We start from the raw sequence: 144,179 nt of genomic DNA, 5'->3' as shown, positions 1-144,179 counted from the left end.
CTGATCAGGGATTGAACCCACACCTCTTGCATTGGAAGTGCAGATTTTTAACCACTCGACCACCAGGCAAGTCCGATGAGGTAGATTTTTAAACCAACTACTATAATGGGTACCTGAACTTTAACTTAACTTTATGGGGCAACTCTGGAGAAATGGTATCAGATACACGGCTCTGAATTATCCCACCCAAGGGAAGCCAGAGCTGGAGTATTAATAATGAGATACGACTTATAATGGGGGATAATAATTTCAATGAGAGTTTTGGCTGAGGGCTGCTGGCAGTGAGTTCATTCCTTGGCACTTCTGCCCTGCTGCACCAAGCAGAGTAGTTCCAGGAAAAAGAAAAAGCCAGAACAGAACCTTTAGACATAGAGATGCAGCTGCTGACCAGTGGAAGTCAGAAAGAACATAGTGAAATGATTAGGATGGGAAGGTGATGGATGGGGCACTGAGAGTGTCAGCTACAAGTGACTTTGGACTGTGTCTCTGCCTTTTCATTCTCTTTCCCTAGGTGGGGGGTGGACACAGTACAGGCAGAGTATAGAACCCCTTCTCAGGAGCACATTTCTGAGTTTCTTTTTCCCCTCTGACTCTCCTCTCTTCTAGTCCTGGGAAGCCTTTATATAACTTTAGGTGATTCTGATTGATCTGGTCTTCTTCTAGATATTTCTGGGTCTACTCTGAAGCCTTTGGGGCCTTGGCTTTTGATACCCAAACTACTCAGGCTCTTGGGATCCAGAATCTTTTCTCTCATAAATTTATATCAGTTCTGCAGAGAGCTTCAAAAGTATATTTTTGTAGCACAAAAGTAAATGATCCTTTTCTCTCTTTCTGCACCTGTTAATAAGGGAAGTGACGTGAGGTTATAAAGAAATTACTAATAAAGAAAATCACATTGCTTTAAATTGCAAAATACTATGCTGCTATGGCACTGCTTTGTTGTCTACAGGTAGGTTTAATTCCTCAGTTGTGTCCAACTCTTGTGGACCTATGGACTGTAGCCTGCCAAGCTCCTCTGTTCATGGGATACTACAGGCAAAGATATTGGAGTGGGTTGCCATTCCCTTCTCCAGGGGATCTTCCTGATCTAGGGATTGAACCCACATCTCCTGCATTGTAAGCAGACTCTTTACTGACTGAGCCACCAGGGAAGCCATAGTTGTTGTCTTTAAATCACCTTAAATTCTGTTTTGTTTCCATTCCCACTGGGCAGGTAATCTCAAGCATTAGGGGGGCCACTCCCCTTTTGCCATTACATCAGAATCCAAGAGTCTTACAGAAAAAGGGGGGAAAGCCCTTTGCAGTAGAGGAATTTGATCTTTCCAAATGAGTGGTCAGGTCTTTGTCCTGGCTCTTGGAGTTAACTTCTGAACATGGGGAAATTCCCCTGTGATAGGAGTGTCTTTTTATGCATAGTGATCTCCTTGGACTACAGCTAGTATTTTATGTTAATGACTTAGGGTGGAGTCAACTAGAGATCTCTTCAAGAAAATTAGAGATATCAAGGAAATATTTCATGCAAAGAGGGGCTCAATAAAGGGTAGAAATGATATGGACCTAACAGAAGCAGAAGATATTAAGAAGAGGTGGCAAGAATACACAGAAGAACTGTACAAAAAAGATCTTCATGACCCAGATAATCACAATGGTGTGATCACTCACCTAGAGCCAGACATCCTGGAATGTGAAGTCAAGTGGGCCTTAGGAAGCATCTCTATGAACAAAGCTAGTGGAGGTGATAGAATTCCAGTGGAGCTATTTCAAATACTGAAAGATGATGCTGTGAAAGTGCTGCACTCAATATGCCAGAAAATTTGGAAAACTCAGCAGTGGCCACAGGACTGGAAAAGGTCAGTTTTCATTCCAATCCCAAAGAAATGCAATGCCAAAGAATGCTCAAACTACCGCACAACTGCACTCATCTCACACGCTAGTAAATGTCAAAATTCCTCAAGCCAGGCTTCAACAGTACGTGAATCATGAACTGCCAGATGTTCAAGCTGGATTTAGAAAAGATTGAGTAACCAGAGATCAATGCCAGCATCTGCTGGATCATTGAAAAAGCAAGAGAGTTCCAGAAAAACATCAATTTCTGCTTTATTGACTATGCCAAAGCATTTGACTGTGTGGATCACAATAAACTGTGGAAAATTCTGAAAGAAATGGGAATACCAGACCACCTGACCTGCCTCGTGAGAAACCTGTGTGCAGGTCAGGAAGCAACAGTTAGAACTGGACATGGAACAGCAGACTGGTTCCATAGAAAAAGGAGTACATCAAGGCTGTATATTGTCACCCTGCTTATTTAACTTATATGCAGAGTACATCATGAGAAATGCTGGGCTGGATTGCCGGGAGAAATATCAATAACCTCGGATATGCAGATGATACCACCGTTATGGCAGAAAGCAAAGAAGAACTAAAGAGCCTCTTGATGAAAGTGAAAGAGGAGAGTGAAGAAGTTGGCTTAAAGCTCAACATTCAGAAAATTAAGATCATGACATCCGGTCCCATCACTTCATGGCAAATAGATGGAGAAACAATGGAAACAGTGGCAGACTTGATTTTGGGGGGCTCCAAAATCACTGCCGATGGTGACTGCAGACATGAAATTAAAAGACGCTTACTCCTTGGAAGGAAAGTTATAACCAACTTAGATATTACCTTAAAAAGCAGAGACATTACTTTGCAAAACAAAGGTCTGTCTAGTCAAGGCTATGGTTTTTCCAGTAGTCATGTATGGATGTGAGAATTGGACTATGAAGAAAGCTGAGCACCAAAGAATTGTTGCTTTTGTACTGTGGTGTTGAAGACTCTTGAGAGACCCTTGGACTGCAAGGAGATCCAACCAGTCCATCCTAAAGGAAATCAGTCCTGAGTATTTATTGGAAGGACTGATGCTGAAGCTGAAACTCCAATACTTTGGCCACCTGATGTGAAGAACTGACTCATTGGAAAAGACCCTGATGCTGGGAAAGATTGAAGGTGAGAGGAGAAGGGGACGACAGAGGATGAGATGGTTGGAGGCAGCACTGACTCAATATACATGAGCTTGAGCAAGCTCTGGGAGTTGGTGATGGACAGGGAAACCTGGTGTGCTGCAGTCCATGGAGTCACAAAGAGTCAGACACGACTGAGCAACTGAACTGAACTGACTGAAGCATACTACAGAGTTTTTCTGTTTGGCTGGTCATACTAGGAAGACTAACCTTAGAGAGGTAATAGGGAAGTGGAGGATGGAGATTCCATTCAACCATGCTTCAGTCAATTCTAGCTACATAATGAAACACCAATAAGAACTCTGAGCAAAGAAAGCTTGAATGAGCTTCCTAGATTGAGAATGCACATGAATATTGTTACATATCCATGTCAGAAGAGTAATTCATTCTGAGGACAATGGAATCTTCGAGTTTGGAATTCTTTGGAGTCCTCCTAGACTATGCTGTTTGTATACCTCTTTGGCTGATTTTTTAAATTCTTATTTATTTGGCTGTGTTAAGTCTTACGGCAGCACATGTTATCTTCCTTGCATCATGCGTGGTGACAGTTGGGCTCCAGTAGCTGCAGTACACAGGCTCAGTTGTCCCTGCGTCTTGTGGGATCTTAGTTCCCTGACCAGGAATCAAACCAGAGTCTCCTGCATTGCAGGACAGTTTTTTTTTTTTTTACCACTGGGGCACCAGAAAACTCCCTCTTTGGCTGATTTTAATGTATCTTTTCCTATAATAAAGGTAACCATGAATATAATAGATTTCATTGAGTTAAGGGAGTCTGTCTAGGGAAATATCTAACCTGAATGTGGTTTGAGATACCTCTACTTGTACATCATTGGTAGAAATATAAATTGATGCAGCCACTATAGAAAATACTGTGGAGGTTCTTAAAAAATATATGACTAGAACTACCATATGATGGAGCATTTCCTCTCCTGGGCATATATCTAAAGAAAATATCATTATATTAAAGAGATATCTATACCCCCAAACTTCCCACTAGTGGCACAGAACCTACCTGCCAATGCAGGAGACATGAGACTCAGGTTCAGTCCCTGACTTGGGAAGATCCCCTGGAAGAGGGTGTGGTAACCCACTCCGGTATTCATGCCTGGAGAAGCCCATGGACAGAGGAGCCTGTGGGCTATGGTCCATAGGGCTGCACAGAGTCAGACACAATTGAAACAACTTAGCACAGCACACATCTACACCCCATGTTTGCTATAGCATTACTTACAATAGCCAAGACATAGGAACAACCTAAGTGTCTATCAATGGATGAGTTGATGAAGAAAAAGTTGCATACATATGTGTGTGATTATATATGTAGATTAAATATTATGCAGTCATAAAAAAAGGAAATCCTGCTATTTGCAATAAGATGGATAGACTGTGAGGGCATTGTGCTAAGTAAAATAAGCCAGGCAGAGAGGATTAATATTATATGATCTCACCTTGGAGAAGGAAATGGCAACCCATTCCAGTATTCTCACCTGGAGAATTCCGTGGACAGAGGAGCCTGATGGGCTATAGTTCATGGGGTTGCAAGAATCGGACACAACTTAGTGATTAAACCACATTGACTTATGTGTGGAATCCAAAACAAAACAAAATAGGGACTTCCCTGATGGTCCTTTGGTTAATATTCTGTGCTTCCACTGCAAGGGGCTCGGGTTTGATCCCTGGTCAGATAACTAAGATCTCATATGACATGTGGCACAGCTCAATAAATAAATTGAAAAAAAAATAAAACAAGAAACCCAAGCTCATAGAAAAGAGATCAGGTTGCTTGTTATCAAAGATGAGGGTGGGTGCTTCGCTGATGGTTCAGTGGTAAAGATTTGCCTGCCAAAGCAGGAGACATGGGTTTGATCCCTGGTTTGGGAAGATCCCACATGCCACAGAGCAACTAAGCCCATGTTCCACAACTATTGAGCCTGGGAGCTGCAACTACTGGGCCCATGTGCTGAAACTCCTGAAGCCTGTGTGCCTAGAGTCTGTGCTCCGGAACAAGAGAAGCCACACCAGTGAGAAGCCCTCACACTGCAACTAGAGAGTAGCCCTCAATCACCACAGCTAGTGAAAAACCCAAGCAGCAGCGAAGACCCAGCAGAGCCAAAAATAAATAAATTCTTTTTTTTTTTTTTTTTTAAGAAAAATGGGAGTGGGAGATGGGGGAATTAGATGAAGATGGCCAAAAGTCACAAACTTCCAGTTATAAGATAAATAAGTATAGATAGTCTCTGGCTTATGATGATTCAGCTAACCATTTTTTGACTTTACAATGGTGTGAAAGTGATAAACATTCCACAGAAACTATATTTTGCATTTTGAATTTTGATTTTATTCCCAGATTATTGATATGTGCAGTAATGTTCTCTCATGTTGCTGGGCACCAGCAGAAGTGATCCACGGCTCCCAGTCAGCCACATGATCATGAAAATAAACCAGGAGAGCACTCACAATCATTCTGTGCCTGTGTAGCTATTGTGTTTTTCACTTTCAGTAGTGAAAGTGAAAAGTGAAAGTCTCTCAGTCGTGTCTGACTCTTTGCGACCCCAAGGACTTTAATAGCCTATGGAATTCTTCAGGCTAAAATACGGGAGTTGGTAGCCTTTCCCTTCTCCAGGGGATCTTCCCAACCCAGGGATCGAACCCAGGTCTCCCACATTGCAGGCGAGTTCTTTACCAGCTGAGCCACAAGGAAAGCCCCACTTTCAGTAGGGTATTCAATAAATTACATGAGATTATCAAATAGGCTTCGTGTTAGATTATTTTGCCTAAGTGTAAGCTACTGTTAAATGTTCTGAGCATGTTTAATGTAGGTTAGATGCAGGTGTGATATCCAGTAGGTTAGGTGTATTATGTGCATTTTATTTTTTTTTATTTATTTATGGTTGCACTGGGTCTTCATTGCTACATGGGCTTTCTATAGTTGTGGCAAATAGGAGTTACTCTCTAGCTGCAGTGTGAGGGCTTCTCATTGCAGTGGCTTCTCATGTTAAGGAGCATGAGCTCTAGGTTACCCCGGCTTCAGTAGTTGTGGCTCAAGGGCTCAGTAGTTGCAGTTCCCTGGCTCTGGGGCATAGGTTCAATAGTTGTGGTACTGAGGCTTAGTTGCTATGCGCAATGTGGGATCTTCCCGGAGCAGGGATCGAAACCATGTCCCCTGCATTGGTAGCTGAATTCTTAACCGCTATACCACCAGGGAAGTCCTAAGTGTATTTTCAACGTTCAGTGTTTTCAACTTGCAGTGGGTTTATCTGGACATAACCTCCTTGTCGGCTTCCCAGGTAGTGCTAGTGGTAAAGAACCCACCAATACAGGAGATGTAAGAGACACCGGTTCAATCCCTGGGTTGGGACGATAACCTGGAGGAGGAAATGGCAAACCACTCCAACAGAGGAGCCTGGTTGGTTACAGTCCATAGGATCGCAAAGAGTTGGACATGACTGAAGCAACTTAGAAAAGCAAGGCAACTTCATTGTAAGATGAGGAGAATCTGTATCAGGGGTGTAATGTAAAACATGATAGTTAACACTGTTTTATGATACATTTGAAAGTTACTACAAGCTGGAGTCAATATTCCCAGGAGAAATATCAATAACCTCAGATATGCAGATGACACCACCCTTATGGCAGAAAGCAAAGAGGAACTGAAGAGCCTCTTGATGAAAGTGAAAGAAGAAAGTGAAAAAGGTGGCTTAAAGCTCAGCATTCAGAAAACTAAGATCATGGCAATCTGGTTCCATCACTTCATGGCAAATATATGGGGAAACAGTGGAAATAGTGACAGAATTTATTTTCTTGGGCTCCAAAATCACTGCGGATGGTGATTGTAGACATGAAATGAAAAGACGCTTGCTCCTTCGAAGGAAAGCCATGACCAACCTAGACAGCATATTAAAAAGCAGAGACATTACTTTGCCGAGAAAGGTCCATCTAGTCAAAGCTGTGGTTTTTTCAGTAGTCATGTATGAATGTGGGAGTTGGACCATAAAGAAAGCTAAGCACCAAAGAATTGATGCTTTTGAACTGTGGTGTTGGAGAAGACTCTTGAGAGTCCCTTGGACTGCAAGGAGATCCAACCAGTCCATCCTAAAGGAGATCAGTCCTGGGTGTTCATTGGAAGGACTGATCCTGAAGCTGAAACTCCAATACTTTGGCCACCTGATGTGAAGAACTGACCCATTTGAAAAGACTCTGATGCTGGGAAAAATTGAAGGCAGGAGGAAAAGGGGATGACAGAGGATGAGATGGTTGGATGGCAGCACCGATTTGATGGACATGAGCTTGAGCAAGCTCTGGGAGTTGGTGATGGACAGGGAAGCCTGGTGTGTTCCAGTCCATGGGATCACAAAGAGATGGACACGACTGAGAGAACGAACTAAAAGAGAGTAGTAGATCCTAAAAGTTTATATCTCAAAAAAAATTTTTTTTGGTAACTATATGAGGTGATGGAAGTTAACTAAACATTGTAGTGATCATTTTGCAGTATATATATGTCAAGTCAGTGTGCTATACATCTTAAAATTATACGGTATTTTGTGCTAATTAGATCTCAGTAAAACTGCCAAAACAGGAAAAAAAAAAGAAACGTCTGCACTTGTAGTTAGTGTCAGAATTCTTGGGCAGAATTGGCAATCTCTTAGACTGTGTCTTGGGCCTTGCAGTCTGGCTAATTTCAAGTAAGCCCCTAGTCTTCATTTCATGATAGCTGATTATTCTGTAGTCATAGAGAGTTACCCTTGAGATACAACAGTCCTTTGCTGTTTTTATAAATGCTTTTGTTAAATAGCTTTATATATATATAAATATATATATACACACACACATATATATGTAGATATATAGATATATATGTAAGTCGTGTCCAATCCTTTGCATCCCCATGGACTGAAGCACATTGGGCTCCTCTGTCCTTCGCTATCTCCCAGAGTTTGCTCAGATTCATGTCCATTGAGTTGGTGATGCTATCTAACTATCTCATCCTCTGCTTCCCTCTTCTCCTTTTGCCTTCAGTCTTTTCCAGCATCAGGGTCTTTTCCAGTGAGTCATATATATATTTATTTATTTGATTTCTCCAGGTTTTAGTTGCCGCCAAGTGGGATCTTTACTTGAGGAATTCGAACTCTTAGTTGCGGCATGTAGGATCTAGTGTTCTGACTAGGGATCGAACCTGGGCACCTTGCATTGGGAGCATGGAGTCTCAGCCACTGGACCACCACTGGACCCCAGTCCTTTGCTCTTGTGCCCTGCGTGTATCACAGAATTTGCAGAGGTAAGAACCACCCCCCATGGCTATGTCCACCTTGCACCAACCTCTTTGAATATTGCTGCCTCCCTGAGATTCTGCCAAATCACTGCTCCCTTTCTCTCCTTATCAACAAAAGTATTCATACTAACACTGTCCATAATAGCCCCAAACTTGAAACAGTCCAAGTGTTCATCAAAGGTAGAAAGGATAAGTAAATTGTGGTATAGTCACACAGTGGGGTTTTATACAGCCCCAAGAGTGAACAAACCTACATGCCACACAATAACATGAATGACTCTCACAATGTTAAATGAGAGAAACTAGAAACAAGAACATTTAGGAGAGTAGAATTTGCCACCGTAAAATACATCTCTTTGGCATATTAATTGTTTTAACAACTTATTGACCAGCGATGTATTAATGTGTCTTTTGTTACCCAAAAGTTATTGACCAAAGTGTTTCAGTATTCACTTACATAACAAATCACTGGCCACAGGCATTAGTCTCTACAAAAATCCCCTGGTCAATATGTGTTAAACTATTATTTTCTGAGAAACAGCAGGCATAGAAAGCTTCCATCTCAGTACTTGGAAGAGAAGGATGACCAAAAAATCTAGAAACCTATCCGTGGAGAAGGCAGGGACTTAAATCTGCACCACAATCACCCTTGTTTGCTGTGAAGGGAACCTTCCAGGGAACCTCCCATAACTGACTCTCCCACCCTCAGTCATCCTGTTTTGTGTTTAGCTGTAGATGATATTTAAGGCGAGGGCCTTGGTCATCTTGGTGAGTTATTGTATTCCTGGGTCTCTCCTATGTCTACCTTTAATACATTTTTGTTTGATTGTCTCCCGTTAATCTATTTCTTGTCAGTTTGACTTTTGGACCGGCCAGAAGAACTTGGAATTATAATGAAAAATTTCTTCCTCCCTAGCAAGTAAAAACTGTGTGGTTTCGTTTATATAAATTTTAAAAACATATAAAAGTATTTAAGGATACTAGTTGAAGGAGAGCAGAACATGCCACCCCCAAATATGCCTCTTTGGCATTCAGATTATTATTTTTTTTTATTTTATTTTATTAGTTGGAGGCCAATTACTTCACAACATTTCAGTGGGTTTTGTCATACATTAACATGAATCAGCCATAGAGTTACACGTATTCCCCATCCCGGTCCCCCCTCCCACCTCCCTCTCCACCCGACTCCTCTGGGTCCTCCCAGTGCACCAGGCCCGAGCACTCGTCTCATGCATCTCACCCGGGCTAGTGATCTGTTTCACCATAGATAATATACATGCTGTTCTTTTGAAACATCCCACCCTCACCTTCTCCCACAGAGTTCAAAAGTCTGTTCTGTACTTCTGTGTCTCTTTTTCTGTTTTGCATATTGGGTTATCATTACCATCTTTCTAAATCCCATATATACGTGTTAGTATGCTGTAATGTTCTTTATCTTTCTGGCTTACTTCACTCTGTATAATGGGCTCCAGTTTTGTCCATCTCATTAGAACTGATTCAAATGAATTCTTACACGCCAGTCAGGATGGCTGCTATCCAAAAGTCTACAAGCAATAAATGCTGGAGAGGATGTGGAGAAAAGGGAACCCTCTTACACTGTTGGTGGGAATGCAAACTAGTACAGCCACTATGGAAAACAGTGTGGAGATTTCTTAAAAAACTGGAAATAGAATTGCCATATGACCCAGCAATACCACTTCTGGGCATACACACTGAAGAAGCCAGATCTGAAAGAGACACGTGCACCCCAATGTTCATCGCAGCACTGTTTATAATAGCCAGGACATGGAAGCAACCTAGATGCCCATCAGCAGATGAATGGATAAGGAAGCTGTGGTACATATACACCATGGAATATTACTCAGCTGGCATACAGATTATTTTGAATTGACATATTTTTGAGAAAAAGTAGACAAAGGAGAGGGGCGTCCTAGGTGGCGCTAGTGGTAAAGAACCCGTTTCCCAATGCAGGAGACATAAGAGATGCAGGTTCGATCCCTGGGCCAGAAAGATCCCCTGGAGAAAGAAACAGCAACCCACTCCGATATTCTTGCCTGGAGAATCCCATGGACAGAGAAGCCTGGCGGGCTATGGTCCATAGAATCACAGCATCAGGCAAGACTGAAGCGACAGCACGGACAGACACAGGACAAGCTCTAAAATCAGAGTAGAATTTACTCTTTTGTGAGGAAGATTCACATTCCTAAGGTTAATCTCCATTTTTAAGGGTGTCTCTCTCTGTATCAGGAAGAGGAGGATAACTTTAAATCACAAGGAACTCTCACTGTGGAGAAGGCATGAACTTAAATCTACTAACATTCTGTGTTTTTCTGGTAACCTTCCAGAACTGGTCTCCTTGTGACCCCATCGACTGTAGCCCACCAGGCTCCTCTGTCCATGGTATTCTCCAGGAAAGAATACTGAAGTGAGTTGCTGTGCCTCCTCCAGGGGATCTTCCCGACCCAGGGGTCGAATCCAGGTCTCTTACATCTTCTGCATTGGCAGGTGGGTTCTTTACCACTAGCACTTACCCCCTCCTGAAAATGGTATTTAAAGTGGTGTCTCGGGCCATGTTGGATAGCTTTACTCAGTGTCCCTGGGTCTCTCCCATGTACACAGAAGAAATATACATAAATATTTTTTTTCCTCCTGTTAATCTGTCTTTTATTACTGACAGTCTCAGCCAAGAGCTCAGAAGGGTAAATTTATTTTTCCTCGCTTGTGTGGTTATTCAAGGGAAAGAATGTGCAAGAGGGCTTCTGGAACCCTGAACATATTCCCTTTCTTGATCTGGATGCTAGTTACATGTATGTGTTCACTTGGTGAAATTTTATATAGCTGCACACTTGTGATTTGCACATTATATATGTTATATTTCAATTAAAAGTTTACATTAACATGGTACCCCACTCTCCCTGGCCCCTCAGGGTCACTTCTCTTCAGTGAACTTGGGGTTTAGAAAAAATTCCGGGACGGGAGGTATCTTGTACTGACATTTGCCTGGGGTGACCAACTTGTCCCAGCTTGCTTGGGACTTTCCCATTTTTCATACTGAAGTTTTACATGCCAGGAACTCCCTCTAAGCAAGTCCTGGACAAACCGAGAGAGTTGGTCCCCCTATTTCAGTCTACAAATATAAGTTTGATAAGGAGCATAAAAAGAATTGACTAATTATCTGGAATGAGGGGAGGAAGAACATACATTATGCTGTCAGTAAATTATCTCACCACAATATTTAGAGTTTACTCATGCCCATAATTAACAAAAGTTCTCTCTGTTTGGGCAATCAAAGGAACACTGTATCACTTTAAAAGTCAGAATCTACATTAATCTAAAAGCTCAGGGCACACATACACACAAAACCGCCGTCTGAACCTAGATCCAGAGGGAGATATTCAGTTGGAAAGTTTACTTTTAGAAAGGTCAAGTAATTCTCCCCGAAGTTCCTGTAGACAAGTGATTTTAGAGATAGAGGCCCCCTGAGATCTGAAGGGAATGCTGTTATAATACAAATAAACCTTCATGCAACCCAGCTGTGACATTTGATACCAGAGAGAATATGAATGAAAATATCCAGCACCACTCTGGCTTTTCTCAAATGCAAAGGGAATTGTCAGAGACAACTATAATTTGCAAAGACAAAAACCGAAACATGTGAATTTCCATTTATAGGTCAAAGGATGAAGATGCAGCTACCAGAAAGATTGAGTTCAATCCTGGCCAAACAGTTCCGAAATGAGAAGCCAGAGAAGAGAGGACCTAGTTTAAATGAACTTCTCAGTCAGTAAGTCCCTTAAACAAAGTATTGTCCTTTAACGTCTTCCATTGTCCAGTGATTAAATAGGCTCCCACACAGCCCTGATTAAAAACATTTTCTGGGGCACATTTCTCCAATTCCAGTTCTATAGCACTTAATGTTCCCTCCAAAATTGCTTTGGGGAGAGCAATCTCGTGTCAGTGAAATGAATTCAAAAGTGCTTCCTTACAAGGGCTGAAGGAAATTCGTACCTTCAATCCCCAACTTGCAAAATACCAAGCTTTAGATTGGTTTTGGAAAAAAGTTCACAAAGTAAATTCAAGAAGCTTGATATTGAATGAGATAAGCTTTAGTGAGTCTATACACACATTTAGTCTTTAAAACTATCATTTTAAAATAGGTGATTACCAATATTTTTCAACAGAATGTACCTTTTTACCCAAGTAAACTATTTAGAGAGTGTGTTTTATAAGCATTAGCTTTTATAGACTGTCTCCTTTTCAGAGGCAATACTTTAAACTTTTGCCTTCACAACTTCTTGACACTATATATTTAAATCCTGCATGCACATAGCTTAGTATTCAAACCTTAAAGGGACCCCATGTGGGTTTATGGATCTCTTCTGTCTAGTGCCTTCTAGTACTCTGCCCAGCATACACATCTTCCTCCACTGGACAGTCTTTCTGGTTTTGGTTCTTTGGAGTTGTTTTTTTTTTTTTATTTTTGGCTGCATGACATGCACAAATCCATGCCCCCTGCAGTGGAAACTCAGAGTCCTAACCACTGAACAGCCAGTGAAGTCCCTGGAGAATTTTTCTGCATTCACGGGTGAAAGGAAACAGAATTTGCCACCCCAACATATGCCTCTTTGGCATATTGATTTTGGGGGGCTGATTATTATTATTTTTTCTCATTTCATAAACTTCCTTTGTTTTGGGGTAAAAAACATGACTATCAGCAGAGGTAAGGGTGAGTATGAGCCTTCTTTCTTCTAAGGAATCCTGTAAAGTTTCCGTTTCTAGATGAACGGCCTCAGTTCTCATTCTCACCTGGCTATTCAGCTTTTGACTTAGACTTCAAACTGAAGATGTCCAAAACTAGGTTCCTGCTCCCATCTGCCAACCTCTGTGTCCTGTGCCCTTTATCTCAAAGGGAAAAACAGGCTTATAGCTGCTCGGGTAAATTCTAGGTTCAGTCCTTCATCTCTCACCACCTGACTTAAATAGTGGCTGGTGAGAACATACCTGGATCCAGCCAGTTCTCTCCAGCTCAGCTCCCCCAACCAGTCCAAACTGGCCCATGCCTGGGTGGTCGCAGCCACCTCCTCTGGTGTCTCCTTCCTGCCCACCTCTTTTCCACTAGGTGGTTTTAAAAGCAAGTCCGAATGTGTCTTTTCCCAGCTCAGAACCTTGGGAAGTCCCCATCCCCTTAGAAGAAAACTGATTCTTAGCGATTCTTCCTTTTACCTGAAGCTGTAGACTGGGACTAACCTGGGAGCCCTTAAAAATAGTCATGCCATTTACAGAGCTGAGCTGAATGAAATCTGCATCCTTAGTGAAAGGGTCTGCAAATTGTTGAGCTGATTATTTTTGAGAGACTTCAGACAGGAGAATCTCTGAAAACAGAGAAGATGCACTTTTGTAAGAAATATTGCCATGTATAAAGGAAATCTCCATTTGTCAGGGTTCCTTTTTCTTTGCTTCAGAAAGAGGAGGATGACTTTGAAGTCTCTAGAACCTGTCATCGGTGGAGAAGGCAGGGGATTGAATCTTCAGAACAACTTTACCCTTGATTCCTGTGCTTCTCCAGATAGTCTCTGATAACTGGCTGCCCTCCCGTCCTCCCAACATCCTCCTTTCTCTTGACTTGGAAGTGGTATTTAAGGTGGTGGCTTAAGCCATTTCAGGGAGTTACTCACTTTTTCTAAGTCTCTCCCATGTATACAGGAGGAAGATATGTTACTAAATTTATGTTTGTTTTTCTCCTGTTACTCTTTTATTTACAGGGGGGTTCTCAGACAAGAACCTGGAAGGCTAGAGGGAAAGTGAGTTTTCTTCCTCTATATGCACAATGATATGAATTGGGACAGGTTGCTTTTCCTGTGTCCACTTTGGAACAGATTCCTCACAGCCTTTTTCATGTGTGACTCTAATTCTTCCCTCTAAATGGGTCCATAGCTTAGCACAATCCTGGGGAGCATCATTCACATACTTGATCCAAAAGGTGCCATTCAATTAGAGCCATGTGCTGTGTAGACCCTGCCTCACCCTCCAGTTCTATTTTTGTGTACTTGGAATGGGTCGCTTGTTCACATTGCCTTTAAAGCCATGTCTTCCATGAATTTTTTTTTAATATTTAATTTTTAAAAATTATTTTTGGTTGCACTGGGTCTTTGTTGCAGTACACAGGCTTTCTCTAGTTGTGGCCAGCAGGGGCTACTCTTCATTATGGTGCTCGGGCTTCTCATTGCAGCGGCTTCTCATGGGCTCTAGAGGGTAGCTCAATAATTGATGTGCGGGCTTAGTTGCTCCATGGCATGTGGGATCTTCCCGGACCAGGGATGGAATCCATGTTCCCTGCATTGGCAGGTAGATTCTTAACCTCTAGACCACCAGGTAAATCCCTCCATAAATTTTTGATTGTTTACCCTATTACTAAAAAGATTTTTGATCACACTCTCTAATATACATGTGTGTGTGTGTGTGTGTGTGTGTCCCTTTATATAATATATAATTAGGCACACAAACACAGTAAAGAATTTTTAAATGCTTGAAATAGAAAATAAGCATGTGTAGAACTTCTAACAATTTTTGAGATCATCAGATTGGATGCAAAAGCAAGATCCAAATATGTGGCTTTCAAAACCCCAGTTTGGATTTAAAGATTATTGTTGTTGCTGTTCAGTCGCTCAGTCGTGTCTGACTCTATGTGACCCCATGGACTGCAGTACGCTAGGCTTCCCTGTCCATCACCAACTCCTCGAGCTTGCTCCAACTCATGTCCATCGAGTTGGTGATGCCATCCAACCGTCTCATCCTCTGTCATCCCTTCTCCTGCCCTCCATTCTTTCACAGGATCAGGGTATTTTCCAATGAGTCAGCTGTTCACATCCGATAACCAAAGTGTTGGAGCTTCAGCTTCAGCATCAGTCCTTCAAATGAATATTCAGGGTTGATTTCCTTTAGGACTGACTGGATTTAAAGACGCAAATATGTTAAAAGTGTAAGCAAAGCATAGAGAAATATATACCATATCAAAATAACACTTATCAAAATAAAGCTACAGTGGTTTTATTAATTGTTGTTGTTTAGTTGCTAAGTCATATCCGACTCTTTTGCTTCCTCACGGGCTGTAGCCCACCAGGTTCCTCTGTTCACAGGATTTCCCAGGCAGAAATACTGGAGTGAGTTGTCATTTCCTTCTCCAGGGGATCTTCCTGACTCAGGGATAGAACTCACATCTCCTGCATTGGCAGGCAGGTTCTTTACCGCTGAGCTACCAGGCAAGCTCAATTATATTAACATTAAAGTAAATTTCAGGGAGAAAAATAGTACCAGTTGTGAAGAGGAAGACAAACCTTCAGTCTGTAATAGAGTGTTCCTACTAAACAGCTTTCCCAGAAATGTGTAACATGGCAGATTGCTTGTGGGGGATTCTGGGACTTTGGCTCCCATCATCGTTATTTCCTTCTTGAAGACTCAGCAAATACTATGTATCACTTTGGACACTAAGAAGAAAGAAGCCCTTTATTAACTTAGAGCACATAATGACATTACAACATTAATACAATATTCTTAACAAAAAGAAAGGGAGGTATGCTGCAGAAGTGGTTGAGGGGCAAAGAGAGAATCACAGAGTAGCTGCATGCCAGTGGAGCAAAAGCATGAATTTTATCAAACATGCACTTGGTTGTTAAAGACCTTTGGATCTTGGCTCTGCCAATCATGAGCTATGGGACTTCAGGCAAGTTATTCTCCTGTGTGAAGCTCATTTTCCACATTTGTAAATACGGATAGAATAGTAATAGAAACCACTTCTCTAATTTGTTGTGAGACCAGGAGACTATATGAAGAGCATGAAAATGTTAATTGTCATATTAATGTTGCCAGTCATTTAGTCTGGTGTCTTCTCAGCCATTATCTCCCACCAGAGATACAGAACTGAGACACTGTTATCACATAATTGTGTTTCCACAGTTTGTATCCTTAGTCCTCTCTCCTGGTTGAATATTCAGAGACATTAAAGTGAGGTTAAATGTCTTTTTACCCATTGTGACTGCTTTCATGAATTTTAATAGTCTGAATTATATAATCCCGCCATGCCTTCTCCTTGTTAGACTAGAAAAGATCCAACTCTCTTGCAACTACTTTGGTTAAATATATTCCAGTATATTTTAGGATTATTAAAAGGAAAATATATTAATTCACTGACCAAATAAAAATTTATTGAGTGTCCACCAAATAACATTATAGGTACCAGGTATAGAGCAGTGAACAAAATAGACCAAGTAGACCCTTATATTTCATACCAGTATAAATAACTATAATAATACAAATTTCTTAAAATCTGTGACTTTGTTCCAGAACTTCCTTTTAGAATGGTCATTGTCTCCATTCTCAAATAAAATTGGTATTTAATTTGTATTTAGACAGTGCAAATTGATGAAGCTATCTTTAGTACTAGAAGAGATAAAGGAATCTGGGATAGATTTAGCATACAAAATGAATATCAACAAAACAACATATAATAAAAATGAATGTGCTGAGAAGAGAAAGAAAAATCTCTTTGTGACAATCATTAATTTTTCATCCTTTTTAAATAAAGCTTTATTTTATAAGAAGGGAAAAAACATTATCAGGTACTTGGAATATGTTCCAAGCTCCAAATTCACATTAAATATATCTGAAAAAGAATAACACAATTTTGAGAAGTAACATCAGCAGTCTGACAAGCATATTAAAAACTTATAATGGTGCATGTTTTTCTCGTGTTCACAGTTACTGAAGTCACTGTGTTGCTGTTTTACTCAACTTTCAAAATCAAGTTTTTGACAGAGCCCAGAAAGTCAGCTTCATTGCTAGTTGTGAGACACAATTTGAGCATTTATACCAATCATACCAAAACTAGCAAAAGTTTAGCTGCAATTTTTTTTATTTTGTGGGAGGAGCTGTTTCCTTTTTGAAAGCGAGTCCTTTGCTACTGTATGATATGGCAATCTGAGGGTGCCAGTTTTCTATTTTGCTGGCCCCTGTGCCTTCTGCAAGTTGCTGACTCACTTTATAGGGTGGAATTAAAAACCTGTTTGAATTAATAGGCATTTGTGGCAGAAAGCTAGCTCTCCTCTGGCATGTATTTGCTCTTTCTTTTAAGGAAATAGAATCTTAGCTAGGCACAGCATTTACCAAGGTTGGCAAGATCTTGGAAAGCAGCTCACAGGCTTCGGAAGTAATAGCATTGGGGTAAATAAGAAAGATTTATAAGCTGAGTAGTCTGTGGCTTCTTCCTACTTTTAGCAACATCCTATAGAGGGATGGACCCCAGTCAGAGCCAGCCAGACAGCAACCCAAAATGGAAGAAAACCTAGCTCAGTCAGGAGTCATTCTTTGCATGTTTCTCATGATTTCAGAGCCCCGCACAATTGAAAAAGTCAACTGCTTTCTGCAACTCCACAGTGAAGCTGCTTAAAGGGGCTGCTGGGGAGGAAGACTTGGCCAGAGATAATACTGTGGCTCCCCAAGAACCTTCCCTCTCAACCAGTAAATGAGAGCCAGAGCGGAGGTAAAGACCATACCTCAACTCTCTGTATCTGCAGGATCTGCATCTGTGGATTCAAGCAATCTAGGATAGAAAATCTTCAAGGGAAAAAAAAATTCCAGAAAGTTCCAAAAAGCAAAATTTGAATTTATGACACTGGCAAATATTTATGTGGCATTTTACATTGTATTTGTAGCTATTTCCATAGCATTTGCATTATATTAGATATCATAAGTAATCTAGAGATGATTTAAAGCATATGGGAGAATGTGTATGGGTTACATGCAAATACTATGCCATTTTATATAAAGGATGTAAACATCCATAGATTTGCATATCATGGGGATCCTGGAACCAGTCTCCCTAAGGTACTGAGGGACAACTGTATTAAGGATGTCAATTTCCCACCCAAACCTATTAAGAAGAGCTTAAGAAAGTAGCCTTCAAGTTGAAGGAGAGGAAGATGAGTCAGCAGAGAGAAGAGTGGAATAGTTAAAACAATTTGCCTGGAAGAGATCTTGGGCTGTGGTTGCCTTTTCTTCTTTTTTCTTTAACTTTTCTTTTTTGATTATCTTTTTATATTTTTTAAAAACGAATATATTATTGTTGGATAAACCTTTACCCTCTGGAGCTGTGCTTGGGGCCACTCTGACACTGTCTACTCATTACCAGTCAAGGAGAGAGGCTCTGGCATAAGGCATAGCTGCAACGCTTTCTGGAAATACTTGGGAAACAGGAAGGTATTAGCATTCCCTGGAATCAGGATCACCACACTGACAGAGAGGAAGAAGGGTATTTCGTCTGCCAGGGCCAAGGGCCCATTAATGAACACGGCCACTTCGCAGTTTGGCCACATGCCACTGATGACACTATGGTCCCCGGGGAGTGCTGAGGTGAGGTGGATGCATTTGAGGTGAAGTGGATGCATCTTCCCCAGCAGGACAGGCCTTTGGGCAGGAAGGGGGGCCAGTACTGCCAGAATGTTCTGTAAGCAAGCATCCAGAGCGCGGCCTGTAGGATTATCAAGGGTATCAATCAGATCCAGACCCAGACTGGCCCAGATGAAAGCCAGTGCTGAGGTTCCCTGGCTCCAGGGGGAATCACTATTTCCCCTTGGTGTCCACCCATTGCTGCATATCTTCAGCTGAGAAGCTGCAGAACTGGGACAGCTGTGGGAGGGTACCAGGGGCAGGATGGCTTTGGCTCCATTGGAAGCACAGCTCCAGGGGCCATGACAGGCCATAGGACCAGGCCTTGGGCACTTGCACCTCGTGGTCTAGTTCCTGGGGACTGCGAGCCCATTTATCCCTGGGCCCTTACTTCCTTCTGCCTTCTTCATCCAGAGAAGTTCATGGTCAAGACAGACTTCTGCTGCCTAGCAGCTCCTTACTTCTATATGTAATTCACAAGCAGCAAATAGAATGGAAGCCTATTAAGTGTTACAGGAATTTGAAAGCCAAAGAAACCAGAAACCTGGCAAATGACAATGATTATTATTAAGAGTCACTGTAGGGGAGGAAAAGTCATTTTCCCTCTAACCTTCTGGTTCTTGGCTGAGACCCTCCTGTAGTAAAAGAAAGGTTAATGGGAGAAAAACAGAAGTTTAGTAACATGTGTACTTCCCTGTATACATTTGAGATACCCAGGAAAACTGAGTGACTCCACCCCAAATGACCTGAACCATCACTTAAATACCATCTTCAGCTAAAGACAAAAGAGGATGGGGCTGGGGAAGGTGCATGAGGGACAGAGCAGGGGCAGTCAGATTGGGGAGTTTACCAGGCAAAGCAGTGTGAATAAGGGTATGGTGGGTATATAGATATAGGTCACTGCCTTCTCCCTTGATTACAGTTTACAAATATTTAGAATCATTCTCCTCGTCCTGGTACAGGGAGAGAGTGTGTGTATGTGTATGTGTGTGCGTGCTCCATCGTGTCTGACTTTTTGCAACCCCATTAACAGTAGCCCACCAGGCTTCTCTGTCTATGGAATTTTCCAGGCAAGAATATTGGGGTGGGTTGCCATGTCCTCCTCCAGGGGATCTTCCTGACACAGAGATCGGATCCACAACTCTTTCCTTTTCTTCATGGCAGGCAGATTCTTTACCACTGTGCCACCTGGGAAGTCCACGGAGTGGGAGACACCCTTACAAATGGAGCTTTCCCTTATAAATGGAAATATCTCTTTAGAAAGGGTAAATAACTTCTACTTGGTTTTCAGAGTTTTTCCTGTGTCTGCTGTTTCTGGAAAACTATCAGCTCAAAATAATCCTTATGCCAAAGAGACATATTTTGGGATGGTAAATTCTGCTCCCCTTTACCTCCAAGCTTCCCAGGTGGTGCCAGTGGTAAAGAATCCACCTGCCAGTGCAGGAGACACAAGAGATGTGGGTTCAATCCCTGGGTCAGGAAGATCTCCTGGAGTAGGAAATGACAACTCACTCCAGTATTCTTTCCTGGAAAATTCCATGCACAGAGGAGCCTGGCAGGCTATGGTCCAGGGAGTCGCAAAGAGTTGTACGGGACTGAGCACGCATGCTTTACCTCCAAGCAGTGTTAAGACCCCCAAACTGCTCAGCAGGAAACAGGCTGTGAAAATTGAACAATCCCCAAGAAAGACCCACTTCACATGTGGCCATAATAACCAATAGAAATGAAACTTCCAGAGGGCAAAGACAAGGGCCATAGAGGAAAACAGACATGGCGTTCCTTTAAGAGAGTAAAGCTAAAGATTATCATATGAGCTAATTAAGGGATTTAATCCAATGCTGGGACAAGCAGTTTTTGCGTTTCCAAACCAGGATTCAGTAATTGCCATGAGCAGATGACTCCTGAGTGGTCCCCGCTCTCACTTTCTATTGGTGTTTCTGTATTTGTCACCTTGCTCCTACTCCACCATGATGATGTGGATGGGGGACATCACCATCTTATTTTTTATAGAGTTTTTACAGGTTTCAGGATCACAGGGAAACACATCTGATCCTGACATTGGGGGTCACATATCACTCAGAGGTCCTGAATTTTAAGCTGTATGTAGTTTATGGGAGGAAAAATCATTTTCCCTCTCTCATTCTAGGTGCTTGGCTGAACATCCACCTCCCTGAATAAAAGACAGATTAGCAGGAGAAAAATAGAAGTTTAGTAACATGGATACCTCCTGTAGATATGGATGAGACCCAGGAAAACTGAGTAGTTCCCTGAAATGGTCCAAGCCACCAGCATTTTCAGTTAAAGACAAAAGAAGGATGTTGGGGGAACAGGGAGGCCAGTTACGGGAGGTGACCAGGAAAAGCACAGTAATCATGGGTAAGGTTGTGAGGCAGATCTAAGTTTTTGCCTTCTCTACTAGAAGACTAAAGTTTTAGTCACCTTCCTTTTCCTGGTACAGAGAGGGAAAAACTCTTACAAATGAAGATTTCCCTTATAAATGTAAATACCTCTTACAAAAGAGCAACTTCTACTCTGTTTTCAGAGCTTCTCCTGTCTTTTCCTACTTGAACTTAACTAGCCCAAGATAATCATATTTTGGGAGTAGCAAATGTTGTTGCCCTTCGGTAAAATGGGATTGTACTTGAGAGTTTCCCTTGGCAATGGGGATGTTCCATTAATACATATGGGAAGAAGAGCACTCATAAATGTTTGCATGGCCAGAAGAGCAGAATGGGGGAGGCCAGTAGTTCCCCCACACCCCATACCTGTTTCCCACTTCTATTATCATACTAGAAGTTTGAGCTGAGTAGATGGCCACCTAAAATAAAAACTTCATTTCCTAGTCTCCATTGTACTTAGATGCGGTCATGGAACTAAGTTCTGGCCAATGGTCTGTGAGAGGGAGGGGGAATACCAGTTATAGGGGAATTGACATCAGGTGGGTTTATTATTAGTTACCAGGGAAACGAATAGAGGGGCACACCAAAGATGATAAGAAGATAGGGTAAGAACAATCGTTAGCTGGGGCCTGGGGCAAGTATGAAGACAGAAGAAGGTCAGTCTTATGTGTAGGGTAGAGGTGAAGCAGGCACAGTGGTCAGCCAGAGGATGTACAGAGAGCAAGAGAACAACTATCTTGTATGCCCTGACCATACAATCTATCTCATGCTACACATTATGCTAGGTGTTCTATATTTATATTCATGTATTTAGTCTTCACATCTTGTTTTCTGGCCAGGCCACACGGCTTGCAGGATATTAGTTCCCTAACGAGGAATTGAATCCTGCAGTGCAAGCAAGTAGTCCTAATTACTGAACTCCAGGGAGTTCCCATCTTCACAATATTTTTCTTTTTTTTTTTTTTTGGCCATGCCACGTGGCATGCAGGATCTTAGATCCCCATCCATGGATTGAACCTATGCTGCTTGCAGTGGAAGCATGGAGTCTTAACCACGGAACTGCCAGGGAAGTTCCTTCACGACAATTTTATTTAAGAGAATCTGAGGTTTAGCAGGTCATATAACTAGGAAAAGCTTTGAGCAGGTTTCAAATCCAAGAGTGTCTGACTTCAGTGTCGGTACTCTCAACTACTAAATTGCATTGCATCTCATGCACGATAGCAGCATTTATAACAATGATAATGCACGATGTTGGAAAGACTGGTTAAGTGGTTTACGCATCATTACTGTTCAGTTTGCTTTCAGACACCTCACTGCCCTTCTCTTGCCCTCTATGTCATAGAAAACTATATTTTCCAAGTTCCTTTGTTCTCTGGCTTCAGAGTAGGTTTGCTCAATGGACAATACTTGCAGAAGATTGGAGGGAAGAAGATGGAAGAGTCCAAAGTATTTTTCTCTATCACTTTTTCTGTTTTTTACATAGATCCACCTTTTCCCAAACCATACCTTCCTTGATGATCCCAGCTACTAATGGAGAGTCTGACCAGATAGACTCCATCATAGTTCTATTTCTGTTTAGATGGTCCTGGTTTCTGCCCCTGGTAATACCAGCTCATCCAAGTGTTCCCTCCATCCCTAAGGTTGGCAGAATCTTTCTGCTATTGCCGATCTCTGGGTTACTTCACTCTTGACTTTTTAGCTTCTCCATTACTTGTAAAGCCAGTTTTCTGCTTTATTTTCCCTCTGTTAAAAGTGTTAGAGTGGTTTTCATGGCTTTTGCTGAAACGTGACTCAATACACAGGCTATATACCTCTTTGGGGAATAAGAGCTATAATGATGTTCATACATGCTGATCCAGTTTTCCGTGATGAAAACTGGTTCCTAAGGAAATAACTGAAGAGAAACAACAACAAAAATTGTACATAGGTATCCATTTCAGCATTATTTATATTAATAACACAGTATCAGAACATTGGGAACCATCTTAATGTCCAATATTGGAAGAGTGGGCTAAAAAAGCAGGGTACATAACACAATGGAATAATATGCAGTTGTTATTGTACCAGTCAGCTTTTGCTAGATTTTACTGCAGTAGCAGATAATCCCCAAACCTCGGTGATTTATCACAGTTATTTCTCACTCGATTACCCATCCTTTGCAATTCAGTTGCAACTCTGCTTCATCCCAGGACCCAGTCGGAAGAACTAGCTCCATACTGGTCTCAAGGCAGTGAAGAAAGAGCGAGGATAGATTAGTACAATAGTTCTTAAAGCTTATGCTCAGATGTGGGATATGTCAGATTCCACTGACCAAAGCAAGCCACATGACCAAGCCTGATATCAATGGGGCAGATGCCATGTCACTCCTACAGGGAGGCCCACCAGGAACTGGTTCTGTTAGGGATGGCCCCAGAGGAAAAGGATAACAAATAACTTCAGAAATAATATCATCTTCCATGATAATGAAGACTGAAAATAACACAGAAAATGTTTGATATAATGATAGGTAAAGTAAGAATCTACAAAAATGCATATACTAAAATTCATTCTAACCTGCTTCATGGGCATATGAAGTTAGACATCATATGAATAAGTTCTACTCAATGACGCCATCTACCTGGAGATAGCATTAGATCCCACCAGACTGCCCCATCCCTTTCCACTTCAGATACCAATTCAAAGTCCAGGTTATCACCTATACTTCTGAACGACTGACTATGAATTGAAAGTTCTCATAACCCCCTCCTTGTGTTTGATTAATTTTGCTAGAATAGATCACAGAATTTAGGGAGACAATTTATTTACTAGACTACCTGTGTACTATAAATGGATATAACTCAGAAATAGCCAGATGATAAAGATGTCTAGGGTAAGGTATCAGGAAAGGGCACGGGGCTTCTCTACCCTTTAAGGCACACCATCCTTCCACAACCTCCATGTGTTTACCAACCTGGAAGCTCTGCCAACCCTGTCCTTTTGGTGTTTTATGGAGACTGAATTAAGTTGGCATGGTTGATGAAATCATTGGATGTTAGTGATTAATTCAACCTCCAGTCCTTCTCCCCTCAGCTCCAAAATCACTGGATGGTGACTGCAGCCATGAAATTAAAAGACACTTGCTCCTTGGAAGAAAAGCTATGACAAACCTAGACAATGTATTAAAAAGCAGAGACATCACTTTGCCAACAAAGGTCCATCTAGTCAAAGCTATGGTTTTTCCAGTAGTCATGTACAGATGTAAGAGTTGGACCATAAAGAAGGCTGAGCACTGAAGAACTGTTGCTTTTGAATTGTGATCCTGGAGAAAACTCCTGAGAGCCCCTTGGACAGCAAGGAGATCAAGCCAGTCAATCCTGAAGGAAATCAACCTGAATATTCATTGGAAGCACGGATGCTGAAGCTAAGTTCCAGTACTTTGGGCACCTGATGTGAAGAGCTGACTCATTGGAAAAGACCCTGCTGCTGGGAAAGATTGAGGGCACGAGGAGAAGGGGGTGACAGAAGATGAAACGGTTGGATAGTATCATCAACTCAATGGACATGAGTTTGAGCAAACTCCAGGAGATAGTGAAGGACAGGGAATCCTGGTGTGCTGCAGTCCATGGGGTCACAAAGAGTCAGACATGACTGAGTGACTGAACAACAACACAGGATGGGGGATGGGACTGAAACTTCCAACCCTCTAATCGCTGTTGTTGGTTCCCTTGGCAACCAGCCCTGGTGATTAGGAACTTCACTTAAGAAATTCCAAGGGTTTTAGAGTTCTGTGCCAAGAACGGGGACAAAGACCACATATATTCCTTACTATAAATTGCATTAAAAAATAAAATTGGAGGACTTCCCAGGGCTTCCCTGCTGGCTCTGACAGTAAAGAGTCTACCTGCAAGGCAGGAGACCAGGGTTTGATCCCTGGGTCCAGAAGATCCCTTGGAGAAGGGAATGGCCCCCCACTCTTGCCTGGAGAATCCCATGGACAGAGGAGCCTGGTGGGCTACAGTTCATGGAGTCACAAAAGAGTCGGACACAACTAAGCAACTGATACACACACTGGTGGCTCAGTGGTAAAGAATCTGCCTTGTAGTGCAGGGGTCATGGGGTCGGTCCCTGTTCTGGGAAGATTTCACATGCAGCCATGAGTGAGGCTCAGTACAGCCAAATAAATAAATAATTTTTTTAAAAATGTACAGATATTAGCTAATAAGTTTAAAAAATAAAATTTGGGACGTCCCTGGTGGTTCAGTGGTTTAGACTATGAGCTTCCACTATAAGGAGCCTGGGTTTGATCCCTGGCCTGGGAAATTCTGAGTGCCATGCAGTGCAGCCAAAAAAAAAAAAAAAGACAGCAGAAGCATCAGAAAGAATAAAATATAGAGGGGTAAGTTAACAAAATTCAACCGAGTAAAATTGTCTTTATTCAACAATTTATGGGGGATTTCCCTGGCGGTCCAGTGGTTACTCCACATTTCCAAAGCAGGGAGCACAGATTCAACCCCTGATTGGGGAACAGAGATCCAGTATGCTGCGTGGCATGGCCAAAAGGAAAAAGAAAACAAGACATGCCTTGGGCAGCATCCCATCTAGCAGATAGAAAGGAGTTCCAGAATGCTATAAGTGGAACACTTATAGGTAGAAGGAGGCAGGACAAGGAAGTTATTCTAGCAAAGAGTTGATTGTTTCAAGTCAGGTCATCTTTCTTTGGGGGACAGAAGGGGATCTATCAGACAGATTACCTCACTACTACTGACCAGGTAATTCTAGATTGACTGGTTTAAGATTCCATTTCTGAAAGAGGTTGGAACTGCAATTTAGATATTAAGTCTCAGTTTGGTGTTGTAAGCTTAGCACAAGTGACTCCATTTTAGGCCTGTTGTTCCCTTTTTAACAATCACACAATATCACAAGAACTCACTGTCATATACCCTGATTTATCACCTCCCAGCTATCACCTTCCAATTTTGTATGCCAATGACCATAGGTCAGAAGATTATACAGTTAGAAGTTAAGGTAGAGCTCCCTCTGATTGGGAACATAGGATCTGAGAGACAATCAGTGATCTTTTTAGGTATAAAAAGGACAAATTCTAAAAAATTTTACATGTAATTTCTTCTTGGTAAAATTGAAATAACAATATACTTTAACTGAATACTTAGGGATTGTTTCATTTATAAGAACTGAGCATATATTTACTTATTTTGAGTTTACACATGACCTCTTTCAATCTCCCCAAATGTCTTCTTCCTGTAACTTTTCCCAATTTTCCCTCTCCCAAACACTTTCTCTATAGTTTCTAGAACACCAACGGCATGAACTATGGCTTCATTTTCTACACTCCATTATGTTTATTGGGCTTCCCTTGTGGCTCAGCTGGCAAAAAAAATCTGCCTGCAGTGCGGGAGACCTGGGTTCAATCCCTGGGTTGGGAAGATCCCCTAGAGAAGGGAAAGGCTATCCACTTTAGTATTCTGGCCTGGAGAATTCCATGGCCTATATAGTCCATGGGGTCACGAAGAGTCAGACACGACAACTGAGCAACTTTCACTTTCATTATAGTTATTTGTTGATGTCACATTTTTCTCCAAAAGACTGAAAAATACCTCTAAGCCAGAAACTTTGTCTTCAGTTCTGTTCAGTCCTCCAGTCGTGTGTGACTCTGTGACCCTGTGGACTGCAGCACGCCAGGCCTCTGTCCATCACCAACTCCCAGAGCTTGCTCAAACTCATGTCCATTGAATTGGTGATGCCAATTTCATCTTCTGACATCCCCTTTTCCTGCCTTCAGTCTTTCCCAGCATCAGGGTCTTTTCCAGTGAGTCAGTTCTTTGCATCAGGTGGCCAAAGTATTGGAGCTTCAGCTTCAGCATCAGTCCTTCTGGTGAATATTCAGGACTGATTTCCTTTAGGGTGGACTGGCTGGATCTCCTTGCAGTCCAAGGGACTCTCAAGAGTCTTCTCCAACACCACAGTTCAAAAGCATCAATTCTTTAGTGCTCAGCTTTCTTTATAGTACAACTCTCGCATCCATACATGACTACTGGAAAAACCATAGCCTTCACTAGATGGATCTTTGTTGGTTAACTAATGTGTCTGCTTTTTAATATGCTGTCTAGGTTAATCATAACTTTTCTTCCAAGGAGTAAGCATCTTTTAATTTCAAGGCTGCAGTCACCATCTGCAGTGATTTTGGAGCCCAAAACAATAAAGTCTGCCACTGTTTCCACTGTTTCTCCATCTATTTCCCATGAAGTGATGGAACCAGATGCCGTGATCTTAGTTTTCTGAATGTTGAGCTTTAAGCCAAGTTTTTCACTCTCCTTTTTCACTTTCATCAAGAGGCTCTTTATTTCTTTACTTCCTGCCATAAGGGTGGTGTCACCTGCATATCTGAGGTAATTGATATTTCTCCTGGCAATCTTGATTCCAGCTTGTGCTTCATTCAGCCCAGCATTTCTCATGATGTACTCTGCATATAAGTTAAATAAGCAGGGTGACAATATACAGCCTTGACGTACTCCTTTTCCTATTTGGAACCAGTCTGTTGTTCCATGTCCAGTTCTAACTGTTGCTTCTTGACCTGTATGGAGATTGCTCAGGAGGCAGGTAATTCCCAGCAAGGGACATAGATGTAAGCTGCTGGAAACCAGTAGCTCCAGCAACTCAGGAACAGGTACATTGCCCTGAAGAGGGAATCTTGGTGGCATCACAGTATTTACTACATATGTTCTGTACCATTGCTGTAATCTTAATGAGGTCACTCCATGTGAAATTCTTCCTAATTTGCCATTCATTCTCTTCCATCTGCCTAGTCAGAAATGGTGTCTTCCCCTCCTGTCTAGGAAGGGTCCTGTATACCATTTATCAACCCACTGGATCTGTAGCAAACATACCTTGCTGGCTTTCTAGAGAAGGGATTTTTTTTTAAATCTATTTGTGATTCTTTCAACCTAATGGTTGGGGAAAGTGAGCTCTCTCAGCCTGTGGATGAGGATTCTCTTATAGCATCACTGAGCTGATCTAGCATGAAGGAAAGTCACAATACATTTATTTAGGAGTAAATATAGAGCATATTTTCTTTTTGAAATGGACTTTAGGGAAATGAAATTAGAGGTAACTTTGTACTGGTTTAGAGAACTAACTCTCTACATATTTTTATTCCTATTGTTAATTGACTTTTGACCCCAGACAAGAAAATCAGATGGTGAGCCAATTTTAATGAGACTCTTTCTTCTGAGAGAAAGGTTACCACTGCTGAGATGACTGCCTTGGCAGAAATGATCCAGTGAGGAATTGACCACTGGATAGGAACATTGGTGTTTAGAAATGGGGGCCAGCAGAGAAAGGGAGGAATATGAAAAGACTGATCCTGGTCATCAGCTGAAGTTGCTGAGATTGCTGGACTATAGGCATCCAGCTCAGGTCATAGCCTGAGCCCAACTCTATTCCTCTGGGTTGTTCCAAAAATAGTCCTGGTGAGTGTAGGTGAGTCAGGTTCCAGGAGGAGCACTAACCCACTATCCATCCCCAGATACACAACTGTCAAGTTAGAGAATTTTGAAACAATGAGTACATTCTGCCCTGGGATCAGGGGTAAAAGGGTGGGATGATGGGCAACTGGTGTCTCTTCGTTCTTTGTCTTTTGCACTTCATTAATAATTTTTCCCCTCTTTAGGTGTCTTGGTATAAAAAGGCTCAGTTTTGTTTTTCATTGTGGTTATAATAGGAAAAGTAAGCACAGGCTACCTTTAGTTCTTTTAGCAAGCTCAGAAACCATTCTGACACCCTCATTATTAGGATGCTGACCAATACTGAGGGAAGTGCTAAATGAAGGTTAGGTGGGAAGCAAAGTAGATTGTAGGAGAAAATTTAGATTATAAGGAACCCCTTTCTCATTGAGACCCACAAAATCACAAGGTAAAAGTAAATCAAGGGCCTACACAGAAGTGAAAATTAACATAATTTAAATACAGTACTTTTAAAACAAATTTGTCTGAAAGTGATCCTGAAAATTCACGCTAGAAGAGGACATATGTATACTTATGGCTGATCCACGTTGATGTATGGCAGAAACCCACACAGTATTGTAATTATCCTTCAATTAAAAATAAGTTAACAAAAAATTCATGCTGGATTTCAGGCATAAAACTAACTGGAACCAGAGACCTGCCCTTCTCCCAAAGGGGTGGGTTGCACCGGAGCTCAGTTTCCCTTGGGACTTCCTTCTCTCACAGGAGGACTGTCACACCTCTTCAGCCTCAGAGTCCCAGACAATGCCACTAAGCAGCTGGCACCCCAAATCCAGATTTCCTGGCACCCAGCCGCCTATCACCAATGTTTCCTCATAGGCTTGCTCTACGAGAAGGCAGAGCCAGTGATCCTGTCAACAGAATCCAAGCTGGCTCTTCAGGTTTGACAAGGGTTCCGTCTCACTCAGGCACAATTAGCCACTGCTGGCCCAACCCACCACCTGCAGAAACCAACACTGAGCCACATCATGGCACCGTTTCTCAAGGAGAACAGCCAGTCACTTGAGCAAATTGATTGCTTTGGATCCCTTCCACATGGGGTGTGTGTGTGTGACTGTGGGGCAGAAATTCATTCTTTCCAGAACTGATTCATACTCTCATTATGAGTTTGCCTTTGCTATTCACAGTTCCCCCATCAGCACCACCATTCAAGAGTGTACAAAATGGTCACCTATTGATGTGGTCTCCCACACCATATTGCTTAAAAGCAATGGACCCATGTTAACTGCAAAGAAGTTGCACAGGACCGTCAGAATCACTGGTCTCATCACATACCTCAGACAGCCTAATGAAATGGCCCATTAAAGGCCCAACTAACTTTTTAGCTTTTAGACCATACTCTGTAGAGTTGGGGTGACTTGGTGAGAGGAAGCCCTTGTTGGTACCATGAATTGCCTCTATTCTTATCACCCTAAGTGACCCTGGGTGAGACCAGAAGTGCTGCCTGCTGAGCCCAACCCAAATTGCAAATCTGTTGCATAATGAGCAAATAAAATGGTTATTATTCTAGGCTATTATGTTTTAGAGTGCTTTGGTTACGTGACAATAGTTTATTAATTCAACAAATGAAGCCAAAAATATCTTAAATGGTACACGTCTCTGAAACAACTGAAGAGGATATATTACAAATTCTATCACATTCTTTTTTCTAATTAGTTTTTATTGGCATATAGTTGCTTTACAATGTTGTGTTGCATTCTGGTGTGCAGCAAAGTGAATCAGTTATACATATACGTGAAAAAGAACTAAAGAGCCTCTTGATGAAAGTGGAAGAGGAGAGTGAAAAAGTTGGCTTAAAGCTCAACATTCAGAAAACTACGATCATGGCATCTGGTCCCATCACTTCATGGCAAATAGATGGGGAAACAGTGGAAACAGTGGCTGACTTTATTTTTCTGGGCTCCAAAATCACTGCAGATGGTGACTGCAGTCATGACATTAAAAGACCCTTACTCCTTGGAAGGAAAGTTATGATCAACCTAGATAGCATATTAAAAAGCAGAGACATTACTTTGCCAACAAAGGTCCATCTAGTCAAAGCTATGGTTTTCCCAGTAGTCATGTATGGATGTGAGAGATGGACTATAAAGAAAGCTGAGTGCCAAAGAATTGATGCTTTTGAACTGTGGTATTGGAGAAGACTCTTGAGAGTCCCTTGGACTGCAAGGAGATCCAACCAGTCCATCCTAAAGGAGATCAGTCCTGGGTGTTCATTGGAGGGACTGATGTTGAAGCTGAAACTCCAATACTTTGGCCACCTGATGCGGAGAGCTGACTCGTTTGAAAAGACCCTGATGCTGGGAAAGATTGAGAGCAGGAGGAGAAGGGGATGACAGAAGATAAGATGGTTAGATGGCATCACCGACTCAATGGACATGGGTTTGGGTGGACTCTGGGAGTTGGTGATGGACAGGGAGGCCTGGTGTGCTGCGGTTCATGGGGTCGCAAAGGGTTGGACACAACTGAGTGACTGAAACTGAACTGAACTGATATCCACTCTGGTTTTTTTTAATTATTTATTTTTATTTTTGGCTAGGCTGGGTCTTTGTTGCTATGTGTGAGCTTTTTCTAACTGCAGCAAGCAGGGTCAACTCTCTAGTTGTGGTGTGTGGGCTTCTCATTGCAGTGGCTTCTTGTTATAAAGCACGGGCTATGGAGGCCGGGCTCAGTAATTGTGGCACATAGGCTTAGTTGCTCTGCAGCATGTGAGATCTTCCCAGTTCAGTTCAGTCACTCAGTCGTATCCGACTCTTTGCAACCCCATGGACTGCAGTACACCAGGCCTCCCTGTCCATCATCAACTCCTGGAGTTTACTCAAACTCATGTCCATTGAGTCAGTGATGCCATCCAACCATCTCATCCTCTGTCATCCCCTTCTCCTCCCACCTTCAATCTTTCCCAGCATCAGGGTCTTTTCCAATGAGTCAATTATTCACATCAGGTGGCCAAAGTATTGCAGTTTCAGCTTCAACATCAGTCCTTCCAATGAACATTCGGGACAGATTTCCTTTAGGGTGGACTGGTTGGATCTCCTTGCAGTCCAAGGGACTCTCAAGAGTCTTCTCCAACACCACAGTTCAAAAGCATCAATTCTTTAGTGCTCATCTTTCTTTATAGTCCAACTCTCACATGACTACTGGAAAAACCATAGCTTTGACTAGATGGACCTTTGTCAGCAAAGTAATGTCTCTGCTTTTAATATGCTATCTAGGTTGGTCATAACTTTTCTTCCAAGGCGCAAGCGTCTTTTAACTTCAAGGTTGCTGTCACTATCTGCAGTGATTTTGGATCCCAAGAAAGTAAAGTCTGTCACTGTTTCCATTGTTTCCCCATCTATTTGCCATGAAGTGATGGGACCAGATGCCATGATCTTAGTTTTCTGAATGTTGTGCTTTAAGCCAACTTTTTCACTCTTCTCTTTCACTTTCATCAAGAAGCTCTTTAGTTCTTCTTTGCTTTCTGCCATAAGGGTGGTGTCATCTGCATATCTGAGGTTATTGATACTTCTCCCGGCAATCTTGATGCCAGCCCGGCATTTCTCATGATGTACTCTACATATAAGTTAAATAAGCAGGGTGACAATACACAGCCTTGACACACTCCTTTCCCGATTTGGAACCAGTCTGTTGTCCAGTTTTAACTGTTGCTTCTAGTAAAGTGTGGGATCTTCCCAGACCAGGGGTCAAACCTGTGTCCCCTGCATTGACAGGCAGATTCTTAACCATGGACCACCAGAGAAATGCCTAACCACTCATTTTTAGATTCCATTCCCATTTAGGTCCAGAGCACTGAGTAGAGTTCCCTGTGCTATACAGTAGGTTCTCATTCTCTGCTTAATCACTCAGTTGTGTCCAACCCTTTGTGACCCTATGGACTGTAGCCTGCCAGGCTCCTCTGTCCATGGGATTCTCCAGGCAAGAATGCTGTAGTGGATTGCCATTTCCTTCTCCGGGGGATCTGCCTGACTCAGAGATTGATCCTGGGTCTTCTCTATTGCAGGCGGATTCTTTATCTTCTGAGCCACCAGGGAATAGTTACCTATTTTATATAGAGTAGTGCATATATGTCCATCTCAGTCTCCCAATTCATTCTGCTTCCCCTCTTGGTAACCATACATTTGTTTTCTATATTTGTGACTATTTCTGTCATGCAAATAAGTTCACTTGTACCATTTTTCTAGCTCCACATACGAGCTATATTATATGTTTTTCTTCCTGTGACTTACTTCACTCTGTATGACAATCTCTAGGTATACCCACGTTTCTGCAAATGGCGCTATTTCTTTCATTTTTATGGCTGAGTAATACTCCATTGTATATATGTATCACATTTTTATCCATTCCTCTGTCGATGGACATTTAGGTTGCTTCCTGCTGCTGCTGCTAAGTTGCTTCAGTGGTGTCCGACTCTCTGAAACCCTGTGGACTGTAGCCAGCCAGGGTCCTCTGTCCATGGGATTCTCCAGGCAAGAATACTGGAGTGGATTGCCATGCCCTCCTCCAGATTAGGTTGCTTCCATGTCCTGACTATTGTAAATAGTGCTACAATGAACAGTGGGGAGAGTTTCTTGGACCTTCCCTAAAGGCTCATCAAGAGGTGGCAAAACTGGTTCTGTGACTATGCATAACTTAAACACTTCCTGTAGCTTAAATGAGAGAAGACTAGAAGGGAAATTTTTATTAGTTATCACCTTTGAGAGTGTTGTAGATTTTCTCTTCCATTGGGGAAGGCAAAGCCAAGTGAGGGGACTTCTGAGAGCTGAGCAAGGAGTGTCTTCAAGATGTCATTGTCCAGTTGCTTGGTTACTGAACTGCAGCTGTTAATACCTATAGGTCCAATCTAGAGAGAATTTTAGGGAGAGTCAACCACGTATCTTTGGGGTTTGGAGACCCGTGGCAACATAGACAATACTGCCTGCTTCTTGCCAGAAGAATTCTGAAGGCTGGGAGCTTGGTGAGCAGCAGTGACAGGGCGCCACATCTGTTGTTCAGCATGGCCAGGACGTGTGAGTTTCTCACAGATCTAGTGACTTTCACAGAAAGCAAAAAAGGTTGAGCCTCTTGCTTGTGCCCTGCCAGTGGATGAGGGGATACTGGAAGTAAGAAGTTGTGGGTGTTCTACAGGAGGCAGGAAGTGAGAAATTAGAAAAGGTTGATTCATATCAAAGAACTGAGCCACAAGGAAGGTGCTGAAGAACCATACTCACCCCATGAGAGAGCCAGCATTTGGATGCCTGTCACATAGAAGAAATTGACAGCCTAGAGAGGACTTAAAATAGCATCAAAAAGTAAAAGAGACAAGGGGCTGAGGAGAGAGAGGCCAAATAGAAGAAAGAGCATCATTTATGTCCTAGGATGTGCTATCACATCTTCTCAGTGGGAGCCTAAGAAGAACCCCTAAATGAAACAGTGAAAGAGCTAATTTTAGACATCTGTCATGTCCAGAGAGGACAAAGCTATCCTATGATTGTACCTGTAAAGTGATAATTTACCATCTTCATTGCCACCCTCTTCCCTAGAAAAGACTGTGGTTAGCAAAACAAGGGGAGAAATAGAAGCCTAAGGAACAGAAAGATAAGGGTTATACCTGCTTCTTTAGCTTTAAGCTCCTCACTGAGGGCAGGACAGAACTGGAGAGAGAAGAAGCAATTTTAAATCAAGGTCTGAGTTTTGATCATTTTGTGGAGCTGCTGCTTGTGTTCCCAGCCTTTTTTCTAAAGTCATGACTGCTTAGAATAAGACCCTATTTTCCAGTCCACTCTGCATGTAGATACAATAACATGGTTAAGTGATGGTAGTCGCCTTAAAGGAAATGGGGAAACCTTCCTTTTCCTAATGACTAGAATGTCATGTGATGCTCAGCCATACTGGACCAAATATACCAGGATGGCAGTCTAGGGTGGTGAAGGAACAGGATAGAAGGAAACTAACTCTTGCTCAGGGCTTCCCAGATGGCGCTAGTGCTAAAGAACCCACCTGCCAATGCAGGAGACGTAAGAGATCCCTGGGTTTGATCCTTGGGTCGAGAAGATCCCCTGGAAGAGGGCATGGCAACCCACTCCAGTATTCTTGCCTGGAAAATTCCATGGGCAGAGGAGCCTGGTGGGCCCCAGTCCATAGGGTCGCACTGAGTTGGACACAACTGAAGTGACTTAGCGTGCAGCTCTTGCTCACTTTGTGGGACAGAGCTGCTGTCTTAGTCCATATATGACATGTAATAAGCAAAAGCCTCAGTGCTGTACTACGATACAGGTTTATTGCTCACTCACGGTTTTTTGAGTTGGCTGGGGCAGTTCTGTTTTGTTTGAACCCTTGAACTTAGAGCAGGTTTGCTACAAATGTTTTAACACACTGGTTCCCACTATGTGTGGGTGTGTGACCTGACTGAATGGCCCCCTTTCTGACCACACCCAGCTTCCAAAATAAGTGGTTCTCAACACTGCAGCTGCTCTGCTTCAGGCCATGGATCAGGTTCAGCTTTGCACTGTGTCTCATTCTCATTCCCAGGCTGCAAGGAGACTGGAAGCGCTCAGGACAGTGGCTCCTTCCCATAGCAGCAGTTGGAAGCAGTTTGCCGTTTTCCCAGTTGCAGACACAGCATCTCAAGCCTCCCTCAGAGATTCCAGCATCAGGATATGCTGCGTCCAGCTCAGCGGTTTCAGTTCCACAATGCCCCTGGTCTAAATGTCCAAATTATAATGACTGGAATAATCCTAACTGCTTTCCTTGGTTCCACCAGCTCTAGGCATAGGAGCTGCTTCACACAGTTGCTATGTCAACAATATATTAAAAAGAGTTCTCTTGCCTTTTGAACTGTGGTGTTGGAGAAGACTCTTGAGAGTCCCTTGGACTGCAAGGAGATCCAACTAGTCCATCCTAAAGGAGATCAGTCCTGGGTGTTCATTGGAAGGACTGATGTTGAAACTGAAACTCCGATACTTTGGTCACCTGAGGCGAAGAGCTAACTCATTGGAAAAGACCCTGATGCTGGGAAAGATTGAGAGCAGAAGGAGAAGGGGATGACAGAGGATGAGATGGTTGAATGGCATCACCGACACAATGGACATGGGTTTGGGTGGAATCCGGGAGTTGGTAATGGACAGGGAGGCCTGGCGTGCTGCGGTTCATGGGGTCACAGAGTCGGACACGACTGAACAACTGAACTGAACTGAACTGAACTTGCCTTTTCAGTCATCTAATGATCAATTCTTTAAATTCTCTCCGTGAAAATAATCGGGATGTTTTGTTTCCTGACATCTCCCCGTGTAATTCACTGGACTAAAATCCCATGACTGTGAGACACCCCTCAAGAATTTTCTCACCCCCAGTATCAGTCTCTCTTCATATCTATCATAGAATTCACTGTGCTGAATTATCATAGTTTTTTCCTTGCCCGTCTCCGTCCTAGGACAACAAATCCGAGGTCTGAGCACATGTTTCCTCAGTGATTGGCACATATGAAAAACTTTGAAAAACACTGAGTTTGAATGGATGAATAAATGAAAGAGCGAGGAAAAATAAAACAGGAACAAAAGCAGCTGTTTTAGTATGAGATTTGAAAGGCTCCTGTAGCGCCAAAATGAAAGAGAAAGTTAGATGGTGTCGTGGGAAACAGGAGGACTGTGGTTGCACACAGCAAGCGAACCCAGAACAGGACGAAGGGGCAGCTGAGGCTTTTTGCAAAGAATACTCGGTGACAGGGAGAGTAGGGAGAGGAAAGGGTTGGACGATCCCCAGAGTCTCCAAAGTGTGCAGGTTGTTTGAGCTCTCGAGGGATGACCAAGCCTTAAGTGACGTCGCTCTCTTCGCCTCCGGGTCCCGCCCAGTTTTCGCCCGGGTTTCAGTTCAGGTTACTCCGCCCCCTCGGTCTCTGCCCCGCGCCTCCGAGGAAACAGGTAAAACACGGAGAACTGGGTACTAGTTCAGGAGTTGTTTTGGGCATGCGTCCCCGTTGTCCCGCGCGCAGGCGCGGTAACTTTCGTTTGGTGCTGCCCGTTTCCGATTTGGGGTAGCGTTTGAAGTCAGTTCAGGCTACCCTCATTGACCGCCTTTCCCATGGGTCCCCGCCCTCCCGTGTTTGTGGGGGAAGCCTCGCGAGATCGCCACCGGCCGTCCCCGGCGGCGCCATCTTTGTGCCTGGCGAGCGACGGCGCTCAACGCGAGCTCTGAAGCTGGAGGCTGGCTTGCCAAGCTCTCGCCGAGACCGGATCCAGGAAATACGAGGCGGGCCTCGGTGGGAGGGACGCACTGAAGGAGGAGGGAGGAAAGGGGGCGGCGGCGGCTCTCACCGGACTCGGGCCCCGCTCGGCGCGCACCCAAGGGGGGTCGGGCGGGGAAGCGGCGCCAGGCCCGGACCCCCCGCGGGAGCTGGCGGTTGGTGTGAGGGCGAGGCGGCGGCAGCGGCCAACAAGGAGCAGCGGCTGCGGGTGAGTGTCCGCGAGGAGGCCCGGCACCTGCCCGAGCCGGGGCGTCGGGAGTGGCCCCGGGGTCGTCTCGGTGACCCCGCTCCCGGGCGGTGGGCGTGTGCTGGTCTGCGGGTGTCCTGGGGACTCGTCTCGGCCAGGGGCTGCGGCGGACTCGGAGCACTGCAGGGCTGCCGGAGGTCTGCGCAGGGCCTGGCGCGCCCGCCCGGGACGCCCCGGGAGGCCGAGAAGAGAGGGAGTGGCCGGGGGCCTGGGTTGGCCTTCGCCCCCCAGCAGAGGGGATGATGGTCCTTCCTCGCCGGACCCTGGGCATTGCAGATAGTGAACCTCTGTGTACTGGCTTCAAGCCTCCCCAAAAGCGTTTGGGAATGAAGACTAGCAAGGTTGGGGTGGTTGAGGGTGTTGAGAGAACCTGGGGAAGACTAGTAGCTATAGGAGTTAATTGTTCGAAAAGACGTTTGCCAATGATTGTTGGCAGGTGTGGAGTAAGGCGAACATACTGTCGACGTTCTTTTAAAGAAGATCACAGAAGCAGTCCTCAGAGGTCCAAAACAGAGTTATTCCCAGTTGGAGTTCTATAGTTTAGTGCTGTGTGCCAGCACATTTAAGTGCCTAAATAAACGTAGGACTTGGGCGGGGTTGGGGGAATGGGGGACAAGATGGGTTAAAAAGTAAGCTGCATGTAAAGTCAAAAGTTCATACCGTTGATGCAAAGCATTTTTGTCTTTACTGAAACGTAATTTATTTTAAATTGCTTAAGAAAACTTGTCACCTTTGGTCCAGACATGGCTTGTCAATTCCCCGAGTTCCTCAGTGACATTTGTCAATCAGACAGTAATTTTGGCTTGTCATGTATTTCAGTTTGTAAAAGAACAAGAATGAATGGGCAAGAAGAACAACTTGACAAACTTAGTTTCTTTTGCACACTTTTTCCTTTTGGAACGATAAGGGGATTTAGTTTATGTCTTTGCTTTGCAGATATTTTGCAATAATATACCAGAACATTTGTAAGAAGGAAGAAACATTTCTATTAAGAAAGGGCTTTTGAGAGGAGAGTTTAATGTTTCACAGTATTTGCTTTTAAAGGCATCATCCTAGCTTTTAAAAGCTAAGTACCATAGGCATCACCTCTGGTAAGGTTTTTTTTTTTTATGTACCTAAAATTTTTTTATTGGGGTATAGATGATTTACAGTGTTGTGTTAGCCATGGTAAGTTTTGTGATGGTATCTTTTATGAATACCTGAAGAATGCAAACATATATACATACATAATTTTAAATGCCGGTATGATAGGAAGTGTTTCCATTTTAGCCCCTTCCCCCTTACAGCCTTCTTAATCAATGGGCTTTAGTGAAAGTAAATATTACATATGTGATTTTTGTTTTTACATTTGACAGTATATGTTTTGACAAGTAATCTGTGTTCTGTCACTCTGAATTTTCTTCCACATGTTTCTTTGACACTGTCAGCACACTCTGAACAGTTTGTGTTGGAGCAAAGGGATCAAATATTGAGTATTCAGACACTGGGCTTGGTGGGTTATGTATGTTTGCATTTAATCCTCATAGTTACCGTGTGCTAAGGGTAATAATATTATCTTTGTTTTACAGATAAGGACACTAACCTCCAGTATTCTTCAGTAACTTTCATGAGTAGGTCGTATAGCTGGTAAATTGTGGAGCTAGAACTCAAACTGATGTGTGTCTGATTCTAGAATATGTACTTTTTCTACTGTACTCTGCATAAGTATATGTGCTGACTAATATACATTTTGGGAAAATGGAAATTTTTATTACAAAGAAATCTTTCAGTTCTGTTGGTAATCTTGAAAGCAGTTGGTGTCCTTGGTTGAAAATTATCTATTTTTTCTCCTTTTCATATGTGTCAATTTTCTAGCCAGGGTAACATTTTAGCACAAGCCTGCTGATTAGTGAGAGCTGCTAGTAGCCGGTAGTGACCTATCTGAAATTCAGATGTTTTCAGTAACTTTGCCTTCAGTTTCAGCATGCCAAAGATACATCAGAGATCAAATATCTTGTTTATTCTAGTCCTGAGTAGTTTTTGAAATTATATGACTAAAATAAAATATAAACTATTTATAAGGATTTGAATTTGCTTTATCATAACTTGGAGATTTATGCACACATATCCACCCACCTGCTCACCCACCCACCTACCTTCTCCAGCAAGTGAAGTACTTGATAGCAGATGCTGTTTTTCTTCTCTTTAGTTTAGTACAGAGGTTTTGGACCTCTGTATTTTGCAGTTTGTATTTTGCAGAAAAATACAGCAGCTGTTCTGGGATCCAGCATAATCTTTTACAGGGCTAGGGAGTGAAAAACCATCTGAGATGTTGGTGAAACAGTAGAAACATCTTCTCAGCATGTGGCCCTTTGTTCACTTTTATCCCCCACTGGTCTCTCCTCTGGCATGTTTGTCACGATGCTGAACTTGCCTACCTGACCGTTATCTCTGCTCAAGAGAGAGTTCAACTGGAAGAGTAGCCGCTGAAAGCTGAAATTAAAAAAAAAAAAGAAAACAAATGCTAAGTGCTGGCACTCATCTTCTAGCAGGTCATTTGGTTAAGTTTATCTGTCAAATTAATTAACCCAGGCTGGAAGTTCTGGAAACATGGGCATAAGAGGGTGGAGGAAAAAGAAGTCCTGCACTCCTCAGGATGCATCTGTTCATGTTTTATGGAGTTTGGAGCTTTGCTTGTAATATAATATCTTGAAGTCTTCATGGGTCATATTTGGTAATGATTGAGCAAGTTTTTCTTAATAGGTACACTCCCAAGAACGGGTTAAATAAATTCCTTATTTGTGAAGGTTAATTACTCATGATATTTGGGTTATTGGGCCAGAAAAGTCAATAAATGATAATGTTAAGTGAGTGCTCACCAAGTAAATAAAAAAGCTTTTCTGAAATGATTTATATTGCTACCGTATTAAAAAAAAGATAGCAGGAAATTGTCTCATATGTATTTAGAAGTTTAGCTTCATACCTTCCTCATAATAAGCCTCAGTTTATTACCATGACCACATATTCATGTCAGAAAGTGAAATGGTCCTGATGACATATTTGAAATTGCCAAAATGAATTCTAAATATTTAAGAACATGTACTTTGATTCATTGGCAATTTGTTAATTTATTTGTCTAACCCTCCAATATCTTACTTCCCCCCTGCTTCAAATTTCTGTCCTAACTTTTCTTCCTCTCTTTCTGACCCTGTTTTTGTTGGTACCTGGAGCTTTCCCTTAGTTCTCAGTTGACACTGAGGTCCTTGGCAGAATGGATGATGACAAAGAGGGCAACGAAACTCTTCTAGGTCCGCTCCCCTTCTCCAGATCCATGTGCTCTCTGAGGTCAAGAGGGACCCTGATAAGACCCCTTAACTCACTGCATTCTTTATTGCAGAGTAGAACAAGAGTAGCCAGAAAGAGGGAGGCTTTGTCAAGACTCTTCCTGTGATTTCTTTCTTTTCCTTGTCTCTCCTAAGCATTAAGGGGGAAAGCTTGTAACAGCCCATCTGCTGTCAGAGTAGCCACTGTTCCCTCATTGTCTTTTGCAGTCCAGCCCAACCTTGACATGCTTTTGCCTTGCTCCTTTTAGCTGCCATCCCCCCCTCCTTCTTCCTTTACTCCCAAGTAGGTGTTGCCTTCTCGTCCCAGAATCTCCTTCCACCACAGCGCTGCCTTTTTGTCCTTCTAACTCTGAAGCCTAGTACACTGTCCACTGCCCTCTTTCATACCTTTCCTCCTGCTTGGCCTTGATCATGGAAGCCTAGGCCTGTGGTTCTAGGGAAGCTGACTCAGTTAAGATGAGGGAAGAATTCTTTTTTATTTCCAAGGTTTAGTGGGGCAGGGATGTTCTTTTATTCTTGACTGCTAAATGAGTTTTCTGATAGAAACATTGCTCATGAAGGTTCAGTATTTTATTATATTTCTGTATCCTTATGGTTGTTTAAGCTTTAGTGGGCTGTCTTGAAAGCTAGGCACACTGGATCTTTGTTTCCTGGGAAGGCAAGTTCGAGGCTCAAGTAGATGACTGAAAAAACCAGCTTGCGCTCCAGAAGTTGTTTGGGGTTGTGTGCGTTTTGTTACTCAGTGGGATGGTAGGGAGCAGATGTTTAGCTATCCAAAATTACATGTTAGGGGAGTCAGGTGGCTCTTTTCGAAGATAAGCTGATAGTCTTTTTAGATGGTCAGTGAAAAATTTCTGAATTTAGACACATGTTTTGAAATACAATTGAAGTCCATTCTATCCAGGATTAATTAATGTTTGTCCTTGGAGCAGATGTTACAATGTTGTGGAAAGAACAGAGTTTTTCTTTATCATAAAAGAATATCTTGTTCCCACTATTTCTTGCTGCTGTTCTGAAACTTTTCAAGGGTATTGGAACTATTGCAGTTATTTAACCCAAGTTTCTTTACTTAGTGATAAACATGGACAGTGTGTTTTAAGTTTTACTAGTTTGTTGTTCAAGTTGCATGCTGTTACCACCGTTTCTATTGTTCAAACAAGTAAGGAATTTCAAAGTGATAAAAGCAAAGCAAAATACATTTAAATTTTTTTATCCCTAAATGTGTTCGGTCTTAGCTTGTTTGACGGACATATTGCTAATAAGTGCTTCCCTGATAGCACAGTTGGCAAAGAATCCGCCTGCAATTCAGGAGACCTCAGTTCGATTCCTGGGTTGGGAAGATCCACTGGAGAAGGGATGGGCCACCCACTGCAGTATTCTTGGGCTTCCCTTGTGGCTCAGCTGGTAAAGAATCTGCCTGCAATGTGGGAGACCTGGGTTCAATCCCTGGGTTGGGAAGGTCCCCTGGAGAGGGGAACAGCTACCCATTCCAGTATTCTTGCTTGGAGAATTCCATGGACTGTGTAGTCAGTCCATGGAGTTGCAAAGAGTCAGACACGACTTTCACTTATTCCTACTAAAAGGCAAGATGGGCCCCCCTTTTTTTGTCTCCAAGCCACTCATTTTAAAAATGAATTAGAGTTAAGTGCACTTCATTTAAGGTGGTGAAGAATCCACCGGCCAGTGCTGGAGACACAGTAGACACCAGTTTGATCCCTGGAGAAGATCCACTGGAGGAGGGCATGGCAACCCACTCCAGTATTCTGACCTGGAGAATCCCATGGTCAGAGGAGCCTGGCAGGCTACGGTCTGTGGAGTCACAAAGAGTTGGACATGACTGAGCCACCGAGCACACTCTCATGCCCTTTAAGAGTTTACCAAATTATTTAATTGCACACAGATTGCAGTGGTTAAAATGTAATCTCTAGGGGTAAAATTCTGAGATACTCATATCTTACTTTTCACACTAACTAGCTCTGTGATCTTGGACAAGTTGCTTAATCTCTGACCTGTTTCCTCATTTTTGAAATTGGAATAATGTAATATCTACCTCACAGGATTTTCATGAAGGTTAAATGAGCCAGAGGATGCATAGTATTTAGAAAATGCCTGGCCATGGTAAATGCTCAAAAAAAGTTAATTCTGTTATTACTTTATCATCATCATTATTACTGCTGCTATTACTACTTTAGCTACCTTCTGATATGATACCCCTTCTGTTCTGGGAGTTTGTGTGTATGTGTAAGATATATTTGTTTATTCTGTAATGGTTTTTTAATGCAAAACTTGGGGGGAGTGGCAGGGAGAGCAGTATATTCATTGTTGGATACGTCCAAAATCAGCCACAGTACAGAAGATCCATAAAATATTAAATTATTTTTTTCCCAGTAACACTGTTTCTACTATGTTAGATAAAAGGAACTGTGCCACTTTGACTTTATGAGCAAAACTGGGTTATTTGAGTAACCACAGAGTCTTTATTAAAATTTGTGTTAAGTATAAGGCCAGAGTCTATGTAGCCAGAGCCTTAATTTCTAAATGGTTCATTTATAAGTATTACTTTTTGAAAATCAGCACCAATTTCCCACAGAAATAATGTCCCATATGGCCTTCAGATTCCCAGGCCAGCCCAACATATCTGAATTTGAGGACTGATAGTACTATAAAAATGAACTTCTATGTATAACAATGTCTCAAGAAGAATATGCACTGAGTTCATCGGGTACAGAGAGATTATGAACACAATCTTGAAGGTGGCATGTTGGGGTCACATTCGTTCACAATTCTAGCAAGGACTCCCAAGCCTTGGGCAGAGAGCTTTCTTTTCTGGTGGAAGCTAAGCACAGGGTAAGTAGTGGGATCTGGTCTCTAGAAGGCAGGAGGTTTTTCTTGGCTTTCCTCCTCAAAAAGCTATGTAGTGTAGTTGTTGTTCAGTTGCTAGGTTGTGTCTGAATCTTTGTGACCCTAGGATTGCAGCACGCCTAGTGGTTGCTGTCAAATTTCTGTTCTGTCACAGAACCTCTCATGTAAAATGTAAGTACTGCTTACTTCACAAGGTTTGGGGCAGTGTTAAATGTGTTAATACATGTAAAGCAGTTAAAACAGCACCTGGCCCATTGGTGAGTGCATAAGAAATGTTTTATATATATATGTGTGTGTGTGTGTGTGTATATATATGTATTATTAAGCTTTGGCTGTTCATTGCACATAGCTGTTGTAGTTAAATAGGATTATTCTCCTCCCTTTCCACTGAGAAGTACTTTCATAGCTTTTTATTTTCATCCCTGCCTAAAATAAGCATCTTTTTTTTGAGGCTTTTCTGGGAGTTTATTTTATAATATTGAAGCATTGGAGAAATAGGTGACTCTTAAGTAAAGAGTCCCTTCTGTGTATATCTCCTCATCCCCGTTTTAGGGGGGATCCTTGTAGGGATGTGGAGACGCATTGTCTGAAAATATTGACTGTGGATCAAAATTGAGATATAAATTTTTTGCCTTCTGGTATTTCTTGCTAAGTCATTTTTTAAAACAGGCAAAAATAGAACAGAGTTCCCATATACTCTTCATCCAGGTGTATGTAGCAATGGTATGTTTGTCAAAACTAAGACACTAACATTGGTATTTTATTATTAGCTAAACTGAGATTTATTTGATTTCACTAGTTTTCCTACTACTGTCCTATTCTGTTTTAGGATCCATTTGAGGGTACCATGTTATATTTAGTTACTAGGTCGTTTTTAATCTTTAGGGGATATGTTTCTGTGGCCATAAAACCATTTTCGGATTTAACCTTTCTGCAGGTCCTCAAAAGGCCAGGTGTTTCCCCTGGGGATGTCTAGTTCAGGGATTCATCTTGGCAGTGAACTTTATAGTTTGAAATAAAAGAAGAGTCCTACGACAGAGGAAAGAATGCTGTGGTGTTAGGGTGGAGACTAAAGCATTTTTATAATTTAGAAATATGTTGGACTAAACGGGTTATTTCATGTGCTGTTTGTTCGCTTTCGATGGATTTAGCTTCAGAATGACAAGACATCTTTTTAAATCGTTAAAGATGTATAAAAGGCATACTTCATATTGAATATAGAAACTAACTGGAATGAATTGCAGAAAGTACTTGTAATTCTGGTTGAGAAATTAATGTTAAGTTTGTACAATAACTTGTTGCTAATTTAGCACATTTGTTTATTTATATGTATTGACCTCAGTGTGAGGTCATGATTGATCTTATTTTGTCTTTTTCAGGAGTACTGTATGCTATAGGTGCCATTGTCATTCTAAATTATCACATATGCCTTACAGTTGATGTCACGGTCATCATTTAGTGTAAACAGAAAGTTATCTGTTAGGTTGCACGTCATGAACTTTACTTTAGAAGGTCTTATCTTTTCTGCCCCAGAAATAGTATTTGGCTATTAGTCATGGATGGCAAAAAAATTAATTTTGGGTTGGTAACATTTGGATGAAAATGTTTTAATTGAATGTGGTATGTATTAAGGGACCCTGCCAATAAACAAACCCTTGGTGGGTTGAAGTCCCCTAGAACTTATAGAAAGCTGGGAGAGGGGAGAACTTAAATAGCTTCAGTTGTTTCTACTTATCAAGAGCTGCTTATGACCTTGGACAAATCACCCAATTTCAAAGGACCTTAGTTTTCTTCGTTTGTGAATTTAGGAGATTTGACTAGATGTGTCAGTTTATTCATTTCTAAGATTTGAAAGAACCTCTTACTTAATGAAAAGCTATATAGCACAGGGAACTATATTCAGTATCCTGTGATAAACCATAATGGAGAAAAATGTGAAAAAGAATGTATATATAACTGAATCACTTTGCTGTACTGCAGAAATTAACACAACATTGTAAATCAACTTACTTGAATAAAATAAACTAGAACCCTTACAAGATCATGTTGCTTGTCTTGCATCCTTATGAATCAGCATTAGTCACTAATCTAGATATAAATCAGTTTATCTTTTGAGGTTTGAATAATTACAAACCACTGTTACTGTAAGTTTAAGAATCTCCAGTTGGTTTGAGAGCTCTGGCAATTAGCATATTGTCTGATACCTGCTTTTTAAAATTTGTGTTATTTAATTTCTGTGATTTGCCCTGAAAGCAGTGGACTTCAAACTTTTTTGCTCTCATATCCTCTAATCAGTTTTGAAAATTAGTTACCCCTTTGTGTACCCTTTTGGTCACCTACTGCCCTCTAACCATTTCCCTGACTTTTAACATCAGAAATTGTTTTTGCCTATATTGTATTTTATATAAATAGAATCCTACTGTAGTCTCTTGTGCAAGGTGAGAATATAGATAAACCTCAAATTATGAATGTGAGATTTATCTATATTGTGTATAGTTGTTAACTGTTCTTTCTCATTACTGTATATTTCATTGTGTGAATATATCATTATGTATCATTCTATTGTTGATGGATATGTCGGTAGGCCTCAGTTTTTGACTTTGGAGTAGGCAAAAATTTCTTAAACAGGACTTTTTCAGTGATACGTATTTGTTTTAGAGTTGTGACTAGAGAATGAGAAAACTGACTTGGCATCTGTAAACAATTTTGAAACCATTAATATATGGTAAAATGTTTTACTTTGTGAATCTTAAAGTGTCAATATTTATAACTAGATCTAGGTGTTGTGCTTTTATAACTGTTTTCTACGGAATTCCTTCAGAAATGTGTCATGTACTTCCTTGCTTATTTTGACTTGCTGATTTGTAAAAGTTCTTTACTATGTGCTAGAAATGAGCCCTCATTGTGTATATATACCGTGGTTTCCTGCATTCATTCCTTGATGGACACTGAGGTTGTTTCCATATTTTTACCATTATAAATAATGCTGCAGTGAACGGGGGTGGGGGGGATGCATGTAACTTTCCAAATTAGTGGTTTTATTTTCTGTAGATAAATAGCCCAACAGAATTGCTGTACTGTATATGCTAGTTTTATTTTTAATATTTTTGAGAAACCTCCCTGCTGTTTTCCATAGTAGCTGCACCAATTTACATTACCACCAACAGTGCACAAGTATTCACTTTTCTCTACATCCTTGCCAGCTTTTGTTATTTCTTGTCTTTCTACTAGTAGTCATTCTGAGAGATGTGAGGTGGTCTCTCATTGTGGTTTTGATTTACATTTCCCTGATGATTAGTGATGTTAAATAGCTTTTCATGTACCTTTTGGCCATCTGTATGTCGTCTTTGAAAAAATGTCTATTCGTATCTTCTGCCAATTTTTTAATCAGATTTTTTTGCATGCTATTGAGTTATGTGAGTTCTTTGTCTATTTTGAATATTAGTCCTTTATCAGATACGTGATTTGAAAATATTTTCTCCCATTCTATAGGTTGCTTTTTCATTTCTTAATGGTTTTTTTTCTCTGTGTAGAAGCATTTTTGTTTTGAAGTAATTCCACTTGTTTTTTTTTTTGCTTTTGATGTCAGGTCCAAAAATAATTACCAAGACCTATGTCAAGGAGATTACTGCTTATGTTTTCTTCTAGGACTTTTATGGTTTAGAGTATTATGTTCAAGTCTTTAATCCATTTTGAATTAATTTTGTGTATCATGTAATATAGTGGTCCATTTATTGTTTTGCATGTGTGACTGTCCAGTTTTCTCAACACCATTTATTGAAGAGACTGTCATTTCCCCAATATATATTCTTGGCTTCTGTGTTGTAATGGACTGTCTATCTGCTCCATTGATCTATATGTCTGTATTTATGCCAACTCCATACTGTTTTGCTTGGTATAGCTTTGTAATATAGTTTGAAACCAGGAAGCATGATGCTTCCAGCATTTTTATTTCTCTCGATTGCATTGATTATTGGAGGTCTTTGGTGATTGCCTATAAATTTTAGGATTGTTTATTCTCTTTTTGTGAAAAATACCATTGGAATTTTGATAGGAATTTCATTGAATCTGTGGATTGCTTTAGGTAGTATGGACATTTTAACAATATTAATTCTCCCAGTTCTTGGGCATGTACTATTTTTTTTTCTGTCTTCAGTTTCTTTCAACAGTGTCTTGTAGTTTTCAGAATATAGATCTTTAACTTCCTTCATTAGATTTATTCCTTGGTAGTTTATTCTTTCTGATGTGGTTGTAAATGGGATTGTCTTCTTAATTTCTCTCTGCTGTGCTGTACTTAGTCTCTCAGTCATGTCCAACTCTTTGTGACCCCATGGACTGTAGTATAGCCCACTAGGCTCCTTCGTCCATGGGGATTCCCAGGCAAGAATACTGGAGTGGGTTGCCATGCCCTCCTCCAGGGGATCTTCCTGACTCGGGGATCTAACCCAGGTCTCCCACATTGCAGGCGGATTCTTTACTGACTGAGCCATCATTTTATCAGTAAAATAAAAGTTTTTTGTGTATTGATTTTGTATCTGTTAGTTTTATTGAATTCGTTTATTGGTTGTAACAGTTTTTTGATGGAGTCTTAAGAGTTTTCTATATATGATACCATGTCATCTGCAAATATTGATAACTCTTCTTTGTTTCCAGTTTGAATGCTTTTTCTTTCTTGCCTGATTTTTTGGCTAGGTCTTCCAATGCTGCATTGAATAAAAGTGATGAGAGTGGACATTTTTAGCTTGTTCCTGATCATAGAGGAAAAGCTTTCAGCTTTATACTTTTGAATATGATGTTAGCGGTAGACCTGTACATATATCTTTCCACTCCTCTGTACCCACTTTCTTGACAATTTTAATCATGAATGAATGTTGAATTTTGTCAAATGTTTTTTCTGCATCTATTGAGATGATCATATGATTTTTATCCTTTATCTTGTTAATGTAGTACATTATATTAACTGATTTGCAAGTATTGCACCATCCTTGCCTCCCTGGAATAAACCCTTTGATTATAGTATATGGTTCTTTTAATGTACTGTTGATTTTCATTTGCTAATATTTTGTTGAGAATTTTTCCTCTATGTTCATCAAGGATTTTAGACTATAGTTTCCTTTGTTTTGGTATCCTTGTCTAGTTTTAGTATCGGCCCAATTCTGGCCTTTTAAAATGAGTTTGGAAGTGTCCTCTTCTGGTTTTTGTTGTTGTTGTTTTTTCTCTCTTCTGTTTTTTGGAAAGAGTTTGGAAGGGATTTGTATTAATTCTTTGAATGTTCAGTAGACTTCACCAGTGGAGCTCTCAGATCCTGGATTCTTCTTTGTTGGGAGATTTTTGGTTACTGATTCAATCTTCCTAATAGTAATTGATCTATTCGCATTTTCTCTTTCTTCATGATTCACTCTTGGAAGATTGTGTGTTTGTAGGATTTTATTCATTTCTTTGAGGTTGTCCACTTTATTGGTATTTAATTGTTCATTGTGGTCTCTTATGATCCTTTGTGTTTCTGTAGTATCCCTTGTAAAGATTTGTCAGTTTTGTCTACTTTTTCAAAGAACCAGCTCTTAGTTTCATTGAACTTTTCTGTTGTCATTTTGGTCTCTATTTCATTCATTTCCACTCTGATCTTTGTTATTTCCTTCATTCTACTAACTTCAGACTTCCTTTTTTCTTCTTCTAGTTCCTTGAAGTGTAATGTTCTGTTGTTTATTGGCATCTTTTTGGTTTCTTCAGGTAGCCTTTGTTACTATGAACTTCCCTCTTAGAACTACTTTGTTGAATCTCATAATTTTGGTGTATTTTGTTTTCATTTGTCTCAAGGTATTTTTTGCATGTTTGTGTTAGTTGCTCGATCGTGTCTGACTCTTTGCATCCCCATGGCCTGTAACCCGCCAGACTCCTCTGTTCATGGAATTCTCCAGGCAAGGATACTGGAGTTGGTAGCCATTTCTTTCTCCAGGGGAATCTTCCCAACCCAGGGATTGAACCCAGGTCTCCTGCATTGCAGGCAGAATCTTTATCATCTGAGCCACCAGGATTTCTCTGTTGACCTATTAGTTGTTTAGTAGCATGTTTAATCTCTACATGTTAGTGAATTTTTCAGTTTTCCTCTTGTGATTCATTTTTAATTTATATCATGTTTGGGAAAGATGCTTGATATGGGTTTATTTCTTCATAAAACTGGTAAGTTATATTTTTTAAAATTTGTCCTTTTAATCTGAATTTTCAGTTTATCAGCATTAAAATTATACTTCTATCATTTGTTTTTCTTCAGATTCCTCAGTGAAGATCCCTCCTTTTATTCTTTTTTTAAATGGCCTTGAGGTATAACCATACAGCTTCCCCATTCAGTGGTTTTTATAACAGTCACAGATTTGTACAACCATCAGCATAATCAATTTCAGGACAAAAAAATACACTGCACCCATTAGCAGTGACTCCCCATTTTCCACAAGCTACTTCTTGCCCCATCAGCCCTAGGCAGTCACAGATCTTTTTGCCTGTATAGATTTGTTTCTTCTATAATTTTCATATAAATGGAACCTTGCAATTTGTGGTCCTTTGGTGCTGGCTTCTTTGACTTAGCATATTGATTTCAAAGTTCATTTATGTTGTAGCATATATCAGTACAGTTGACTCTTGAACAATAGGAGTTTGAGTTGTGTGGGTCCACTTACATGGGGACTTCTATCAGTAGAAAATGCTGCAGTACTACACAATCCACATTTGGTTTAATCTGCAAATATGGAACAGTGAATATAGAGGAACCGTGTATATGGAGGAATCATGTATATGGAGGACCAACTATAAATTATACTCAGATTTTCAACTGTGTGAAGGGTTAGCAACCTTAATCCCTATGTTGTTCAGGGGTCAACTGTACTTTGTTTCTTTTTGCTGCCAGATAATATGCTGTATGGATATACCATATTTCATTTGATCATTCATCAGTGGATGGACATTTGAGTTGTTTCTGCTTTTTGGCTAGTAGGAATAATCCTGCCATGAATATTCATGGACAAGTTTTTGGGTAGATATATGTATTCATTTTTCTCAGACCTTCTTCATTCTTGATACTGGGTATATTGCCTTTTTTCCCCTCCCTCTTATTTTTTTTAACTTTTTATTTTACATTGGAATATAGCCACTTAACAACGGGTTGTGGTAGTTTCAGGTGGACAGCTAAGGGACTTAGCCACACATGTTATCTGTTCTCTCCGAAACTCCCTTCCCATCCAGGCTGCCACATTACATTAAGCAGGGTTCCCTGTCCTATATAGTAGGACTTTGTTGGTTATCCATTTTAAATATAGCAATGTGTACATAGGAGTTCAGTCCTAACTCCCTAACTATCCCTTCCCCCGACCCTTCCCTTGGTAACCATAAGTTCATTCTCTAAGTTGTGTGAGTCTGTTTCAGTTTTGTAAATAAGTTCATTTGTATAATTTTCTTTTTAGATTTTGCACATAAGGGATGTCTGATGATATTTCTCCTCTGACTTAACTTCACTCAGTGTAATAATCTCTAAGTTCATCCATGTTGCTGCAAATAGCAGTATTTCACCTTTTTTAATGGGTGAGTTATACTCCATTGTATACATGTACCACATCTTCTTTACCCATTCCTCTGTCGATGGACATTTAGATTGCTTCCATGTTATAGTTATTGATAATAACAGTGCTGCAGTAAACATTGGGATGTGTGTATTCTCTCAGACCATATTTTTCTCTAGATATATGTCCAAGAGTGGGATTGTAGGGTCATATGGCTTTATTTTTAGCTTAAGGAATGTCCGTACTGTTCTCCGTAGTGGCTGTACCAATTTACATTCCCACTAACAGTGTTGGAGGGTTCCTTTTTCTCCACACCTTCTCCAGCATTTATTTGTAGACTTTTTGATGATGGCCGTTCTAAGTGGTGTGAGGTGATACCTCATTGTAGTTGTGGTTTGCATTTCTCTAATAATTAGTAATGTTGAGCATCTTTTCATGTTTCTCTTGGTCATCTCTGTGTCTTCTTTGGAGAAGTGTCTATTTAGGTCTTCCACTAATGTTTTGATTGAGCTGTTTTTTTGGTATTGAGCTGCATGAGCTGTTTGTAGGTTTGGAGATTTATCCCTTGTTGGTCACATAGTTTGCAAATATTTTCTGCCATTCTGTGAGTTGTCTTTTCATTTTGTTTATGGTTGCCTTTGCAAAGGCTTTTGAGTATAATTAAGTCCCATTTGTTTATTTTTGTGTTTATTTCCATTACTCTATTAGACAGATCGAGAACGATACTGCTGTGATTTATGTCAAAGAGTGTTCTTCATATGTTTTCCTGTAAGAGTTTTATAGTATCATGTCTTATATTTAGGTCTTTGATTCATTTTGAGTTTATTGTTGTAAATGGTATTAAAGAATATTCCAGTTTATTATTTTTATTCATTTATTGATTGACAGATTTATGGCTGTGTTGGGTCTTTGTCGCATATGGAGTTTCTCTAGTTGGTGTGAGAAAGGGCCACTCTTCATTGCTGTGTGTGGGCTTCTCATTGCAGTAGCTTCTCTTGTTGTGGAGCACAGACTCTAGGTGTGCAGGCTTCATTGTGTGCAACTCATGGGATCTAGAGTGCGGGCTTAGTAGTTGTGATGCATGGGCCTAGTTGCCCTGAGGCATGTGGGATCTTCTTGGACCAGGGATCAAGCCCATGTTGCCTGCATTGGCAGGCAGATTTGTAACCATTGGACCACCAGGGAAGTCCCAAGAATCTTCTAATTTAATTCTTTTACATGTAGCTGTCACGTTTTTCTCAGCACCACTGATTGAAGAGCCCTCCATTATATATTCTTGCCTCCTTTGTTGTAGATTAATTGACCATAGGTGGGTGGATTTATTTCTGGGTTTTCTGTCTTGTTCCATTGATCTGTATTTCTCTTTTTGTGCCAGTACCATAATACTGATTTGAAGACTGTAGCTTTATAGTATAGCCTGAAGTCAGGGAGCCTGATTGTTCCAGATCCATTTCTTTTTCAAGATTGCTTTGGTTCTTTTGTATCTTTGTACAGATTTTAAAATTTTTGTTCTAGTTCTGTGAAAAATACTATTGGTAATTTGATAGGGATTGCACTGAATCTGTATATTGCTTTGGGTGGTATACTTATTTGAATATTAATTCTTCCTATCCAAGAACACGCTCTATCTATCCATCTTTCTATGTCATGTTAGATTTCGTTTATCTTTGTCTTACAGTTTTCAGAGTATCAGTGTTTTGCCTCCTTAGGTAGGTATATCCCTAGGTGTTTTCTTCTTTTTGATGTGATGGTAAGTGGGATTGTTTCCTTAATTTGTCTTTCTGGTCTTTGGTTGCTAGTCTGGTGCCATTGCCTTCTCCATCTGATCTGCAGAGTTTCTGCTAGTAAATCAACTGATAATCTTGTGGTAATTATCTTATAGCTATTTGTTGCCTTTCCCTTTGTTGCTTTTAATTTTTTTCTTTTGTCTTCATTTTTTTGTCAATCTGATTACTACGTGCCTCTGCATGCTTCACCTTAGACTTATCCTGTCTGGAACTCTCTGTACTTCCTGGACTTGGGTAATTGTTTCCTTCCCATGATAGGAAGGTTTTCAGCTGTTATCTCTTCACATATTTGCTCAGGTCCTTTCCCTCTCTCTTCTCCTTCTGTGACTCCTATAATGTAGTTGTTGGTACATTTAATGTTCTCCAAGAGGTCTCTTGGCTGGTTGGCTGGTTTGATCAAACCTGTCAATCCTAAATGAAATCAATCCTAAATATTCATTGAAAGGACTGAAGCTGAAACACCAATATTTTGGCCACCTGATGCAAAGAGCCAACTCATTGGAAAAGATTCTGATGCTGGGAAAGGCTGAGAGCAGGAGGAGAACAGGTGACAGAGGATGAAATGGTTGGATGGCATCACTGACTCGATGGTCATGAGTTTGAGCAAGTTCCAGGAGATGGTAAAGAACAGGGAAGCCTGGTGTGCTGCAGTCCATGGTCACAAAGAGTCAGACATGACTTAGCAACTGAACAACAACACAGAGGTCTCTTAGACGGTCTTCATTTTTTCATCCTTTTTTTCTTTATCATGTAGCAGTGATTTCTGCCATTGCTGTTGGTTGCTTCTAATACATTTTTTATTTCAGGTATTTGTATTATTCATTTTGTATGTTCTTTAGTTCTTCTAGGTCTTTGTCAAGCATTTCTTGTATCTTCTCAATCTGTGCATCCATTCTTTTTCCAAGGCCTTGAATCATCTTTACTACCATGACTCCAGATTCTTTTTTGGGTAGTTTGCCTGTCTCCACTTAGCTGTTCTTCTAGGGTTTTATCTTTTTTCTTTTTATTTATTTTTAAATGAAACAAAGATGAACATTTTTAATGATGAAGGGTATAATTCACAAAGAAGATAGACCTCATAAACCATTAGACACCTTATAACTAAGAAAGGTACATAAAGCAAAAATCAGAAGAAATATAAGGGAAAAGAAAATATATATATAATCATACTGAAACGTATTAACATTCCTCTGGGAATATTTTATCAAGTGTAGAAAAAAGAATCAGAGCATCTTGAATGATGTCATTAATAATTTCAATATAATAGATTTGTACTTATTATCAATTTATATTAATCTTCTGTCCTACACAAATATGTTTAAAATATTGTATCTCATACCTTGTTATTAGATTTCTACAGGACATTTTGAAAAACTGGCAAAAAGATAAGCACGCCTAAATTTCAAAAAGTAGAATTCTTTTTCTGTGTGATTTAGTTATACACATATATTATTTTTGAAATTATTTTCCATTGTAGGTTATTACAAGATATTGACTATAGTTACCTGTGCTATACAGTAAATCTTTGTTGTTTGGTGCATATCTAATTTTTAAATTAGAAATCTAGCATTCTGGTAATAACTGAAACAGGTGGAATCAAAATGTCATAAATTTTTTAACTAGGCAGAAATTCATAAGTTTTCTAAAATATATGTATGTGTTATTTATATATGTATACAAAAGCTTTTCTACTATGTTTGATAAAGGCTTGAGAAAGAAAAAGTGAAAGTCCCTTAGTCATGTCTGACTCTTTGTGACCCCATGCGCTGTAGCCTGCCAGGCTCTTTTCTCCATGGAATTCTCCAGGCCAGAATACCAGAGTGGGTAGCTGTTCCTTCTCCAGGTGATCTTTCCAACCCAGGATTGAACCCAGGTCTCCCACATTACAGGCAGATTCTTTGCCAACTGAGCCACCAGGGAAGCTCAAGAATACTGAAGTGGGTAGCCTATCCCTTCTCCAGGAGATCTTCTGACCCCGGAATTGAACTGGGGTCTCCTGCATTGCAGGTGAATTCTTTACCAATTGACCTATCAGAGAAGCCCTGAAAGGCTTGAGAAAGAACATCAAAACAAAAGAGAGGGAGAAATTGGAAAACATAAACTAAGTGAAATGGGAGCACTGAATATGAAATAGATAAAGTGAAACAAACTAGATAAAAGTAAAAGATCCTTATATAGTCTAGTTGTTTTTAAATATGACTGCTCACTAGAAACATATCTGGAGCTAGTGAAAAAAAGCAACACCTGGGCATTTGTATTTTTCAAAATATTCCAAGATAATTCTAGTTTGCATCTTGTTTTAAAAAGTGATTACAGATCTTTCTATTGAATGGTAGTTTGGTGATACAGAATTCTATTATTTTTCTGTTGACCAGTCATGATACAATGGTATTGAGTGAGTAATAGTTACATAATCACAGTAGTAAAAGATGTTTATTAGTTTTCACAATCAATAGCCACACAAAAAATAAAAGATAATACAATTGCAAACAGTAATAGGAACATGATTAACCTAACAATATGAAATAATTACATGCAATTTCAGGGGTCAAGCAGAGTGATGTGGTAAGTGGAAGTTCATACATGCACATGTTTTCTTCTTCTCACCCAGTCTGTGTCTTTTGGTTGGTACATTTAATTGATTTACATTTAAGGTAATTATCGATATGTATGAGCCTATTACCATTTTTCTTAATTGTTTTGTGTTTATTTTCTATAGGTAAGTCTTTTCCTTCTCTTGTTTCCTGCCTAGAGAAGTTCCTTTAGCATTTGTTGTAAAGCTGGTTTGGTAGTGCTGAATTCTCTTTAACTTTTGCTTATCTAGAAAGCTTTTGATTTCGCCATCAGATCTGAAGGAGAGTCTTGCTGGGTAGAGTATTCTTGGCTGTAGGTTCTTCCCTTTCATCACTTTAAATATATCATGCCATTCCCTTCTGGCTTGTAGTTTCTGTTGAGAAATAAGCTGATAACCTCATGGGAGTTCCCTTGTATGTTATTTGTCATTTTTCCCTTGTTGCTTTTAGTATTTTCTCAATGTCTTTCATTTTGGTCAGTTTGATTACTATGTGTCGCAGGGTGTTCCTCCTTGTGTTTATCCTGCCTGGGACTCTCTGTGCTTCCTAGACTTGGTAGGCTATTTCCTTTCCCAAATTAGGGAACTTTCAGCTATTATCTCTTCAGATATTTTCTCAAATCCTTTCTCTCTCTCTCCTCTTTCTGGGACCCTTATAATGCGAAGGTTGGTGTGTTTAATGTTCTCCCAGAGGTCTCTTAGGCTGTCTTCATTTCTTTTCATTCTCTTTTCTATATTCTGCTCTGTGGCAGTGATTTCCACCGTTCTGTCCTCCAGGTCATTTATCCATTCTTCTGCCTCAGTTATTCTGCTTTGTATTCCTTCTATTGCATTATTCATCTGTCTGTTTGTTCTTTAGTTCTTGTAGGTCTTTAGTAAACATTTCTTGCATCTTCTCAGTCTTTGCCTCCATTCTTTTTCTGAGATCCTGAATCATCTTCACTTATCATTTTTCTGAATTCTTTTTCTGGAAGTTTGCCTATCTCCACTTCATGTAATTATTTTTCAGGAGTTTTACCTTGTCCCTTCATCCGAGACATAACTTTCTGCTTTTTCATGCTGATTAATTTTCTGTAATGTGGCTTTTCTTTTAGTCTCTCTGGGGCTGTGATTCTTGCTTCTTCTGTCTGCCCTCTGATGGAGGAGGAGGCTCAGAGGCTTGTATAAGCTTCCTAATGAGAGGGACTGGTGGTGGGATAACTGGATCTTGTTCTGGTGGACAGGACCTTGCTCAGTAAAGCTTTAATCCAATTATCTGCTGGTGTGTGGGGTTGTGCTCCCTCCCTGGTAGTTTTTTTGGCCTGAGACAACCGAGCCCTATGGGGGCTCTGGGCTCCATTTTGGGGTTAATGGTGACCCCTAAGGGTGTTAACACCAAGGGGAGTCTTCCAGGACTGCAGCTGCCAGTTCCCTCATCCCTGTGGTGAGCCCCTGTTGACCGAAGCCTCCACAGGAGACCCTCCAACACTAGCAGCTGGTTTTGGCTCAGTCTCCTATGGGGTCACTGCTCCTTTCTTCTGAGTCTTGATGCATGCAAGATTTTATATTTGCCGTCCAAGACTGGAGTCTCTGTTTCCCCCAGTCCTGTGGAAGTATTATAATCAAATCCAGCTGGCCTTCAAGGTCACATTCCCTGGGGATTCCCAGTCCCTTTGTCAGATTCCCAGGTTGGGAAGCCTGACATGCAGTTCAGAACCTTCACAACAGTGGGAGAAGTTATTTGGTATTATTTTTCTCCTGTTTGTGGGTCACCCACCTGGTGGGAATGGGATTTAATTTTTAATTGTGATTATGTCCCTCCTACCATCTTGCTGGGGCTTCTTCTTAGTCTTTGGACGTGGGAGTATCTTTTTTTGGTGGGTTCCAGCATCCTGTCGATGGTTGTTCAACAGCTAGTTGTGATTTTGGTGCTCTCATGGGAGGAGATGAGTGCACTTCTTTGTACTCCACCATCTTGAACTGGAAGCCTAAGGTTTTCTCTTATTCCTCCGTTTGGGACATACTCATCTACCATCTCATTTTGTCTTAACTTTCTGTTGTAGTAGTTTCTATTCTGCAGGCTGCAGAGTTGTGGTTCTTGTTTCTGCTGTCTCCTTTGGTGAATAAGGCTGTCTTAGATGCTTCTGCAGGCTTCCTGGTGGGAGGGCCTTGTTCCTGCCCATTGGTGAGTGCAGCTGGGTCTTGTCCCTCTGGTGGTCAGGTGTTGTGCTTATCAGGCAGCTGTGGGCTCCAGAAAACTTTATAAACAGCCTGTCTGCAGATGGGTGGGGCTGTGTTCCCGCCCTGTTGTTTGGCCTGAGGCATCCCAGCACTGGAGCCTGTAGGTTGTTGGGTGGGGCCAGGTCTTGGTGAGAAGATGGCTACCTCCACGAGGGCCCATGTCAATGAGTACTCTCCAGAACTCTTGCCGCCAGTGTCTTTGTCTCTGCAGTGAGCCACAGCCACCCCCTGCCTCCACAGAAGGCCCTGAAATACCAGCAGGTGAGTCTAGCTCAGGCTCTTATGAGTCACTGCTTTTTGGCCCTGGGTCCTGGCGTGTACAAGATCTTGTATTAATCCTCCTCTGGGAGTTTCTGTTTCTCCCAGTCTGGTGGAATTCCTACAGTCAAAGCCCTCTGGCCTTCAGAGCTAGATTCTCTGGGTGTGCTTCTCCTGTTGCCCTACTCTCAGGCTGGGGAGCCTGACTTGAGGCTCAGACCTTTCATGTCTGTTGGAGAGCTTCTGTGGTATAATTTTTCTCTTGATTTGTGGGTTGTCCACCTGGCCGTTACGGGATTTGATTTTATCACGATTGCATTCCTCCTACCATCTTGTGACTTCTTTGTCTTTGGATATAGAATATCATTTTGGAAGGTTCCAGTGTTTTTTTGTTTTTGTTTGTTTTTTTCAATGGTCATTCAGCAGTTAGTTGCGATTTTGATCTTTTTATAAGAAGAGGTCAGCTCTTTTTCTTCTACTCTGCCATTGTGTCTCCCCATACTTTTCACTCTTGATTGGTATTTTCTCTGTATGGGAATACTAGGTTGGCAGTTGTTTTTGTTTTTGCTACTTAGAGATTCCATTACACATGTTTTTAGCGTCCATCTTTATCATTGAGAATTAAGCATTGTTGCTTCTTTCAAAGTAATCATCTTTCCACCTTAGGATGCCTTAGTGGCTTTTTCTTTGTTCATTTTCAGCTAATAACTCATTAATATTCTTAAATTTGTGACTTGACATCATTCATCAGTTTTGGAAATTTTCAGCTATTCAAATGTTGCTTCTACCCCATACTCTCTCTCCTTTCCTTCTGGATTTCCAATTAACTGTATTGTATGTTAGATCTTCACACCATTTCCCCATGTTTCTTTCTGTCTCTTTATCTGAGCTTTTTTCCAACCAGCCCTTCTCTGACCCAGCCTCTCAGCTGTGTCCATTGGCTGTTAAACCTGTTCATTGAATGGTTAATTTCAGTTTTTGTGTTTTTCAACAAAATAATTATTTGCTTCTAATGAAAATCTGGTATATCAGGTTTTATGGTTTCACGTTCATTGTTGAGGTTTTAAAGTTTTCATCTCCTTGAACATGTTAAGTATAATATAAAGTCTTTGTTAATTCTATTATTTGGAGTCTCTGTGAGCCTCTTGTTATTTTATGTTTCTGTTGCTTTTGATCTTATGTGTCTTGTTTCCCCAAGTGCCTGGTTGTCATTAATTGTTTACTGGGCATTGAAGTTGAAAAATTACTTGAGAAATCATGAGCCACGGATGATATCTTCCAGGAAGGATTTTTTTGGGGGGAGGTCGGGGATAGTGGCATCTGCTTGAGGGAATCTAGGATTACTTAGACAAATCTCTGCTCTCAAGATATTTTTGGCCTAACCAGATGACTCAGGGCCAAATTGCTTTCAATTTATGGACTGTTTAATTTCTGGCGCACCTATATTCTTAAGCTCCCTTCAGGTTTCTAATCTGAGGTTAGTGAAGAGGATTTTCCTGTTGTCCCTCTGGGCCTACCTAGCTGTAAGGTACAATTTAACTTTCAGTTTCTTCTGAATTGCTGGTTTCACCTCTCTGAATTCCAGTCCTTTAATGGATCAGAAAGCATTATCCCGTTCATTCTTCAATCCTTTAAGAAAGTAATTTTTTATATTTTGTCCAGCTTTATTATTTGTCTTTAGTGGGAAGTTTGGTTCAAATTAGCTAATATGCCATAACCAAGAGAAGGAGCCTTCCCTTTGGCTCTTATGACAGAACATGATTTTGTCTTATTTTCTAGGTCAGACTCAGACCCTTGTTTTCCTTAAATTTTATTTCATGTAGCTGTAGTCACTTGGTTAACTTTGTTCATTTTAATTAAAAGGTCGCAGCCCATATGTGTGTGTGTGTGTGTGTGTGTGTGAGATTATAAATAAATTGTTACCTGAATACTCAGCAGAATTTTAGTCTCTTACACCTAGGCAAGTTTCTAGTCCTTGACAATGGACAAATTAAAGTTTCAGCTAAAAATAAGTCTATGGATGACAGAACGTGAAGTCCCTTTTAATTAATATTGAAATTGGGGTATACAATATCAATTAAGTTTTTTCCCCCACTTGTTGTTAAGAATGGTTTTCTGGTTCTACTGTTACCATTATGACTTCTGTTTTAGTATGCCCATTTGTAAATATAATGTGTTTGTCTTGGTGAAATAGAAAAAAGGAGGCAGTTCTGTTGAGATTCTTGTTTGATGCATTATTAAAGCTCTCAAGCATCCTCTCGGAGAAGGCAATGGCAACCCACTCCAGTACTGTTGCCTGGGAAATCCCATGGACAGAGGAGCCTGATAGGCCTCGAAGAGTCGGGTACGACTGAGTGACTTCACTTTCACTTTTCACTTTCGTGCACTGGAGAAGGAAATGGCAACCCACTCCAGTATTCTTGCCTGGAGAATCCCAGGGATGGGAGCCTGGTGGACTGCCATCTGTGGGGTCGCACAGAGTCGGACATGACTGACGCGACTTAGCAGCAGCAGCAGCAAGCTTCTTCTTGAATGAATATGGTGCTTTACAAATTACAGACATTTTCCTTCTGTGTAAAACTAATTTCTACAACATCTTGTGAGGTATGGTATTAAGCAAAGGATTTGGAAACAGGGGCTAACAGAGGTTAAGAAACTTGTCTGTGGCCCCACAGCTGGTGAGTGGTTTATGTCGTCTGTGACTATTACAGTGTTTCATTTCAGCTATTGTGGCCAGTTAACACTTGCCTATATATGTCACTGATTTCCCAGTTTTGTCACATTATGCTTTCTTTTTTCTGTGCACCATGTAATATAATGATCTCATGACTTGTGTCCTAAAGACTGAGATAATGGGGACATTATTCCTTCATATCCCATCCTCACTGCCTCTCACTTTACCTCGTTTCTAGAATATGGTCGTGCACTGGAATTTGCCAACCCCTCTGCTCTGTTGAAAGTTTGCTTTGTCACTGATCCTTTATCACCCCACATGGATAGTTAACCCCATTCCCTGTTTGCTCATACCTCAATTTTTCTAATTCTAAAAAAGATGTCTCTTTTGTTTCCAATGTACTTGTCATCTTTCTTGTCACTCATGGTTAACCTCAAAAGTCTCTGACCTTACTGGGTATTTTCTGTAAGCTTTCCTTTCTTTTCTAATCACTGTTTATGTGATCCTAGCCTAAATCTTACTTGTTTTGATCCTCTGAATCTTTTTTTTCCATTTATTTTTATTAGTTGGAGGCTAATTACTTTACAATAATGTAGTGGTTTTTGCCATACGTTGACATGAATCAGCCATGGATTTACATGTATTCCCCATCCTGATCCCCCCTCCCACCTCCCTCTCCACCCGATCCCTCTGGGTCTTCCCAGTGCACCAGCCCCAAGCACTTTCTCGTGCATCCAACCTGGGCTGGTGATCTGTTTCACCCTTGATAATATACATGTTTCGATGCTGTTCTCTCTAAACATCCCACCCTCGCCTTCTCCCACAGAGTCCAATCTTCTGAATCTTATGGAAAGCAAAAAGCTTTTATGCCTCAGAAGCTTTTCCTAGCAGTAGTGTCAGTGTTTCTATATGTTTGGTGGTGCTTCTGCTTCTGAATGGTGCTCACATCTTATTTTCAGCATCCTTATAATGAAAGCCTTGAGCAGTTACCTTACATTTTTGTTGTTCTTGCCCAGTCGCCAATTGTGTCTGACTCTTTGCGACCCCATGAACTGTAGCATGCCGGGCCTCCCCGTCCCTCAACATCTCCCGGAGTTTGCCCAAGTTCATGTTCATTGAATCACTGATGCCATCCAACTGTGAACATCAAATGCCCTTGTTTACTTGAAGCTTTTTAATTTACATAGTGTTCAGTTATTACTTGTTTACAGGTTTGAGGATGCATCCTCCTCAAATTTAGTACTACTCCATTTTCTCTTGAGAACTGTTGTCACTGTAATTTTTTTGTCACTATCCAAGGATTCTTTTTTTTAATGTTTAATTAAATTTATTTATTTTTAATTGAAGGACAGTTACTTTACTATGTTGGTTTCTGCCAAGCATCAACACGAATCAGTCGTTCTGCTGCTTCTGCTAAGTCACTTCAACTCTTTGCAACACTAGGGGCTGTAGCCCGCCAGGCTCCTCTGTCCATGGGATTCTCCAGGCAAAATACTGGAGTGAGTTGCCATTTCCTTCTGCAGGGGTTCTTCCCAACCCAGGGATCAAACCAATGTCTCCCATATTGCAGGCAGATTCTTTAGAGTCTGTGCCACCAGGGAAGCCCTCCCTCTAACTATCCAAGGTTTCTTTTCTTGGAAGTTCATTCATTGGTTTTCTTCCCCATCTCATTCACAAAACTGTCATGCTTTAAAATGTTGATAGAACTGTGATTGGTACCAGTATCTTTTGAATGTCCTCCTATTTCAGACCTTTGCACTTTTCCCTCTTCCTTCTCTTTTAATCCTGTATCTTTTCTGTTGTCTGCTTTATTTTTCTTCAGTATACTTGGTTTACTTGACTCCATCTCTCCTTTCTCTGAACTCTTTTTGTTATCAGGGTACAGAGTGTGTATGTTATTTTTAACCAGCTCAAGAGTAAGCTTTAAGATATGGCAGGGGCAGCTTAAAAAAATAAAAAGGGCATGGGCTTCACCAATTTGCCTTATCACTTGTTTATTGCAGGACCTTGCATATAAAAAGATTCAATAAATATTTAAAAGTTTGAATTTAACATAATTGTAAACTATGTTTATAATTTCTGATTAATACAATTATTAATCGTAATATTAGATAATATTAACTGACTTTAAATATAATGGTTTTGTCTCTTTAAGGATTTATCATTTCTGGACTGCCTTAAGAATCCTTTCAATAGTTTTTGTATTTTAAGCTTCTTTTTATGTGATTTCTATACAAAAGAATTAAAATCATCAGCTTTTAAGTATTATTTTGAATACATTGTTTTTTTCCTTCCTTAAAGGACTCTGTAGTGACCTTCAGTTGATCATTTTCTTTTTAAATTTTTATTTGGAACATTTTGAAATGTACAGGAGGAAAAGTTCAGTGAACATCTATGCTGCATTCATCAACATTTCACCATAGTTGTGTCATCGTCCCCTTACCGCTCTTTTTTGCTGAGAATTTATGGCATATCCAAGAAATTATTTCATCCTTAGGTGACATGTATGTAAAAACAGCACATTTTTGTACATGACTGCAATGTGTTGTCATATGCAATGCACTTGATAGTGATTCCTTAATTACATATATAATAGTTCTTAATCCATGTTCAAGTTTTCCTAGTTATCTAAAAAAAATTTCTTTTTGTAGTCAGTCTGTTTGATGCATGAGAAGGTTCAGATGTTGACGGCCTGATCCCTTCACAAAGCCCCAATTTTCACCTAATGCTTTTACGATTCATTATCTGCAATTGCATGGTGGTGGTGGTTGTTGTTTAGTTGCTAACTCATGGCCGACTCTTTGCGACCCCATGGACACAGGAGCTCGGGATTTTCCTGGCAAGAATACTGGAATGTGTTGCCATTTCCTTCTCCAGGGGATCTTCATGATCCGGGGATCAAACCCTAGTTTCCTGCTTGGCAGGTGGATTCTTTACCTCTGAGCCACCACAGAAGGAAGCCCTACAATTGTATGGATTAGTTATTAAATTAAAAATTGCAAAATAGTGTTGTAAATTGGTCACTTCTGCCATTATTAGCTGAAACTTTTGTCTCAAAGAACTTTTTACTCATTCACTTAGACTAGTTGGTTAACCTAAAATATCTCGGTAGTTTTTGAGTTGTTAATATCCTCTGTGGGGAAAGAAGACTGCTTTCTTTTTTAGTTAAGACTTTATATTATTTCACCAAGGCTTATAATAAAGTACTTTTCTTCCTTCCTGAGGAAGTTAAAAGTTATTCTTGAATGGAAGATTAATGATTTTGTGGATTGTTTTATTGGGAGGGCCTCCCAGTCCTAAGTGAGCAGTTGCAATTCTCTTAAGGTGTAGTGGGGTGTGGAGGATGGGGAGACAAAGGGGAAAAATAACCCAAGCATACCCTCTTCACTGTTGGGTCTTGCGCTGAGGGTGTGGCGCTCACTTGAGGTATGGAAATTTTTAAACATTTTTCTACTTTCCCAGAGAATAAATTAGACTCAATATAGAGTCTCTATAGACTCATATAGAGTCATTTAAAGATCTGTGGCCTTTAAACTGTCTTAGCACAGTTTTGTAATCAAACACATCAAAATTTAATAACTAGTATATCACGTGGTGCTGCAAGGACCCCTACTGGCCTGCCAGGGATGAAACAGAAACCTCAGAAAAGCTTTGGCCATTCCTTCAGCTGTTGTGAGCTGTGCCTTAGGCACTAGAGGTGACTGACTGGGAAGGGGATCAGAGTGGCTCAGGCAGTCAGATGAACATTTTGTTACTGATTGAATATAAACATCATTCATTGAAATTTCAGGTAGTAAATGTGTACAAATGGCTGCTTTCCTTTTTCTTGATCTTTTATTTGTATACTGTATCACTTGCTCATGTAGCCTTCCTTAAGTCTTTCATAGTTTGAATCATACCTCTTCAGTCTTTCATTTGTTTAGGACAGTGTCTTCAGCATTTTCTTTATTTTTTTTTTTACCCTGAATTGTTGCTGCATGTCAAACTGGACAAGGTGTTTTAGTTGAAGTTTCACCAGTTCAAACATTGAAGATAAGGAATGTATTTTCTGTGTTTGTGTGTTTTTGTAATCATACTAGAGCAGAAAAGTTTTTGAAAACTAATCTGTATTGCTGTCAACATGTTTGTTTACTCCATCTCCTTGCCCCCATCCCTTTTGTACATAACAAGGATGAAAAAATAAAAGATAGATGTCCAGATAGGTTCATATGTTAAAAATTAGGCCCTAAATCAGGACCCAAAGCAAGTTCTTTGTCCATTTCATTTGCTATTAGAAACTTCATCAGCAGATGAAAGAGTAACTTAGCTGTTGATTTTGAATAAAAAGGACTAATCCTACCCATGAAATTAAAAGACACTTGCTCCTTGGAAGAAAAGCTATGACCAACCTAGACAGCATATTAAAAGGCAGAGGCATTACTTTGCCAACAAAGGTCCATCTAGTCAAAGCTCTGGTTTTTCCAGTAGTCATGCATGGATGTGAGAGTTGGGCTATAAAGAAAGCTGAGCGCCGAAGAATTGATGCTTTTGAACTGTGGTGTTGGAGAAGACTCTTGAGATCTCTTGGACTGCAAGGAGATCCAACCAGTCCATCCTGAAGGCCATCAGTTCTGAATATGCATTGGAAGGACTGATGCTGAGGCTGAAACTCCAGTAGTTTGGCCACCTGATGTTGAAGAACTGACTCATTTGAAAAGACCCTGATGGTGGGAAAGATTGAAGGCGGGAGGAGAAGGGGACCACAGAGGATGAGAAGGTTGGATGGCATCACCGACTCAATGGACATGAGTGAGTAAACTCCGGGAGTTGGTGATGGACAGGGAGGCCTGGCGTGCTGCAGTCCATGGGGTCGCAAAGAGTTGGACACGACTGAGTGACTGAACTGAGCTGAATCCTACCCAGGTCCCAGAACCCCAATGGTTTGAGCTGGTGAGATTTAAAAGACATTTTGGCCCAAGGAGTAACTGGGTGTGTGTGCCTATGCTTATCTTCCAACTTGCTGGTTTTTATTGTAATATTTGTAGTCTCAGATACATGTTCAATAAATGAGTTATATAGATGAAAAGTCTAGTATTATGAAAAAATAAGAGTATAATTTTAAAATGGTATTATAGCCTAATTCCATTAGTACATCTATATCAAGAAAGACTGTATAACAATATGGCAGAAAGCGAAGAGAAACCTAAGAGCCTCTTGATGAAGGTGAAAGAGGAGAGTGAAAAAACTAGCTTAAAACTCAACACTCAAAAAGCAAAGATAATGGTATCCAGTCCCATCACTTCATGGCAAATGAAAGGGGAAAAAGTGGAAGTAGTGACAGATTAAAAAATGTTTGCTTCTTGGAAGAAAAGCTTTGACAAACATAAGACAGTGTATTAAAAAATAGAGACATCACTTTGCCAACAAAGATCTGTATAGTCAAAGCTATGGTTTTTCCAGTAGTCATGTATGGATGTGAGAGTTGGACTGTAAAGAAGGCTGAGCACTGAAGAATTGATTCTTTCGAACTGTGGTGTTGGAGAAGACTCTTGAGAGTCTCTTGGACTGCAAGGAGGTCAAACCAGTGAGTCCTAAAGGACTTCAACTCTGAGTATTCATTGGAAGCACTGATGCAAAGAGCTGACTCATTAGAAAAGGCCCGGATGCTGGGAAAGATTGAAGGCAGGAGAAGGGGACGACCGAGGACGAGATGGTTGGATGGCATCACTGACTCAAAGCACATGAATTTGAGCAAGTTCAGGAAGATGGTGAAGGGAAGCCTGATGTGCTGCAGTCCATGGGGTTGCAGAGTTGGACACGACTGAGTGACTAAACAACAACAGTATAACAGTGTCAGCTTTAATGTCTATGGATAGTTTATTTTTCTTCCTTATAATAATGTTCCTATTCTTTTTAACATCTGTTTTCTAGTATAATCACATATGTGGGTTTATGTTGTGAATTAAACACTGGAGATGTTATGAGACCTGTTTTGTAGTCTTAGCTTTCTAACAAGGTTTTAAATCCCTCTAGCCTTCAGTTGGAGAAGGCAATGGCACCCCACTCCAGTACTCTTGCCTGGAAAATCCCATGGACGGAGGAGCCTGGTGGGCTGCAGTCCATGGGGTCGCGAAGAGTCGGACATGACTGAGCGACGTCACTTTCACTTTTCACTTTCATGCACTGGAGAAGGAAATGGCAACCCACTCCAGTGTTCTTGCCTGGAGAATCCCAGGGACAGAGGAGCCTGGTGGGCTGCCGTCTATGGGGTCGCACAGAGTCAGACACGACTGAAGCGGCGCAGCAGCAGCAGCAGCAACCTTCAGTTATCTTCTTGTGTGAAACAAGAGCATTGTATGGAGGTTGGGTTCAGGATTTCTCAGCCTCGGAGCTCTTGACATACTGGGCTAGATGATCCTTTGTTAACGGGGGTTGTCCTGTTTACTGTAGAATGATGAGCAGTATCCCTGGCCTGTGCCCACCACATCCCAACAGCAACTTTCCCAAGTATGGCAAACAGAAATGTCTCCAGACATTGCCAAATGTGCCTTGTGAGGCAAAACGCATCCCCAGTTGAGAAACACTATGTTAGATGATGTGTAGATTTCTTTCCAGCTTTATAATTCTATGGTTTTTATTTTTAAAAATCCTGCTCTTTGCAACCCAGTTTAAATGTGGTCATCTCCATGAAGCTTTGCTCCCCACCCCCCTTTTTTTTGGTTCTTAATTAATTCTTTTACTGGCAAATTATAGGATTTAACCTCACTCTATTGTCTCTCTCAGTGCATTTCTCTCACTTTGAGGTTATTGGCCACCTTTATCTCCAAGCTGAGTGCTCTGATTTTATTAAATGAATGAAAAATGGATTCAGGAGTATTGAAGGTTAAACATTGTAAAATAAATGTTTAAAATGGCTTTTTTTGATGTTAATCTTTCCAATCAGAAATTACCGCAGTTTCTGATCTTTAATTTCTGGGTTAGTGAGATTGACAACTCACATTTTTTTATGTTTAAGAAAGGCAGGAGTCTCCTAAAGTGTTTGTGGGACCTACACAAAACAAATTGAGGTTGCTTTTGCAAAAAATAAAGTCTCATGAAAATTCATAATAGAATTGTTCCAACTGTCATATCCAGATGTGTTTCAAATGACTCCACTTTGTTAATTAGAAAGGTGCCATCTATTCAGATAATAGAAAAAAATAAAGGTAGTAAATAATTTTCCTACAGAAGCTAGAATATCTCATCATAGTTCATAGTCTAAGTCCATATTTCTCAAAGCAGCCCATAGTAAGAAATACATTTTAATCTTGATCTAGTACACATATACCAGTATTGTGAGTCAATATTTACTGAACTAAGTGTGAAGCCATGTCCAACTCTTTGCGACCCCATGGACTGTAACCTGCCAGACTCCTCTGTCCATGGGATTCTCCAGGTGAGAACTGGATTGAGTTGCCATTTCCTTCTCCAGGGCATCTTCCTGACACAGGGATCAAACCTGGGAAGCCCCAAGTTTGAAGCACTCTGATATTTTCTTTATATTTATTTCCCTAAATACTAATCACCTAGACAATAAACTAGACAGTTTACTGTCACAGCCCACCATTTGTAAAACACTGTTCAAAGTAAACTCTTGAAGTAATAAAATGTCAAGATGATTTGCCTGTTGTATAGGTTACAAGTAGGTTGTCCTGTGTCTTTTTAGATGATGTCTTTTAATAATTGACCTAAGGAAGACCTTGGAACACCTCAACCAAAGCAAATTAGATTTGCACTTATTTGGAACTTTATATATTTATTTATTTAGTGTGCACAAGGCACTGTAGGTCAAAGAACATGTTTGGTTCTCATTCTCAAGGTTACAGTTATAAAACCCAGAGGAAAATAAGTTGATAAACATTATTTCAAGTGCTCAATATGGTAACAAACACACAATAGCTTTTATAGTCATTTAGGAAGGAGAGAAAACTGTTCTGATTAAAGTCAATGGGGATAAGGTTAACATGAATGCGGGGTGGATTTTTGTCATATCAGACATCTGAAAAAGCTATTTCACATGGTAGAAAACAGACTTCATGTAGGTACAAGCACTTCTTGCTCATACTTGAAGTTAAGTTTTCAGGTACTATTTAAGATAAAGTAACTGAGAAGTTAAAAATAAATATATAGTAAAACACTGAAAAAATACATTATAAACAGGAAATGTTATTTTAGCTCTGCTGTGATTATAAAGAGGTTGAGTCAGTAGATTAATTGGAAACTTATATGCATGATGATTCTGATATGTAACACAAGCCAGTATTTGCCCTAAAATGATAAGGTTAATGTTGAATTATTAAGATTTACTAAGAATGAATATAGTTTCTAAATGATGGAGAGAAAGAATGCCCATCTGTCAAAATAAGCCAGTAAGATCACTATTGTATATAAAAATTGTTCTTTGTGAAGCAGAAATGGGTTATACAGTAGCATTGTTTTAAAAGTTATATACTATTTGCCTGTGTAATTGAAAATTTTGTACGTGCTTGATAGGCCTGGGCTTCATCCTTTCTACTCTTGATGGAATGGGGAGCTCAAGGTGGTAAATCACAAGCAGGTGTGTTACACAAGCCTTATGAAGAAACAGGCAGTGGACTTTTTGTCTTTCTGAACTGCTTTATTCTGTGGGATAATGTAGAATTTACTGTAGAAGATATTTGTGACCTAAAGGAAAAGAAGAGTCTGATTATGATGATACTTGGGAAAGAACCACTTGCCCCAAAAGTGTGGTCTAGCACCCTATCTGCTTAAGTCAGTGTATTGAGTTAGGAAGTTAATAAAAGGATAACTTATCTCCTCATTTTGTCAGATTTCCAGTCTACTGAAAAGAATGTGCTTTGAGAGCTGGAGATGTGAATAAGAGTCCTGTGCCACGGCTCATAAACCATTTTGAGGTAATTTAAAAACCAAAGTTTATTTTTTAGAACAGTTTAAATTTTTCAGAAAAATCGAGAAGTTAATAGTTCCTTTACACCCTGCACTCGATTTCCTTTGTTACTAATAACTTACAGTAGCATGGTATACTTGTTACAATTAAGTAACCAATATTAAAACTGTTATTGACTAAATTTATATCTTACGCAGATTTCCTTAGTTTTTAACCTAATGTATTTTTTCTCTTTCAGGATCCCACCAGGGTACCCTATTTCAGTTATCGTCATGTCTTTTTAGGCTCCTCTTGGCTGTGACAGTTTCTCAGGCTTTCCTTGTTTTGATGACTTTGTCAGTTTTGAAGATAATTGATCAGGTATTTTATAGAATGTCCCTCAATTAGGATTTATCTGATGTTTTTCTCATGGTTAGACTGGAGTTATGGGTTTGGGGGAGGAAGACCATAGAAGTAAAGTACCATTCTCATTACGTTATATACAGGGTACATGCTATCATCATGATTTATCACTGTTAATGTTTACTCTAACCTGGCTAAGAATATATTTGTCAAGTTTCTCTGCACTAAAGTTAACTTTTTATTTTTAATAGAAACTCTGTTCCATGCTGTGTTGTTTAGAAATAAGTCACTAAGTGTAGTCCTCTATCTTAGTTCTAAGGAGTGGGAAGTTTGCTCTATCTTCTTGAGGGTGTTCTACATAAATTACTAGGAATTCTACATGGGAGATTTATTTATTTATTTATTCAGTCATTTGTTTATCAGTTCGGGCTTATGGATATTTCTTTTCTATGGAGGGTCATAATCCAATACCACCTTATTTATTTCGTTGCTCAACTTTTTAATGTTTTGGCCATTAGGAACTCTCTTGGTTGGCTCCTGTTTCACTCTGGCATGCCCTCACCTTCATGTGTTTCTTGGTTTTTCTTTGTTTTTTTGTTTTTGGAACATGTCCTTAACTTTCTGGTACTGAAAGACCAGGTTTCTTTTATTAGAGAATGCTATTGGAAATGAAGATCTGGGTGCTAGGTGTGCATGTGGCTACTAGGGTTTTCCTGTTTCTAGGCCCTCTTAGCTGAAATCCTATGTATATGTTACCTGTATATTTATGCCTATCTGTAAGTATTTCTGTGTGTGTGTGTGTGTGTGTGTGTGTGTGTGTGTAGGTAAACATGAGTTCATATTGATGTCTCCTAGTCTAATCCATTATGACATAGGTCATTCTAGCCTCCTCCCCTTGCTTTTCTGCAACCTCCCACTCCAACAGTGAGTAATCTGGCTCCCGTCATTCACCGTCCATTTACTTAGTTGTTTAATCCCATTGTACATGCATAGTTGTGCATCAGTTTTGTTAACCTGGACCCCTGTGGCAACTTGATCAGCTGGAATACAATACTCATGTACAGTTGCTTTTATCTTTAGCTTTACAGACTACTCCGAAGTTATTTAGATTGGCAGCTTTCCCTCATCCCCTGCAGTGATAACTGTTTCCTATGCTAGTAATGCAGTTAGATTTTGTCATGTGGTCTCCATTCCTTCCTGGGACTTCTAAAAGATTTCTAAAAATTTGTGTACCTTAAGGTTGGTTCTTTGTGTTAAAAAGTTCTATGGGTTTTGACAAGTGCATAATGTCAAGTACCTCCCATTACAGTATGATGCAGAATTATTTCACTGTCCTAAAAATCTCTTATATTTCACCTATGAGCTCTCCTATCCTCCCCACAAACCTCTGGCAACTGTTAGTCTTTTTACTGCCTTCTATTGTTTTGCCTTTTCTAGAATGTTCTTGAAATATTTTTAAAGTCACTTTATAAAGGAAATCTTTGATTTCTCTAACCAAGATACCATTTTCTCTCCTACCACCAACTCATTCTTTTTTTTTTTTTTTTTTTTTTTTCACCAACTCATTCTTAATTGAACAAAATATTTTTAATAAGAATCAAGGCTTTCCCATTTCTTTTGTCCATTACCACTATATAAGGTCTTTAAGTTTGTTTATCTTTTAATATCCAACCTCTTTGTTACCAGCCTCAGAATTGGGAGGAAATACCAAGTACCTTTATTTTTATTTCTGTTGGGGAGATTGGTGGGGGAAGGCAGGCAGTGGCATGTATGGTATGTCCTGTATAGGTGGCAGCTGGCAAATAGATACTCATGGGGAGGGGCGTTATGCTTCCATTTAATCTGAATATGCTTCTGTTTCTTTCTGGGGATTTATATTTAACTTGAAAATAACTTTGATGAATCTTTGAATATGAATATTACTTTGGTCTACAGTCTCTTGAGAATATAACAATTTGAGATAGATGCAGTGAATATGTGACTGTCAAAATAGTTTCTAATATGAATGAAAATCCTGTAGGATAGTTTTAGAAATTATTTGGAAGGCTCATTTAGGGGAAATAATAACTATCCTATTCCTATTTCTCACTTGTTTTTTGGTAGCATCCTTACGGGTATATGTATGAAAAATCCTCTTAGCTTTCGACTGAAAAGATTATCTTAAAAGTTCTCTCACAATAAGGCTAACTTTTTTTCAAACCTGGGAAATGCTCACCTCACTAAACTTAACATGCTAGCAGTGATTGTCAGCCAGATACTGTTACCTTTCCTGGGGCCGTTTGAAGGTGCTATTCGGATTTTCCAGGGGGAGACCAGAATGCCAAGCACCTTGTGTCACATGCAGCGGACTTGCATGGTGAATCATTGTGCCTCACGTTACCATGTCAGTAGCATACTGTTGAGACACACTAGGCAGACTAATACTGCCTTTCAGCTTCTCTATTGAACACATTTCAGCTGTCAAGAGACCCAACAAGTATGTCAGTGAATGGAGTAAGGCATGGCCTCTGGGACACGTGAGGGGAGTGTAGGGATTAGGCATGCTAGAAAGTATGTGTCCTTAGCTTCAGCTGGCTGTTGACTACTCCTGGTAAATCTGACTTTTTGGACAAAAGCTGGATACCCAAAGTTTTATGTAAAATTGTCCTAAAGTATGGCTCAACTTTTTTTCTTTTTATCACACCAAGGCCAAACCCAACAGATTGGTGGGCTGGTTTTGGCCCACAGACCATTGGGTTATAACCTGTGACGTAGTTATCTCAGAAAATGAGCTAAAATTTTGGCAGAAGTAAACAGTTAGGGTCATCACAGCCCTGAATATTTGCTGAGCTCAGAAAAGGCTGTGAAGACAAAGCGCTAGGTGTTGAGTTCATCTTCTATAGTGTAGAGAATTGTGGCATCATAGTAGAGCTCTGGGGGAACTTCCTCTCTGGTTGGAAGGAGGAATTCTGTTGAGAGAAATTCTGCACCGCTGGAGGATGCCTTAGGTAAGCATACCATCCCAGCCCTCCAGTTGCTGTAGTGCCCTAAGAAATAAGGAATCCTGCAAAGCTTGCAGGCAACAAAGGCTCAATGCTACAGAATCTCCTGGTTTATGTGGCTTTGGAACTTTGTGACAGTCGTAGGGTTTATGCCTTCAATATTTGTTCCTTCTTGATCTAGGGTTACCGCCTACACAGCTCCACAGTCCACAGCTGTGGCCATCTGTGGTGTAGTGGAGTTGTTTTCAGGGGTGTCCCAGGAGTTTGCCCATGTCCTAGTACAATTCAAATACTACTTGCATCTTCTGGCTGGTTTTAAGGTGTCACATCATGACTCATTTTAATATGATATGAAAAGTAGCAGCCCATTATAATATTGTTAAGTAATAAAGTCTGTATGTGTTTTGCATAGTTGTTAAATACTGTAGTATATATGAGCAGGAATCAATTGTATGTTTTAATCTGAATCATCCAAATCTATAATATGAGATCCTATATGACAGTGTGTAATTTTAGTTGTATTCTATGAGATTAAATACACAAATCCATTGTAGTACTTTACTATAAAAGTTTGGTTTTTTTTTTTTTTTTAAGAAATTGGTTGATCTTATTGGTTGGAATATTTTCTGTTTGTAAACTATCTGTTGGCCTAACCTCCCTCTGAGCAGAAAGGAAATAGCTTTTTAAAAAGTATTTCAGTATTTTATCATCCCCAAAAGTCAAGTTTATTTGAGAATTTTATATATTGTGAAATACGTAATTGATGATTCATGTTAATTACTGCTTATGTGAGTGAATGTTTGTACAGAGCAGACTACTTATCATATTTAAGATTATTCACACAATCCCTTGAAGAGAATGAGCTTTTATCAGTTTAGATTCCTACTCCTTGTGAAAAGTAGGTCTACTATTAATCATCTTTTCAGATGGTAGCCATCTTTGTGGGTTAGCAAGCTGTTGGCCTCGATTGAAAGATGCTTTTTAATGTTTTTTTGAAGGCAAGTATTTGTAATCCTTAAAAAAGAAAATGGCAGCTTTTCCCCTTCAGCTGTTTCTTGTATGTCTGAAAACAGCTTATTTGCAGAAGGATTCTTTCCTGCCCTCTCTGCCTTCCACATCCTACACACCTGTACTCCGCTATTTGGATGATAAATTGGTGAGAGTTTGCTATCTTTTCCCCCCTACCAGCTAGTGAAAGAAGAGTGCTTGACATCACTCAGCTGGGAACATCCTTGATAGCTACCAGTGACATTGTGGAAAGAAAAAACGTTGAAGAAGGCAGGTTTGGGTTTGAGTCACGAATCTGCCATGTACCCATTATCTGAGTTTGATTTTGTATTTGTAAAGTGGAGGTAATTATAACTACTTTTCAGGGCATATCATAGTTGTTCAGTAAATGGTAGCTGATAAATAATGGTGATAAAGGCAGTAGTAACTTTGCTGTCAGTGCATCTGAGGTTCTGAATGGTAATAAAGCTAGCCAGGATCTAGAAACCCCAAAGAGGTCTGAAGTAGTCTGTGGATCCCAGGCTCTTGACATCTGAAATATCCTTGTTTTTATTGACCTTTGTTTTTCTTTCTTATAAAAAGGCAGTTGTTTTGCCCATATATTTTAAGGACTTGAAAGTAGGGTTGAAAAATTAATAAAAACCGTTCTTTGAAGCCCCTTGGAAACCTTGAGTGAAGCCTTTGGGTGCTTCTGAAGCTCTTTATTGATGATGATTAAATAGCCATTAGGTGGTCTGGATGTGGTTAAATCCCTTTTGGTAGGAAAGCCATTATCATTTCTATAAATATCAGCAGATTTGATTACCTAAAGTCATGAAGCGTGAAGCAAAAGTTGCTCATTCGTGTCCAGCTCTTTGCAACCCCATGGATTATACAGTCCATGGAATTCTCCAGACCAGAATGCTAGAGTGGGTAGCCTTTCCCTTCTCCAAGGGATCTTCCCAACTCAGGGATCGAACCCAGTTCTTCCATATTGTAGGTGGATTCTTTACCAGCTGAGACACAAGGGAAGCCCAAGATTACTGGAGTGAGTAGCCTATCACTTCGCCAGCGGATCTTCCTGGCCCAGGAATCAAACCAGGGTCTCCTGCATTGAAGGCAAATTCTTTACCAACTAACTTAAGGGGGAAGACCATAAAGTCATTCCTATCATTAAATGTAATGAATTGCATTTTGTTCATTTCACTTAAGAAATATTGAACACCTTGTCTGTGCTAGGCCCTGTGCCCAGTAAATTGTATACTCTTAAAGAAGATACTGACTTGAGATTTAAGAGTTGTAGCTCTTAGCCTGTAATTTAAAATCAAAATCTGAAGGCCTTAGAGTTGCACTGACTAGTAAGGTCAGTCAGTTCAGTCACCCAATTGTGTCTGACTCTTTGTGACCCCATGGACTGCAGCACACCAGGCGTCCCTGTCCATCACCAGCTCCCGGAACTTGCTCAAACTCATGTCCGTGGAGTCGGTGATGCCATCCAACCATCTCATCCTCTGTCTTCCCCTTCTCCTGCCTTCAATCTTTCCCAGCATCAGGGTCTTTTCCAGTAAGTCAGTTCTTTGCATCAGGTGGCCAAAGTATTGGAGTTTCAGCTTTAGCATCAGTCCTTCCAATGAATATTCAGGATGGATGTCCTTTAGGATGGACTGATTGGATCTCCTTGCTGTTCAAGGGACTCTCAAGAGTCTCCAACACCACAATTCAAAAGCATCAATTCTTTGGCACTCCCAGAGGGAGCGGGTAGAGAGGGAGGTGGGAGGGGGGATTGGGATGGGGAATACATGTAAATCCATGGCTAATTCAAGTCAATGTATGACATAGTGATGCTTCTTAAGGCCCACTTGAGTTCGCGTTCCAGGATGTTTGGCTCTAGGTGAGTGATCACACCATCATGGTTATCTGGGTCATGAAGATCTTTTTTGTACAGTTCTTCTGTGTGGTGTTGTCACCTCTTATTAATATCTTCTTCTCTTAGGTCCATACCTTTTCTGTCCTTTAATTGTGCCCATCTTTGCATGAAATGTTCCCTTGGTATCTCGAATTTTCTTGACGAGATCTCTAGTCTTTCCCATTCTATTGTTTTCCTCTATTTCTTTGCATTGATCACTGAGGAAGACTTTCTTATCTCTCCTTGCTATTCTTTGAAACTCTGCATTCAGATGGGTATATCTTTCCTTTTCTCCTTTGCCTTTTGCTTAGCTTCTTTTCACAGCTATTTGTAAGCCCTCCTCAGACAACCATTTTGTCTTTTTGCATTCCTTTTTCTTGGTGATGGTCTTTATCCCTGTCTCCTGTACAATGTCACAAACCTCCATCCATAGTTCTTCAGGCACTCTATCAGATCTAATCTCTTAAATCTATTTGTCACTTCCACTATATAATCATAAGGGATTTGATATAGATCATACCAGAATAGTGTAGTGGTTTTTCCTACTTTCTTCAATTTAAGTCTGAATTTTGCAATAAGGAGTTCATGATCTGAGCCACAGTCAGCTCCTTGTCTTGTTTTTGCTGACTGTGTAGAGCTTCTCCATTTTTGGCTGCAAAGAATATAATCAATCTGATTTTGGTATTGACCATCTGGTGATGTCCGTGTGTAGAGTCTTCTCTTTGTTGTTGGAAGAGGGTAGTAACTTCAGGTGGATACTGAGCCCTTGCAATGTGTTATAAAGTATACACTGCACTCCCAGGACTTAGTTTGAAAAAAAATTTGTGAAATATCAGTGATGTTTATATTGAATTTATGTTAAAAACAATAGTCTTTTTGCTGTCTTGGATTAAATATATTTGAATTATTAATAATTTCACCTGTTTCTTTTTACTTATTGTAACTCCTAGGACAATTAAAACAAATCACATTATGGTTTAATTGGACTGCACTGCCTTAGTGCTTCAATGACTTGGCAAGTTTACTCACCCAGTTAGGACTCCTGTGACTAGTGCAAGATATAGATCACCTTACAGTGAAAATGGCAGGTAGTGTTTGTTTTGATCAAAAAGGTGGAAAATTCAAACCTTGTTTCTGGAAAAAAAGTTAAATAAACACTAAAGACTTTAAATACTTACATTTTATTTTTAATTTATTTTAATTGGAGGCTAATTACTTTACAGTATTGTAGTGGTTTTGCCATACATTGACATGAATCCACCACGGGTGTACATGTGCTCCCCATCCTGAGCCCTGCCCCTGACCTCCCTCCACATCCCATCTCTCTGGGTCTTCCCAGTGCACCAGCCCGGAGCACCCTGTCTCATGCATCGAACCTGGACTAGAGATCCATTTCACATATGATAATATACATGTTTCAATGCCATTCTCCCATATCATCCCGTCCTCGCCCTCTCCCACAGAGTCCAACAGACTGTTCTATACATCTGTTTCTTTGTTGCTGTCTCGCATACAGGGTTATTGTTACCATCTTTCTAAATTCCATATATATGCGTTAGCATACTGTATTGGTGTTTTTCTTTTTGGCTTACTTCACTCTGTATAATAGGCTCCATTCTCATCCACCTCATTAGAGCTGATTCAAATGTATTCTTTTTAATGGCTGAGTAATATTCTCTTGTGTAAATACTTACATTTTAAATTAAAGCTTAAACTGGTAGAATCTCTTAGCATTTCAGATCTGAGAGGCTTTAAAAGGGGCAAACTAGAAACTGTACCCAATAATTTAGTAGCCTAAACTTATTTTTCATTTTCCCTTAGCATTCACAAGTCATTACATAGGTGATCCCTGATCCCCCAGTTGTTTATTGGGAGATGGGGTGTACAGAAGGTAGGGGGCAAGGTTCATCTATATATTTTTCTTATCTTACTAGCTAGATTGCTTTAGTATTGTGAAATTCATTCTTCATTATGTAGCAAACATTTGAGCAGGTACTAGGTCAGACTCTGGAATGCAGTGGTGAACGAGGGATAATCCCTGAATAGAACTACAGGCTTTCCTTTCGGTTTTGTCTTGTTTCGGCTTTGTTTTTGGGAAATAATCCTAAAGCTAGAGAAGTTGCAAGAATAAATATGGTACAAAGAATGCTGTATGCTCTTTGCACAGACTTATGTATTGTTAACATTTGTTGCTGTTTGCTTTTTAAAAAAAACTGACTTATAGTAGATTTACAGTATTATATTAGTTTCAGATGTATGATATAATTATTCAGATTTTTGTATATTATACTCCATGTATAGTTATTATAAAATATTGGCTGTATTCCTTGTCCTGTAAGATATATCCTTGTAACTTATGTATACCTAGTAGTTTTTACATTTCTTATCCCCTGCCCCTATTTTGCCCCTCCCCCCTTTCCTCTCCCCATTGGTAGCCACTGCTTTGCTTTCTATATCTGTGAGTCTGTCTTGTTATAGTAATTAGTTTGTTTTATTTTTTAGACTCCACATATAAATAGCATACATATGTCTCTTTCTGACTTATTTCACTAGGTATCATATCCTCTAGGTTCATCATCTATGTTGTTGCAAATGGCAAGTTTTCTTTTTTTATGGTTGAATAGTATTCTTTTATACACAGACACACATAGAACATTTTTATCCATTCATCTCTTGACTAACACTTGGGATGCTTCCATATCTTGGCTCTTGTCAGTAATGCTGCTGTGAACATTGGGGTGCACATACTTTTTCAAAGTGGTGTTTTTGTTTTCTTTGGATATATATCCAGGAATGCAATTGCTGGATCATATGGTAACTCTATATTCAGTTTTCTGAGGAACCTCCATACTGTTTTCCCCAGTGGCTGTGCCAATACACATTCCTGCTAGCAGTATACAGTGTTCCCTTTTCTTCACAGTCTTGCCCACATTGGTTATTTGTGGTCTTTTTGATGATAGCCATTCTGACAGGTGTGAGGTGATATCTCATTGTGGTTTTTATTTACATTTCTTTGATGATTAGCAGTGTTGAGCATCTTTTCATGTGCCTGTCAATCTTTGGATTGACATGTCTATATGTCTTCTTAGGAAAATTGTCTATTCAGGATGTCTGCTCATTTTTTAATCTAGTTGTATGAGTGGTTTGTATATTTTGGATATTATTAAGAACTCCTTACTGGTCATATCATTTGTAAATATTTTCTCCCATTGAGTAGGTTTTTTTCTTTTAGCAGTGGTTTTCTTTGCTGTGCAGAAGCTTTAAGTTTAATTATGTCCCATTTGTTTGTTTTTGTTTCTTTTGTCTTAGGAGACAAATTCAAAAAAAACGTTGCTATGATTTGGGGCAAGGAGTGTTCTACTTATGGTTTACTCTAGGAGTTTTATGGTTTTCAGTCTTATATTTTGGTCTTTAATCAATTTTGTGTTTGTTTTTATGTATGGTGTAAGAAAATGTTCAAATTTCATTCCTTTATTTGTAGATACCAGTTTTCCCAGTATACTTATTGAAGAAATTGTATGTTCTCCTTTGTCATAGATTAATTGACCATATGTGGTTTATTTGTGGGCTCTCCGTTCTGTTGATAGGTGTGTCTGTTGCTCCCTGGCTCTCTTGTTTTTCATTTGTTTGGAATACTGTTTTCGATTCTCTGTCTCTCAGTCTGTGTTTTTTGTTTGTTTGTTTTTAAATATTTATTTATTTAGTTTGTTAGTTTTGGCTGCACTGAGTCATAGTTGTGGCACACAGGCCTAGTTGCTCCGTGGTGTGTTGGATCTTGGTTCCCTGACCAGGGATCAAAACCACATCCCTTGGAGAAGGAAATGGCAACCCATTCCAGTGTTGTTGCCTGGAAAAGTCCATGGACAGAGGAGTCTGGTGGGCTGCAGTCCATGGTGTTACATGACTGAGCACGCATGCATGAGGAGGGTGGAGGGAGATGGGTTGGTAGCGATAAACTGGTAGAACTAAAAAAAAAACAAAAAAACAAAAAACGCATCCCATGTATTTCAAGGTGTATTCTTAACCACTGGACTACCAAGGAAGTCCCCCTGTGTGTGTCTTTAAATTTGAAGTGAGTCTCTTATAGGCAGTATAAATATGGTTTTTATATCTGTTCAGCTATGTCTTTTGATTGGAGCATTTAATCTATTTACATTTAAGTATTATTTAAAATAATAAAGTTGGCTTTATGTATGTATTTATTTTTAGTTAACTTTATTATTTTTGGCTTTGCTGAGTCTTCCTTGCTGTACTTGGGTTTTCTCTAGCTGCCGTGAGCAGGGACTACTCTCCAGTTGTAGTGCATGGGCTTCCCATTGTGTTGGCTTTTCTTGTTGAGGAGCGTGGACTCCAGGGCCCAGGGGCTTCAACAGTTGCAGTGCGTGGGCTCTAGGGCACAGGCTCAGTAGTGGTGGTACATGGGTATGTTTGGTCCACAGCATGTGGAGTTTTCCCAGACCAGGGATGGAACCTGTGTCCCCTACACTGGTAGGCATGTTCTTAATTACTGGACTCCCAGGGAAGTCCTAAAGTAATTATTGATAGTTATTGATATGTACTTATTGCCATTTTGCAAGTTGTTTGGGGACTGGTTTTCTGTTTTTTGTTGTTGACTTTTTTTTCTCTCCCACTTTGATGACCAAATTTAGTGTTATATTTAGATTCCTTTCTCTTTTTTCTTTTCTGTTGCAAATTTTTTGATTTATGATTATCATGAGGTTTATATGTAGTCATCTAGATATATATACATGATTGTTTCAAGTTGCTGATCTCTAATTTCAAATGCATTATATCAACCTTTATTTTTACTCCAGTCCTCCTACAATTACTGTTTCTGACGTAGTATTTTATATCTTTTTGTCTTTTTATCCCTTAATGAGGATATAGATGATTTTACTGCTTTTGTCTTATGAACTTCCTACTAGTTTTGTACTTGGTTGATTTGCTACCTTTACTATGTATTTGCCTTTACTAATGAACTTTTTATTTCCATAATTTTTTATTGAAAAATAGTTGATCTACAGTGTTGTGCTAATTTCTGCTGTACAGCAAAGTGACTCAGTTATAAGCATATATACATTCTTTTTTATATTCTTTTTCATTATGGTTTATCCCTAGAGATTGGATATAGTTCCCTCTACTGTATAGTATGACAGTGTTGTTTATCCATTCTCAATGTCATAGTTTGGGCTTCCCTGGTAGCTCAGTTGTTAAAGAATCTGCCAGCAATTCAGGAGACCCTGATTCGGTTCCTGGGCCAGGAAGATCCACTGGAGAAAGGCTAGGCTACCCACTCCAGTATTCTTGGGCTTCCCTCGTGGCTCAGCTGGTAAAGAATCTGACTGCAATGCAGGAGACCTGGGGTTTCGGTTCCTGGGTTGGAAAGATCCCCTCGAGAAGGGAACGGCCACCCACTCCAGTATTCTGGCCTGGAGAATTTCATGGACTGTATAGTCCATGGGATCACAAAAAGTTGGACACAACTGAGTGACTTTCACTTTCACTTTCAATGTAATAGTTTGCATCTACTAACCCCTAGCTCTCAGTTCATCCCTCTCCCTCCCCCATTCCCCCTTGGCAACCATGGGCCTGTATTCTATATTTAAGTCTCTTCTTACTTTGTAGATAGGTTCATTTGTGCCATATTTTAGATTCCATGTCTAAGTGATATCATATGGTATCTATCTTTCTCTTTCTGACTTATTTCAGTTAGTATGATAATCTATAGTTGGATCCATGTCACTGGAAATGGCATTGTTTCATTCATTTTTATGGCTCAGAATATTCTATTTTTTATATGTAACACATCTTCTATATCCATTTGTCTGTTGATGGACACCTAGATTGTTTCCATGTCTTGGCTGCTGTGAACATAGGGGTACATGTATCTTTTTGAGTTACAGTTTTGTCTGGGTATATGCCTAGGAGTGGGGTTTCTGGATCATATGCTAATTTTGTTTTTTGTTTGGTAAAGAATCACCATACTGTTTTTCACAGTGACTGCACCAACTTACATTCCTACCAGTAGTGTCGGAGAGTCCCCTTTCTCCACACCCTTTCCAGTATTTGTTCTTTGTAGACTTTTTAATAATGGCCATGCTCACTGGTGTGGCGTGGTACCTCATTGTCGTTTTCATTTGTGTTTCTCTAATAATGAGTGATGTTGAGCATGTTTGCATGTGCGTACTGGCCATCTATATGTCTTCTTTGGAGAAATGTCAGTTAAGGTCTTCTGCTTTTTCTTCCGATTGGGTTGGGTCTTGTGTTGTTGAGTTATAGGAACTGTTTGTATGTTTTGGAGATGAAGCCCTTGTCCATTGCATCATTTGCAAGTATTTTTTCCCATTCCATAGCTTGTCTTTTCGTTTCTTTATTGTTTCTGTAAACTTGATTAGGTCCTATTTGTTTTTGTTTTTGTTTTTTTTTCATTTATTTTTATTAGTTGGAGGCTAATTACTTTACAATATTTTAGTGGTTTTTGCCATACATTGACATGAATCAATCATGGATTTACATGTCATCCCCATCCTGATCCCCCCTCCCACCTCCCTCCCCATCTATTTGGCTGTGCTGGGTCTTAGTTGCAGTGATCTTCAATGTTCATTGCAGCATGCAGGATCTTTAGTTGTGGCATGCGACCACTTAATTGCTGCATGTGGAATCTAGTTCCTCGACCAGAGATTGAACCTGGGGCCCCTGCCTTGGGAACGTGGAGTCTTAGCCACTGAACCACTAGGGAAGTTCCCTATTTGTTTATTTTTTGTTTTTATTTCTTTTGCCTTGGGAGATGGAAGTGACGGCTCATGCCCATACCAGAGCTTGTATAGGTGGTGTCCTGTTGCCTGAGAGCACATGGAGAGAAAGAAACTACTATGGCGATCCCTCCTCTTTCCTTGTGCACCCCACAGCAATGGCACCTTCTTCTGTGGTGGGCCCAGTCTTCTTCCAGTACTCCCTCAGTGTGGTGCACCACCCCCTAGCTCCGTCAGGCTATCTCCACGCAGCCAAGTGCAGTCCTCTGCCCAGTTCTGACCTCCAAAGCCCAAGTCTCAGCACCCAGACCCGAATGCCCCAGGGGACAAGCATCTCAGGCTGGAAAGTGCTGAGTGTCCAGACCAGCTATCTTTACAGGTCTCACTCTGTTTTGCCCTCTACAGACTGGTTTTTGCACTGTACTCTGAGGCTCCGAAGCTCCCTCTCTGTCACAGATGATCGTCTTACCTCTGAGAGAACTTGCCAGTGTGTGGATACTTTTTTTTTTCACAGTTCCCTCCTACAGGCTCAGGAGCCCTCCAGATTTCTCTTTTTTTTCTTTTGTCCTGTCTAGTTACATGGAGATTTTCTTGCCCTGTCTGCATTGAGTAGATGTTCTGTGATAATAATTCCTCATGTAGGTGTATTTTTGACGTGTTTGTTGAAGAAGGTGAGATCCATGTCCTTCCTACTCCTCTGCCATCTTGATCCTCCCTTGTCTTTCATATTTTTCATGTTTCTAGATGTGGTCTTTTCTTTTTCTCAGAAAAGACTCTTGTCATTTCTTGTAAAGCTGGTTTAGTAGTATTGAAGTCTTTCTAGTTTTCAATTCTCTGTAGAACTTTTGATTTCTCCATCAAACGTGGATAAGAGGCTTGCTGGTCAGAGTATTCTTGGTTGTTGTTTTTTCTCTTTCCTCACTTTAGAAAAGATCATGCCATTTGTTTTTGGCCTGCAGAGCTTCTCCAAAAAATCTCAGCTGATAGCTTTATTGAAGTTTCCATATACGTAACTTCTTTTTCCTTGCTGCTTTTGCTTTTCCCTTGCTGCTTTTAATATTCTGTCCTTGTCTTTAATTTTTGTGAGTTTAATTACATTGTATCTGGGTGTGACCTCTTTAGGTTTATCCAGTTGAATAGTCTTTGCTTCCTAGACCTGGATGTCTATTTCCTTTCCTGGGTTAGGGAAGTTTTCACTTACTATGTCTTCAAATATGTTCTGTGCCCCTTTGCCTCTGCCTTATCCTTCTGGGACATTTGTAAGTCGAATGTTAGTATACTTGACGGTATCTTAGAGGTCCTTTTAAACTGTCGTCATGTCTTGTTTTTTTTTTTTTTTTTTTTTTAACATTTGGTCAGCTCAGTGATTTCCACTATCCTCTCTTCAGCTCGCTGATCTATTCCTCTGTGTCATTTAGTCTACTGTTGATTCCTTTTAGCGTAATTTTAATTTCACTTACAATAGTCTTCATTTCTGTTTAGTTCTTTTTTATGTATTCTAACTCTGTTAAACTTCTCACTGTGTTCACTATTCTCTCAATTCTTTGATCAACTGTAGTTTATTGCCTTGAATTCTTTATTAGGTTTATTTCCACTTCATTTAGTTCTTCTTACTAGGTTTTATCTTGTTCCTTTGATTGGAGCATGTTACGCTGTTGACTCAGTGTTTCTAATTTGCCATTTTTATTTCTGTGTATCTGGTAGATTGTTTATATTTTCTAGCCTTGGAAAAGTGGCCTTTTGTAGGAGACATGTACGTAGTTTAGCAGCACACTCCCCTCTGGTCATCAACTATATTCTCTGGGAAGAGCCCCCTATGTGGGTTGTATGGGTCCTTCTCTTGTGGCAGGCTGACTGTTGTTTTGTAGGTGTGTCTGGCCCCTGGTCTAGTTGGGCATCAGGCCCTGCTTTGTGCAGACATTGGGTGGGTGGGCTGGCTCAGGAGGCAACTGACTGTGGAATGCCAGGTGTCCTTGGCCTAGTGCTGGCTCACTGGTGTAGGCAGACCCATGTTCAAGGGTGGGTAGTTATGGGGCTGGGGTTCCCTGCTTTTGTGTTGGCCTGCTGGTTATTAGAGTCAGTTCTCCACTCGACTGGCTGTGGGTTCCATAGTGTTCAAAGCTGATGCTGGCCCGCTGGTGAGTGGGGCTGGATCCCAGGGTGGCTGTCTGATGGACTCAAGGTGTCTCAGAGCTGGTGTGGGCCTGGTGGTGGGTGGGGATGGGACTTGGTGGGTCTTGTGGGTACTGCTGCTCTGCTGGTAGGTAGGGTCTGGTCCCCACCTGGCTAGTTGCTTGGCCTGAGACATGTACTGGTGCCTATAGACTGGTGGAAGGGACAGAGTGGGATCCTGAGGCTTATAAGCTAGATGGAGGATTCCAAACTGGCACATGCCAGCCCCAGTGTGTATATAATAGAAGCAACTTCCCAAAATGGGGGCCACCAGTTTCCCCTGGGAGAGTCTCTGAGGTCAGTGGGTGTGACTAACTCAGGCTCCTTCCCAATTTCTGTTTCTGTCATGGTTTTTTGGAGCTTGTGAGATTTAATATGTGACTTTAAGAGAGTGGAGTCTCTGTTTTCCACTGCCCTTTGTTTCTTCTGAAGGTGAGAACCGTCAAACCAAATATTCTGGGGGGCTTGTCTTCCCACTGCAGGACACCAGAGCTGGGGAGCCTCATATGGGGCTCATATCCCTTGCTATCTGGGGAGAACCTCTGCAATTGTAATGATCCTCCTGTTTGTGGATTGCCCACCCGGGGTTTTGGGTCTTGAGTGTACTGCGACTATCTCTTCTACTCATCTGTGTGGTTCCTTGTTTATATCTTTAGTTGTAGATCTTTTCTGATCGATTGCTGACTCTCTCATCAATAGCTGCTCTGTAAATAGTTGTGATTTTGGTTTGCCCATGAGAGGAGGTGAGCTCAGGGTCTTCCTCCTCTGCCATGTTGTTTTATGTCCTTTCCCCATGTGCTTTGTAACTTGCTCCCTCTCTCTGTGTACATGTGTGTGCATGCATGATGTATATATGCAGATATATACATATGTTGATTTTTTCTTTTCACAGAGTATTTGAAAGTAAGGTGTTTATGTCATGCGCTTTACTCCTAATTGCCTAATTCCTAATGTATATAACCACAGCACAATTATCAAGTCAGTAAATCTTTTCAGTTGAGTTCAGTCGCTCAGTCATGTCCAAGTCTTTGCGAGCCCATGAACTGCAGCACGCCAGGCGTCCCTGTCCATCACCAGCTCCCAGAGTTTACTCAAACTCATGTTCATTGAGTCGGTGATGCCATCCAACCATCTCATCCTCTGTCGCCCCCTTCTCCTCTCACCTTCAATCTTTCCCAGCATCAGGGTCTTTTCATATGAGTCAGCTTTTCGCATCAGGTGGCCAAAGTATTGGAGATTCAGCTTCAACATTATTCCAATGAACATTCGGGACGAATTTCCTTTAGGATGAACTGGTTGGATCTCCTTGCTATCCAAGGGACTCTCAAGAGTCTTCTCCAACACAATTCAAAAGCATCAATTCTTCAGCACTCAACTTTCTTTACAGTTCAACTCACATCCATACATGACTACTGGAAAAACCATAGCCTTCACTAGATGGATCTTTGTTGGTTAACTAATGTGTCTGCTTTTTAGTATGCTATCTACGTTGATCATAACTTTTCTTCCAAGGAGTAAGCATCTTTTTATTTCATGGCTGCAGTCACCATCTGCAGTGATTTTGGAGCCCCCCAAAATCAAGTCTGCCACTGTTTCTCCATTTATTTGCCATGAAGTGATGGGACCGGATGCCATGATCTTTGTTTTCTGAATGTTGAGCTTTAAGCCAACTTTTTCACTTTCCCCTTTCACTTTCATCAAGAGGCTCTTTAGTACTTCACTTTCTGCCATAAGGGTGGTGTCATCCGCATATCTGAGGTTATTGATATTTCTCCTGGCAATCTTGATTCCAGCTTTTATTTCTCATGATGTATTCTGCATATAAATTAAATAAGCATGGTGACAATATACAACCTTAACATTGGTAGAATACTTTTCTTGATGTATTGTCCACATTTCAGTTTTGTCCACTAATCCATTCATTTCTTTTATAATTTTTTCTCCATTTACTATAGGATGCAGTCTGTGATCTGATATTACATTTAGTTGTCATGGTTCTACTATTGTCTTTAATCTTTGATTTTTCTAGCCTTTGTCTCTTAGGACATTGGCACTTTTTTAACACAACATTCTCACCTTCCCGCTCCCTGGGTTTTATTTTTAATAGAATGTTTCTCATTTTGGATTTGTCTGTTTTTCATGAATAGTTTTAGATGGCATATTCCTAGCTGAAATATTATAAAGTGATACATTCTTCTAGGGGTATCATATCTGGTGGTGTACGCTGTCCATCTGTCCCTCATTGGTGATGTTAATTTTGATTACCCGAGATGTTGTTCAGTTTCTCCATTGTATAGGTAAATGTCCCCCTTGCAGCTAGCTAATAAGCAGTTCTCTAGGGAGACACTTTAAGACCATTAATATAGCCTAACTTCATCCAAATTTCCCCTTAGGTGCAGCATCCATTGGTGATTTCTGTACTGTGATGGCTGAAAAATGATGATTTCTCCAGCTCCAGCACTTCCTGCACATATTTACCAGTTGGATTCCACTGTAAGCAAAAGCCCTCACTTCTCCTTTCATTTGTGCATGTGTGTATTTAACTGTTTATTATTGGGCTATGTAACTCTTTATGGATTAGGACTCATGGGTTCCTCTTTCATACAGGTCTATAATTCATTATTTTCCATTATTGGTGCTCAAATTGTCACAGAGTTGGCCAGTGGGAACCTTTTCAAGCTGACTCTCAGGTCCTTATAGCCAGCTCCAATCATCATTTGAGTACTTCCCCTCTCTCTGGAATAACACATTCTAGGTGGACCTACACCTCCATATGCAAGGACTTCATATATGCGTAGCTTCAGTACACTGTGTTTGGCTCTCCTATGAGGATTAGCACAGCCTGCTGTGGCAGTATAGTGGAGAATCCTTTAGCCCAGTGTAGGCGGAGGAGAGTTATAGCAGCAGAACTAAGTTGGGGGAGGGTGGTTGTCAATGGAAGTCTCCTTAGAGGAGGAAGAGCCATGAAAACCGACTTTTGCAGCATCAATATGGCTTGGAGAAGCATTGAAGAGGGAGGAAAAGAGAAAAGCATATCAGGCAGATGGAATATCATGGGCTAACGTCCTGAGAGGAGGCAGTGTGGGGCAGCCATGCACAGGATCACACATAGCTCCTCTGGTTGAGAGTAGAAAACAGATATTCTGGCTATGATATGGGGGAAGGCAAGACCTGAGACAGGAAGAACAGCAGGAAGTTGCTGGTGTAATGTTGATGAGAACAGTATTCAGACATGCCCTAAATAATAGTAACTGATGCTTCCTGACTTATTACTGTTTGGTATTTAAATTTTGCTACAACCCTCCAACTATTTCCAATTTAAATATGAAGCTTTAAAGGCATAAAGCTGGAGTCTCTTTCCTAGATACTACTAAATGGCAGAACCAGGGTATATATCATCACCCATTTGATTTACTATTTCTGTTTAGTTGGTTGTGCAAGAATGGGAAGTCAAGGAGCACACTCTGGTTTCTAGTTATGTTAACTGAATAGTAGTGGTATTTATAGAACACTGTTTGGGGAAGGATTGTGGTCAAGAGTTCCTTTTTGTACATACTGACTAAATATCTTTGCAAATATCCAGGTGGTGCTGTGTGTAGGCAGTAAACTCTCTGTCTGGAGTCCTAGAGGCAGCTCACATGGTACTTAAGATAGCAATTTGGTAACCATCACCTTTAAATGTTTTTGAAACATTAGTAGTGAGTGCCATTACTGGGCACAAAGATGTAGAATAAGAAGAGGGCAAAATCCAGGTGAGCATTAATGTGACAAGAAAGATGGGTGGAAAACAGGCTATTGTGATGTTACAGAGACTGAGAAAAAAAAAAGGTTTGATCAGTAGTGTCAGATGCTGCAGAGGTTAGGCAGTATAGACTCCAGAAGATATATCGTCTGGATTTAGCAGTGGAAAGATGATGAAGAGACAATTTCAGTGATCAGTGATTTGAGCCAGATTAGAGCAGATTTACTGCAGGGAGCAGAATTGCATAGGGAGGCCAGAAAACCTAAATCTGTGCATGTATGTGTTATCTGTATCTGTATTATTTTCCCATATTTGCATTTTTTTTAGGTTCACTAAGTAGCCTCCATGTTGATGTTGAACATCATTAAAGTGGCCCTAATAGCTATTTTTACCTATGGTTAGGCAGAGTCTTACACAGAGGGTTTTGTTGCCACCTCATAGATACAAAGAGTGTAGATTACTCTTGACAGTCTTGGCTTAGAAGGAAGAAAAGAGAGAGCTTGATGTCCAGTAAAAGTCAACAGATTGCATGCAAAATGAAGGTCACTGCTTATAATTAAAGTCAAATTAGAGTTTGCGTGGTACTTTTTTTCTCCTTTTTTCTTAAATTTATTTATTTTTAATCAAAGGATAATTCATGGTATTTATTTTTAATTATATACTTATTATAAATCAGCAAAAGTAATTCAGTATTTTCCTTTAGCATTTTAAAGTTGTAAAATATTCTCTGTAGTTTCTATAATACCCCAGGCAATGGTATTATTTAAAGTTCAGGGGGGACCTATGCACAAGAGACAGATTTGATGTGAGATGACCCTCCCTTGTGTGTGTTGTTCAGCCTTGTATGTTAGATAGTCATGATTTCCATGTATCTTAGGAAGATGCTTCTCAGTCCTAGAAATATTTGACCCTATCATAATTGATCACAGCAGAAATACTATGAGATTGTGTGGTATACACTGAACAGTTTTCCCCTTATAAAAGTGGAAAACAGACTAAAAAAGGGATCAGTTAATGATATTTGATGGTGCCACTTGATTTATGATTTCATTATTAAGTTCACGAGTTACCTTTATTACATGGGTGCCTAACTTGTACCAGTGAGATTGGGGGTCACTTGCCTCTATTCAAAGTGTGCCCTCAAATCCTGGCATCTTAGCACCTGGACCAGTCGCACCATAAGTAAGTGAGAACATAGCCAGGCACATCAGGCTACTGACGGGCCACCAGCATTGTCTTTGAAAACAAAGGATTCTACATGTCCATGTTTGTTTGTTCAGTAATTTCATTTAGATATTGACTTGCCTTTACTCAAACTGAAAATTCAAACCTTTTGACTTCAAAGTACAGGAAGAATGTAAGGCAAACAGGACGTGTTTGATTTGTGGAGTTATTATCAATTCCTGTTGTATTACTTCAGACACTGAAAATGATGAACCCCCTTTAGTGGAGTGACTGATGTGATAGGCCTTAGGAAAACATGAGTGATAATATGTAAGTAGAACTTGTCAAGACTGAGAAAAATACAGTCACCAAACAGTAATACTCTATATTTTTAAATGTAGCTGCTGCTTTTTTCAGTTTTTAACTTATAAAACGGAACTGAAGTTTTGGGACTTTTTTTGTTGTTTTTGTTTTGAAACCAGTGATTAGCTGTATATTACATCAGAAAAATCTTTGGCTAAGTAGAATTTGTCAATGTCTCAACTGTAGAATTTAGTATACTTAGAATATGTAGATCTCTCTATTTTATGGTATTGATGGTTTCTTTCGGAATAAAGTGAAATACATGAATAAATTTAACCATACCTTAATTTTTTTTAATAGAAAATGACTGCAGTATTGGAAGACCATTACTATTGGAAGGCCGGTTAGCATCCATTTCCTAAGAGAAACTTGACCTCCATTTGCTCTGGCATGGCGCAAAGCAGTCCTCAGCTTGATATGCAGGTTCTCCATGACCTCCGACAACGTTTCCCTGAGATTCCAGAGGGTGTGGTGTCTCAGTGCATGTTACAGGTAGATTACCCACCAATGATAGTGATATTACATGACAGTTTTCCTTATTAGAGCTGGCTTTGTATCATAGTGGGAAGAACTCAGTTTTCTTGTTTAAGTTGGAGAGACATCTAGAGGATTTCTCAATCATGGCACAGTCAAGATTGTGGGCTGATATATATAGTGTTTGTTGTAGGGATCTGCCTGGTGCATTGTAGAATGTTTAGGACCTGCTAAATGCCATTAGTATCCCTGCACTTGTGACAACCAAAAATGTTTACATGGCAGAGAAAATCTCCTATGTTCCACGGGAGGCAAAGTCTTCCCCACTGACAACCAGTGATGTAGAGAAAAGAACAAAGGCATGTAACAAAAAGAAGAGAAGTTTTCACGCATTTCACTTCTTACATTTTGGGCTTTGTGCTATCAGGCCCCAAGTCCTTAGAACTGAATTTTGAGTTGTAAGATTATCATTATAACTTCATAGACCATATACCTTTTTAAGTCTACTTTTTTAAGTTTTTAGAGAATTCTTGCCCCCCACCAGTTTTTTTCCTGCTTTTCTAGTTGATAAATGCTCACTAATATCCAATTTTAAGTATAAGACTTCTTTCTTTAATCATGTTAGTTTGTCTTATTGTCTTCTATTGAAATAGATCTTTCATCTCTAATAGAATGTGTCTTCCCACTGAAAGGGCAACAGAGAAATAGGCCTAACACTCCACCTATTGAGTTTTGCATCATCCTTCACAGAATCTCAGTGTTTGGGGTTGTAGCATTTCCCTAGCTGGTTGAGCTTTGAGAGCAGCATTTCTGTCCTCCCCACTGAATTTCCTTACACGACCAGTTCAAACTCCACCTTACTGTATACAATCTGCAAACTCTCCCGTGCAGTGTGAGTTGCCCGGGATATAATATAAACCTAGATGTAGCTGAGGTTATTTGAGGCTAGAGACTCCCAGATCAGTGGTGGTAACAGAGGTGCTTTCTTTGTTTGCAAGCCCTTCTACTGGGTCTTGTTTTTGTGTTAGAGCTTGTCTTTATTTTTTCTCACATACAATTCCAGTGTGAATTTCCACTCTTTAGCCCCATTTTGGTTTCTGGAGTGAAATCCTTGTGGTGTAAACCACTTCCTAGCAGTCAGTTTCATAACTTACCTAGGGCCCCACCTAGATCTGACCTTGTTTTTTGAATATAGTTTAATTTAGCCCTTTATTATCTGTAGTCTATTCATGGCTTGTTTTCATTTTACTAAGTTAAAAGAATGGAACTTTAAACTCAACTCAGTGAAGATGTGTTGATAACTTACATTGAAGATGTGTTGATAACTTATATTGTCGTCAGTTTTTTAGTCTTTTCTTCATTTGGGATTACTGTTGTTTATCACTATGGAGACTTATCACCTACTCCCTCTGGAAAATTTCTGTTTGTGGGTAATATATCTAAGACACAGTAGTTTACCTTTTTTTTTCCCTTTAATTGTAGTATAGTTGATTTACAATGTTGTGTTAGTTTCAAGTGTACAGAAAAATGATACAGCTTATATATATATAAACACACATATATAAAGCCTTCCTCAGTGACCAGTGCAAAAAATAGAGAAAAACAATAGAATGGGAAAGACTAGAGATCTCTTCAAGAAAATTAGTGATACCAAGGGAACATTTCATACAAAGATGGGCACAATAAAAGACAGAAATGGTATGGACCTAAGAGAAGCAGAAGATATTAAGAAGAGGTGGCAACAACAGACAGAAGAACTGTACAAGAAAGATCTTCATGACCCAGATAACCATGATGGTGTGATCACTCACCTAGAGCCAGGCATCCAGGAATGCGAAGTCAAGTGGGCCTAAGGAAGCATCACTACGAACAAAGCTAGTGGAGGCAATGGTATTCCGGTTAAGCTATTTCAAATCCTAAAAGGTGATGCTGTGAAACTGCTGCACTCAATATGCCAGCAAATTTGGAAAACTCAGCAGTGGCCACAGGACTGGAAAAAGTCAGCTTTCATTCCAATGCCAAAGAATGTTCAAACTACTGCACTCATCTCACACGCCAGCAAAGTAATGCTCAAAATTCTCCAAGGCAAGCTTCAGTACATGAACCATGAACTTCCAAATGTTCAAGCTGGACTTAGAAAAGGCAGAGGAACCAGAGATCAAATTGCCAATATCTGTTGGATCATTAAAAATGCACAAGAGTTCCAGAAAAACATCTACTTCTGCTTTATTGACCATGCCAAAGCATTTGACTGTGTGGATCACAACAAACTGTGGAAAATTCTTCAAGAGATGGGAATACCAGACCACCTGACCTGCCTCCTGAGAAATCTGTATGCAGGTCAAGAAGCAACAGTTAGAACTGGACATGGAACAACAGATCGGGAAACAGATCGGGAAACAGATCGGGAAAGGAGTATGTCAAGACTGTATGTATATTGTCACCCTGCTTATTTAACTTATATGCAGAATACATTATGCGAAATGCCGGGCTGGATGAAGTAGAAGCTGGAATCAAGATTGCCAGGAGTAATATCAGTAACCTCAGATATGCAGATGACACCACCCTTATGACAGAAAGCGAAGAGGAATTAAAGAACCTCTTGAGGAGAGTGAAAAAGTTGGCTTAAAGCTCAACATTCAGAAAACTAAGATCATGGCATCCAGTCCCATCATTTCATGGCAAATAGATGGGGAAACAATGGATACAGTGACAGACTATTTTTTTAGACTCCAAAATCCCTGCAGGTGGTGACTGCAGTCATGAAATTAAAAGATGCTTGCCCCTTGGAAGAAAAGCTATGACCAATGTAGACAGCATAGTAAAAAGCAGAGACAATACTTTGCTGACAAAGGTCTGTCTAGTCAAAGCTATGGTTTTTCCAGTAGTCATGTATGGATGTGAGAATTGGACTATAAAGAAAGCTGAGTGCCGAAGAATTGATGCTTTTGAACTGTGGTGTTGGAGAAGACTCTTGAGAGTCCCTTGGACTGCAAGGAGATCAAACCATTTAATTCTAAAGAAAATCAGTCCTGAATATTCACTGGAAGGACTGATGCTGAAGCTGAAGCTCCAATACTTTGGCCACCTGTCGTGAAGAACTGACTCATTGGAAAAGACCCTGATTCTGGGAAAGAGTGAAGGTGGGAGGAGAATGGGATGACAGAGGATGGGATGGTTGGATGGCATCACTGACTCAATGGACATGAGTTTGAGCAAGCTTCAGGAGTTGTTGATGCACAGGGACGCCTGGCATGCTGTAGTCCATGGGGTTGTAAAGAGTCGGACACGACTGAGCGACTGAATTGATACATATATATCCCTTGTTTTTCAGATTCTTTTCCATTATAAGTTATTAAAGATGTTGAATATAAGATCGTTCCCTGTGCTATACAGTAGGTCCTTGTTTATCTGTTTTATCCCAAACTCTAAACATATTCCTTCCCTCCCTCCCTCTTTCTCCAGTAGTTTGAATTTAGTGAACAAGCTTTAAAGCATCCCTCTAGGCTGTCATCCCCCAATGGAGGATCAGTTTTGTGGGATATGATGCCTTATTGCCTCAGTCCTTTCAGGAGTGTTCATGTATGTTTTCTTAAAAGTTCTGACCTCTTTGACTGGCTAAACAGATTATCATTTTTTATTCATATTTACTGTTTGATAAATTTTTTATTCTTTTTTCTTTTTAAAACATTTAGCAGGTCTGATACAATGTTTGAATCTGTTGTGGTGTTACTGTTAAAATATTTCCATAAAGAAAACACTTAACCATCTTTTATTTATGGTTTTAAATTTTTCTTCCTAAGAAAATATACTCAGCCTGTCACTTACAGACATGTGTATGAATAGGCTGACTCCTTCATCTTTGTATCATTAGAATTTGGTTCTTTTTTGTGGAAACTAATTGAGTGTAGAAAACATGAAATTTTAGTGTAATTGATTTAAAAAAAGTGAAATAGTAAAGTGGCTGTAACTGCTTTAGATTTCAAATACAACTCTAGATTTTGTTCTCCTTTTAATCCATAGATTTATACAAACCTTGAAGGATCTATTTTCTCTCTTCCTTTTTTTCTTCCCGTCCCTTCATCTGTCAGTGACGTTGTCTAGTCGGCAGCCAGTTTGAATCTTTTGGCTCCAAATTCACTGACTATCTAACAATATCTATTGTCTATCTTAATATCTGTGTCCTCTCCGCCCTTGATCAGCATGATTTAAAGCAGGATAAGAAAAAGCCCAAACGTAATTCTTTTCTTTTTCAATGCCAACAATTCCTTTTTTCCCTGGCTCAGGTAATATTGTAAAAAGTATTTGAATTTTAGTATCAAAAGGTTTATAGAAGGAAAAGGAGAAAAGTTATTGTGGCGTTTTGATAAAGCCAATTTGTTGTATTTCTGGGAATTCATCTTACACAGGTTTGCTTGACTGAATTTTCTTTCACTCCCTAAAGTTTCAGTATAGCAGTGTACTTTTAGCATCATACACTAGCCCCTGAAATTACTGTATGACAATGGAAAGAGCACTGGGTGTCCAGAAACGAAGAATCTAGAACTGGCTCTCCTGCTAACTAGTTAAATACTTGTCAAGTCTTGGAACTTTCCAGGCATGTCTTTTTTCATCTGGGAATGAGTTGAGTTGGAGTCAGTAAACCCTACGAGTTCTCCCTCTAAAATTAGAGCATTTTATGTCATGCTTTTTATTTAGCTGTATTCGGTTCTCAGCAGAAGTGAAGTGTTTGCTTTTATTGCTTTCAATAAAATGTACTTCTCCCTAAAATACAGTAATACGTGTATATGTGCATATTTGTATATATATTTATGAAATACAGAGATGGTCATGATAATTGAGAAAACTTTTGACAGATTACTTCAAAGGCCATGAATAAATGTGTTTTAGACTAATACAATAGTTCTGAATTCTGTTGTTTAATGGAATACTGCTTTATTGCTGTTGATTGGAACATCTAAAATGGCAGTTTGTTATTTACCATCTTTGTGTATGTATGTAATTCTAAAAATTGAAATTTTGAAAGTATACCAAGCTACTTTTGAGCAAGTAAAAACGTTTGAGACTGTGGGAATGTGAATGAATTTCATTAAGGCAGTCAAGACTGGGTGGGTTTTGTGTTAAATTACTATAAGTTTGGCAGACTCCTGGAAACATAATTCAAAGAGTGGATTTGTTGTTTTTTGTTTTTGTTTTTTTTAAGTGATTTCTTCTGTTAACTTAATCTTTCATAATGAAACAGTTGAAGTGATATAGGGATAACTGTGGTGAAATAAAAAGTATAGACTGCTTGAGAATTTTTATTGTTTTGAATCTTTAGGAGTTTTATTGTTATTTTTTCACTTTGGGGTTTGTTTGCCTTTTGAAAACTAATGCATGGTTATTTTCTTGTGTATTAGTGTAAATATTAATAATGGATATGACTTATACTTGTAGATTACAGCAAGTGTGGTGAATCCAAGATTAGCCCAACATTGTAATTTGTTGAGATGCAACAAATGTAAGATGAGTCCTGGATTTGGAGTCAGAAAAGTTGGGGTTGAGTCACAAGGTTCATTAGTAGGTACTGTACATTTCTGTAGCAGTAGCAGTAGCGGTAGTACTCGTTATGTGAGCTAAATGTCTGTAAAATAATATGAATGGTTTGGGATCTGCCTTTCAGGATCGATGACCGTAAAACTTTGTGTGTGTAAAAATATTATTGTCTACTTATCTTCTGACAATTGTGTTTACATAAATCTGTGGCAAAGCTTCAGTTCCACTCTTAGGATCTGTTAATGTTGCCAATGTTCTGTGTACCATTTTTTTCCCCTAGAATAACAACAATCTGGAAGCCTGTTGCCGAGCCCTTTCCCAGGAGAGTAGCAAATACTTATATATGGAATACCATAGTCCAGATGACAACAGGATGAATAGAAACCGTCTTTTGCATATTAACCTGGGTATTCATTCTCCTAGTAGCTACCACCCAGGAGATGGTGTGCAACTTAACGGCGGTCGAACGCTGGTACATAGCTCAAGTGATGGACATATTGATCCACAGCATGCAGCAGGTAAACAGCTGATATGTTTAGTTCAGGAACCACACTCAGCTCCAGCTGTTGTCGCTGCTACTCCCAACTACAATCCGTTTTTTATGAATGAACAGAACAGAAGTGCAGCTACTCCTCCTTCACAGCCACCTCAACAGCCATCTTCCATGCAAACAGGAATGACTCCATCTGCTATGCAAGGGCCTTCACCACCACCGCCGCCACCTCCTTCCTACATGCACATACCTCGGTATAGTACCAATCCAATTACTGTTACAGTATCCCAAAACCTCCCTTCTGGACAGACTGTACCAAGAGCTTTACAAATTCTTCCACAAATTCCGAGCAATCTGTATGGGTCTCCTGGTTCTATTTATATTAGACAGACATCTCAGAGTTCATCAGGAAGACAGACTCCTCAGAATACGCCGTGGCAGTCCTCACCACAGGGCCCAGTGCCTCATTATAGCCAGCGTCCTTTACCTGTGTATCCACATCAACAAAACTATCCACCTTCTCAGTATTCTCCCAAACAACAGCAGATCCCTCAACCTGCTTACCATTCACCACCTCCTTCTCAATGTCCTTCACCCTTCAGCTCTCCTCAGCATCAAGTACAACCGTCTCCGTTGGGCCACCCCAGTTCTCATGTCTTTATGCCACCTAGTCCTTCAACGACGCCACCCCATCCATATCAACAAGGACCTCCTAGCTATCAGAAACAGGGAAGCCATTCAGTAGCCTATCTCCCATATACAACATCTAGCTTACCCAAAGGATCCATGAAGAAGATAGAAATTACAGTAGAACCCTCTCAGAGATCTGGAACAGCCATGAATAGGAGTCCTTCACCTATCAGTAACCAGCCATCTCCACGGAATCAGCACTCATTGTACACAGCCACCACACCACCGTCAAGTTCTCCTTCCAGAGGGATATCCAGTCAACCGAAACCTCCGTTTACTGTCAATCCTGTGTATATTACATATACACAACCCACTGGACCTTCTTGTGTTCCATCACCATCTCCTCGGATGATACCAAACCCAACGACCGTTTTTAAAATCACTGTAGGCCGAGCCACGACTGAAAATCTGTTAAATTTAGTGGACCAAGAAGAACGTTCTGCAGCCCCAGAACCTATTCAGCCCATTTCAGTGATACCAGGCTCTGGGGGAGAAAAGGGAAGCCATAAATATCAGAGAAGTTCCAGTTCTGGATCTGATGACTATGCCTATACACAAGGTAATTTCAGCCCTTTTATATGACATGTCTTTGTGGGGTGATGGCAATCTCCTACTCAAAAGTAAATAATTTATATTAGGTGTTTAATTAATGTACTATGTATTAAATATTCAGCAGTAGCATTGCTATTAAGAATAGGGTTAGCACTTCAGAATCCTCTACAGATTTTACTTTAAAATAGAAAAATGCAGTCATGATTAGAGTGCCCTCAAAGACTGTGTGTTAAGAAGTGCATTCATTGGGAGAAAATCGTAGGCCAGTGAAATCAATATGGTCCAAAATGCCAACTACAGAGTGGGAAAAAGTGACTCATAGAGGGTGGCCTAAAGTTTATCACAGGGAAACATTTGAGTATTTTTTAAGCGGATGCACTGAAGAGGGTGAGGAAATTTTAAGTATTGTGTATTTATGGGAAGTAGGGTTGGTAATGAAGAACATTATTGGAGTAGTTCACAGTGGACCTAACTCAGTATAAAGAGAAGAAAGTATCTTAAAAGTTTGTTAAAAGGTAGGGGAGAATTTACTATTCTTTCAGTATATGTGAAACAACACCCAGGGATCGTTAAAGAGAATCTTAGGGAAACTAAGGACACTAGAAGAGGAGGAATGTATAGATGATATTATTTTGGCAGAAAGAACCGGATCCAAATTAAAGCATATAGGAAGGCCAAATCGCATTAGCAAGACTTTAGAATAAATGTCAACTGAAGTTGAATGACAGAGGTCTTTATGGGTATTTCATACATTAGCCATGCATGTACAGATGTCCCTGTGACTTGTTCAGTGTTATTTTCTGCAATGACTTTGTCTGTAATGCTATAGCCTTGCTGTTACATCAGCGAGCAAGGATGGAGAGGTTAGCAAAGCAATTGAAACTTGAGAAAGAGGAGCTAGAGCGCTTGAAGGCAGAAGTTAATGGTATGGAGCATGACCTGATGCAGAGGCGGCTCAGAAGGGTCAGCTGCACCACGGCGATCCCAACGGTAAGTAGGATCTACTAGGATGTATTGGGCGGGGGCAGGGCGGGCATGTTGCCTGTCTGGGCTTTTTCTTCTGATGTTCTCTTCCCGGTAGAGTTTTGTTCTGTCAGCAGCACATGAAGGATGTTTGCCTTTTGTTCTCAACCAAATAAATGGATAGTTTCTTTTGTTCTCTTGGGGGAATTCTGCAGTTTCATGAGTATTTTCAAAGATAATTAATGTATGGCAGCTCAGTCACTGTAGATTGCTTTCTGTTAGAATAGAAATGAGAAGTAAAACTTGACCAAATGCTTTATAAGTGTTCACAGGTATTCATTTATGCTTTTGTGTATTATGTACATATATATTTAAGACAGTTATTTTTCTCAGTACATTCATGTACATGAGTTAGAGCAAGATCAGTATGCATCTTTGGAAAGTGGTGACTCTAGATCATTATCAAGCAGAGTAATTTTGAAGTGTAGATAATTGTAGAAACTAAGATAACAGTATGAACAGGAGTTGTAACAGGGGTTATAGGAGTACTATCATGCATAGATTTGGGCCACATACTGTTAACAAATTGGTAGCTATGTTAGTTCAACAGTTCTTAAAAACCTCAGATTCCAAATATCATTTGACTCTTCAACATTGATTTAGCAAGCAATTTTTACAGCTTATGAGTGTGGTCCAAAGCAAGGAGTTTAGTGCATACCTGCTAGAGGGAAGAATCGAGTCATCCCTCAAGAAATAACTTGAATACTGTATACGGTAAGTGATCTGTGAGGTCGTGCAAGAAGTCACTTCACCTAGTTGATCTGCATCCTCCATGTACTTTACTCTCACTAGGCGTCCTCTGAAGCTCTCTGTGTAGAACTCTTGTGTGTTCTTGAGGAATCACCTTGCTCTATTCTTTTACCTGCAGGCATTCTTAACCTCTTTTGACCAAGGTTAAGTTCAGAGACAAAGGAGGGAAAGAGAAGCTAAGGGTTTGGGAGCTGCTAGCTGGTATAGTGGTTAGGACTTTGCCTCCGAAGGCAAGGGATATGGGTTTGATTCCTGGTTAGGGAAGTAAGACACGAGCTCTAATGGGAGACGACAGGAGACTTAGGGACTGCCAAAGTGATGCTGTATCCTTCTCTAGCATCACTGGAGACTTACGGATTGCAAACCTCATGCAGTATCCTTCTTTAGCATCCTCTCAGGAGACTTGGGGACTGCCAACCTGATGCCATATTCTTTTCTAGCATCACAGGATACTTAGGGATTACAAACCTCATGCAGTATCCCTTCTCTAGCATCATCTCAGGAGACAGGAGATACCTAAGGGATGGCAAACCTCTTGCACTGTCCTCTCCCATCATCTCTGGAGACTTAGGGACTGCCAACCTGATGTATCCTTCTGTAGCATTGTCTCAGGAGACAGGAGACTTAGGCATTACAAACCTTATACAGTATCCTTCTCTAGCATCATCACAGGAGACTTGGGGACTGCGAACCTGTTGCAGTATCCTTCCCTAGCATCCCCGGAGACAGGAGATTTAAGGATTGCACACCTGATCCAGTATCCTTCTCTTGCATCCATCTCTGGAGACAGGAAACTTAGGGATTGTAAACCTCATTCATAATCCTTCTGTAGAAACCCTCTATGGAGACAGGAAGCTTATTGTGTACAAACCTCATTCATTATCCTGCTATAGAAACGCTCTATGGATACAGAAGAGAGGAGACTTATTGATTACAAATCTGATTCATTTTCCTTCCTTAGAATCTCTCCATGGAGACAGGATACAGGAGACACTTTCATTAGTTACAAACCTGATTCATTATGCATCTATAGAATACCTCTGTGGAGACAGGAGACTTATATTAGAAACCTGATTCATTATCCTTCTGTAGAATCCCTCTTTATAGGCAGGTAACAGGAGCTGTATTGATCACAAACCTGATTTAGTATCCTTCTATAGAATCTGTGTATATAGACAGAAGGCACAGGCAACAGGAGACAGGAGTCACAGGAGACTGTCAACAGCAGACAAAGGAGACAGGAGATGACACTTATTTATTACACACCTAATTCATTATTCTTCTATAGAAACCCTTTATGGAGACAGGGAAAGAAGATGACACAGTTTTATTGATTACAAACCTGATATATTATCCTTATATAGAATCCCTCTATGGAGACAGGAGACACTTGATTACAAACCTGATTCATCATACTTTAATTCAAAATCAATTTTATGATGAAAAAACCCTCACAGTGCACATGTGACTTTGAATCTCTCTTCTTCTATTTCACTTATACCTCCTTGGATAAGCTACTTTCTTTGTATTTGGTTTCTCTTCTACAATATCTATGACTACCCATCTCATAGAATTTTTTTACATTTCCAGAAGAACCTAAGATAATATACATTACACAGTTTATATAATGTCTAACAAATAATCTTCTGACTACAGAATTTTGGTTTACAAGACAGTGGGAAAATGTGCTTAAATCTGAAATATTTTGAAAACATTTGATTCTCTTGTCACTTTAGGAACCTGTATAACATATAAATGTCAAAGCATTTAGTCAGAATTCCCTTTTTGTTCCTAGAGGCTCATTGCTAATGCTTATATGGCTTCTTTAACCAGTAGTGCATGAAAACCTGGTTAGAAACCCATGTGCCTCGTCAAACTGAAATGCATATTTGTGACCAACTATAGGTACAGTTGCAGAAACTTAGAGGATCAGCAAAATAATCTTTCCAAGGAGGACTGAAGTGAAAAATGCCTAACAGCCATCATTTCTCTCAGGCTGTTGTTTGCAAAGCCATTTATTAAATGCTGTGAGAGATGCCATCGCTTAACCACATCTGTATGCAAAAAGACATACATAGATCCATGAACCTGTACATGGGGGAAGAAAAGCTAATGTAACACAGTGAATCAATAGTGCTGGCCAACTGCATGGTAATGATATTAACTACTTTGAGAGTTCTGAGATAGAACTCTGTTAACTTCTTGCTAGTAGAGTTCAAAGATGTGACAATTGCATGGAGAAGGGGGAAATTTAAGTTATACCTTGAAGGATAAGCAAGATTTTACTCATCAGCACTTCCACTTACTCCACCCCACAAGTTTTTTCCTCTTCATTGGTCTTCTGATTAATTGGGTGGTGGCATCAACCAACCCACAGTCCAGATGCATAATCAAGGCCAAACTATGAAAGAACATCACTGGTCTTCAACCTTCTTCTCTCTGGCAAATATTCTCCAACTGATAGAACAGGTGAATTAAGGTATTTCTGCCACATTTTGTACAACAGGCTATTTTTTTCCTTAGAAATGTCAGATGTTAAGTATTCTGGAACTTTACAAACAAGCAAGGTTAAATTACACCAAACCCATCTTGACCCCACCTTCATGAAAGTACAGTATAGTTTCCTACAAATAGTAGTAATGATCCAGAAACAGCTATTGTCCCCTCATTCCAAGGCTGTTAGGAGGCATAGGAATCTGACAGATAAATTGTAGTTTAGTGAGTACCAAGAGTTCTGTTGTCTTTGGAAATGAGCATGTTGACAAGAACCTTTTGGTTGTTACCAGCAAATGTGCAGTGGCCTCTTGACTATAACGTTTATTATAGTTATTTCCATACCTGATTACGCAGTTTCACTGTTCAAGACCACTATGCCTGAAATAGCCCCCTCTGCCTGCAAATATGTTAGAAGGATTTGCTCCTTCAGGTACTTGACGTTCTCCAGAATTCTACAAAGCAAAGACTAGATTCTTTCATATGTTCCTAGGAAGATAGCATCACTTTTTGAAACCCTTGAACAAGTGCTTTACTACAATGCTCAGATGTGTTTTACACTTTTAAGTCAATATAGACAAGGTGTAAGCATTTATTTTACATGTTAACATAGGAATGAGAAGAGCAATCCATAATAAGTATTTCTCAATGATGTTTTTGTTCGCCTATCATTCCAAGGGATTGTTGCACTTATTATAGACTGCCTGTTACATCACTTTTTAAAAACTTCTGACACCACCCCAGATATTCTGAGATGTCCTAACAGGATAGTATCTTGCGTCATTCGAAATTAACCCATTTCCCAGATTTTCCTTCACTTTTATATTTACATTTTAACAGAAGATTTTCTTCTGTCTTCCTGTGATAGCAAATATTTATCTTTTACTTCATGTAGTTAGAGTCACCCTAGTAACTGGTTTCTTAGCTGTACTGTGCTGAAAGCTTCATTACTTCTAGAGTCTAAACACTTAACTTCATTTTTTACTGTACATATATGTGAATACTAAAGACATTCAGAACGTTGGGGGAAGTAGAGGCTTCCGAAAAGCTTTACCTAATCGAAAAATAGGGCTCTCTTCACATTTCAACGTCTCATGTTCATGTCAAGGCGGAAAGAAACAGACTTGGGGGGAGAATGGAATCTATTTGTTCCCGCAATTTTCATGTACTAAGCTACTAGCCTCCTTTTATCTAGAAAAAAACAGAAGATGCAAAGATTTCTAGAGAAGTTTCTAAAAAAGACTTCTATATAAATACTGGATCTGCCCATTACAAGTTTTTAAGAACCTTTGGAAAATTATATAACCTGTTTGTGCCTCAGCTTCATCATATATACATTGGGGGTGATATCAGTACTTACCTGGGAAGATTATTTTGAGGCAAGAATGAGAGACTTCTGGTGAACATAGTGCCTGACAATTAGTAACTATTCATTAAAAGAAGTACCATTGTAATTTTTACCGGCTTTGACAAGACTAAAATCATGGACACTGCTTGTTTACAAGGTTGATGCTTAGTTTCCCTTACCATGCAGATGTAGAAAGAAAATATTCTCAATACTCTGTGATTAATATATGGTCGTATTTGTATGAGAGAACATAGTGTAGTGTGATAGCCCTGCCACATTATATAAGGATTTTGTTTTTATGTGTCCATATTGATGTCACCATTTCACCTATTCCTTGGAAAACATAGTATAAAGACTTCTTATACATGCCCTTTAAGGGATTAAGGCCATTTTCTTGGTAATTAGCTATCAGAACAGTTAACATGAATACCAGTTCTTAAATGTTGGGCTTGATAATGACTTTCCCACAATTGCTATTTTGGGTCCTTTCTTACTAGCCTGAGGAAATGACAAGATTGAGAAGCATGAACAGACAACTCCAGATAAATGTTGACTGTACACTGAAAGAAGTTGACCTCCTTCAATCGAGAGGTATAGACTTGATTATTTGGTAAACCATAAGTAATACTGTGGTGTGTTATGCTGCTTCAATGGCAATCATTTCGGTTTTACAGATATAAGGGGTAAAAACTACCTTTTACAAGATCACAGTCCTGGTATAGACATCCCTCACCCCACAGTCAGATCAGATTTGGGTGATCAAATATAATTTTACTTTCACAACTTCATCATTAAGTTCTTACCGTTTAGACTGTTCGATGGTGGCACTCTATATTTATCCTCTTTTAGTCATAGACTATTTCATAAACTGCTGGGTTTTATTTCTAAAACACAGTAGATTTATGTGATAGTCATCTAAGATGTCTGTGCAAACAGGGATCCCAACTCAGAACATCAGATTACTCAGTTTAAAAGGAAAATCTGTATGCCGTTTTCTGTTATCTGTTACATGAAAACATTCAACTGTGTCTTAGAGATTTCATTTTTGTGGCTTTCTGATTGAAGTCTACTACAGTAAAAGTTCCCTGAATTCACTGTGATTTACTCAGCTCACCAGGTATGCTTCATTTTCCTCTGTAAAATATCCAGCCATGAGGCTGCATTCTGGCAAGTCCACGTACTGTTGCTCCCATCAGTTGAATTGTCTGCTTACCAACAGACAGCTGTGCCCGTTCTCAAACCTGCTTAGACTACAAAAGGATGGTAACTGACATAATGTTTTCAAAATGGATATGGATGTAAGAAATGCTGCTCTTTCTATTAAAACGATAGGCAGATGCTTTATAAAGACCCAAGGGCAGACACTACAAAAACATAGAAGCTGTGAATTAGATACAGTGAAAACAACTGAAAAGGGCTATGAAGGAAAATCATAAACATCTAATAGGATTCTAGTCTCAAATTAACTGTTCTTAAAATATCTTTTTTTGCTCCATTCTAAAATGAAAACAGGAAATTATAGATCGCGGTGCAGCAAGCTAGCCTGCTGTCTGTTTTTGTAAATAGTTTCAGTGGAACATAGCCACACCCATTTCTCTACATATTGTCTAGGCCTGCTTTTATGTTTCAACACCACAGTTGAGGGCTTACAACTGTATTTCAGGACTACAAAGCTTAAAATGTTTATTGTCTGGCCCTTTACAGTAGAAGTTTGCCCACCCCCACTTTAGGTCATCATTACAGGTAGAGTTTATTTCTGAAAGACAATATAGAAGTCTAGTCAACACACACAAAGAAAAAGTCTTGGTCTAACACTATAATATGGCTTTGGTCCTATTTTTCTGTCCTCAACGTTGCTTTGTGATTGTTAACAATTCTGTGTGTGAGTCAGCCAACCCAACATTATTTCCTGTTCTAAATTATGGCAACTGAGAGAGCTTCTACTCTCTTTTCAAGTACTCTGTTACCATTTTAAAGCTAGATTACATAGTAGATGCAGGAGAATAAAAAGATATGGAACTTTGTACAATAGACAGAAGCACATTTCCATGTGAAACTTGAGGACTCTGGTTGAGTACCCTTATTTTCAGAAGCCTGGGAACTCTACAGCCTAGTAGCTGTAAGCAGTGAAAGACACTGTATGGGAGATTATACAAACTACTGTTACTAAATTAGAAGGCTGCATCCATTATTTTGTTTCTGTGTTCTTTGAAGATAAACAAGAATCCCCGAAACATTTCATTAGGATATTTTTAGTAAAGGCCTTATAGGATCTAGAAATTAAATCAGCAGTTATAACTCAAGAAATTGAAGAAATAACATATACAGCATCTTAAACCATAAAAAGATCTAATTAATAAATTAAGTACCATTATGGCTTTCATGAGCCATCATGGGATTTGTTTTCAGAAAATTATTAAACACAGCATACCTAAATGGAATAAAAGTACTGCAAGGAAAACCGTTCTTAAGGTTTTATAAACAAAGACCTACCTGTGTTTTTGGTCTCCAGTGGGCTACAAAGAGCTCTTTTTGGTGCTGTGTTAGTCGCTCAGTGGTGTCCGACTGTTTGTGACCCCGTGGACTGTAGCCCACCTCTGTCCATGGAATTCTCCAGCAAGAATACTGGAGTGAGTTGCCATTGCCTTCTCCAGGGGGTCTTCCCAACCCAGGGGTCGAACCTGGGTCTGCTACATTGGAGGCAGATTCTAATCTCCCTTCCTAAGGGGTCCAAATATATCTATTTTATACTAAGTTCCATTCTTATATCCTCTGGAAAATTTTGTACTCAGTTTCCAACCTCAGCTTTTCATCTAGAGATTCTAGACATTTTCTGAGGTGCAGCATTTGGATTTGATAGTTATCAGTACATGACTTGATAAAAGGTAGCTTTATTTTTACTTTTGGTGAGCAAAACTTTCTTGGGGGAAAAACCTGGGTTTAAAATTCAGGAGATTCAATATATTTAAGCTATCAGTGCCACACAACATCCTCTGTGAATAAGTATGGGTACAATTTAAAAGCTTAACTGGAATTGTGCAGAACTACTGGCAGGGTGCAGTGACAGTTTCACAGATGTGAACATAGGACCCAAAGCTGGCATTGGATCAAAACCAACCTTAGAGGAATCATGTCAGGAAAAGGAGCTGAAACAAAGATTGTATTAAGGAGTAAACAGTTTAAATGAGAGAGATGAGATTGTTCTGTTATTCTGAAATTGACAGCATATCATTTTTTTTTATTGATAAGTCTGTAGGCAACGTTCGGAGAAGGAAATGGCAACCCACTCCACTATACTTGCCTGGAGAATCCCAGGGACAGAGGAGCCTGGTGGGCTGCCGTCTGTGGGGTCACGCAGAGTCAGACACGACTGAAGTGACTTAGCAGCAGCAACAGTATAGGCAACGTTTAAGATTCTCCTTTTCTTAAAGATTGGAATCCCTGAGCTGCTGATATCATAACAACTTGAGTAATCTTTATCAATGTATATGTATAGCTGCTTCTTTACCTGAATTTATAATGAATAAAAATTTAAGGTAAATACAACAGACAGAAACATAAGCTGTGTCATGGTTTTGTTTATTAATATCAAAACAAACAGGGAAATCAGTTCAGTCACCTTTGATTTCTCTTCTTCATTTAGCTAGCTGTGCTACATACTTAATCCTGTGAAAACAGATAAGCTTTATAGTTAAAAAAGTGTTCCTTTAGGTGATACATTGTAGAAGGATGCTTGGGTCTTTTCTCATAATGCTTAAACACTTTCAGTGAGAGAACAGTAGGATACTATAATGAATTATAAACTCCTGGAAAACCAGCTCCCCTTTTTACGTGTTTATTTTTCCTCCTATATTTTCCCTAACAAAAAAAATGCATGTAACAGGAGAAAGACCCCTAAATGCCTGCTGATTTTATTTTCTTTATAGGAAACTTTGATCCAAAAGCTATGAATAATTTTTATGACAACATAGAACCTGGTCCAGTTGTACCACCCAAGCCGCCTAAAAAAGGTGAGTAGCAAGATGTCACAGACATCACAGAAATGTATGTGAAAGCCATTTGGGAGTTCATCTAAAAAGCTAAAGAAATTTCCATTAGAGATAGCATTTTAAATGCTATTCTATTGATAAACTTTACTTTCTAAAAATTACAAATCTAATTCTGAGTGTTATTGTCAAGGGTAACTAAAATGGAATATATAATTTATTTTTTAAAAATAACTTTCAGTTCAGTTCAGTTGCTCAGTCGTGTCAGACTCTTTGCGACCCCATGAACTGCAGCACACCAGGCCTCCCTGTCCATCCCCAACTCCCAGAGTCCACCCAAACCCATGTCCATTGAGTCAGTGATGCCATCTAACCATCTTCTGTTGTCCCCTTCTCCTCCTGCCCTCAATCTTTCCCAACATCAGGATCTTTTCCAATGAGTCATCTCTTTGCATCAGGTGGCCAAAGTATTGGAGTTTCAGCCTCAGCATCAGTCCTTCCAATGAACATCCAGGACTGATCTCCTTTAGGATGGACTGGTTGGAGCTCCTTGCAGTCCGAGGGACTCTCAAGAGTCTTCTCCAACACCACAGTTCAAAAGCATCAGTTCTCTGGCGCTCAGCTTTATTTATAGTGCAACTCTCACATCCTTACATGACTACTTACAAACCATAGCCTTGACTAGACGGACCTTTGTTGGCAAAGTAATCTCTGTGCTTTTTAATATGCTATCTAGGTTGGTCATAACCTTCCTTACAAGGAGTAAGTGTCTTTTAATTTCATGGCTGCAGTCACCATCTACAGTGATTTTGGAGCCCAGAAAAATAAAGTCAGCCACGGTTTCCACTGTTTTCCCATCTATTTTCCATGAAGTGATGGGGCCGGATGCCATGATCTTAAGTTTTCTGAATGTTGAGCTTTAAGCCAACTTTTTCACTCTCATCCTTCACTTTCATCAAGAGGCTCTTTAGTTCTTCTTCACTTTCTGCCATTAGGGTGGTGTCATCTGCATATCTCAGAGAAGGCAATGGCAATCTTGCCTAGAAAATCCCATGGACGGAGGAACCTGCTAGGCTGCAGTCCATGAGTTCACAGAGTCAGACATGACTGAGTGACTTCACTTTCACTTTTCACTTTTATGCATTGAAGAAGAAAATGGGAACCCACTCCAGTGTTCTTGCCTGGAGAATCCCAGGAACGGGGGAGCCTGGTGGGCTGCCGTCTATGGGGTCGCACAGAGTCAGACACTACTGAAGTGACTTAGCAGCCAGCAGCATCTGCATATCTGAGGTTATTGATATTTCTCCTGGCAGTCTTGATTCCAGCTTGTGCTTCTTCCAGCTCATCATTTCTCATGATGTACACTGCATTTAAGTTAAATAAGCAGGGTGACAATATACAACCTTGACGTATTCCTTTTCCTATTTGGAACCAGTCTATTGTTCCATGTTCTAACTGTTGCTTCTTGACCTGCATACAGGTTTCTCATGGGGGAGGTCAGGTGGTCTGGTATTCCCATCACTTTCAGAATTTTCCACAGTTTATTGTGATCCACACAGTCATAGGCTTTGGCATAGTCAATAAAGCAGAAATTGATGTTTTTCTGGAACTCTCTTGCTTTCTCTATGATCCAGCAGATGTTGGCAATTTGATTTCTGGTTCCTCTGCCTTTTCTAAAACCAACTTGAACATGTGGAAGTTCACGTGTTGCTGAAGCCGGCTTGGAGAATTTTAAGCATCACTTTATTAACATGTGAGATGAGTGCAATTATGCGGTGGTTTGAACATTCTTTGGCATTGCCTTTCTTTTGGGTTGGAACGAAAACTGACCTTTTCCAATCCTGTGACCACTGCTGAGTTTTCCAAATTTGCTGGCATATTGAGTGCAGCACTTTCACAGCAGCATCTTTCAGGATTTGAAATAGCTCAGCTGGAATTCTATCCCCTCCACTAGCTTTGTTCATAGTGATGCTTCCTAAGGCCCACTTGACTTCACATTCCAGGATGTCTGGCTCTAGGTGAGTGATCACACCATCGTGATCATCTGGATCATGAAAATCTTTTTTGTACAGTTCTTCTATGTATTCTTGCCACCTCTTCTTAATATCTTCTGCTTCAGTTCAGTCGCTCAGTCATGTCAGACTCTTTGCAGCCCCATGAACCGCAGCACACCAGGCCTCCCTGTCCATCCCCAACTCCCAGAGTCCACCCAAACCCATGTCCATTGAGTCGGTGATGCCATCTAACCATCTTATCTTCTGTCGTCCCCTTCTCCTCCTGCCCTCAATCTTTCCCAGCATCAGGATCTTTTCCAATGAGTCAGCTCTTTGCATCAGGTGGCCAAAGTATTGGAGTTTCAGCCTCAGCATCAGTCCTTCCAATGAACATCCAGGACTGATCTCCTTTAGGATGGACTGGTTGGATCTCCTTGCAGTCCAAGGGACTCTCAAGAGTCTTCTCCAACACCACAGTTCAAAAACATCAATTCTTCGGCGCTCAGCTTTATTTATAGTCCAACTCTCACATCCTTACATGACTACTTACAAACCATAGCCTTGACTAGACGGACCTTTGTTGGCATCGTAATCGCCCTGCTTTTTATTTTATTTATTTTATTTTTTTATTTATTTTTTTCATTTATTTTTATTAGTTGGAGGCTAATTACTTTACAATATTGTAGTGGTTTTTGTAATACATTGACATGAATCAGCCATGGATTTACATGTATTCCCCATCCCGATCCCCCCTCCCACCTCCCTCCCTGCTTTTTAATATGCTATCTAGGTTGGTCATAACTTTCCTTCCAAGGAGTAAGCGTCTTTTAATTTCATGGCTACAATTACCATCTGCAGTGATTTTGGAGCCCAGAAAAATAAAGTCAGCCACTGTTTCCACTGATTCCCCATCTATTTGCCATGAAGTGATGGGACCAGGTGCCATGATCTTAGTTTTCTGAATGTTGTGCTTTAAGCCAGCTTTTTCACTCTCCTCTTTCACTTTCATCAAGAGGCTTTTTAGTTCCTCTTCACTTTCTGCCATGAGGGTGGTGTCATCTGCATATCTGAGGTTATTGATATTTCTCCCGGCAATCTTGATTCCAGCTTGTGCTTCCTCCAGCCCAGCGTTTCTCATGATGTACTCTGCATATAAGTTAAATAAGCAGGGTGACAATATACAGCCTTGATGAACTCCTTTTCCTACTTGGTTTCAGGTATACAGCAAAATGATTCAGTTTTACAGATACATATATCTATTCTTTTGCACATTCTTTTCATTATAGAGGTCATTATAGAGTATAATTCTCTGGGCTATGCACTAGTTCTTTACTGGTTATCTACTTTATATACAGTAGTGTGTCTGTTACCCCCAGGCTCCTAATTTATCCCCACCTTTCCCCTTTCATAACCATATCTTTGGTTTGGAAGTTTTTGAGTCTGTTTTCATTTTGTAAATTGTTTGTGTCAGTTTTCTTTAATTTCATGTATAAGAGATACTCTATGTATGACCATCTCTAGGTCCATCCATGTTGCTACAAATGGCTAAGTAATATTCCACTGTATATATGTACACATCTTCTTTATCCATTCCTCTCTCAGTGGACATTTCAGTTGCTTCTGTATCCTGGCTGTTATAAACACATGCACCCCAGTGTTCATTCCAGTACTGTTTTATGAAGTTATGAGTTATTTAAGTCATGTATCTCCAGATATATGTCCTGAAGTGGGATTCCTGGATCATATGGTAGGTCTGTTTTTTGTGTGTTGGGTTTTTTTTTTTTTTTTTTTGAGAAATCTCCACACTGTTTTCCACAGCTGCTGTACCAGTTTACACTCCCTCACTCCTGTGAGAGAACCTCAGCAGTACAATTATTTTTCAGTTTGTGGGTTGCCCTCCTGGTGGTTATGAGATGTCATTATATTGTGAAAGTGTCCTTCATACCATCTTGTTGTGGCTGTTTTTTTTTGTCTTTGAACGTAGAATATCTTTGTTGGTAGGTTCCAGTCTTTCCTGTCACAGGTTGTTCAGCAGTTATTTGTGATTTTGGTGTCTTTGTGAGAGGAGGTGAGCTCAAGTCTTTTTACTCTGCTGTGTTGTCTCCCTCCCCCGAAAATAAGTTGCAAAAGGGTGTTAGGTGGTGAATGTTACAAATGAAGTCAGCACTATAAAGACTATAGTCCTAAAAGATAGTTCTAACAATATGATGGGAATTTAAATGTTATTTTAAAATGGAAACTTTGATGTGCAGTAAATCTAGGATTATTTGAGAGGCCACAAAAGAATCCTTGTGTATTTAACAGGTGGGCATAGCAATTAGATTGACACTAGGTGTCTCCTCATCAAGGACAAAATAAATGCTACATAAGCAAGATTTGGAGGGGTCACTTTTGCATAATTCTTAAATCATTTCTGTGTGATATACTGAAGTTCCAATTAATCATTTTCTTCTCCATTCTAGTAATTCTCAAGAATGTCATAAACTATGCATTTCATATCTTAATCTCTTTTGGTTAATCTCTTTGCTTTAAGCAACTCAAAATAGACTGATCATAAAGACATAATATTGATAATGGAAAATGCACTACCTAAGGATGTAACATTTTACAATCTCAAAACTTAAAGCAGAATTGAAAATTCTACACAAATAATGTTACCTGCCCTACAGTACTTAAATTTTGGTTGAATAGCTTTGTGTGCAACACTCAGTACAAAATGTTTTACGTATTTCATTTATAGGTTGCAATGAAGTACATGTTCTTTCCATTGTTTAATAGTACTATGGATATTTCAACTGACCTGAATTTAAAATAGCCTCCTGCTGTCTAAAAACAGCGTGAAGAAGAATCTTAATGGATAACTACCAAGTACCAGATTTGTGTCTACTGGATTAGTAATCCAGTGAGTTGATTCAAGGGCTGTCATTGAAGAATCATCCTATTTAAGGGATATATCCAATGTGCACCACCTTTTTAGCATAAATTCTATGGTTTGGAGGGCCCACCATATTTAATAAAAATACTTCTATCTCTTGGGAAATTTCAAAATTTTAGAGTTAATCTTCCAGGAGCTAGGGACAAAGCTAAACCTCTCTTTGAGCAAGGCCAGATTCTTTACAGTAGTGCATAGAAGGAACTTTATAGCTTTAAATGCTCATGTAAGACAAGGAAATCTAATATCAGTGACATACAATTCTACCTAAGAATCAAGACAAGAACCATTGATCTCACAAAAACAACAGAGAAAGTTATCAAAACCAAACATTTGATCTTTGAAGGATAAAAAACAGGAAAAAAAACAGATTATCAAAATCAGAAATGAAAAGATAGGATGAAATAACTTAATAATTGCGTATGTAATTAAAGAAATTGAATCCATTATCAAAAGTTTCCCCACAATGAAAACTTCAGAACTAGATGGTTACACTAGTGATCCCCATAGATATCAAGTATTTAATGAAGAGATTTTAAAAAAATGAAGAGATAATACCAATCATACAAACTCTGAGGAAACAGAGAAGAAATGAAAGCATCTAATTTTCTTATGAAGCCAGTAGGAATCTGATTCCAAAACCTGATGCACATTACCTACCTCCCAAAAAGAAAACAAACTTAGAAATCAAATCGTCATGAACATAAAAGCCAAACAAAAAAATCGAATAAAATATTCACAATATAAAAAAAGACAATTCACAATATAAAAAAATGACCAACTTGGGTTTAGCTCAAGAATGCAATGTTCAGAAAGTAGAGGAGAAAAAGCATACAATCATTTCATTATACAGGAAAAAGCATCTGATAGAATTCAGCAGCCATTCCAGATGACATGATTATTTGTGAAGAAAATCTAGAGATACCCAGAAACAATTAGAATAAGTGACACACTTATTAATAAATTTAACCAGAGATATGTATATTGACTCTGATTAAACACTACCAAAAGAAATCAAACAATACCTACATGAAGTCATAAACCATGTCTTTTTTAATCAGTATTGTTAAGATACCTATTCTTTTCATATTGATGAAATACCAATTTTAACTGTAACTTTTCTTTTTTTGGTGTGCATTAATCTGATTCTGAAATTCATATGGAAATGCACAAGACTTAGAATAACCAAGTGGAATATAGATGTTTATCTGAATAAAAGGTGTGATAATTTAAGAGAAAGAAGGAAAGACAGAGAAACCCTTTTGGACTAGACTTTGCAGTTAAGCAACGTGTGTAAGCTCTTCAGCTGATTCAGAAAGTATGCCCCCACCGTGACTTACAGTGGAGAGGGCACTGACCTTGCTGTCATACAACTTTAGCACTGGTTCTGGTTGTCTTGGCCACCTGACCTTGTTTATATCCAGTTTGTACATAAATAGAGGTGATCAGTCCAAATATTTAGCTTCTGTACAGGGTGGTTATAAGAATCAGTGAGAAGGAGGTATGTGATGCTATAAAGGGGGTTACAAATCTAAGAAATAGAACTTATTCTTCGGAGCCTAAAGGAGATGTTTACTCTGCTTCACAACACTTAGCATTGTGAAACACTGATCTCCAAAGGTTGGTTGAACTAGAGGACTGCTTATAGGCTCAGAGCTGATTACAAAATTTAAAATTTTTTGTTTCTTAATTGTTTCTTAAGGTTAAATAATATGAAGTCTGCCTTTTTTGACTTTTGTGTATGTGTTAGTCGCTCAGTCCTGTCAAACTGTTTGTGATCCCATGGACTGTAGCCCACCAGGCTCCTCTGACCATGGGATTTCCCAGGCAGGAATACTGGAGTGGGTTGCCATTTCTTTCTCCAGGGGATCTTTCTGACCCAGGGATCAAATCCGGGTCTCCCACATTGTAGCCAGACTCTTTACTGTTTTTACTTAATATAAAACACGGTTTACTGATTACCTAAAAATTAATAAAAACAGTATTCTAGCCAGAAAGGGGTATGCCTTCAGTCCATGTTGTGAGGGCTGCTGGACTTTTGCACATTTACGTAACTGGAATTTATGAAAAACTGGGGAATACGTGTTACCAGTACATAACATTTGAGTTGGTTTTGATTTTTCAAGTACTATTTTGGTTCTTTATTCATAAAATGCTGTAGTCTACTGTTACCTTTAATGTGGATAGTGGACTTTAAACCCATAATTTTCTAGTAACTGTTGGTTAATCAGGGAATTTCTCAAGTATAATGTCCCAAATTTTGTGTTCATACTGACATTTAATTATTAGCACTAAGTTTGCACTTCAACTCACTTGAGCCTGGGAAATTGGTGAAATCAGGCATGCATTCCAAGTAATGAGAGAGGATGAAAAAACTTTTAAGAGCCATTCTGGATAGGTTGTAAAAGCAGTATTAAATATGGCCCTTGCCTTCCTGGGAGAACGAATGGTAGCATCAAGTAACACAAAGAATAAATACTGCATGTATCCTGTGAAAGATTCTTGAGAGCCTGTCCACTCTCTTCTAATGAACGGCTTGATCCCTTCTTCCTGGCTTTGCTTCTTCTCATGCAGACTCATCAGACCCCTGCACAATTGAGAGAAAAGCCCGAAGAATTAGCGTGACCTCCAGAGTACAGGAGGACGTCCATGACACCCAGGCAGCAGCTGCAGATGGTTTGTACTTGTATGTCTAGACTTTGTGCAGTGTCCAACCACATGTGTTAACCCATGTAGAGTTATCATAAGTAAAGGTCAACATTTTTTTCCTTTAAGACATTACTCTTTACTGAGTTTCTAAGGCTGTGCAGTCAAATAGCAACACAGTTAGAGCCACATACATGATTTAAAATTTTCTCTTAGCCAAAGTTTTATAAGAGTGAAGTGTTGTTTTTTTTTTTACCTTTATTTCATACTAACTTTTCAAAATTTGGTATATATTTTCTACTTAACAGTACATCTCAATTCAGAGTGACTGCATATCAAGTGGCTAGTGACCCACCATATTGGACAGATTCTTGTAAAATAATAGTGTCTAGTCTTCCCAGGTGACTCAGACAATAAAGAGTCTGCCTGCACTGTGGGAGACCCAGGTTTGATCCCTGAGTCGGCAAGATCCCCTGGAGAAGGAAATGGCAATCCACTCCAGTATTCTGGCCTGGAGACCTCCATAGACAGAGAAGCCTGGCATGTCCCAATCCATGGGGTTGCAAAGAGTTGGACATGACTGAGTGACTAACACTCAACACAGAAACAAGGCCACACTTGATACTTCTTAAATTCCCCTTAATGCAGAAATAGTATATAACTAGGTGAAAAGGTCTCCACCATGGGAACAAACCAAGCATGAGACTACACTGTACTTCATATAATTACAGAACAAATCCTCCTTTTTTTGCCTAGTTGGCATATTTCCAGTTATTTGAAAAATAATTTTCTATGAGGTTATCTGTAAAACTATAGAAAATGTTGAGAATTGTTTACAGTTTGAGTTGCATCCTTTTGATCAGTTTCTCCTGTGTTCCCATTATTATATAATATAAACAATATGGATTAACCTGTAAGTTGCTAACTTTTGACATTTGTAAGGACAGTCATTTTTACGAAAAATTAGCCTATTAAGTTTAATCCATTTAAAAATAGTCTTAAACGTTCAGTTCTTATTTGTATATAAATATGCATATTCTTTAGATGTTTTGTTTTCCACGAGGCATGAGACATTTTTGCTTTTTAATATTCCATAAAACATTTCACACCTTAGATCAAACAAAAGCAAACATCTAAAATGTCTTTGGGATTTTACTTGCTTTTATTAAAGCAGTTTCTCTACAATGACTGTTAGTTGCTCAGCAGTGTCTGACTCTTTGTGACCCTGTGAACTGACTGTAGCCCCCCAGGCTCCTGCCCATGGAATTCTCCAGGCAAGAACACTGGAGCGGGAACCCACTCCCTTCCCCAGGGTGTCTTCCCAACCCAGGGATCAAACCTGGGTCTCCTGCATTGCAAATGGATTCTTTACCATCTGAGCCAGCAGGGAATGTAGCGCTAGTGGTAAAGAACCCACCTGCAATGCAGGAGGCCCAACAGACACTGGTTTGATCTGTGGGTCAGGAAGATCCCTTGAAGAAGATTTAAGGCATGGCACTCCAGGAACCCACTCCAGGATTCTTGCCTGGAGAATTCCATGGACAGAGGAGCCTAGCAGGTTACAGTCCCTAGGGTCACAGAGAGTTGGACACAACTTAAGTGACTTAACACACAAGCAGGCACTCTATGACGAAATGAGCAGTGTCTTTTTTTTGGACCAACAATAATTCTTAGATGCCTTTTACATACTTTTTGATTAGTTAATTCAGCATGACTTGCTGTTCCAAATTACATTGTTATGGTATTGAAGGGTAACAGAACATGCCATCCCAAAATATGCCTCTTTGGCATTAGGATTATTCTGAGCAACTGCAGATACTAGAAAGCTTGGAAAACAGAATATTAGTTATACCCTTTTGTAAGGGACATTTACATTAAAAAGGCAGTCTCCTTCTGTGTCTCCCTTGTGACTGTAAATGACAAGAGCATCAATGGAGAAGGCACTGACTAAACCTTGTGCTTATTTACTCTGCTTTTCCTGGTAAACTCCCATACACACTCTAACCTCTTCTGTCTCAGCTGAAGATGCTAAGATTTCAGCCATCCCAGCAAGTTACTCACTTTTGCTGGGTATCACTCATGTATACAGGAGTATACATGTTAATAAACTTTAATCTTTTATTGCAGGGGTGTCTCAGCCAAGAACTCAGAAAGGTAGAGGAAAAAGAATTTTTCTCCCCTACAGTCAAAACAGTGAAGAGAGCCCCAGGTACCCTAGATTAGTTAGTTTAAAAGATTTTCCAGTTATTTCTGTAGGTTAGAAAAAAGGAGTTTGAAAAACCTTTATGTATTAAACATTTGCGTTGCCACAATCTAAAACTGAAAGCTGTGTTTGCAGTTAGTTAGCACAGAAAGATGCAATATAACAGTTTATGGGTTTAACATCTGAACTTTTCTGACTATGATAAATTCTTCACAAAATAACAAGTTGCCTGCCCTAGAAAAGCATAAAGACTACTATTCAAGAGAGGACCTTTTATGGAAATGGTATACAGCACATTTTTCCTCAAACAGAAGCTTCAACAGAAGTGTCTTTTATTCTTCCATATAAGACAAAAGATACAACTATTACATCTTTAGGAGTCGTGAGTCTGTCGATGCAAAAAAAAAAAAAATAGTTGTTCTGCAGAAGAAATGAAAAATTTTATTTGAGCCAACCTGAGAATTATAATCTGGGAGAGTCTTTCAGAAAGTACTGAGGACTGTTCCATCCATTTGAGGTCAAAGCACAGTTATAAGGAAGAATACCATTGGGTTCATTAAGCAAACATGTGAACAATTATTAATTGGCATACTGGCCTGGCCCAGCATCTTGGATCAGCTGTCTACTTCCTGCGTGTATTCTCATCCTGGTGATCTGGTAGCACTGGTCTTCATCAGTTTGGGGTGTCAGAAGTTGGAGTTGCAGAGCCTGATACAGGCCCTTCCAGTGTGGCTGTAAAGAATCCTTTATGTAATGTATTTTCCAGTATGCATACTCTCCTCGTTGCAGGTCATGGGGCATTTGATCTTCATCCAAAGACAGATTACTGAAACAACCTTTACAGTAATTAGTCTTGGGCGATAAATACAAAAACCTTAAAGACAACGTGAGAACATAATGCCCTTAGTAGAATTTTTCCCTCTAAAATTACCCTCATTTTTATAGAATATCACCAAATTAAGATTTGCAAAATAAGTCTGGCTTCAGTAAACTTGGCCTGATTATTTACATAAGTATAATTTATCATACAGACTCTTTTATGTTGACTGTGCTTGAAAGTTGCTGTAAGTCATAATTAGCTTGAAGGGAAGGGTTTCCTTATATATGGAAAATACAAGTTAAAACCCAAAATATTTCAGAGGGAAAAATACTTATATTCATCAATTCACTGAGTCCTATGTGACTAATCTTTGATCTTGTTATTCTGTTAATCAGATTTAAGAAGCCATCAGGCTTGTCATTCTTTTAATTTCTTACCCAGTTCAGTGGTATGATCTGAAAATTAATAGAAACCTATCTATACCAATGAGAAAGTCCTTTCTATATATCTTCCTGAAGATGAAGCATTTTTTTTTGCAGAATGCACCAGAATAAAGCAGTATCAAGATTGAGCTCTCAAAACAGCGCTAAAAATCAAAGCTGTTTCCTGTGAAGAAAAAAAAGTCCATATATTGCACCTCAGATTATCAGAAGGTGGAAACTGAAATAAATTATCTCTAAAAAGGAAAAAAAAAGAATAAAGCAGTAAAGGTCTCTACAGGACTTAAAAAGGCATCTTTAAAAGATCTGACTACAGTGCAAATGAACAAATATTTTCCTATTTCTGTGGAATACCACAATTTATGATGATAACTAGAGTTATGACTGATAACATTTTGCTAGTGTGTACCATGTACCAGACTTTTAGGCGCTCAATATAATTTCTAGAGTATCTATATAAATAACATCTACCCACATAATATAACCTAAGATTTGTCACCATTTGACCATGCTTCCCATGTAATTTAACATACCAGATGAGCCTAATTATCTTTTCTTTGATAAGTAAACACTTCTCTTGAGATGTTCCAGGGGCCCTTTGGAAAAACCTCAGTTATCTAAGAAGTCAAATGAATTTCACTTAGAATGTGATCTTAAGGAATTTTGTCAAAAATATTAAGGTTTCAAAGCACTTAGTCACAAACAGGATCACGAGTACTTCGTGATCATGCTTCACGATTACTGTGAAGCAATGTTTATTTTCCCTTAGTCAAAATGACAATAAAAGATTTCAAAACCAAATACAGAAAGGTATAACACATTCCTTAAAATGTAAAGGAACTTTACAATATGTTACCAGAAGCAGATTAATATTAGAAGAAAATTTTGAAAACCAAATTCAGGTTTTGTACCATTTTTCCCTTTAATATTAAAATTCATATACTCAAATTTACTTAGTCCTGACCACCCATAGAATTCCATTCTAAAGATTCTTTTCTCATAAACTTTCTTCAACTTTCTATATTCATATTAATTTGTCCCTTATTTTCTTTCCCATTTAGAAATAACCAGTTTTATGACAAAATTACTTCCCATTCCATTAACAAAACACATTTTCGTTTCCCATACCTTTTTCTTCCTTTTTTTATTTTACATTTTTTTCATTTATTTTTATTAGTTGGAGGCTAATTACAATATTGTAGTGGTTTTTGCCATACATTGACATGAATCAGCCATGGATTTACGTGTTCCCCATCCTAATCGCATACAAAGATGTTTTCCTTATTAGAAACCTTAGTTTCTAGCAAAAACTTAAGAAACAAGTAATTATGAACTGTTTGCCAATCAGGAAATGCTGACATGACAAACTGTGGACATATATGATAACCCAGTTTCTTTTTTTTATTAACACAAGCCTCTTAAGATAAATAGAAGAGATTTGGGGCATGTTAAAGGATTGTGGGCTTTGGACTGTTCCTGGAGCCACACCTCTAGTTCTGTAAAAACTTGTTTTGTAAAACAAGCACAGCTCTTTTTAATTTCTCAAAGAAGTGCATGGCCACCTTAATGACATCAAAGGACTGATATGCCCATCCACCTTTGGTAGAATATTTCTCATTTCCTCATTTAACTTTGTGCGTGCATGCCCATTCATTCAATCATGTCTGACTTTTGCAACTCCATGGACTGTAGCCCACCCAGCTCTTCTGTCTATGGGATTTCCCAGACAAGAATACTGGAGTTGGTTGCCATTTCCTTCTCCAGGAGATCTTCCCGACCCAGGGATCAAACCCGTGCCTCTTGTGTCTCCTGCATTGGCAGACGGATTCTTTGCTACTCAGCCACCTGAGAAAGCCCCATTTAGTTTGGGGAGAAGGCAAAAAAAAATCCAGTCAGGCTCTCAATATCAGATACATGTCAGTTTAGTCAGAAGTGGCCTCCCATCTTATCTGTTTACAAAAACTTTTGAGGGTCCACCCTGGGTTTAAGAAATTCTTTACCTAGGGCACTCAGTTTGGCCTTTGATCTGAAGACGCTTGCATACGGTCTTAGGTGGTATCATTTCTAATCACTTACTACTCTCTTCAGAGTGGAAGGGTAATTCAGAGAATTACTAGAATACAAGGACTCAAAGGACAGAGGAGAGCATAATTATGTCAGCTTATAAAGTTTTTGTTTAGGTACCTTTTATATCATTAACCTTTAGCCTTCAACAATAAATCTTTCATTGAGGTTATTTTGGGAGTTTTGGAGCCTTTGGGGCCTTCTGCATACCAATTAAAATAGCTATTAATACAGTATTTCAAGATGAGAGCTCTCTTAAATGTTAACAATTTAGAAGACTTAACCAATTTAAAGGATCCAAGGAGCTAACCCTATATTTTCTCCTGCTAACCTCAGTTTGGAAAAGAGAACGACTCTCATCACTTTTATTTCCAGTAGACCCTGCAGGCAAAGATCCAGGAGAGAGTGACATGACAAGCCTGTTCTGCTGGGCTTTCTCTGAGTGCAGTTTTGGAGTGCCCAAGAATCCCATATTGGCCATTCCAGGGTGGGATTTCCTTTAATTCCTCATTATGTAAGTACTTGTGAGCATACAGAAACCCAGCTGGTATCCCAGTAGGTTGCTGTCCGCCTGGAAGCTGTGGGGCCTGAGGCACAGTTCCCAGTACTGATTCAGCGGTCTCCTTTCAATATGCATGTGATCTGAGCTTTCTGAGGACCTTGTGGTGGATCAGATAGATGCTGCTTCTGACTGTAGTTCCCCAAAGAGTTCCCCTTGGCTCAGTTTCTCCCTCTTGACAGTCTACTATGCCTGTGGGTCATCAGAGCACTGGATGATTTATCCTTACCATGTGCATCCTTAGAAGAGCAGTATTTACTTTACGATTGCAGTGCAGTTCCCCTGCTGGACCACCACTGCCAGTCACAAGGATTGATCTTCAGACACTAACGCTAGGTTGTCAGTCACCCGAGAATGCCACATGGCTGAAAGGAGCAAATGTCCTGTGTTCTTAGGAGCTAAAGAATGCAGTCTCTTGTTTTACTACCAGAAGTTTTTTTTTTTTTCCCCCCAGCCATATAGCAACTTTTTTTTTCTTTATTTAGGCCAGTTTACCAAAAACGCAACCACCTGTGTTTCCCTGTGTCTTCTCCCAAGATCCCCTCCATCCTTGCATAGGAAATGCATGTGGGACTCTTAAGAGTCCAACTCTTAAATAAAAACAGCTCAAATAAAATTTTTAGGATTATCAAGGCAATGAGATCCAGATATCAGAAGAACTCACTGGAACACCTAAGAAGGACCAAGAAGCTGGTGGGGCTTAATGGACCCATGCTGGCATCGAGTGCTGATTCAGGGTAGACTCCAGCTGTCCTCGTGAGCATCTCTGATATCCTGCCAGCTTCACTATGCATACATCAATGAAAAAATCAGTAGTTGATCTGAGAAAGAAATGGAAAATTTATTTGAACCTACCTGAGGTTATGACCTGGGAAACAGAAAGCTGTGAGGACTGTTAGGTGTCCAAGCACAGTTCTGTAAGTTGTTTTAGACAAAGGATTATACTTCAGATGATGTGTCAACAGTTTATACAATCCAGAACTGCATGTACAAAGTGAGGAGTGGGTCATCCTGACCCTTTACAAGATTGAGAAGGAATAGTATCTCCTAAGGAGGTTGCATTGATACAGATGCACAATACAGACTAAAGGGGAAGGAGGAAGCCCAGACAGGCAGAAAATAATTTTCTGTTTAAATTCTTCTGGGCATGCCATAAAATACAACTATTACTTCGTCAAGCCAAAAGATACAAGGTGGATGCTAATGGGCAGTTAAAAGCAATAGTTGAAGCCAGAGCCAACAAACCCATCTCCTTTTTATAGTCAAGAATAGGCTGGAAAAGCCAGTGTTTTTCTGTTCTACTGGAAGGTTGAGAACACCTTCCTGATTGAGCCTGAGCCTTACTATACCTGCAAAAAGATTCAGGGTCTAGAACTCATTTCTCATTACCTCTTGGGGAATAGTCACACAACGATTTGTCATTAAAGACCAACTGATAAAGCGTATTTCCAGTGGACAGTGTGCTTAACCCCAGATGGTAACTGATTAAAGCTTCCTCAGATCTCAATTTCTTTTGTCACCTGCTTAGGAAGGCTGCTTACCTTAGATCTTAATTCCATTTGCAGTTTTTAGTGAGGATTTCTAAGTGTATGGGTAGATTTCGCCAGCCTGCTGACCTTGTTCAGATTCCAGGGTGGTTTTCCAGCTGGAACTTGGGAGCCTGCTAGTCCCTAACCCCACTTTCAGTAGGTACTGTTCATGGAAGGCAACTCTAAAAGCAAAGAACCTTTTTGAGTACAAGGCCAGAGAGAATGAGGACCTAGGAGCAATGTAAATTTTAAGTTTTTTTTTAAATCCTGAGGACCACCATAAGGCTGCCAGCATTTTATATTGCCAGGTATAGACATGTTTAATAACTCACATCTGAAAGATCTTTAAATTTATTGACAAAAGGCAGGGAAGAATTGAGGATAAAAGTCAAATTGAATGAATTTATCTTCATGAAAAACCACAGTCTTCTATATTTCTGTTTTATATTTCTTTCTGGGAGAAACTTTTATGAACTGTCGCACCATTGACAAACCATGATTGTTAAAAACATTCATATTTTGGAGCTGAAAGTCTCAAGGAAGAAGGCACACATTTTATGAGATGTTTGATATACTATGGCTAGTACCGTGGGCGGTGGGAGTCACTGACAGGCTGAGGTTGTGAGGGAGAACTTAGAAGGTAGAGTTTAACATGCTGTATAACATTTTTTTTTTCCATTTGACTGGAATAGAGCATAACTGTGGAGAAAGCAATAGCAACCCACTCCAGTACTCTTGGCCTGAAAAATCCCATGGACTGGGCTGCAGCCTGCTGGGCTGCAGTCCATGGGGTCGTGAAGAGTCAGACACGACTGAGCGACTTCACTTTCACTTTTCACTTTCACGCATTGGAGAAGGAAATGGCAGCCCACTCCAGTGTTCTTGCCTGGAGAATCCCAGGGATGGGGGAGCCTGGTGGGCTGCCGTCTGTGGGGTCGCACAGAGTCGGACACGACTAAAGCGACTTAGCAGCAACAGCAGAGCATAACTGTCCACCTAGAGACAATAAACTTGGAAGGTAGTCTGTGCTGGACTTCTAGCTACTTAGAGGAATAAAATAGTTGAGAACAAGTTAGATTGTGTATCATAAACTTACTGTTTGGTTCTTCATTTCTAGCAGCTGTGCATACGACTTGGCTTTCTCATTTCACAAAACCTTTTCCGTTGCTTTCGGCGGGGGGTAATTTTCAATTTCCATTTGGATTATACTTCAAAAAAAAATTCAGTCTATTTTCTGTTTTCTCTCTTTCATTCCTTACTTCTCTTAGAGCACCCAGGTGGCTCCAAACAGAGTCCTCGGAGACAACCCCGAGATGAAGACTATGAAGGGGCTCCATGGAATTGTGATAGCTGCACCTTTCTGAACCACCCCGCACTAAATCGCTGTGAGCAGTGTGAGATGCCACGGTACACTTGAATTCCCAGGAGTCTGCACTAGGTTGAGAGTGTAACTTTGAGCACCCATTAGAAGAAAAGGAAACCTGGGAAATCTGTTCATCTACCCAGCCTTTTCATTTCAGACGACATGGGGAGGGGGGTGGGGAGAAGGACACTGTAGCCACTTGTGCTCAATAAATGAAAAATGGGGAGGGTTTTTCCCCCCGCTGTCTTAACTCAGTGCAGTTAGAGATAGAAAGGGATACTTGAAATGGGGAAAGGATTCACTCCTGAAAGAATGTACACAGAGAAGTCAAGAGCTCTTCTGTGAAACCCCAATCATTCAAGTTACTGCTGAGTGACCCTTATTTTATAAACTAGAACTTTGAATAATGGTGTAACATGTTACAGTTTATGCAGACAAACTGTGAATTGCCAGAGCAGACTTATCAGGTCACAGATCTCTGGAAAACCCAGGCTCCCCAGGCTTCTTCCTGTTGCTTCCTACTAAGGAAAAGGACGGGGAAAGCACTCAGAGGATGTTTTTGGTGGGGAGCAAAACAATAAGGGTATTTGTAATTGCTGCTTTTTTCAGGGGTAATTTCAAACACAGAAACAAGATGTTTTAAAATGTGACTTGTAGCAGTCAGGAATTCGGCATATCGTGCCCTTTGTTCGAAAGTACAATCAGAGGTGATAAGATTCCTTTTGCTTGTACAATGATTCATCAAGCTATATCAACACTGGTAACTAAGACCTAATTATGCCGCAGAATAGATAGATTTTTTAAGTTACTGCATGCTTTTATTAGGCCACTCGTTTTTAAAATAACCAACAAGTCCTTATGAATTCTGATTTTATGAATGACCTTCTCGTAAAACTGCGCTTTGCCAATAGCATAGTGAATGTATGCCGAATGTAAATCCATTCCAAAATCCACTTGGAATCTTGAGCTCAGCTGTGGTTCTATAAGAAACGTTTGCAGTCCATAAAGCCTCCCCACCCGGCCCTGCCTTCCAATTTTGTGATGAGTTCATGATGTTTACAGCACAGAGAATACTTGTGCCATAATCCTAATCTAGCTGAAAAAAATTACTATTACTCATTCAATAAAGATGTATTTGCACATATGTTAACAAATCAGTGTGAGGAAAATTATAGTTAGCCAACATCATAAAGTTGCACACTGCGCTATTTGGGGAGGAAGAAAAGGCTAGTTAAGAAATAAGATTAAGAGAAAGGTGAATACAAAGGACTTTGAAATTAAGAACTTAATTTTTACCATACTGTATTCAGAGATGATACTAAGTTTGTTCAGATAGTTCAAGATGATACTAAAGCACTCCTTATTTATGAAATTAGAAAGTTAGGGTATAAATAACTGAAGAGATATAAGATCATTTGACTCACTAAAGTGCACCACCAGAAAATTATTAATAGGACACTGAATTAGGGCGGTTGACGTTTCTTCCAAGCTCAGAATTGGATTTTGGAATCTCCCCTAATTTGGGTACATGTAAACAGCAATAAAATTGGTAAATTTCCTAATCCTAAAGGATTTTACCTCAGGTAAAATACCTGAGGAGTATCTGCTCTCCCATACCAGCTGTCCCCCTTCTCTTTCACTCACACACAGGCACGCACGCTGGCTTCAAGCTGTCATTATATGCTAATTTAGCAGTAATCTCTGGCAGATCTGGAAAAACAAGCTGCACTTTATAGCATAATGAAACCAAAGGCATAATAACTTATCATAGCTTTCCATCAAAATCACAATTTCACACTGTACCTGCAGCTCTGAAAACATTTTTTTCATATGTGGAAAATGTCCTGAAAGTATCTACTTGTCTCACAGAGTCAGTGTGGCTATGTAATTACACTGATAAAACATCTCTCATATAACAACTGTGGCAAAACTGTGAAAATAAAGGTGAGAAAGCAGATGGGCTTAAAAGCATTGACCTGAAAATAGCACTCATTCTCTAAAAGCTTTTGTAGCACTGGTGTCTGTCAATCTCCAGTAAGTCTATCAGTCCTGCTGTTCTGTAATAATGCCAATGCCTTTGCCTTTGTATGGTTTCATATCTCTTTAGAGATGGTAAACCCCACTTGGTATTAAGTAACAAAATAGGGTAAAAAATACATATATTGCTTGATGTTCTAGCTAAAGGTTTACCCAGTATTCTTAGTGATATGCTGAATTGGCAGCAGTTAACTTGGCAGTTGTCAGTTGAGGGTGAAGGTAGCATGTATGAAAACAGTTTGATGCTTTATTAAAACCATGTAGATGACTTTAAAACTATTGCATGAACATACATCCAGGTTATTGAACTGTTATCACACAGTAGATGCATGGTTCCAGTCCTTTGGTGATCTATCTAGTAAATCATTGTTTTCACCTGCCAGGAAAAATGAGATACCAGTCTTATTTGATAGGTGTAGAGGGTGGGGTTTGAGACATCAAAGATTGATGTTTAAAGGAGTTTTATATACGTTCATTTCTGGTTCTGCACACGTTTCATACACCAACATAGGCTGTAGTCAGTTTTTAAAATTAGCAAAATTACTTGACACCAATACATTTGATATGTTTAACTATGTCCGATATATAGACTACTTCTGGCTTGTGACCAGTTTGAACAAGAATTCTGTCACCTTTCAAGATGCCTTTTCAGAAGGATCTGGCTGCTGAGGTGCCTATGCTTTTTGGATCAGTCGGTGCACTTCTTGTTCCTAGTTAAAAGGTGTTTTCTTAAATTACAACCAGTTTGATGTATCTGGTAACACAGACCTGACTATACATTTTACATTATTTCACTGTTTTGTAAACTGAGTTTTTTGAAAGCACATTTGTCATTTTGTCCCAGTACATTGCCCCTTACATTTTGAGGTAGGTCTTAAAAATTTAAAGTGGCAAAAGAGGAGCCAGAAACTTTCTAAGCCTTGTGAAATGTTTCAAATAATGACCTTGTTTGAGAGAGTTAGAGGCAGTGGTGTTTTAAACAAAAGAAATGCATTGTAATAAAGGTAGTTTTAGAGCAGATTAATGATGGTGGGGAAAGTGTTGCTAATTTTTATTTCCCTGAAAAGATGGGAGTGTGATGAGCAGTTTAATAATTTTAAGGAGCTGGTCTCAACTTTAGTACTTATAATTATTATAAGAAATCAATATTTCCTTAAATTTTGACATTGCTTTGTCCCGGTTATCTAAGGTTCATATTCCAACTTTCTGTGGCAACTGAACTTTATTTAGTATTTTAAAAGGTAATTGTAATGTTTTTGACAGTATAAACAAAAAGCAAGAATATAAGGCCTAGAAAAGTTGTCCTTTGAAAATATCAATGATGTACCCTGGAATGTGACGATGTCCCCTTATAGTTTAAATTGATTTATTTGAATATTGTAATCATTCTTCAGACTTTGAATGAGTTGTTACAGTGTGTGTCTGTATATCCATAGAGAAAAATGACAATTGAAATGTAACTTTAAAATCAGAATAAATTTGGCACTGTCTGTTGCACCACTACTGTATCTTTTTGAAAGAATTAACAGTATTTTCTTAATTGTAAAAGATAATTCTGATAATTTCACATTCACCAGACATGTATTTTTTTTCCTGTATTATTTGCATCCCCAAATATTTAATACAAGTAGGTTTTGCACGGCTTGAGCATTCAGAGATTAACAGAATGACGACTCAGTTTTAATTTCTAAAGCCATGAAATGTTGCTTTGAGACTGAACAATTCTGAATTCCTATTTATAATGACACCCAATGTCCATGTTTCCCTACTGTAAAAGAACCGATCAGTTTCTTGCCTACAACAGCAAGAACTTATTAAATCTTGTAAATACCGTGTCTCTTTTAGATTTCTGTGTATGCTGTGAATCAAATTATTTTGAGGTGAAATTGTATTAAGACAAAGGCATTTTAAAAGGCTATGCATGCATCAAACCTCCAAACAGTACATATTCGGAAAGTCAAAGATTCCTGCAAAATAAATTAATAAAGTAAAAGCAAACACTACATTCTGTATCCTTTCTGTGTAGCTAGAAATCATTTATAATATCAAACCAGTCTAGTTCCTACATTCATATTTCTGGACTGAAATAGGCTGTCTCAGAAACCTCATCTTTCATCACATCTCTGTTCTTCTGTTAGAAAATGTAGTCATGTTATATTTGGGGTATTAAGTATTTGTACATTACTGTAATTTAGAAATTGGTTAAAAGTATAAATAAGCAAATTTTATATAAAAGGTGGCATAGGTTAAGAATTTACATTTTTCACTCCTCATTAATACATCTTACTTAAAAAAGAATGACTGGTTCTTTTTCTTTATATAATTTGTCGTTAGTTTTTCAAAGGGAAACAATCAACCCTCCTAATCTTGTACACAGAGAATATGGCAGATGAATTTTTGAAGACAGCTTTTTCAATGATTAGGCTTATTTAAACTCAGAATCACTTCCACTACATTTTTTACATATATGAAAATTGGCAAACATACATACAAGTTCAGCTTAGTCACTCAGTCATGTTCGACTCTGTGACCCCATGGACTGCAGCACGCCAGGCCTCCCGGTCCATCACCAACTCCTGGAGTTTTATTCTAACTCATGTCCATTGAGTCAGTGATGCCATCCAACCATCTCATCCTCTTTCATTCCCTTCTCTTCCCACCTTCAATCTTTCCCAGCATCAGGGTCTTTTCAAATGAGTCAGTTCTTCGCATCAGGTGGCCAGAGTATTGGAGTTTCAGCTTCAGCATCAGTCCTTCCAATGTATATTCAGAACTGATTTCCTTTAGGACTGGTTGGATCTCCTTGCTGTCCAAGGGACTCTCAAGAGTCTTCTCCAACACGACAGTTCAAAAGCATCAATTCTTCAGCACTCAGCTTTCTTTATATTCCCAACTCTCACATTCATACGTGACTACTGGAAAAACCATAGCCTTGACTAGACGTACCTTTGTTGGCAAAGTAATGTTTCTGCTTTTTAATATACTGTCTAGGCTGGTCATAGCTTTTCTTTCAAGGAGCAAGCCTCTTTTAATTTTATGGCTGCAGTCACCATCTGCAGTGATTTTGGAGTCCAAAGAAACAGTCTGTCACTGTTTCCATTGTTTCCCCATCTATTTGCCATGAAGTGATGGGACTGGATGCCATGATCTTCATTTTCTGAATGTTGAGCTTTAAGCCAACTTTTTCACTCTTCTCTTTCACTTTCATCAAGAGGCTCTTTAGTTCTTCACTTTCTGCCATAAGGGTGGTGTCATCTGCATATCTGAGGTTATCAATATTTCTCCTGGCAATCTTGATTCCAGCTTGTGCTTCCTCCAGCTCAGCGTTTCTCATAATGCACTCTGCATGTAAGGTAAATAAGCCAGGTGACAATATACACCCTTGACATACTCCTTTTCTTCTTTGGAACCAGTCTGTTGTTCCATGTCCGGTTCTAACTTGCTTCCTGACCTGCATACAGATTTCTCAGGAGGCAGATCAGGTGGTCTGGTATTCCCATCTCTTTCAGAATTTTCCACAGTTTCTTGTGATCCACACAGTCAAAGGCTTTGGCATAGTCAATAAAGCAGAAGTAGAAACCAGAAATCATAGAAAACTAACCAATCTGATCACATGGACCACAGCCTTGTCTAACTCAAATGAAACTATAAGCCATGCAGTGTAGGGCCACCCAAGACAGATGGGTCATGGTGGAGAGTGCTGACAAAATGTGGTCCACTGGAGAAATGGAATGGCAAGTAATTTCAGTATTCTTGCCTTGAGAACCCCATGAACAGTATGAAAGGATCCTATAATCCTTGTTTACTCATTTCCCCACTTCCAAAATTATCCATATAAGCAATCTTATTTCATCTTCATTCTCATCCACCACCACCCTCGATTATTTTAAAACAAACCCTAGACATTGTAGCAACTCCTGTGTAAATAAACTTGAACATAAGCATGTTATCACATCTTACAAGATAATATCCAGTGTGAAATTTCCCTAACAGTTTCACCATTTTTTATAAGCATGTCTAAATAGGGGTTTCAATATTGAGACTACTTGAAATTGATTCTTCTGTATCGTACATCTTTAACCTGCATGTATACCTTCACTCCCTCTCAGAAGTTATAAGGAAACTACCTCATCAAGTATTTGGTTACCCTCCATCACATCTTAGTGTAAAGTAACACAAAGAACATCAAAGATAACTTCAAACATAGTATGTGAGGTTTGGTTTTTTTCCCCCTCTTCTCATCATTTCCCACATCCTGTGTTGTCCCTTTTAAACAATCTGTTTTGAAATAGAAACTTATTTCAAATCTCAATACCATAATAGTGATTTCCTTATGTTGCTCACTCTGCTACTTAGGCATCTTGTGAGACCTCCACCATCTACATGTAATCCCACTACCCATATAGTGATTTCCCTTCAGTCCTCACCAGTTCTGTTTCCCACACAGAAGTGTGGGGAGACTGCTGGCTGTGGGATGTGTTTGTCTCATACTCAGATTCTTCCCAAGACTTCCTGACTTCACTTGGACCAAGTGGCCTTTTCCTAAGACACTGTCCAGGTGGTATGTCAAGATGGAGCTTTCAAAGGTTTTAATATGATATATAATGTATGGGTGGGATTTGGGTTCGCCAGTTTCAGACTCAGAGTATTCAAACCATCTCACTTGTTCTGCCTTCAGAAAAGCAGTGGGTGTACTTTTAGCCAGCCTCTCCTGACATTCTAGTGGTAAGAAAAGAGAATGTGGGAACATCAGGTGATGCAGCCTAGCTTACTCGGTTTCATATGGTGATTTGGGAACAATATCAGTTCAGTTGCTCAGTCGTGTCCGACTCTCTGCAACCCCATAAACCGCAGCACACCAGGCCTACCTGTCCATCACCAAGTCCCGGAGTCAACCTAAACCCACGTCCATTGAGTTGGTGATGCCATCCAACCATCTTATCCTCTGTCGTCCCCTTCTCCTCCTGCCCTCAGTCTTTCCCAGCATCAGGGTCTTTTCAAATGAGTCAGCTCTCTGCATCAGGGAACAATATACTACTCACTATATGTTGTATTACTTTGCTTTCTTTTCACTTAGAGACTGAACCTGGTTTGAGGTACTCCTATTCCCTTGACCAAGAACCACTAACATAGCCATTTCTAAATCCCATCCCCCAGTTATTATTTCTTTTAAGTCACTAAAATTAGTCTGCTCTGGGTGTACATGACTCAAAAAAAGGTATTTGAAAGGCACTTGAGGTTGGAGGAGGAGAAAATTGGATCAGCATAATGAAATACCTTACATTCTCTGTATACTCTCACAATGAATTAAATGGTCACAGCTGGCAGGGGTACTCCTATTCCGAGAGTATCATTTGAGTTTCTCTTCCCAAATTCTATTGAAATAACTAATGATAACATTTTTAAGGGTTGGAGAACAGGTCAGGCTGCACTCAGAGTAGGAAATGACAAGATGCAGATGTTGTTCAGTTGCTCAGTCATGTCCAACTCTTTGTGACCTGATGACCTGCAGCACGCTAGGCCTCCCTGTCCTTCACCACCTCCCAGAGTTCACACAAACTCATGTCCATTGAGTCAATGATGCCATCCAACCATCGCATCCTCTGTCGCTCCCTTCCTCCTGCCCTCAATCTCTCCCAGCATCAGGGTCTTTTCCAGTGAGTCAGCATGCAGACGGGGTGTGTACTGAGGGTGCTAGCAACCAATGTCAGGCAGCGCACAGTGCCAGCTGCCAGTGAAGGTTAACCTATAAATCAAATCTTTGGGGCTCCCAAACGGAGGCTATAAAGACCCCTAGATTCTGAGTAGCACATGAATCTGTGCTGAGCAGAAAGTGTTGGGAGACTGTGGCAACTGCCTTCTGTCTCACTTGCCCCACAGCTGACCGACTAAGAAAGGTTTACTTAGGGCAACTTGTTTGGCCACGTTGTTAAGGAGCCTGAGGCACTCAAGTCACCTCAAGCTGCCATATGAATATGGAGGAAAATCTTAGCCTAGCTCAACATTGCAAGGAGCAAGCTTCAACCCTGCAGTAAACACCTAAAAGCAGCACCCACTGTCATTTGCTTATTGACTGGCTCGAAGCAAATGCTTAGCAAAACATTGGATGTCAGGGGGTGCTAGTGGTAAAGAACCCATCTGACAATGCAGAAGACATTAGAGACTCAAATCCGACCTCTTGGTCGGGAAGATCCCCTGGAGGAGGAAATGGCAACCCACTCCTGTATTCTTGCCTGGGAAATCCCATGGACAGAGGAGCCTGGTGGGCTACAGTCTATGGGGTCACCAAGAGTAGGACACGAGTGAGGCGACTTAGCATGCACACATCTTTCCTATACTCTGTAACCAAGTAATTTCTGAGAAGAAACTACAGAAAAAAGTAGAAAACTTAATGTTTATTTTGTCATTTAGGATTGTAAGATTTAAGTAGTATGACCACATTATCTTTTAAAACATTCCTTAAAAATCAGTCAACAAATGAAAACATTTAGTCTCCTGGAAAAGGGACTTCATTCTAACCAGAATCAGAGGAGAAGAGCAAACTTTGATTTCTGATTTCAATTCAAAACAAAATTTACTGCTATGTCATATCTTTCAAAAAGTATTAATCAGATCAGGAATGGTGTTTTTGAATAAAATGTTTTCGAAGTTCTAAACCAAAAATGTAGGTAGTGAGACTTCACAGAACTGAATCAAGAGAGAAACTATTCTAGAATTCAGAGCTAACATACAAAAAAATGTGATTTCTAGATCCAGGAAATACAGTAAGGCATGTCAGAAGGAATGAACACAGCAGATAGAGGAGAGGCAAGAAATACAGAAGAAACATGGGGATGAGAGAGTTTTAAAATATTACCCATCAAGATAAACAATAAACAAAGGTGACATCAGAATTCTAAATTTGTAAAACTTGAACATATCTAATTTTGACATGCAGAACAGACTAGTACATATTATAATCAGTATAATTAAATCTCCATATAATAAAATTTTCTATCTCATGTGATGTGAACTAAATGTTTTTTCAAATGGTCACCATTTACAAAAATATTTATCAAGGAAATCTCAATTTTTACAATAATTATACAGGCCACATTTTTCTGATTGCAAGACATTAAAGCTTTAAAATTTACTTAATCAAATCAAGCCACTCAATGGACATGAATTTGAGTAAACTCTGTGGCTCAGATGGTAAAAAATCTGCCTGCAATTCGGGATACCCAGGTTCAACCCCTGGGTCGGAAAGATCCCCTAGAGAAGGGCATGGCAGCCTACTCCAGTATGCTTTCCTGGGAAATCCCATGGACAGAGGAGCCTGGTGGGTTACAGTCCATGGGGTCTCAAAGAGTCAGACATGACTGAGCAACTAAACAACAACAACATAAAAGGAAAGGAAAAAAAAAAAGCTAAAGCTCTTCATCCAAAAACTAGAATTGAAAACAAAGTCAGATTTAGTGCAGGCAAATCCTCAAAACAAGAGGCTTTGGCAAAGATGTTATGTTGAAAGCAAGCTTTGAACTCCCAGAAAATGGCAGATTAAAAAGTGTAGTATCTCAGTGACGTTTTAGAAAATGCATCTACTGAAATATTTCTAGATGCAGATACATCATCCACACTTGTAACAGAACAAGCTGCACAAAGAAATAATTCAGAACTTGAGTTGATGAAATATATTTCCAACATTAGATGTCTTTGTGCTAACTAATAGTGAAACCAAAATGTGCAGTCAGTTCAACTATACTCCAGGAGAAAATACACACTACCTAATACAGTCAGTGTTAAGAATCCTTAGGAGCTGGAAAGCTCCAGGAAAGAGCTGGATTGGAGGTTTTCCAAAGGCAAGCTGATGTGCAACATATATGGAGAAGTGGTTTTAGAAGCCAGCAGCTTGTGAAGGCACGTGAGTATACACAAAGGACTCAAACTCTACCTCTGCCACATGTGTGGGAAGAGATTCACCTGGTGTAACCAGCTGAAAACTCATACTGGTGAGAAACCATATGAAAGAATTATGTGATAGAGGCTTTGCTCAAAAATGCCAGGTTACTCATCATTCATTGTGGTGAGAAAAAACCCTTTAAGTGTGATTTATGTGATTGACAAGTTACAGATTCTGCAATTTCAAGATTCACACGTGGACAGATAGTGGAGAGAAGCCGTAAGTCTAAGAGTGGACAAAGATTGGCCCAACCCAGAACATTGACCTCTCAGAGCAGGCTTACTGAGGGAAAGCTTCCAGGCCTCAAGGAGACCCATGCTCTGTAGCTTTCCTATCCCACACTCTCCAAGTGTGCAGGGGAAAACCGTAATAGGCAGTTGTCTGTGGGAACATTTCAGCACAAAAAAAAACTTTAGATCTTATGGGTAAGGCCATTTGTTATGTAGAAACACAAAGCTATTAAAAATGGAAAGAATCATAAAATCCAAGTCCAGTCAAGGCAGAACTCTATATTCCAGTGCTGGATTCCATATGGAAACATCCAGTATGGGAAACTATAGCTGGGAGGCTTTTTGAAAGGAAAAAAAAAACAAAACAAAACTATAGCTGGGAGGCAGGCTTTCTGAAATGACTTAACCAGATGATAATCAGACTCTTTAAGCAGATACTTATTTGGTTAGCTGGAATAAGAGTTAATTTGGAGGGGGTGGTAGCCACAGTTAACTGACTTTGTGAGCAAAAGAAAATTGCTTGTATGTCTCTTAGGTGTTAGGAAACAAAAGTATCTCTGGTAAAACTTTCTGCATCATCAGTGTACAATGCTTGTTTCAACATTTTGCTTTTGAAGTCTAATTATACACACAGCTTTTTAAGGAATGAATGACTATGGCAATACATCTGAATAGAGTGCTATTTTGCTTTTTAATTTGTTAATTTTCAAGCCGCCTTCATTCCATTTTTATTTTGCATTCACTACTGCCTTTCATTTATTTAAGTAGAATCTATCTTTTCTATATATTATATATATAAATATATATAAATATTTATATATCTATTTAAATATTTAAATATAAATATATATAATATATATAATAATATATATAATATATAATCTATTATTAAGTAGAATCTATCTTATGGGTATCAACATATAATCTATTCATGATTCATTTTTGACCTAGGAAATTTTTTTCTCTCCTCAAAATGTAAGCAAAATTCTTAACAATATCAGCCCAAGAGTGTTGCTGTTTGTAAGCCCAGTAGACCAATATGTAACCAATGGAGAAAAAATGAAATTTTACATTTCTATTTGGGCTATTTTTCTTAACGTATTTAACTAGAGTATAAAAGTTTCTCATAAAAGCAAAACAGTATATAAGTTTTAACATTGTTTTGTTGAAGTATAATGGATATGCTTGTACAGAACTCAGTATTATAGAGAAAATTCAAAGACACTGGTTTTGGTTTGAGACATTTTCAAAATTAATTTTAAATAACTATCTGGTGTTTTTATGTTGCCAAAGACAATTTCAAAATTCAACTTGTTTCAATTTTAATAGATTAATTTGATGAAGATAAGGAAAATATACTGAGTTTTGAAATTTTTTGAGAATCCCTTGGTGTAGCTGTTGCACATTTTTTAAAATGCATATTAAAATCTAAATATAAACAATGCATAATTGGAAATCCCTTTTTTCTGAATTGGATGCATTATCTTCTCTAAAGAGTGAGAAGTTAATTATGATATTTTGAGCTACTAGAAGGCAAATTTATTTTACATTTGAGTGTCTATAAGCTGTACATTTAAAAATTTTCATGTATTAAAACATAGCATTTGGTTATAGTTTCACAGGGCCCTTTTCTTGCTTAATGGATATTTTTAAAATGTAGGATTATCCAGCGTTAATTATTACCCTTTCCCTTTATTCTTTGATCCTGCACTGATTTATTTCACTGCCTGATCTTTCTTCATTAAGTAATCAGTTCCACAAATTGAGTTCCTATACTGCTGACCAAATCACCAGTGACAGTGTTTCTTATTTCTGCCCAGCATTACCTGTGGTTTATTTATTTCCTAGTTTTAAACTACACCTGTAATAAAGTTAGTGTATTTTCTATTTGTGGCGATTTCTTTAATTATAATTTTCTCTGTTTAGAGGTCCAGGTCAGAAGAATCAATCTAATATAGCTTGAATTCAACAGTAATCTATTTGAACAAATACTACAGTAGATACATGAAAAATGTAATACCCAGAACTTGAGGGCCTTCCCACACTGCTAGACATCAGTTTGGCAACATTTAAACTAAGTCTAAATGTGGGTCCATCACCTTCCCTAGTGGCTCAGTGTAAACAACCCGCCTGCCATGGCAGGAGAGACAGGTTTGATCCCTGATCCGGAAAGATCCCACATGCCAAGGATCAGTTAAGCCCGTGCACAACTACTGAGTCTGCAGTCTAGAGCCCTCGAGCCACAACTACCAGCCCTGTGAGCCTAGCAAGAGAGGCCATCAGAATGAGAAGCCCACACACCACAACAAAGAGTAGCCCCTGCTCAATGCAACTAGAGAAGGCTCACAGGCAGCAACAAAGACCCACTGCAACCCAAAACAAAGAATAAAAACTGAATGTGGGTCCAGTTCTGGCAAGTTTTTAAAAAAAAAAAATCACTGGACTGTACTTATTTTATGATGAAAAGTGAAAGTGAAAGTCCCTCAGTCGTGTCCAACTCTTTGCGACCCCATGGACTATACAGTTCATGAAATTCTCTAGGCCAGAATACTGGAGTGGGTAGATGTTCCCTTCTCCAGGGGATCTTCCCAACCCAGGGATTGAACCCAGGTCTCCCACATTGCAGGTGGATTCTTTACCAGCTGAGCCACCAGGGAAACCTGGGCATGTAATAATTTTGTAATCACAAGTATCAAAAAGTCTAAGGAAAGGAAATTGGCCAAGATGGCAGAGTAGGAAGACCTTGAATTTATTTCTTCTCATAGGTACACCAAAATTATATCTAAGAACATCTAACAACGAAAAAGAGTAGAGAGCAAAGACCTTCTACAACTAAAGACGTAAAGAAGAAACCACAAGATGGGTAGGAGGAGTGGAGACATAGTATAGTCAAGACCCAAACCCCAGGCGGCTGACCCACAAATCAGAAGATAATTACAACTGCAGAGGTTTTCCTCAAGGACTGAGGGGTCAAAGCCCCACGTCAGGCTCCCTAGCCTGAGGGTGCTGCAGCAGTAATATTAAACTCTAGAACACTTGGCTTTGAATGCCAGAAAGGCTTACCTACGGGAGTCCCAAAGGGCTGTAGGAAATAGACTCCACTCTTAAAAGACCAAAAAATGCATACACTTTGAGGCCCAAGGCAGAAACAGTAATTTTAAAGAAGCCTGGGTCAGACTTACCTGCTGATTTTGGTGAGTCTCCCAGAGAGGCAGGAGGCCAGTGGCACTCATCCTGGGGTCATAAACACTGGTGGCAGCCATTTGGGGGAGCTTGTTCTATCATGTGGACACTGGTGCTGGCAAGTGCTATGTTGGAATCTCCCATCTAGTTTGTGAGCCTCAGGACTCAGCCCTACCCTTGCCTTTTAGCCTGTAGGCACCAGTATTGAGAAACCTCAGTCCAGTCAACTAGCCAGGTGACCACACAGCCCTACCCACTAGCAGACAGGCTGCTGGAAGACCCCTTGAGCCCACAGATGCCCCTGGACACAGTCCTGTCCAATGCTCAGTCAGTTCAGTTGCTCAGTCATGTCCGACTCTTTGCAACCCCATGGACTGCAGCATGTCAGCCCTCCCCGTCCATCATCAACTCCTGGAGTTTACTCAAACTCATGTCCATTGAGTCGGCGATGCCATCCAACCATCTCATCCTCTGTCGTCGCCTTCTCCTCCCATCTTCAATCTTTCGCAGCATCAGGGTCTTTTCAAATGAGTGAGCTCTTTGCATCAGGTGGCCAAAGTATTGGAGTTTCAGGCTCAACATCAGTCCTTCCAGTGTATATTCAGGACTGATTTCCTTTAGGATGAACTGGTTGGATCTCCTTGCAGTCCAAGGGACTCTCAAGAGTCTTCTCCAACACCACAGTTCAAAAGCATCAATTCTTCGGTGCTCAGCTTTCTTTATAGTCCAACTCCCACATCCATACGTGACTACTGGAAAAACCAAAGCCTTGACTAGATGGACCTTTGTTGGCAAAGTAACGTCTCTGCTTTATAATATGCTGTCATAGTTGGTCAGCATATTAAAGGTTGGTTGGTCATAGTTTATCATCCAATGAGCAATCGTCTTTTAATTTCATGGCTGCAGTCACCATCTGCAGTGACTTTGGAGCCCAAAAAATCAAGTCTGCCACTGTTTCCCCATCTATTTGCCATGAACTGATGGGACAAGATGCCATGATCTTAATACTCTGAATGTTGAGCTTTAAGCCAACTTTAACTTCTCTTTCACTTTCATCAAGAGGTTCTTTAGTTCTTCTTCACTTTCTGCCATAAGGGTATCATCTGCATATCTGAGGTTATTGATATTTCTCCTGGCAATCTTGATTCCAGCTTCTGCTTCATCCAGCTGAGCATTTCTCATGATGTACTCTGCATATGTTAAATAAATAAGCAGGGTGACAGTATACAGCCTTGACGTACTCCTTTCCCTATTTGGAACCAGTCTGTTGTTCCATGTCCAGTTCTAACTGTTGCTTCCTGACCTGTGTACAGGTTTCTCAAGAGGCAGGTCAGGCGGTCTGGTATGCCCATCTCTTTCAGAATTTTCCACAGTTTCTTGTGATCCACACAGTCAAAGGCTTTGGCATATTCAATAAAGCAGAAATAGATATTTTTCTGGAACTCCCTTGCTTTTTCAGTGATTCAGCAGATGTTGGCAATTTGATCTCTGGTTCCTCTGCCTTTTCTAAAACCAGATTGAACATCTGGAAGTTCATGGTTCACATATTGTTGAAGCCTGGCTTGGAAAATTTTGAGCATTACTTTACTAGTGTGTGAGATGAGTGCAATTGTGCAGTAGTTTGAGCATTCTTTGGCATTGCCTTTCTTTGGGATATCCAATGCTAGGAGATTAGAAATCAACTACAAAAAAAATAGGACTTCCCTGGTGGCACAGATGGTGTAGAATCTGCCTGCAAGGTGGGAGACCTGGGTTTGATCTCGGGGTTGGGAAGGTCCCCTGGAGGAGGGCATGGCAACCCACTCCAGTATTCTTGCCTGGAAAATTTCCATGGACAGAGGAGCCTGACAAGCTACAGTCCATGGGGTCCCAAAGAGTTGGACACAACTGAGTGACTAAGCACAGCACAAGAAAAACAACTGCAAAAACACAAATATGTGGAGGATAAACAATATACCAATGGATCACTGAAGAATTCAAAGAGAAAATAAAAATAAAAAAACCTGGAGACAAATGAAAACAAAACCACAATGATCTAAAACCTATGGCACAAGGCAAACACAGGTTTAAAAGACAAATTTGAAAAAAAGACAAATTTGTAGCAATACAAGCTTACCTCAGGAAACAAGAACAGTCTCAAATAAACAACCTAGACTTACACCTAAAGCAACCTGAGAAAGAAAAACAAGCAAAACTCAAAGTTAGGAGAAGGAAAGAAATCATAAAGATTAGAGTAGTAATACATGAAAGAGACTTAAAAAAATAATAAAAAGATCAATGAATCTAAAAGCTGGGAGATAATTAAAATTGATAAATCTTTAGCCAGACTCATCAAGAAACAAGGGGCAAGGACTCATATCAATAAATTTAGAAATTAAAAAGGATAAGGTACAACATACACCACAGAAAAACAAAGGATCATAGACACTACTACCAACAACTATATGCCAATAAGATGGACAACCTAGAAGAAACAAATTCTTAGGAAAAAAACTCCCAAGAATGAACCAGAAGGAAATAGAAAATATGAACAGACCAATTACAAGAACTGAATCTGTAATTTAAAAACTTTCAACAAACAAAGTCCAGGGTCACATGGCATCATGGGTGAATTCTATCAAACGTTTATCAAAGGGTTAACACCTATTCTTCTGAAACTACTCCAAAATAACTTCCAAACACATTCCATGAGACCACAATCACCCTGATACTAAAACGAGACAAACATACCAAAAAAAGAAGAAGAAAATTACATGCCACTATCACTGATGAACATGTATATGCAAAAATCCTTAAGAAAATACCAGCAAACAAAATCCAACAAATTATTAAAAAGATCATATACCATGAACAACTTGGATTTATCCCATGGCTGCAAGGAGTTTTCCATATTTTTCCATATTCTCAAGTCAATGTGATATATACCACATTAACAACTTTAGGAATAAAAAGCATATGTTCAACAAAACAGATGCAGAAAAAGTTTTTATAAAATTCAACATCTATTTATGATAAAAACTCTCTAGAAAGTTGGCATAGGAGGAACCCACCTCAACATAATGAAAGCCAAATATGACAAGCCCATAGCTAACACCATACTCAACAGTGCAAAGCTGAAAGCAGGAATAAGACAAGAAGGTCCACTCTGAGCAATTTTATTCAACACAGTTTTGGAAGTCCTAGCCACAGCAATCAAAGAAGAAAAAGCATAATAAAAGGAATCCAAGTTGGAAAAAATGTAAAAATGTCACTGCAGATGACATGATGCTGTACATCAGTCAGTCAGTCAGTCAGTTCAGTCACTCAGTTGTGTCTGGCTCTTTGCAACCCCATGGACTGCAGCACGCCAGACTTCCCTGTCTATCACCAACTCCCAGAGCTTACTCACACTCATGTCCATTGAGTTGGGGATGCCATCCAACCATCTCAGCCTCTGCCATCCCCTTCTCCTCCTGACTTCAATATTTCCCAGCATCAGGCTCTTTTCCAATGAGTCAGTTCTTTGTATCAGGTGGCCAAAGTATTAGAGTTTCAGCTTCAGCATCAGTCCTTCCAATGAATATTCAGGACTGATTTCCTTTAGGATGGACTGGTTGAATCTCCTTGCTATCCAAGGGACTCTCAAGGGCCTTCTCCAACACCACAGTTCAAAAGCATCAATACTAAACACAGAGAATCCTAAAGACATTACCAAATAACTACTAGAGTTCATTTATCAATTTGGTAAAGTTGCAAGATACAGAATTAATACACAGAAATCTATTGCATTTCTACACACTAACAACAAAAGATAAAAAGAAGAAATTAAGGAAACAGTCCCATTTATCACTGCATCAAAAATAAGAAAATACCTAGAAGCTAATCTACCTAAAGAAGCAAAAGACCTGTCCTCTGAAACTTCTAAGGCACTAATGAAAGAAACTGAAGATGAAACAGATGGAAAGATAACCCATGTTCTTGGATTGGAAGACTCAATATTGTCTAAATTCTATACTAAAGGCACTCAATGCAAGCCCTATCAAAATACCAATGACATTTTTCACAAAACTAGAACAAAAAAATTTAAATTTGTATGGAGACACAAAAGACCCCAAATAGCCAAAAAAATGTTGAGAAAGATAACTGGAACAATCAGGCTACCTGACTTCAGACTACACTACTAAGCTACAGTAATCAAAACAGTATGTATTGATGCAAACCAGAAATACAGATCTATGGAACAGGATTCAAAGTTCAGAAATGGACCCACACATCTATGGTTAACTAATCTATGACAAAGAAGCAACAATATACAATGGAGAAAAGACAGTCTCTTCAGTAAGTGGTGTTGGGAAAACTGGACAGTCACATGTAAAAGAATAAAATTAGAACATTCTCTAGCACCATGTACAAAAGTCAACTCAAAACAGATTAAGGATCTAAATGTAAAAACAGATATTATAAAATTCCTTGAGGAACATAGGAAAAACACTCTTTGACCTGCATCACTGCAATATCTTTTTGAACTCACCTCCTAGAGTAATCGAAGAAAGAACAAAAATAAACAAATGGCACTGAATTAAACTTAAGTGTTTACATAGCAGAGAAAACCATAAATAAAATGAAAGGAAAACCTAGAGAATGGGAGAAAATATGTGCAATACAATGCAATCAACAAGGGATAAATTCCCCCCAAAACACACAAATAGCACATACAGCTCAATATAAAAAAAACACAAAGCAACCACAAATTGGGCAGGATATCTAAATGGACACTTTTTCAAAGAAGAGATAAAGATGGTTAAAATGCACATGATAAGATGCTCAACATTGCTAACTATTAGCAAGTGCAAATCAAAACTATCTCATATAAGTCAGAATACCCATCATCAAAAAGCCTGCAAACATTACATGTGGGAGAGGATATGGAGAAAAAAGAAATCTCCTACACTGTTGGTGGGAAAGTAAATTGGTGTAGCTGCTATGAAAAACAATATGGAGGCCACTTTAAAAACTAAAACTAGACTTATCATTTGATCCACAATCCCAATCCTGGGCATATATCCAGAAAACACAAAAGTAGTAATTCAAAGAGACACATGTACTCCAATGTCCACAGTAAATGTATTTACAATAGCCAAGACATATAAGCAACCTAATTATCAACAGATGAATGGATAAAGAAGATGTGGTATATATATGTGTATATATATATATATATATATATATATATATATATAATATACAACTCAGACATATAAAGAATGAAAAAATGCCTTTTGCAGCAACATGGATGGACCTAGAGATGACCATCCTAAGAGAAGTAAAATCAGAAAGAGAAACAAAAATATCACATATTACTTATATGTGGAATCTAAAAAATGATACAAATGGATTTACAAAACAGATTAACAGATTTAGAAAACAAACTTATGATACCAAAGGGGAAAGGTGAGGGGAAGGATAAACTAGGCATCTGGGATGAACACATACAGACTACTATATGTAAAATAGATAATAAACAAGGACCTAGTGTATAGCACAGGGAACTCTACTCAATATTCTGCAATAATCTAAATGGGAAAATAATCTGAAAAAGAATAGATACATGTATATGTAAAAGTGAATCACTTTGTTGTACACCTGAAACTCATACAGCATGCTGAATCAATGGACTCCAATATAGAATAAAAAATTTCTTAAAAAAAGAAACAACTGTGACAAAGGAAAAAACTCAAATTAAAAAATACATTGAGGACATACAGATGTCCAAAGTGCATGTGGAATATGCTCAACATCACTAATTATTAGAGAAATGCCAATCCATCCACACTACAATAAACTATCACCTCACACCAGTCAGAATGGCTATCATCAAAAAGTCTACAAATAATAACTACTAGAGCAGATGTGTAGAACCCTCCTACACTTATTAGTGGGAATGTAAATTCGTAAAGCCAGTATGGAGGCTCCTTAAAGACCTAAATGTAGACATACCATATGATCCTACAACCCACTACAGGGCATATATCCTGAGATAACCATAATTCAAAAACATACATGAACCCCAATGTTCACTGCAGCCTAATTGCAATAGACAAGACATGGAAGCAACCTAAATGTTCATCAACAGAGAAATATATAAAGGTTTGGTATGTACACACACATACGCACACGGTAGAATATTACTCAGCCATAAAAAAGCATGAACCATTGTCATTTACAGTAATATGGACGGACTGAGAGATTATCCTAAGTGAAGTAAGTCAAAGACAAATATGACATCATTTATATGTGGAGTCTGAAAAATGATATAAATGAACTAATTTACAAAACAGAAACACTCACGGATTTAGAAAACAAATTTATGATACCAAAGGGGAGAGGAGTGGGATTAACATATACACGTATACCGTATACAAATCAACAAGGACCTACTATGTAACACAGGGAAATCTGCTCAATATTCTGTAATAACCTGTATGGGAAAAGAATCTGAAAGAGTTTCTTAAATCTTAAACAAAGGGAAAAAATACTGACAAAGGGGGAAAAAACCTCAGGAAAAAGAGAGACACATAGATGGCCAAAAGGCACATGAAAACATGCTCAACTTTGCTATTTACTATAAAAATGCACATCAAAACTACAATGAGCTATCACCTCACAGTAGTGAGAATAGCCATCATCAAAAAGTTAACCAACAATACAAGCTGAAGAGGATGTGGAGAAAAGGGAACACACTGCTGCTGGAAATGTAAATTTGGGTATAGTCACTATGAACTTTCCTTGAAAAACTAAACAGAACTACCATATGATCCAGCAATGCCACTCCTGGGCATATGTCCAGAGAAAACCATAATTCGACAACATACATGCACCCCAATAATTTTTGCATCCCTATTTACAATAGCAAGAGATGGACACAATCTAAATGTCCATCAACAGATGAATAAAGAAGGTGTGATATATTACTCAGCCATAAAAAATGAAATAATGCCATTTGTAGCAACATGGATGGTCCTAGAGATTGTCATATTGAGTGAAGTACATAAGACAAAGACAACTATCACATGGTATCACTTATATGTGAAATATTAAAAATTCATACAAATGAACTGCTCTACAAGACAGAACTACAGTTAGAGATGTAGAAAACAAATGTACGACTACCAGAAGGATACACTGGGATACTGGGATTGACATGTATGCACTACTATAAATAAAATAGATAACTAATAAGGACCTACTGTATAGCGCAGGAAAGT

The 144,179-nt window shown here is 39.6% G+C and overlaps 1 protein-coding gene and 1 pseudogene across 5 annotated transcripts; one reads left to right on the top strand and one right to left on the bottom strand.

Annotated features, from left to right (window-relative positions):
• Positions 1 to 18,379: 18,379 nt before the first annotated feature.
• LOC136154403 (tRNA 2'-phosphotransferase 1 pseudogene) lies at positions 18,380 to 21,496 on the bottom strand (annotated as a pseudogene).
• Positions 21,497 to 36,874: 15,378 nt separating this feature from the next.
• TAB3 (TGF-beta activated kinase 1 (MAP3K7) binding protein 3) lies at positions 36,875 to 127,586 on the top strand. 5 transcript variants are annotated; one of them, XM_065915042.1, is made up of 12 exons: positions 36,875 to 37,053; positions 69,166 to 69,250; positions 69,482 to 69,603; positions 86,777 to 86,876; positions 89,953 to 90,144; positions 95,942 to 97,403; positions 98,226 to 98,386; positions 103,508 to 103,601; positions 106,937 to 107,020; positions 114,497 to 114,598; positions 120,474 to 120,609; positions 123,452 to 123,582. In XM_065915042.1, the coding sequence occupies exons 5-11, from the start codon at positions 90,043 to 90,045 to the stop codon at positions 120,596 to 120,598; spliced, it is 2,130 nt and encodes a 709-aa protein (XP_065771114.1). In that variant the 5' UTR covers positions 36,875 to 37,053; positions 69,166 to 69,250; positions 69,482 to 69,603; positions 86,777 to 86,876; positions 89,953 to 90,042; the 3' UTR covers positions 120,599 to 120,609; positions 123,452 to 123,582. The 5 variants fall into 5 exon arrangements, with proteins under 5 accessions (XP_065771114.1, XP_065771113.1, XP_065771110.1 ...); XM_065915041.1 differs by having other exon boundaries at positions 120,471 to 120,609; XM_065915038.1 differs by lacking the exon at positions 120,474 to 120,609 and having other exon boundaries at positions 123,452 to 127,586.
• Positions 127,587 to 144,179: the final 16,593 nt, after the last annotated feature.

Source organism: Muntiacus reevesi, chromosome X (assembly GCF_963930625.1).
Source record: "Muntiacus reevesi chromosome X, mMunRee1.1, whole genome shotgun sequence".
NCBI classification, from domain to species: domain Eukaryota; kingdom Metazoa; phylum Chordata; class Mammalia; order Artiodactyla; family Cervidae; genus Muntiacus; species Muntiacus reevesi.
The sequence above is the reverse complement of the archived record's forward strand: the minus strand, read 5'-3'. Positions and strand labels throughout refer to the sequence as shown.

Excerpts from the sequence above, each read along its gene's own strand:
- TAB3 (XM_065915039.1), top strand. The coding sequence starts at position 90,043 with ATGGCGCAAAGCAGTCCTCAGCTTGATATGCAGGTTCTCCATGACCTC. Across the intron at positions 90,145-95,941 it reads TGTCTCAGTGCATGTTACAG|AATAACAACAATCTGGAAGC; the intron begins GTAGATTACCCA and ends TTTTTCCCCTAG. Across the intron at positions 114,599-123,451 it reads CCAGGCAGCAGCTGCAGATG|AGCACCCAGGTGGCTCCAAA; the intron begins GTTTGTACTTGT and ends TACTTCTCTTAG.